The sequence below is a fragment of the Lithobates pipiens genome, unplaced genomic scaffold (assembly GCF_037356315.1).
Source record: "Lithobates pipiens isolate NorthernLeopardFrog02 unplaced genomic scaffold, aLitPip1_a1.2 Scaffold_8, whole genome shotgun sequence".
Taxonomy (NCBI): domain Eukaryota; kingdom Metazoa; phylum Chordata; class Amphibia; order Anura; family Ranidae; genus Lithobates; species Lithobates pipiens.
In genome coordinates, this window is record NW_027507903.1 from 103,148,290 (window position 1) to 103,264,720 (window position 116,431).

Consider the following 116,431-nt stretch of genomic DNA (forward strand, 5'->3'; position numbering starts at 1 on the left):
ATATATTTACTTGATCGGCAAAATTAGAACTTTAACCACCTGACATCCATGCTATGGCCGAATGATGGTCAAAGTGTGGATGTGAATTCCCAGGAGGCGTTCATATGACGGCCTCCCCTGTGCACGCTCCCTGCACACGCCGTGATCACCGAGTCACCAAGACTCGGGTGATCACCGTTGTGGGTAAGGGGCAGGTCCCGGCCTTGTAACATGTGATCAGCTGTCAGCCAATGATAGCTGATCACATGATGTAAACAAAAGCTCAGTGATAGTTTTTTTTTTTTCTTCTCACGCTGACAGAGGAGGAGAAAAAAAAAGCTGATCACCGGCTCATCTTAAAGGGACATCGGTCCCTAAGAGGAAGAGGCAATTATGCCTCATTTATATTCTCCAACAGTGCCCACATGTGCCACCTATCAATGCCCACAAATGCCACCCATCAGTGCCCATCACTGCCACCCATCAGTGCCCATCTGTGCTGCCTCATCAGCGTACATCAATGAGAGACAAAAATTACCCGTTATAAAATTTTAAAACAAAAAAAATCTATATATTTTTTTTTAATTCGGTCTATTTAGTTAAAAAAATAAAAAATAAATAAAAATCCCACAAGTGATTAAATACCACCAAAAGAAAGCACTATTTGGGGGGGGGGGGGGGTTGATAAAAAAATTCATTTGGGTACAGTGTTGTATGACTGCGCAATTGTCATTCAAAGTGCCACAGCACTGAAAGCTGAAAATTGGTCTGGATAGGAGGGGGGTTTAAGTGCCAAGTAAGCAAGTGGTTAAAGGAACAGTTGAGCCTTAGATTGTAAAACACAATATGAACACAATGGGTCTTTTTACACGCCCCTTTTAATGGGACAGGTAGCCGGCATTTGTTGGCTCCTTGACAATCAGCTATTCACTGGTTGTTAAAGACACCACTCCTTAACAACTAGCTAAAACACACTCTGCTCACCAACGATGCAGCATGCAGGACTTTTCAAACCATAGCACAAACGCAACACAGTGATGTGAAAAGTCTCACAGGCTTTAAAGGCAAAACATTTTTGATGCGCTTTTGTCCCGCTGAAAAGGTGCGTTCCAGCATGGCAAAAGCACATCAGTGGGAAAGCACCCTTAAAGTGGTGTTCCAGCCTAAAATTTTTTTTTTTTAAAGTCAGCAGCTGCAAACACTGTAGCTGCTGACTTTTAATGACACTTACCTATCCAGGGAGCCCACGATGTCGGCCCCCCGAGGCCGATCTGTCCATTGGATCGGGTGCAGGTGCTACCATTCCAACTAAAGGAAACCGGCAGTGGAGCCTTGCAGCTTCACTACCGGTTTCCGACTGCGCATGCGCGTGTCCTACGACACTTTGTGAAATGCCAGCTTGACTTCTGGGACACAAACATGTCCCAGAAGACAACGAAAGAGGATGTGACTTTCTCAGCCACAGTCCAGCTTGATTTGAAGTACTCTTAGTACTTCCAAAAAAGATAAGTTAGAAAGTAACTTTTTTTTTTTAAATATCCAAAAACTAGGCAGTGGAGAGGGGGTCTTTCATTTAAGACCACCTCTCAAAATTGGGTGGAACTCTGCTATAATTACAGGTCTCCTCTTAGCCCCAGTGAACCAGAAGAACAAAATTGAGGACATCTTTCTAGCATTCTGCTTCCTTCTCTTCCTCTCTTCATGCATTTTGTCAGCACATTAACTGATTGGCTCTTTGTGCTGCTTTTCCGTCTCTGTCTGAGCTCTGCGTACAGGCATAACAAGAGGCTGCTAGCAGATCAGATTTGGGTATTTAAACTGTTTCCATGAAATAAATGTATTTTTATAGGTACATACAGGGCTGGTGCAAGGATTTTTGACACCTTAGGCGAAACCTAATTTTGCCGCCCCCATTGGCTCCACCCCTGACTCCACCCCTTTGCCCTGTCCATGTGACAGAAGGGGCCGCTATACAGGAAGCATTGGTTCTGCTTCCTCTAGCGCTGGCTCCAGTGCTGTGCTGCACCTCTAATTACACTACCAGTCAGACCAAGTTAGTTACATGCTTCAGCCTGTAGAGCATGCAAACGCGGAGGGAAACCAGCAGTCGGAGCGCCCCTAGGTAGCAGTGCGCCCTAGGCGGCTGCCTAGTTTGCCTAGTGGTAGCACCGGCCCTGGGTACATATATAGCGCCTAGAGTGGCCACTATTTATTATAGATACTTGTGTAGTGCTGTCCCCTTATCCACATTCACACATACTAGGGCCAGTTTAGACAGGAGCCAAGTAACCTACCTGTCTGTAGAGTGTGGGACGAAACCGGAGTACCCAGGGGAAACTCCAGAGTTAGTTTAACTACTATGGTTGGGAAGATACTGGAGAAATGAATAAAAGACCACATAGATGAGCTCTTGTTGAAAAAAAAAAAATTTTAAACAACAGATAGTATGGTTTCATGAAAGACAGAAGTTGTCAAACAAACCTGATTTATTTTTATGAGGAGGTAAGTAAAACCTTAGAAAATGGGTGGCTGTGGACGTGGTATACTTGGATTTTGCAAAAGTGTTTGACAAAGTTCCCCACAGATGTATATTGTGTAAGGTTAAAGCCTCGTACACACGATCAGATTTTTGGATGACCGTTAGTCCGTTTTTTGTTGCATGCTAGTCTCATGTCGAAAGTGAAGAGGTTACTCACCATATGAAAATTCTCGTACAACAGAATACAACTTCAGAAGTGATGATATGCGTTCAATCATTTTTTATGTGTTTTCTAGTTTCATGCGTAGTCTTGCTATTACGATTTTTATACTTATACGAAAAGCGGACATTGGGGGTTATTTACAAAAGGCAAATCCACTCTGCACTGCAAGTACACTTGAAAGTGCAGTTGCTCTCAATCTAAGGAGTAGATCTGAAATGAGTGGAAGCTCTGCTTATTTTTTAATCCAATCATGTGCAAGCTAAAATGCTGTTTTCTATTTTCCTTGCATGTCCCCCTCGGATCTACAGCGACTTTACTTTCAAGTGCACTCGCAGTGCAAAGTGGATTTTCCTTACTAAATAACCCCTATTGTGTTCACATCCAACAAAACTGTTATAGTCTACACATCCAGCTTTTGTCTGACGAAAAAAAACCTAATCTGCTGTCGAAAAGCACCGTACTAACATTCTGAAAATCGGCAAATTGCTCATCGGACAAAATTTTACTTCCGCTTTTCGTATCATGTGTATGGGCCTTAAGTCTACAGGTCGGGAATAATCTGTTTGTAAATGGATAGAAAACTGACTAAAAGACAGAAATCAGACAGTAGCAGTTAATGGTTCTTACTCTGAATGGTCCAAGGTTGCTAGTTGTGTACCCCAAGGTTCAGTGTTGGGATCCTTACTCTGGGATTAAAAGTCCATTTCAGTGTTTGCAGATGACACACCAAGCTATGCAGTGGAAGAACGTCCTTATAGAATATAAGGACGTTATTACAAGCCGACCTCAATGCACTGTTTAATTGGGTGTCTATGTGGCAGATGAGGTTTCATGTTGATAAATGTAAAGTTATGCACTTGGGGGCTAAGAATATGCATGCATCATACATTTTAGGGTGAGTACAACTGGGGGAACTCATAGTGGAGAAGGATCTGGGGGTTTTGGTAGATCATAAGCTCAATAATAGCATGCAATGCCAAGCTGCAGTTTCCAAAGCGAGCAAAGTCCTTTCTTGTATTAAGAGAGGTATGGACTCCAGAGAGAGAGATATAATTTTTCCCCTGTAAAAATCATTAGTAAGACCTCACCTGGAATATGCAGTTCAGCTTTGGGCACCAGTTCTCAAAAAGGATAATTGGGGAACAGGAGAAGATGCAGAGAAGGGCAACCAAATGGATAAGAGGCATGGAGGAGCTCAGCTGTGAGGAGAGATTAGAGGAACTGAAGTTATTCACTCTTGAAAAGAGGAGATTAAGGGGGGATATGATCAACATGTACAAATACATAAGTGGTCCATATAGTGAACTTGGTGTTGAGTTATTTGCTTTAAGGTCATTACAGAGGACAAGGGGGCACTTTTTGACCCCTTTCACATGGGCGGCTGTTCTGCCACTGTTAAAAGCATGTTTTGTTATTTTGAAATTCAGAGAATCCTGACACAGCGTTCACTTGCAGTTGTACATTGTGATTAGCTGCGTTTACATGCATTTACGTTTAGCTGCATTGGAACATTCTTGCCATTTCTGATGTACTTCCTGTTGTTTTTCTTTCCTTGTTGCCACTGCTATCTGCAGGGGAAATAGTACACTGCGATTACCTGCAGCAGTGTTGCCAATACTGGCAGCCAGTAAAAAACAGGCAATTTTCTCCTGCCAGTAAAAGAAAAAAGTTGCCAGTAAAAAATATGGCTGTGATGTTCGGCTCGGTCCAGAGCCGACCGAGACCATCCGAGTGCCTGCTACAGTGTGTTCGGGTAGCTCTGGTGGAGGCGGTGCCCGAGCATGTCGTGTGATGTCATGGTGCAAGGGAGCCAAGCAGAGCAGCCAGAGCCTCGTCTGCGGGTCTGCAGGACAGGAGCAGGGCAGGTCGGGAGCTGGACCGTCAGTGCTGTTTAGACTGGAGTGGACTGAAGGGACCAACTGGCTTGGAGAGAGACTGTCAATGTGGCTCAGGAGGGGGACATGCCGAGCCAGTGAAAAGTCAGCATCATCTGTGCTTGAGCTACTTACTTACTATATCGAAAATAAAATAAGAAATGTTTTTTGCCCTAATATCTACCTTAAATCACATTGCTAATTGCATATTGTACCTGTTTGTAGCCTAAATACTAAAATTTGCACTTAAAACTGTAATTTTGTAACTTTTGGAGATGCCAGTAAAAACTTGGCTGTGCCAGGAAATTTGGGGTGTCGTATCAGTAAATTTCAATCTGGTAGGTTGGCAACACTGACCTGCAGTTATGTGTAGATAGCTGTAGAAAGCTGCAATAAAATCGGTCCTGGACGCTATCAAATACATTTTTTCTAACCGCACCAAACCCCATGTAATGAAACCGTTGCTAAATGCAGTGTGTGAATGGGGCCATGGGAAAGCCTAACTGGATCTATCTGTAGCTAAAAGCTGAATTCTATCCACCCGTGTGAAAGTGGCCTTTAAGTCTAGAGGAAAAGAGATTTAGCCCTGGTTCACATTGATGCGGGATTGAAATCGTGTGAGTACAGCTGAACTGGCATGATTTCATTTCCACGTCTGACGATTTCAGAGACGTGTGTGTGTGTGTGTGTGTGTGTATATATGTGTGTGTATATATATATATATATATATATATATATATATATATATATATATATATATATATATATATATATATATATATATATTTTTTTTTTTTTTTTTTTATACACACACACACACACACACACACAATATATATTGTGACATATTAAATTCTAATGTCAAATACTAAACAGTGTATATGACCATAAAAATGTGCAGAAAATACTTAAAATTAAAACTATTAAAATTAAAAATTTTAATCCGAACGTAATAAAAAGTAACAAACTCACAGATTTCCATCTGAGTACGTCACCGCCATTCCCCGTTGACCAGGAAGGGCGGGCAGTGTAAATAGGAGAGAGCCGGCCGGCTCGTGATTATACACACGCTTGTACTCAGCTGGAAATCTGTGAGTTTGTTACTTTTTTATTACGTTCGGATTAAAATTTTATACGGAATTATGCTATGGGAGCCTTTCTCTTCTTTCTTACCAAACAATTATGGTGGAATGTGAGACGCTCTAAGAAGGAAATATAGGAGTTGGAGACGCCAGCAGAACCTATTGGAGAGACCAGGAGCGATCGTTTTGTTTTCAAGCTTGTATGATCTCCCTAAAAAGAGATCTTGTCAGCTGGTAAGCCTTACTGAATCTGGTGGTGGATGAACCTCTCTCTCTGGGCGCACCTGCTATACATCTGAAGGGTGTTTTAAAGAGTCACTTCAATGGACTGAATTTATTTCTTTGCGTTTTTCTCCCTCTTTGGACTTTTTATGTGTTTTAATTTTAAGTATTTTTCTGCACATTTTTATGGTCATATACACTGTTTAGTATTTGACATTAGAATTTAATATGTCACAATATCATTTTGGCACTTTATAAGTTTTAGCGCAGCTTTATTTTTTGGTCTTTGTATATTGTGGGTATCACATTGTGTTGCGGCAAGAATTTATATTTAGTTTATTGTTAGCATTCATATTATTATTTCTAAAGCTTGCCTCACTGGCATAGGCTTTCTTTTGAATAGTTGAGTCATTTTTTGGATAGCGCTGTTTTCCAAAGATATTTTTATATATATATATATATATATATATATATATATATATATATATATACACACACACACACACACACACACACACACACTGTATAAATTACCGTATACATAGAGCTGCATTTATTTGTCCTTTATATCTAACTCAAGTTCAGAATTAATAACGCTGTTATCTCTAGCCCCCACTCTTCAGAAGGCCTTTCCTCACTACACAGATGTAAAGAATGTGGACTTTCCCATCTTTGTCAGTTATAGATCCATTTAATTAATAATTATAAAGTGCAAACTCTTACAATGACCTTTACAAACAGACTTTTGCCATTCTCTATCTCCCTATCACCATAATGCTCTGGGTTTTCTCAAGCTCTTAAACGAAAAATAATGCTTTCTACTAAGGCTAGCTGCCTGACTGTCTCCAGCAACAATACTTTCCAAGTCAGTGATAAGTGATAAGCAGATTCGATAGTCAGTGTGACGTGCAGATTGCCAATCGACATACTTGTTTGAGGTAAGTCCCTCCAAAATTACTGAAACAAAAGGATCATCATGAGAGTCAGGCAGTATTTTGAGGAGAGTTTAGGATTGCCAGCCACCATATTCACTCACTACACATTTCCTTTAGTACATTTTCACATCTACATATAACTTCTTTCAATTTGCAGATCTTGAAAAGTTATTTGATAGAGTAGCTTGGTCCTTTGTTCAGGCCTTCATTGACTTGGAATAATTTATGTGGATATGTAGTCTGTCATTATACACTGACCCCACAGCTAGATTTAAAGGGGTTGTAAAGCTTTGTTTTTTTTATTTTCTAAATAGGTTCCTTTAACCACTTAAGGACCACCGCATGTAAATGTACGTCGGCACAATGGCACCGACAGGCACAAGCACATACATGTACGTGCTTGCCTTCCAGCGGGTGGGGGGTCCGATCGGACCCCCTCCCGCTGGCTGCAGCGGTCCGTTTTGCTTCAGTAGCGATCCGGGATGAGGGGATGTCCGTTGGTTGGCGAATGAGAAGCTTCCCCCGCCTGTGTAGTGTAAACACAGGCAGGGAGGAAGTGATGTCATTCTCCTCGGGGCGGTCTTTTTGACCAGACTACGAGGAGAACACATAGTAAGTGCACCAAACACTACACTGACAGGTAGGTACACATAGGCACACAAATCACCCCCCGATCGCCGCCCCCCCACCCTCCCATTCACAGTGTCACTGATTGCAGTGATCATTTATTTACTGATCACTGCATTTAGTTTCAGTTGTGACAGTAAAAACTGTCAGGGCAGTTAGTGTTAGGTCCCCTCAATAAAGGTTTAACCCTCTGATTGCCCCTAGAGTTAACCCTTTCACCCCCTTTTGCCAGTGTCACTAAGCGATCGTTTTTCTGATCGCTGCATTAGTGTCACTGGTGTCGCTGGTTAGCCAGTTAGTTATTTAGGTTCCCCGTCAGGTTTTTATATAGCGTCAGGGACCCCCATATACTACCTAATAAAGATTTTAACCCCCTGATTGCCCCTAGTTAACCCTTTCACCAGTGATCACCGTATAAGTGTTACGGGTGACTCTGGTTAGTTAGTTTGCTTTTTATAGCATCAGAGCACCCACCATTTATTACCCAATAAAGGTTTAACCCCCTTATCACCCGGCAGGTGATATCAATTAGGTTTTAGGGTCAGGGTCTGCGTCGCCCCAGGCAGCGCTAGGTTAGTGCCAGTACCGCTAACACCCACGCGCAAAGCATACACCTCCCGTAGTGGTATAGAATCTGAACAGATCAATATCTGATCTGATCAGATCTATACTAGCGTCCCCAGCAGTTTAGGGTTCCAAAAAAATGCATTGTTAGCAGGATCAGCCCAGATACCTGCTAGCACCTGCGTTTTGCCCCTCCACCCAGCCCACCCAAGTGCAGTATCGATCGATCACTGTCACTTACAAAACACTAAACACATAACTGCAGCATTCGCAGAGTCAGGCCTGATCCCTGCGATCGCTAACAGTTTTTTTTTGTAGCGTTTTATATTTAAATCCTGAAGGCAGTGCTTGGTTTTCGGGGTCCTGTCCGCGGCTAGGCTCCCAAAAAGTCCCCCACATGTGGTATCCCCGTACTCAGGAGAAGCAGCAAAATTTATTTTGGCTTGTAATTTCACTTATGCCCATAGCATGTGTGAGCAATATATCATTTAGTGACAACTTTGTGCAAAAAAAAAAAAAAAGTTGTAATATTCCTGCAACTTGTGGCAAAATATAAAATATTTCATGGACTCAACATGCCTCTCAGTAAATAGCTTGGGGTATCTTCTTTCCAAAATGGGGTCATTTGGGGGGATTTTGTGTTATTTTGGCATTTTATGGCCTTCGAAACTGTGATAAGTAGTGAGGAGTGAAATCAAAAATTTGCACCCTTAGAAATCCTGAAGGCAGTGATTGGTTTCGGGGTGCCGTACGTGGCTAGACTCCCAAAAAGTCCCACATATGTGGTATCCCCGTACTCAGGAGAAGCAGCAGAATATATTTTGGGGTGCAATTCCACATATAACTATGGCATGTGTGAGCAATATATCATTTAGTGACAACTTTTTGTAAACTTTTTTTTTTGTGTCATTATTCAATCACTTGGGACAAAAAAAAAAAAAATATTCAATGGGCTCAACATGCCCCTTGGAAATTTCTTTGGGGTGTCTACTTTACAAAATGGGGTCATTTGGGGGGGTTTTGTACTGCCCTGCCATTTTAGCACCTCAAGAAATGAGATAGGCAGTCATAAATTAAAAGCTGTGTAAATTCCAGAAAATGTATTCTAGTTTGTAGACGCTATAACTTTTGTGCAAAACCAATAAATATACGCTTATTGACATTTTTTTACTAAAGACATGTGGCTGAATACATTTTGGCCTAAATGTATGACTAAAATTTAGTTTATTCGATTTTTCTTATAACAAAAAGTAGAAAATATCTTTTTTTTTTTTTTTTTTTTCAGTCTTTTTCCTTTTATATTGTAAACAATAAATATCGTAGAGGCAATCAAATACCATCAAAAGAAAGCTCTATTTGTGGGAAGAAAAGGACGCAAATCTCATTTGGGTACAACATTGCATGACCGCGCAATTACCAGTTAAAACAGTGCAGTGCGAAATTGTAAAAAGACCTCTGGTCCTTAGGCTGACAATTGGTCCGGGGCTTAAGTGGTTAAGCTAGTGCATTGTTGGTTCACTTACCTTTTCCTTCGATTTCCCTTCTAAATGTTTTTTTTTTCTTTGTCTAAATTTCTCACTTCCTGTTTCTCCTCAGTAAACTTCACACCATCATCCAAGCGGGGTTTAGTCAGCCAGAACAGCTTACTGAGGAGGAACAGGAAGTGAGAAATTCAGACAAAGAAAAAAAACATTTAGAAGGGAAATCGAAGGAAAAGATAAGTAAACCAACAATGCACTAGCTTAACCGGTTCCCGACGAGCGCACGCCGATGTACGTCGGCAGAATGACATGGGCAGGCAAATGGGTGTACCTGTACGTCCCTTTAAATTTGCTGCCCTGCCATCGCGAGCGTGCCGCCGGCGGCGCGCTCGGGACTCTATCGCCGCGGGCATACCCGCGATCATCTCACAGGGCGGTTGAACGAGGAAATGCCGTTGTAAACAGCATCCGTTCTGCCTAGCAACTAGTTCTGCCTAGCAACTAGTGACGCTGATCTCTGCTCCATGTGTTTGGAGCAGAGATCAATGTTCACTAAATTAAAGCCCAGCCTCCAACAGTTAGTAACACACCCCTAGGAACACTTAACCCCTACACTGCCACCCACGGGTTAACCCCTTCACTGCCAGTGTCATTTACACAGGAATCACTGCATTTATATAGTGATTGCTGTATAAATGACAATGGTCCCAAAAATGTGTCAAAAATGTCCGATGCGTCCGCCATAATGTCGCAGTCACAATAAAAATCGTCGCCATTACTAGTAAAAAAAAAAAAAATATTAATAAAAATGCCATAAAACTATCCCCTATTTTGTAAACGCTATAACTTTTGCACAAACCAATCAATAGTCGCTTATTGCGATTTTTTTTATTTTTTTTTACCAAAAATATGTAGAAGAATACGTATTGGCCTAAACTGAGGGAAATTTTTTTTTATATATATATATTTTTGGGAGATATTTATTATAACAAAAAGTAAAAAATAATGCGTTTTTTTTTCAAAATTGTCGCTCTATTTTTGTTCATAGCACAAAAAATAAAAACCGCAGAGGTGATCAAATGCCACCAAAAGAAAGCTCTATTTGTGGGAAAAAAAGGACGTCAATTTTGTTTGGGAGCGACGTTGCATGACCGCCCAATTGTCAGTTAAAGCGACGCAGTGCCGAATCGCAAAAAGTGGCCTGGTCTTTGACCAGCAAAATGGTCTGGGGCTGAAGTGGTTAAAGGAACCTATTTAGAAAATAAAAAAAACAAACCTTTACAACACCTTTAACATAAATCCGTCATCCACTTTGGATATCAATAAAAGTTCGTATGTTTTTTCTCCATTCGTTGCACAGTAAAGCGGAAAAAAGTAAAAAAAATAATTGTGAACAGTCATCCTGTATACAGGAATACCCCACTTTTAAGTACATAATGGGGTTTATTTGCTAAAGCTGGAAAGTGCAAAATCAGGCTCATGTCTGCATAGAAATCAATGAGCTTCCAGGTTTTATTACCAAAGCTTAATCAAGCCAAGGTTAGAAGCTCATTGGTTTCTATGTAGAAGTGAGCCTGATTTTGCACTTTCCAGCTTTAGTTAATAAACCCCATTGTGTACTTAAAAGTGGGGTATGCCTGTATTTTAGATGAGACATGCAATGGGGGATATTTACGAAAGGCAAATCCACTTTGCACTACAAGTGTAAACTACAAGTGCAAAGTACACTTGAAATTGCACTGAAAGTACACTTGGAAGCAGTGGCGGCTGGTGAAGTTTTAGGATGGGGGGCGCAAGACCACGCCCCCTCAGATTTGGCCCATCCCACTTCTCACAAGCCACACCCCTTCGCAAATCAACATCATATACCAGGCTGCACATTATACACTGGGCTCTGCTAAAGCAGATGAATCATGCCTATCTTGTGTATAACCACATCAGGCACCTTTTCTGCAACCTGTAAATCGCACATATTTGAAATCTGCAACCTGTAAATCACACATGTCTGCTTTCTGCAACCTGTAAATTGCACATATCTGCATTCTGTAAATCGCACATAACTGCGTTCTGCAAACTGTAAATTGCACATATCTGCATTCTGCAACATGTAAATCGCACATACCTGCATTCTGTAAATCGCATTCTGTAAATCGCACATATCTACAACCTGTAAATTGCACATATCCACAACATGTAAATCGCATATATATACAACCTCTAAATAGCACATATCTGCATTCTGTAAATTGCACATATCTACAACCTGTAAATTGCACATATCTACAACCTGTAAATTGCACATATCTACAACATGCAAATCGCATATATATGCACAACCTGTAAATAGCACATATCTGCATTTTGTAAATCGCATTCTGTAAATCGCACATATCTACAACCTGTAAATTGCACATATCTACAACCTGTAAATTATACATATCTACAACATGCAAATTGCCCATATCTACAACATGCAAATTGCCCATATCTACAACATGCAAATCGCACATATCTACAACCTGTAAATTGCACATATCTACAACATGCAAATTGCACATATCTACAATATGCAAATCGCACATATCTACAACCTGTAAATTGCACATATCTACAACATGCAAATCGCACATATCTACAACCTGTAAATTGCCTATATCTACAACCTGCAAATCACACATATCTACAACCTATAAATCACACACATCTACAACCTGCAAATCACACATATCTACAACCTGTGAATAGCACATATCTGCATTCTGTAAATCGCACATATCTACAACCTGTAAATTGCACATATCTAACATGCAAATCGCACATATCTACAACCTGTAAATCTTGTTTGGGGGGGCAGGTATGGGGGTTAATGCTGCCGACCACGCAGCATTAACCCCCATACCTGCCCCCCAAACACGATTTAAAAAAAGGGTTATCGGTGGTCGGCAGCATTAACCCCCCACCCTGCCTCCGCTAAACAAGATTTAAAAAAAAAGGGTTATTATCGGTGGTCGGCAGCATACCCCCCCCCCCCCCGACAAGATTAAAAAAAAAAAAAGGGTTATTATTAATAACCCTTTTTTTTGTAAAGCTTCTTTGGGGGGGGGGGGGGTATGCTGCCGGTCACTGATAACACTATTTCTTTAAATCTTGTTTAGCAGGGGGTGGGGGGGTTGGGGTATGCTGCCGAGTGCGACCACCATAAGATAGATCGATGTGGAGGGGCTACCGGCGGCTGGGCGGAATAAATGATCAAGATTGTTTAAGCTGCCATGCGGCAGCCCCTTACCTGATCCTCTCAGGCGGGCAGAAGAGAGAAGTGCCGTGCCAACGTCACTTCCTTAAATGACGTCAGAAGCACCTCCCACCGCTCACTCAAGTGCAAGTCTATGCACTTGCTCGGCCAGTCGATCGCGCCGGAAGCTGTGGCGCAATCAGCTGCGCCACAGAGATCTCTTTTTTTTGGGCAAATGAAGCGCCTCGTCTGCAATCTTGTGATTGCATAGACGTGGCGCTTCCTATATTGCACTGCGCCCGAGCGCCAGTGCACATAGGGAGGGAAATTAAAAAAAAAAAATTCTTAAAGGGACATGTTTAAAAAAATGATTATTTTTTTTTATTTTTTTTTACTACATAGGAGGGGCCTCCACTGCTTGGAAGTGCAGTCACTGTAGATCCCAAGGGGACATGCAAGGAAAATAAAAAAACACATTTTAGCTTCCCCATGATTGGATGATAAAATCAACAGAGCTTCCACTCAGATCTACGGCGAATGCACTTCCAAGTGCACTTTCAGTGCAATTTCAAGTGCACTTAGCACTTGTAGTTTGTACTTGGAGTGTAAAGTGGATTTTCCTTTCGTAAATAACCCCCAATGTCTCTTCTGAAACAAACTTACCTGCCTGTTTGCAATCTGCCTTTATTTTGCGGATAAAGATTTAGTATAGATTAAAGCGTTTGTTATCCCAACACTTCATATTCCTGATATGTGCCTGTTATACCATGTACTTGTATGAGAAAGTATTCAGTTCCCTTTGTTTTGCTTTCTTTGTGTGAAATCCTTGGTGTTCCTGCCAGTACCTCTGCCGTCCTTTTAAAAACTGACCACACTAAGCAGGAGAGCGTAACATGGTCAGTTTTCTAGCTATGCTGGGAAATCAGTGTACTCTCCTCCAATGATCAGACTTGTCCTGACCGGCCCCTGCTGCACAGCCCTTCACATGGAACGCTCAGTGTACTGCTGCTTCTCCTCCCTCAGCTCTTATGCAGCTGAGAACGGATGGAATGTGATCACTTATAAAAAAGGGTAAAAGGATAGATTTGTCTTTCATTTCTATTTTAAATTGAAGAAGTTGTTTTACAAGGTGATCCTTTACAATCACTTTCAAGTGTTTGTAAAGATGGAAGGTTTTTTATCTTCATGCAGTCTATGCATGAAGATAAAAAGCCTTCTGTGTGTAGCAGCCCCCCTAGGTCCATCTAGATCCAGCGATGTTGTACAAGAGACTCGACTGTCCGGGACTCCCCTCATTGGCTTAGACAGCAACGCGGCACCATTGGCTCCCCCTGCTGTCAAAGTCAGTCATGCAATAAGGGAAGAAAAGGGGCCAGGCCAAGGCTCCATGTCTGAATAGACACAGGGAGTTGCAGCTCGGCTCGGGTGCCCCATAGCAAGCTGCTTGCTGTGGGGGCACTCAAAGGGAGGGAGGGGCTAGGAGCACCAAAGAGGGACCCGAGAAGAGGAGGATCTGGGCTGCTCTGTGCAAATCCACTGTACAAAGCAGGTAAATATGATATGTTTGTTATTTTTAACATATTTTTGTTTTTGTAAATGTCATATTTGCTGTAATAAGTTGTATTCATTGTACAGATGCACTACTTTACAGACAGATTAAGGGCATCCCCAAGTTTTCTTAAAGGAATTTTCCATTTTGCAAGTTCAGATACCAAGGAAAGTGGTCAGAAGCTTTTTTTCTCCCATTGATCCTGAGGTGGTGCCCCCTATATTCCCCGTTGGTGGATGAAGTGAGTGAACTTTTATTTTCTTTACGGACATCTATTAAATTGGCTCCTAGTAATATGGGTGATATGTAAGCCATGTACTCTAGATTTAGTCTCGGTGGTCCCTGTAGAAATCTGTGCGTAAACATTACTTTGTACTATAGATTACAGGTTAAATCCACCTGGAGACCTAAGGATAATGTGCAAGTCAAACATATGTGGTCTTGGTGGTCCCTGCAGAAACCTTCTCTACCACAGGATTATTCCACCTGGAGACCCTTTAATGTTTAAAGTGTCAAGGGCTCCTGGATAAAGTCTATATATTATTTACAGATTGCCTGTATCACTCCAACGTGCTGATTTCAGTTTATGGAAGTGGATATTATGTCTGGAACATCATGTCAGCAAAGGGTCTTTTAAACTTATCCGATGTATTGGCCTTAGAGGATTGCCTTATCTTTCCAGCAATACATGCAGCTGTTGACGAGCCCTTCCTGAGTTTGATCTGAAAGGTTTTAAAATTACAATGTTTCATTGTAGGAAATGGATGACTTATTACATTTATGTTGTAATGCTTTATAGCCATCTTCATAAACTCCAGGACTAACAGCATTCTTCACGTTTTTACAGTAGAACTATAGGCAAAAAAGTTTTTTCCATTTTGGGTAGAGCACGGGAGAGTTTTAACCCCTGTGAGATTTCTTTTCCGCCATCTGTGTCCCATGCCCTACTAAAACTCAGCAATGACCTACTAACTGATAAAACCAATGGCCAGTACTCCATACTCATACTCTAAGCCCTTGTACACACGGTCGGAAATTCTGACGGAAAATGTCCGATCGGACCGTGTTGTCGGATAATCCGACCGTGTGTGGGCTCCATCAGACTTTTTCCATCAGAATGTCTGACCAACAAAGTTTGAGAGCTGGATATAAAATTTTCCGACAACATGATCCGATCGGACAAAGTCCAAATCGTTTGTAGAGAATTCTGATTGGACAAAGTGCCACGCATGCTCAGATCAAATTACGAGACCAAAGCTATTGGCTACTAGCCTGAACGTAGTCCCGCCGTAACAAATGAACGTCATCACGTTCCGAACGATCGGATTTTCCGACAACTTTGTCCGACCGTGTGTATGCAACATCAGTTTCGGACAAAATCCGTCTGAAAAAATCTGATGGATTTTGTGGTCGGAGTTTTCCGACCGTGTACACAAGGGCTTAGACCTCTCTGCTGCCTTCAACACAGTTGACCACCTGCTCCTCCTCAGCAAACTACACTCCCTTGGCCTCTGTGATTCTCCTTTATCCTGGTTCTCCTCCTACCTATCTCAGGGCACTTGCAGTGTCATTTACAACTCCATCTCCTCTACTCCTCTTCCTCTCTCCGTTAGGTTACCCCAAGGCTCTGTCCTTGGGACCCTCCTATTCTTGCTCTATACCTCGTCCCTGGGCCAGTTGAAAACCTCCCATACCACCTCTATGCCGATGACTCCCAGATCAATCTCTCCACTCCTCAACTCACCCCCTCAATCTCCTCATGGATCTTAAGCTTACTGAATGACATGTTGGTATGGATGTCACACCGCTTTCTCAAACTCAATCTAAAACTGAGGTTGTAATATTTCCTCCTTCCCGGTCCCCCCCCCCCCCCCCCCATGACTTTACCATTAAGATAAACAGCACAATCATTGGTCCCTCCACACTTGCCAGGGTGCTGGGTGTCATCTTTCACTCTGACCTCTCCTTCAGCCCCCACATCCAATCACTGGCTAAATCCTGCCGTCTTAACCTCAGCAACATCTCCAGAATTCCACCCTTCCTGACTAACGACACCACAAAGCAACTTATTCACTCCTTGATTATTACCCGCCTTGACTACTGAAACTCTCTCCTTAATGGCCTACCCTTATGCAGGCTATCCCCCCCTTCAGTCTATAATGAATGCTGCTGCTAGACTAATAGACCTCACTAACCGATCCGTGACTGCTGCTCCTCTCTGCCAATCCCTTTACTGGCTTCCCCTACCCCACCATATAAAATTCAAAATGCTAACCACAACATACAAGGCCATCCACAACATCACCCCCAGCTATATCACCAATCTCATCTGCAGATATTGCCCAAATCTTCCCTCCGCTCCTCCTAGGACCTCCTGCTCTTTAGCTCCTTTGTTACCTCCTCTCATGCTCATCTTCAGGACTTCTACAGAGCCTCTCCCATCCTCTGGAATCCCCTGCCCCCGTATATCCAATCAGCCCCTAACCTGTCCACCTTTAGGAGATCCCTGAAAACTCACTTATTCAGGGAAGCCTATCCCACACCCACCTAACAACCCCATCAAATTATTCCTCGCATCTATTACCTTTTGTACCACCACCCCTTTCCTTTAGAATGTAATCTCTACGAGCAGGGCCCTCCTGTCCCTTCTGTATTGTACTGTAATTGTGCTGTCCCCCCTCTACATTGTAAAGCGCTGCAGAAACTGTTGGCGCTATATAAATCGTGAATAATAATAATAATAATAATAATTTCCCTTCACTTCCTGTCCCATAGCCAAACAGGAAGTGAGAGGAAATCCCTGAAAATTAAGGGAATTCCTTGGGGACCCCCAGATCACCACAACTATTGTCCTCATTGGAACATTTCCCCTCTATTACATTTTTGGGGACAACCCAAAATGTGGAATTTTCGTTTACTTTCACTTTCAATGATAATGGTAAACAGGAGAAATAGAGAGGGTGAATCTCCTTAATGGGACACACAGCAATAAAAACGGTCAGGTGTTCTAATCCAAATCCACTCTATCCAAAATTTATAAAAAAGTACCAGTTACTTACCGGTAACTGTCTTTCTTGGAAATCTTCCAGGACGGCACACCTGAGAGATGAGAGGCTCCTCCCTACAGGAAACACAATCAATCGACAGCTGTTTTAAGTCCCCACCCTTCCCCTTGATCCTCAGTTTGTAGAGAAGTAACTCCTGAACCAGGTTCACAAGGGAAATCATTCCTCATAGGTACTCACCTTCTAGTGTTCTAGAATTTTCTCTCCTCCAACGGGCGGGAAGTAGGCCTGCCGTCCTGGAAGATTTCCCAGAAAGACAGTTACCGGTAAGTAACTGGTACTTTTCTCAAGTCATCTTCCAGGACGGCACACCTGAGAGGATAAACAAGTACCTCAGGCCTACCTTAGGGTGGGGCCACTGCAAGACCCTCTTGGCGAACCTTGGCTCTGCAGTGAGCTTCACCTCCACTCCATACGCTCATATGCTTGATGAAGGCATCTTAGCTGGATCATGCGGCTGATCTGCAGGTCTGCTCCACAGATGTCCCTGCCTTTTCCGCTTCAGATGCAGTATCTAGGTGAAATGGGCTCTTAATAATGGAATCAGAAAACATGTTAAACTTGTAGGTTAGCAATGTTGCCTATCTCACACATCTAACAACCATGGCCTATTATGCCTGTAGGTGCTACTTAGAACCACTAAAAAGATAAATAAGAGACCTATGTAAGACAAGGACACTACATTAATCAATAAGAGGGCCTGTCTTAACACCATCATGTTGAGGGAAATAAAACTGCTTCCTTTTTATCTTTATGTCAGCAAAAGACTAAAGGGAAGCCTACTTAAGGGAAATAGATTAACAGAAGCTTGAACCCTGGGTTTAAGGCATGCCCAATCTATGTCCTTACTTACGCCTGAGAGCCTTCTTCAGGAGATTAAAGTCCCTAGCAGGAGTAGACTACCCATATTGCTATGTCTAGTTTTGCTAAAAGGGCAAAATGAAGGCCATGCACCGAGCCGAAACCTATTCGATCGGGTATACATCTTTATACTTCATCCTCAGGCCCTAATACTCCTCTGAACAGAACTCTCCAAGTTCTTACTAAACAGGGCGATTCATTATCCCCTTCCTCCAGTGTCCCATAACCCTACAGGGCTTCAACCCTAGGAAATGGTTCTGGCATCCCTGAATGCAAGTGGTCAAGGTTTTCTGACATGTGGCATCTGCAGCCCGAACTCCTGGCCCCTCCATGGAAAAGAAGGCTGAAATACAAAAAGGTGATACATGCATTATTAATATCACAAATAAAATGATCATAGATTGTGGGCACGGCACAATAGATTTAGACAGAAAGGACACAAGCATAGACAACAATGTTGTGTGCCTGAGTGTGACTAGCTAAACCAATATATCAAATATGGGAAGAGACCCAAATCTGAACCTCAATGTAGACAAACAGTCCTCACAGTCTGGTTTTCTGATGTGCTGCCAAGACGTAAAAACATTAAGACTCAAGCAAACCCTAAATGCTGCGTATTTCTTTAGTGCAGCTAGCTAGGTCATAACTGATATATAAATACAGAAAGGACAGGAACCCCCTTTACTGTTGTGCTTTACCTATGTACAGCAAAACAAGGCTATAAATATAAAGACAGAAAGACCCAAACTTCTATGTTGTGTATTTCTGACAAACCACCACAGTTATAAGATTAATATGAACACCAACTCCCGTGTTGTGCATTTCTGCTATGCCACAGGGAAAAATATGGAACACAAGACAATCCTTTCTGTCATGCACTTCTGTAGTGTAGTTCAGATAGAACCAACACTGAGAAAGGACACAAGCGACCTGCAGCATTGTGTTTTTCTGAAACAGAAAGCACCAACAAGCTTCAATCTTGAGTATTTCTGCTGTGCAACAACATAAAAGCAGACACTGAGGAAAAAGACAGACAGTCTTTACAGCTGCAATCTTTCTGGTCTGCTGCAAAATAAAACAATATCGCTATGATGAGTATTCCTGCTGTGTAGCAAAACCTCAATCAGAAGGGACAGATACGTTTAGGGTTCCCACACCCGTGCGACCCAACCTGCGACTTGGGACTGCAAGACACATGAGAAGTCATATTCTATGGCTTCCAATGGGTACCATTTGTGTCTGTGCGACACCAGCAGTCCCTGATTCCTGGATCCACAGACCTCAAGATTACACAGGTCGCAGGGAAAATAAAAAAATAGCAATTTTCAGGTCGAACAAGTAAGGGATCCCCAATGCTGTGACTCCCTGGAGGATTGCAGCCAACAAACCCCTGCTGTGTATCCCTAAGATGCAGAAAGGTAGATCCATGAGAAACACTGCTCACTGCTGTGCCTGATATACAAACGATAAGGCAGTAAATATAGGACATACAGGACACAAACATTCAATCTTTGTGTATGTCTGATGTGTAGTAATATACCAATACTGAGCAGAGAGGCCACCATCCTCAATGTGTCTCTCAGCTGAGCAGCAAAAACAAAATCAGAAAAAGACAAGCAACCTTCACTGCTGTGTCCTTTCTGATATGCAGCCAATAAGGCAGTATATGCAAGACATAAAAGGACAGACAACCTTCAATCTTGTATATGTCTGATGTGCAACAATATAACAATTCTGAATAGAGATAGCACATCCATATTGAAGCGATTTGGCCTTGCGACTCAACATGTCAAATCGCATGGCTAAAATCAGCACAACACCACTTTGTGGAGCTACATGGATTACCAAAGGCAGTATATGTACTACACCTGGCAGGGGTTCAATTTGTATTCCTGCTATGTAGCCCAACAAATTCGAACCATCAATTTTCACTGCTGCCTTTCTGATAAGGCAGTAATACAGGACACAAAACCTCACAGACCTTAATGCTGTATAAATCTGATGTGCAACAATAAAACACTATGAATAGAGATAGCACATCCATATTGAAATGATTTGTCATGCGACTCAACATGTCAAATCGCATGCTTAAACTCGGCAGCCATTGCCGTTAATAGCACTGTCTGAATCAGCACAATGCCACGCAAATCAGGACCATCAGACTTCACTGCTGCCTTTCTGATAAGTAACCAACAAGGCAGTAAAACTGGACACAAAGCCCCACAGACAGACCTCAATCTTGTGTATGTCTGATGTGCAGCAATATAACCATTATGAGCAGAGATGTCACCAGACTCAATGATGTGCATTTCTGCTGTGCAACACAAAACCAGAAAGTACAGACCACCTTCACTGTTGTATTTTTCTGATCTGTAGCCAAACAAAGCAGTACCTTTAGTATATAAAGGACAGCAAACAAGCTTCAGTGCAGTGCATTTCTGATGTACAGCAATATAGCCCTTATTAAGCAGAGATGTCACAAATCTCAATGTGTATTTCTGCTGTGCCACAAAAACATCCCAGCAAGCACAAACCTTCACTACTGAGGTCTACTGGTGTGCAGCCAATGAGGAGTCATGGTCTATCCCTTTATGAAATAACCAACAGGCAATTTATTTCATAGGCATAGCCTGGGCTGTAGATACTAAACCTTCACCACCAGTGAAGGAACAGATCCTAAAATGGTTGGACACCCTACTATTAGTAGTAGTTGTTGTCCTACCTTACCTCCATAGACTGAGCAAACGCTAGCCAGCACAAATCCAGGTGGTGCCGATTAGCAACTAAAGTCTCAATGAGCCCAGCCCTAGAGACCAATTTAAGACCTCTCTAGAAGAGGTGGTTACGAGTTTAGCCTGGGAGGTAAATAGCTATTTGCAGGCTTCAAACAATCAATTACGTAGCTCTTGCATAGGTTTGCACAGAAAATCCTCAATTAAAAGGATGTAGGGAGCGATCTATGGTGAATCGCCTTTAGATCTGCCACTGAGTGGATTGTAGCCCAAACCAATAAAAAAAGTTTCTTCTTACCTCCTACACTATAATATAAACACAGTGTAAAGGTGGAGTGGGAGGTTGGAGCTTATGAAAGTTAACTATAGCAGGCAACCCCCAAAAGGAGGATCTGTGACAAGGGAACCCCTACTGTGCCACACAGAAGCTTGGTCTCTGCCCATCCTTGAGTGTTAGGTCAGTTTTTGAACATTGTGAAGCAACTTCAGATTCCTAGCAGCTGGGCTAATAGGGCCGGTAACCTAGTGCACCTGCTGACCAGGGGAGCTTCTGAATCCACCAACCACTGCCCAATTAATAACCTGTTCAGTGGTATACCTGGCCTGTAAGTAACTTTGTATCTACCAGGTCCCCTCTGTACGCTATATTCATCCCTACTAAATGTACCACAACTGGGCATGTAGGGAGAGGCTGGCAACCTACTGCTGCGATAACCACAGTGTCTCTGCTGTAAGAGGGAGCTGTGGCTGGTGGTTTTAGCAGTGGTGTCTGCGCTATTTGTATCCCGACCCCAGGTTCTGCACTGCACCAGTCAGTATATACACGGGGAAGGGGGAGCAATGGCCTACCTACCTCTTTCTCATCTGAGGTGGTTTAGGCACACTCGTTCCTCTGCACCACCTGTCCACCATACAGCTTCTCTGATGTAAGAGGGGCTGCAGCTGGTGTTTTTAGCAGAAGCTTAAGGGCTATTTGAATCCAGACCCCAGGTGAGATCTCAAATGCCCAAAAACCCTCTGGCTGGAATTGGGGATTTTGCAGCTAAATTCCCACGGCAAAAGGAAAGTAAAGTACTCACCGTTGTCGTCTTCCTCTTTTTGCCACAGCCAGCGGGCTTGCTTTTCCATCCTTATGGTCCACACGCAAGGAGGATAGCCGCCAAAGTGCTCCCCCCCCCAACTGTCCCCATAGGGAGGTGCCAGGTTAGGCTGTGTCTTGCACTGTACCAGTCAGTCTATATACATGGGGGGGCAATGCCTTCCATTCCTCATTCCCATCTTCATATCTGAGGTGGTTAAGGCAGACATCCACCGTAGTAAACTGGTGCCTCCTCGCTCTAGAGAAAGGAGGATGTGGGCGCCTGCTCCTACTGACTCTCAGCCTTCCCTCCTGGGTAAGAACGCCGCCGCCATTTTCCCGAAGTTTGAAAATGACGCGGGTGCTTGTTGCCACGCCCTCTCCGGCAGCCCACGCGAGCTACCAGGGACCCAGGAGTCGGGGACAAGATCCCCCTGGAAAGAACCGATGGCCAGCACCCCCGTCTGAACAGCCACCTGTACAGGTAAGGAGGGGGAGACAGGATAATGGCCCCTGAAGTTCTGGGTACACCACTGTACCCAGGGTCCTTCAGCTCTCAGGGGGGCTCTTCCAATTTCTGCTGCCCGCCCTGAGGAAAAGATAGGGGAACCCCCCAGGAAGGACAAGAATATCCTACCAGACCCAGAGGCTTCCCAGGCTTGTGGTCCGGCTCCCAGGGGGAGACCACCAGCCCCAGGCTTCGGGTCATTTGGAAAAAAACAAACAGTTTCACTGTGTAGGGAGAAACACAATCAAAAACTGAGGATCAAGGGGAAGGGTGGGGACTTAAAACAGCTGTCGATTGATTGTGTTTCCTGTAGGGAGGAGCCTCTCATCTCTCAGGTGTGCCGTCCTGGAAGATGACTTGAGAAAAATTGCCTTTAGTTATACCTTAAGGATCTATTGTATTCTGAGAGGGCATCACCCCTTTTTCTATGTGATTAATACACCCTCTTTTTATTTTCTGTGATATATATGTTTAAGACACTTAAAGTATATACAGGTATACCCCGCTTTTAAGTATGCAATGGTGTTTATTTACTAAAGCTGGAAAGTGCAAAATCTGTCTCACTTCTGCATAGAAACCAATGAGCTTCCAGGTTTTATTACCAAAGCTTAATCGGACAAGCTGGGGTTAGAAGCTCATTGATTTCTATGCAGAACTGAGCAAGATTTTGCACTTTCCAGCTTTAGTAAATAAACAACATTGTGTACGTAAAAGTGGGGTATGCCTGTACAGTATATTTATGCTTTAGAATGTATTTATGCACTTTTTCCTATTAGAAGGGTTGTTTTGAGTAGAGCTTGTTTTTATTAGGTACAGCTATGTTTTTAATATATAATACAAAGATATTGCCGCGCTACCAGAGGATGGAGACAAGGAAGAGACACTAGTTGTTGCAAGCACCACAATGGTCAATCCATAACCAAGGTATGTAAATAAAACAGAATCAGTAGATGGTGTTGCGCTCTACACCGAAAAAAAGTGCCAAAAAAATAAAATAATTATAAAGGTACTAAGCAATACTCCCAGGAGGTAAAATGTCCTTAAAGCGGGAGTTCCGACGTTTAAAAAAAAAAAACCAGCAGCTGCAGTATTTGTAGCTGCTGGTTTTTTTTTTTTAAACGACTTTTAAAATAAGGACACTTACCCGCCCAGCGCGCCCGCGATGTCGGCACCCGAAGCCGATCTCTCGATCGTCTCTCGGGTGCTGCCGCCGCCATCTTGGGTATGGGAATCAGGGAGTGGAGCCTTGCGGCTTCATTTCCCGGTTCCCTACTGCGCATGCGCGAGTCGCGCTGCGCAATAAGGATGGTCCCCACTGTCTCTGGGATCCATGTGTTTCCCAGCAGACAGCAGGGGACCTTTGGAAAGGGGCGTAGATTCTGCGGAAAGGGGCGTATATTCTGCAGATATCTATGCCGGAAGTGGGTGCAGATACCTGTACTGTGGAGGGTTCCAATGAGCGGAAGCTCCACTTTAGGGTGGAGCTCCGCTTTAATTAATAGTAGAAAATGATCCATAAACAAGTGCTGCAATCCCGCTGATATTCTATGCAAATACAGCAATGTAAACGGTGACTTTTCTTCAGTGCAGTAACACCTCAATGTGAAATGGTCCCTTACTTTACCACTGTAAGGTAACAGCGTGTATATGAAGCCAATAAAGATCCAAGGTCCTGCTGTGGATCCCACTGATGGTTATCCATCAAAGCCGTAGCGTGGAGCTCATCTATAAAACATGTGTCATAAAATCTTATGACTGTATTTTAACCTTTCTCTGGTAGGCGGAAGTAAAGAGCATCTCTTGAACAATAAGCAGTTAGTAGTGGAAGAAGTAGGGAGCCAGACAGAAGGAAAGGGCCATCACCAACGATCCTAGTCAACAAACCAAGGCAGAAGTCTACAGGGTTATTCCAGAAGGCGGCATTGAGGACAGGCAGGGTCGGCAACAAGGATCAGCATAATCTAAATGAGTGGTCCAAAAAGCCAAGTTGGAACAAGCACAAGTCAGCAACAAGAAATACAATATATAGAGAAAGTACAGCGCTAAAATACACCTATATGTGAAGATTAGTGTATGTGACAAACAAAATCAAAATATGATATGAATATAAACAGTCCAAATGTATAAACAACAGTGATTAAAGTCCCAGAGAGAATGTCCACTATAATTGGACTCCTGAGGTTTAAATTTCCAAACAACACTCCTGGACTTCAAATTTGCAAACAACACAAGTGAAGGAAATTTCTTTTAACCGACTACTGGATAGTCATTGAAGGTAGGTACTCTTACCGGATACGTTGGACACATCCACCATATAGTAGTGTGTCATCAAGGCTTTAAGGAGGCTCTGATAGCCCAAACAGGGAGATTGCCGGCCCGATGATCAATCACCTCCGAACTCCTCGTCCCAAATCTTGGTCATCCACAGTCTCCAATTAAGAAGGGTAGATCAGTTTTCCAAAACTTGGACACCTGTAGAGTTTTGTCTGGGATGGCTCCCCCGGGACTCACCAGGGAGGGGAAAAATACAGACGCCTCTCATGGTGAAATTCAACCAGTAACAGTTTATTGTAAACAATTTCTTAGGTAAAAAAGCATAAAATACATAAAAATCACGTGATAAATATTAAAACAAAAAAGGCAAAACGGGAGCAGGAATATGCTATCCCTACGCGTTTCGACAGCAAATTCATCTACTGGGGCATAACCTGACCCCCCCACATTGCCATGAGAAATACAATATGATACCCCACCAAGCAGAAAATAGAAGCTATACTAGGGCCATGTTTCTATGTTTTTAATATGTGCTTTGGGCCTTTAAAATATTCTAAAAACTAAAAATATTTGTTGAGTGGTTGGTTGCATATAGATATATAATTTTCCTTTATTTTTCCTTTATATTTGATTTCTGTGGCAGCCCTGCAAAGTAGATATTTTTACCTTCTGGTTTCCTGGGTTTGGATTCAGCATCGTAACTTCAATAAAGTTCGCTGAACAGACTGAACCTCGGTATGTTCAGCTCATCACCAGTGAGAACTGCACTCAACTCCCCAAGTGTCAGCTTGGCAACTTGACTGCCATCAGCCGGCTGCAGTCTCTGTACAGCAGAGCTCAGGGAGGGGAGCAATAAACAGCACAAGGAGCAAATCAGGAGTGTTGTAGTGCAAGGTTCATGCTAATAGCAGGACAGAGAACACTGTCAGAGAAATTAGCTTATCAGTCTGCTGCCTTCCCTTTTTCATACTGTCCAGTCAAAGGGAGGGAGTGGGGAAGAAATTTGTGAAGTTCCTCCACCACTAACTCGCTTATCCATGTCTTTATGGACCTTGCTTTGTGCACTGGTGCACAGTCATGTTGGAACAGGAAGGGGCCATCCCCATACTGTTCCCACAAATTTGGGAGCATGAAATTTGTCAAAAATGTCTCGGTATGCTGACGCCTTAAGAGTTCATTTCACTGGAACCAAGAGGCCAAGTCTAACCCCTGAAAAACAACTCATACCATAACCCCCCTCCACCAAATGCATGGACCAGTGCACAAAGGTCCAGTGCAAGGTCCATAAAGACATGGATAAGTGAGTTTGGGGTGGAGGAACTTGACTGGCCTTCACAGAATCCTGACCTCAACCCAATAGAACACATTTGGGATGAATTAGAGTGCAGACTGCGAGCCAGGCCTTCTCCTCCACATCAGTGCCTGACCTCCCCAATGCGCTTCTGGAAGAATGGTCAAACATTCCTATAGACACACTCCTAAACCTTGTGGACAGCCTTCCCAAAAGAGTTGAAGCTGTTATAGCTGGAAAGGGTGGGCCAACTCAATATTGAACCCTATGGACTAAGGCCCCATACACACTATTAGATTTTCTGCAGATTTTTTTCTACAGATTTACCAAAACCATATATGAGGTCAAACCTTAAGAGTTTCAATTTGTATGCAACCAGACAGGCCCTTACACTACATGGTTTTGATAAATCTGAAGACAAAACTCTGCAGAAAATCTAGTGCATATGGGGTCTAGGGTGCCAGTGTGTGTGTGTGTGTGTGTGTGTGTGTGTGTGTGTGTGTGTGTGTATACACACACACACATAGCTCCCAACTGTCCCTGATTTTGAGGTACTGTCCCTGATTTGGAACAATGTCCCTCTGTCCCTCTTTCCTCCTCATTTGTCCCTCATTTTGGTCTGATCTATATAGCTGTAAATAAAATGCACTATTTATCTTTCAAAAAGTATTTCACAGTGCTAAACCTTTCATCCGATCTCTAAATTGCTTCATTTGTAAATTGCAAAATCTGGTATAAAGGAATATTAGTGGTAAAAAAGAAGCACCTTGCGAGTTTAACAAATAATTTTTTGTATAATTCTCTATTAAGGGGGCGTGGCAGGGGGTGTTTCCTATGCCTACATACCTTTGCTAATAGGTGTCCCTCGTTCTCATCTCAAAAAGTTGGGAGGTATTTATATAAAATTCTGCTTTTAATAAGTCAGAATGGTATTATATAATATATATCAATATACAAATATTCACTGGATAAATGTCTGTGCTGACAGATATTGCATCATCAGTGTCAGCCTGCTGTTTTCATGTTTACAAGCCTGTCACTATTTTTGGCATTACTGTTCCCCAATTAAGATAAATCTAGGTCATTACACCTGAAACAATTACAATGCTGTCTCATCTCTAAAATTTGTATCACATATGCAGTGTAACCTGTTTCCTTACAGTTCTTCCTTACTCAATGCTAATTGCAAGCCGATATTTCAGTATAGTGGCGATCAAGCTGAATCACCTGCTGAATCCCATATAAACTGAATATTCCTACCCACATTCCAAGTCCTGCACAACTGATGCTACTATTAAAGTGGTTGTATACCCATTTTTTTTAATTTTTACCTGCAGGTAAGCCTATAATAAGGTTTACCTGTAGATAAAATGAATATCTCCTAAACCTGTATGGTTTAGGAGATATTCACTTTGCATGCAGCCGCTCACGTCAGCAGCGCATGCGCTGTGAATGCCCAGCTGAAGGTCAGGCAGATGCTGCTGGACCTTCCGGGAAGAAGCGACTCATCCCGGCTCTGGCGACTCACAGCGCCACGAACCTGGAAGACACACCGAGGGCAAAATGTCAGCTCCCTCAGCGTGGACCAGGATTAGATCCCAACACCTTGTTCTAAGGCATTTCATAATGAGCTAGTATGCTAAGAACTAAGAAAAGTCATAAAGCATATATAATGTAACAAGCTTTTATCAACAGTCGTAAAATTGTTCAGAATCAAGCCCCATACAACAAGACTCACATGTAGTAAAGCATCACAAGAACTACACCACCATGCTCATGTTGCCCATGTTCCCTGTTTATTATTTTAAATGATGAAAACAACATCTTTTAAGAGTAGGTTGTCTACATTATAATAATACGTTATTTCTCCAATAATGTTGTGATTGTAGACAATGTACTCTTATGTCTGGCCTGTTAAGCAGGAACAGGCTGACTTTCGGTCTGTGTACTGCTGTCTGTTTAACAGACCCCGGTCTGATGGGGTCCATTACTGTTGAACAGTCCTGCTGAAAAAGCCAATTCGATCAGTGAAAGGCTGCAAGGACTTATCAGTGGGAGAGATCCCTGCATCACACATTTTTTTACTCAGTTTTTTTCGCTCAACCCACTTGTAAACAAACAAAAAAAAAATGATACATGTATACCCTGCTTTAGAAGATGGTGTTACTACTTTGTGTGAATCTTTCTGTATTGTGTACAGCCGTTGTGTATTGAGTCTGTGTTAAATCGTGTACAAGTTTATCACTGTCCAAATAAAAGCTATTCATTTTTATTACATTGTATGTGCTTTATAAATTTTCCTCACACCTTTACCCACTTCAATACCGGGCACTTTCCTCCCTTCCTGCCCAGGACAATTTTCAGCTTTCAGCGCTGTCGCACTTTGAATAAAAATTGCATGGTCATGCAACACTGTACCCAAACTAAATTTTTTATAATTTTCTTCCCACAAATAGAGCTTTCTTTTGGTGGTAGTTGATCACCTCTGGGGTTTTTATTATTTGCTAAACAAACCAAAATTTTTTAAAAAACAAAACGATTTTCTTCATTGCTGTTATAAAATTTAGTTTTCTCTTTCACTGACGGGCACCGTTGAGGTGGCACTAATGAGCGCTGATGAGGAGGCACTTATATGTAGAATTGATGGACACTGATAGGGTGCACTGATGGGCACCAATAAGTGGCACTGATGGTCACTGTCAGGCAGCACTGACTAGCACTGAGGGACACTAATAGATGGCACTGATGGGCAGCACTGATTGGGCAGGTACTGACAGGTGTTACTGCTTGGCACTGTGATGGACAGTGGCACTATGGTGGGCACTGATTGGCACTTTATTGGGCACTGACAGGAGTTATTGATTGGGCACTGACTGCCAGCTGCTGGGCAATGATTGGCAGCTGATGGGTACATTTGATGGGGGCAGTACTGATAATGTGCTGATTATAAGCACAGATCCCTCCTCTGACAGGGAGAGCCACGGATCAGCTCTCCCCGTCTGTGAAAACCGAGGAATGCCATTTACTGGCACTTCCTGGTTCATGGCGATGATCAGCTCTGATTGGTCACAGCTTACTCTTAAAAATGCTATCCTGGCACTTCCACCCCATCAGTGCTATCAGTTTGGCACCTCAATACTTGTAGTCAGAAAATTCTAAATTAATGAACTTTACAAATATTTATGAGAGCACAGGAACTTGATTGTGAGAATATCCCATAGTCCTACCTTGGAGTTATTACTACTATGATTGCCTATTGGAAATGACCCATGACAAAAATTCTGAATGTAAAGGAGGTCCAGTGGATGAAGACTGAAGATCTCTTAGATACCTAAAATGTCACGCTTTAAAAATGCGCACGCTTGTGGAATGGTGACAAATTATGGTACTTAGAAAACTCCATAGGCAATGTTTTAACTGCCTTTATGGGCTACCTGTTTAGAGTTACAGATGAGGTCTAGTGCTAGAATTATTGCTCTAACGTTCACGGCGATAATACCACACATGTTTGGTGCTAACACCGTTTACATATACATGCACGACTTACGTGTGCGTTCACTTCTGTGTGCAAACGCGGAGGGATGGGACGCTTTTAAAAAAAAAAAATCATATTTATTTATTTTACTTCTTTTCTTTTTTTACACTGTCCCTTTTATCGTGTTTATTCCTATTACAAGGAATGTAAACATTCCTTAAATAGAAAAAAGTACGACAGGTCCTCTTTATGGAGAAATCTAGGATCAAAAAGACCCCAAAACTCTTTTTTACCTCTAAAAGCAAAAGATCAAAAAAATTTTTTTGATCTTTTGCTTTAAAAAATTATTTGCTTTCAGCCTGGACCGGAAGTAACATTATGATGTTTCTCCGGTCCTCCAAGGCCATAGAGGCGATCAAGGAGTATCTACTCTTTAATCGCGTATGGGAACAGTTGGCTGAACCGTCGGGTCATTTCTTGGGTAGAAAGGGTAAGCCAGAGAAACACTGGCGAGTGGCGGGGGCACATCCCCTCCTGCTGCTTTGGAAAGCATTTCAGCGGCTCATGAGCCCCTTGGAATGCTTTCATTAGAAAGCCAGCTGCCGGATGCAAAAAACGGTACAAGGGTTATGGTTCATATCTTCAGCCATAATCGTCGGTAAACCACTTGCAACCCACAAAGTATATAAAATATACGAATTGTATCGGCAAGTGGTATTAGCTCTAATTATAGATTACATATAAAAAACATATGGCATAAAAAAAGAGGCAACTGGAATCTACTGTCAATGTCAACACAACAACAGAAAATAAGACACCAGAACAATAGATGTGACCTCTGTGACCATCTTAATTCTATACAAAGGACTGTGTTTTGAAAAAGAACACTACAACCCTCCTTTCTATTGTCTCTGCTGACTGACCTTTCTAGACAAATAAACTTGCTTAACCTGCTACTATCATATTGTTTTTTTTTTATGCTCCAACAGGTTCCACTGGTATTTACACTATAACTCTTATCGTAACCCATTTTACCTGACTAGTTGGAGAAGGACAAGCCAAGCTGTAGAGCTTCATGGTACGTCTCAATTTTTTCTATCATTTTATGTTATTTTTCTTCCTTTGGGGGAGATTTATTAAAACTGGAGCACTTAGGAGCTGGTGCAGCTGTGCATGGCAGCCAATCAGCTTCTTATTTCAGCTTGTTTATATAAGCTTTGACAATAAAAGCTAGAAGCTGATTGGTTTCTATGCAGAGCTGCTTGATATTTTGCACACTCCAGTTTTAGTATATCACCCATACAGATAATAGCATAGTTACAATAGTTAACAATACTTAAATTCTGCAGTGGGAGACAAGTTATTTAGCAGTTTCTCACATGAGTATAGCTTGATTCATTAGCTGACTCAGTAATCTTTTTTGTTTTTGTAACTAAGTTATATTGTTTAGGAATGCCTGCAAAAACAGCAATATAGCTTTTAAATCAGGACTTCAACCAAAGTTTTTTTTTTAATAGTCTGGCTTTATACATTTTTTGTGCTTTTTGGATTTTTTTATTGTTGTATTTTTTGGTTTGAATGTGTTTTGTTTTAGCCAATGGAAAGCTGGTTTCTAGGAGAAAAGGATGGTTTGGTTGTTAGACACAACATTGCACACAAAAACAAAACAAAACAAAAAAAACACTAAACCTGCAGTCCTGATAATTTTTCTCTATAAATAATAGAGCAACTGTCTGCCGATATTGGGGGAGATTTTGCCCCCTTCACGCTAGTGCGACTTCTAACGGGCGCAGAATCGCATGACAGGACAAATGTCATTGCTTTCAATGGTGCCCTGCGATTTCAGCCCTGTAGACTTCTTTGTAAAACACTCACTTAGACCCCTTTCACACCACACTGGCGATAGCGGATTTGCGGCGCATTTCAGCCGCTAGCGGAGCGATTTTACCCCCGCTAGTGGCCGAGAAAGGGTTTGAACCACCGGCAATATGCCGCAATAGCAGCGTTTTGCTGGCGGTATTACAGCGCTGCCCCATTGATTTTAATGGGGAGCAGCGGTGGAGGAGCGGTAAACACACCGCTCCGTCACCGCTCCAAAGAAGCTGCTGGCAGGACTTTTTCCTGACGTCCTGCCAGCGCACCGCTGTAGTGTGAAAGCCCTCGGGCTTTCACACTACACATAATGGTGCAGCTTATTTAGGGCGGATTGCAGGCGTTATTTCTAACGCTATAGCGCCTCCAGCACGCCCTGGTGTGAAAGGGGTCTTACTAAACCTGGAGTGGACAGAATAGTGCAGCTGTGCATAGTAACCAATCAGCTTCCAGGTTTTATTATCAAAGCTTAATTTAATAAGATTGATTACTAGGCAAAGCTGCTCCAGTTTAAAGAAAATCTCCTCCATTGCGTCCTTCCCACATTACAATCCACTGAGACCCCTTTCACGCTATTCAGGCGCTTTAGCGTTAAAAAAGGCGCCTGTAAAGCTCCTGAAAGAAGCCTCATCTGCAATCCCAATGTGAAAACCCGAGTGCTTTCACACTGAGGTGCTGTGCTGGCAGGGTGTCAAAAAAAATCCTGCAAGCAGCTTCTTTGCAGCACTTTTGGAGCGGTGAATACACCGCTCATAAAGCTCCCCTTCCCCTTGAAATCAATGGGAAGTGCCTGAAAAGCGCTTTTGGCAGCAGAGCTTTGTGGGTGCTTTTAACCTTTTATTTGGCCACTAGCAGGGGTTAAAAGTGCCCCAATAGCGCTCGAAAAATGCTGGTACAAGCATTTTTCGGGCGCTGGCAGTGTGAAAGGGCTCTTAAAGCACTTGGGCTTTCACATTGGGATTGCAGATGAGGCTTCTTTCAAGCGCTTTACAGGCGCTTTTCTTAACGCTAAAGCGCCTGAAAAATACCCCAGTGTGAAAGGGGTCTAAATTAAACCTCCATGAGTGCAGCACTGCTTATGCTTGACTACTTCCATGCTAACAATGTTAATAAACAAAATGATTGAATACTCAATTACACCAGGTGGAAAATTAGATATGCTAAATGCCGGTTCACCTTTGTGCAATGTCAGACATCGCATGTGATCCACAACGCACCCGCAACGGTTGTAAACTGCCTGTCAGTTTTATGCGATGTGGGAACCGGCACTGGAATCGCGCTGGTGTGATTAAAAAACCACCACTAAAAAAGCCCATTGGAATGGGCAGCGCTTCCGAAGCGCCTGAAACGCCCTTCTTTGGGGTTAAGAGCACCCCGCAAGTAGGGTTGCCACATCATCCCTTTAATCCAGGACACATTAATTACACAGGTTCTGAGGCTGATTTAATGCAGGTAAGGCACTAAGTGAGTTCAATTACCACCTTAACCACTTAAGGACCGCCGTATTCCCATTGTACGTCATCGCAATGGCACCGGCAGGCACAAGCACGTACATGTACGTGCCTGCCTTCCAGCGGGTGGGGGGTCCGATCGGATCCCCTCCCGCTGGATATGGCGGTCCGGTTCGCTTCAGGAGCGATCCGGGATGAGGGGATAGCCGTTGGTTTCTAGCCATCCCCTCTCGATCGCTCCTGGCGAATGAGAAGCTTCCTCCCTCTGTGTATAGTAAACACAGGCAGGGAGGAAGTGATGTCATTCTCCTCGGGGCGGTCTTTTTGACCGGACTACGAGGAGAAGACAGAAAGCAAGTGTGCACCAACACTACACTGACATGTAGGCACACACAGGCACACAACCCCCCCCAGTCACAGTGTCACTGATTGCAGTGATCATTTATTTACTGATCACTGCATTCAGTGTCAGTTGTAAAAGTAAAAACTGTCAGGGCAGTTAGTGTTAGGTCCAGGGTAGCCCCCTACCACCCCCCAATAAAGGTTTAACCCCCTGATTGCCCCTAGAGTTAACCCTTTCACCTCCTTTTGCCAGTGTCACTAAGCGATCATTTTTCTGATCGCTGCATTAGTGTCGCTAGGTAGCTAGTTATTTTTTTAGGTTCACCGCCAGGTTTTTATAGCGCTAGGTACCCCGATATACTACCCAATAATGGTTTTAACCCACTGATTGCCCCTAGTTAACCCTTTCACCCCCTTTTGCCAGTGTCACTAAGCGATAATTTTTCTGATCGCTGCATTAGTGTCGCTAGTGTCGCTAGGTAGCTAGTTATTTTTTTAGGTTCACCGCCAGGTTTTTATAGCGCTAGGTACCCCGATATACTACCCAATAATGGTTTTAACCCCCTGATTGCCCCTAGTTAACCCTTTCACCCCCTTTTGCCAGTGTCACTAAGCGATCATTTTTCTGATCGCTGCATTAGTGTCACTAGTGTCACTAGGTAGCTAGTTATTTTTTTAGGTTCACCGCCAGGTTTTTTAGCGCTAGGTACCCTGATATACTACCCAATAATGGTTTTAACCCCCTGATTGCCCCTAGTTAACCCTTTCACCAGCGATCACAGTATAAGGGTCACTGGTAACGCTGGTTAGCCAGTTAGTTATTTAGGTTCACCGTCAGGTTTTTATATAGCGCCAGGGACCCCCATATATTACCTAATAAAAATTTGAACCCCCTGATTGCCCCTAGTTAACCCTTTCACCAGTGATCACGTATAAGTGTTACGGGTGACTCTGGTTAGTTTGCTTTTTATAGCATCAGGGCACCCACCGTTTATTACCCAATAAAGGTTTAACCCCCTGATCACCTGGCGGGTGATATCAATTAGGTTTTAGGGTCAGGGTGCCAGTACCGCTAACACCCACATGTAAAGCATACACCTCCCGTAGTGGTATAGAATCTGAACAGATCAATATCTGATCTGATCAGATCTATACTAGCATCCCCAGCAGTTTAGGGTTCCAAAAAAAACGCATTGTTAGCGGGATCAGCCCAGATACCTGCTGGCACCTGCGTTTTGCCCCTCTGCCCAGCCCACCCAAGTGCAGTATCGATCGATCACTGTCACTTACAAAACACTAAACACATAACTGCAGCGATTGCAGAGTCAGGCCTGATCCCTGCGATCGCTAACAGTTTTTTTTGGTAGCATTTTATATTTAAATCCGGAAGGCAGTGCTTGGTTTTCGGGGTCCCGTACGTGGCTAGGCTCCCAAAAAGTCCCCCACATGTGGTATCCCCGTACTCGGGAGAAGCAGCAGAATATATTTTGGGGTGCAATTCCACATATAACTATGGCATGTGTGAGCAATATATCATTTAGTGACAACTTTTTGTAAACTTTTTTTTTTTTTGTGTCATTATTCAATCACTTGGGACAAAAAAAAAATATTCAATGGGCTCAACATGTCTCTCCACAACTTCCTTGGGGTGTCTACTTTCCAAAATGGGGTCATTTGGGGGGGTTTTGTGTTATTTTGGCATTTTATGGCCTTCGAAACTGTGATAGGTAGTGAGGAGTGAAATCAAAAATTTGCACCCTTAGAAATCCTGAAGGCAGTGATTGGTTTTCGGGGTGCCGTACGCGGCTAGACTCCAAAAAAGTCCCACATATGTGGTATCCCCGTACTCAGGAAAAGCAGCAGAATATATTTTGGGGTGCAATTCCACATATAACTATGGCATGTGTGAGCAATATATCATTTAGTGACAACTTTTTGTAAACTTTTTTTTTTTTTGTGTCATTATTCAATCACTTGGGACAAAAAAAAAAATATTCAATGGGCTCAACATGCCTCTCCACAACTTCCTTGGGGTGTCTACTTTCCAAATGGGGTCATTTGGGGGGGGGTGTGTACTGCCCTGCCATTTTAGCACCTCAAGAAATGAGATAGGCAGTCGTAAATTAAAAGCTGTGTAAATTCCAGAAAAATGTACTCTAGTTTGTAGACGCTATAACTTTTGCGCAAACCAATAAATATACGCTTATTGACATTTTTTTTACTAAAGACATGTGGCTGAATAAATTTTGCCCTAAATGTATGACTAAAATTGAGTTTATTCGATTTTTCTTATAACAAAAAGTAGAAAATATCATTTTTTCTCAAAATTTTCGGTCTTTTTCCATTTATATCGCAAAAAATAAAAATCGCAGAGGCAATCAAATACCATCAAAAGAAAGCTCTATTTGTGGGAAGAAAAGGACACAAATTTCGTTTGGGTACAACATTGCATGACCGCGCAATTACCAGTTAAAGCAGTGCAGTGCGAAATTGTAAAAAGACCTCTGGTCCTTAGGCTGTTAATTGGTCCGGGGCTGAAGTGGTTAATCAGCCACAGAACCTGTGTAATTAATGTATGTCCTGGATTAAAGGGATGATGTGGCAACCCTACCTGCAAGTGAGCAAAAAGAGCAGCTATAGCGGCGCTAAAAGGAGTGGCACTATAGCGCTGACGTGGTCGTGGCCCCAGTGTGCAAGGGGTCTAACACAAGTCGATGATTGCCTCTCTTCTCCTGTCCCAATGCTGTCAGTGTGAGGAAAGAAAAGCTGATAACCGGCTTGTGTTTACAAATATGTGATCAGCTGTCATTGAACAGTTGATCATGTGGTAAAGGGCTGCTGTGATTAGCCCTTCACCTCGATCTGTGATCAGCTGGGTCTGATCCCCATGATCATGGGAGGACGTCCATGTACGCCCTCCCGGCAAAGTAAGCCCGTGCTGTAGCCATATTTCAGCTATAATGTGGGCGGAATGTATTTCATTTGATTGAAATAAAAAATAAAAAATAGCCAGGTCAACCAACACAGAAGAAAAAGACAAAACAAAAAAAAAAAAAAAAAACACACACACACACACACACACAAATAGAAAACCTCCATGTATACTATCATATACCCACAGATGATCCAAAAAAAAACAAAAGCGCAATTCAATTTGCTCCAGCGAGGGGAAAAAAAGCAGGGAGAAAAATCAACCACATTGATGACACACATTACACATTGTTAGGCACACAGTTAACCCCTTGATTGTCTCTCAATGTTAACCCCTTCAAAGCCAGTGTCATTAGTCGTGTCAGTGTATAGTATTAGCACTGATCACTGTATTAGTGTAACTACTGATGTCAGTTTCCACGCAGTGTCAGTTAGTGTTAGATTGTCCACCGCACTATAAGTTGCTGATCATCGCCATTACTAGTATAAAAAATAAAAAAAGTCCAGTACATATACCATCATTTGTAGATGCTATAAGTGTCACACAAACCAATCAATATGCACTTACTTATTGGGATTTTTTTTAACCAAAGACATGTAACAGAATACATTTTGGCCTAAATTTATAAAGGAATTAGATTTAAAAAAATAAATAAAAATTATTGGATATGTTTAATAGCAGAAAGTAAAGAATATTGTTTTTTTTTTTTCAAAGTTTTCGGTCTGTCTTTGTTTGTATGGTAAAAAATAAACAACCCAGAGGTGATCAAATACCACCAACAGAAAGCTCTATTTGTGTGGGAAAAAAAATGGAAAATGTAATTTGCGTACAGTGTTGCATGACTGGGCAATTACCATTTAAAGTGAAAGTAAACCCATCGATTTAAACAGTTAAAAAAAAAAAGGCATGCCAGGAATGCTAACTGCACATCCAATGGCTGGTGTCATAACGAATCACATGTGCAGCACCATAGCAGTTGAAGATTAACCACTTCCCAACCAGCGCACGACGATGTACGTCGACAGAATGGCACGGGCAGGAATATTGGCGTACAGGTACGTCCAATATTCAATGCCGCCCTGCCATCGGGAGCGCACCGCGCTGGTCGGGTCCCCCATGAGTCCGGTCGCGGGACCCGCGGACTCGATCGCCGCGGGCATCCCCGCGATCGTCTCACGGAGCGGCCGAATAGAGGAAATGCCGTGTAAACAGCATTTTTCCATTCTGCCTAGCAACTAGTGACGCTGATCTCTGCTCCATGTGATTGGAGCAGAGATCAGTGTTCACTAAATGAAAGCCCAACCCCCCCACAGTTAGTAACACATCCCTAGGAACACTTAACCCCTACACTGCCACCCACTGGTTAACCCCTTCACTGCCAGTGTCATTTACACAGGAATCACTGCATTTATATAGCAGTGATTACTGTAGAAATGACAATGGTCCCAAAAATGTGTCAAAAATGTCCGATGGGCCCCCCACAATGTCGCAGTCACAATAAAAATCGCTGATCGCCGCCATTACTAGTAAAAAAAAAATAATAAAAAATTATTCATAAAAATGCTATAAAACTATCCCTATTTTGTAAACGCTATAACTTTTGCGCAAACCAATCAATAATCGCTTATTGCGATTTTTTTTTTACCAAAAATATGTAGAAGAATACGTATCGGCCTAAACTGAGGGAAAAAAATGTTTTTTTATATATTTTTGGGGGATATTTATTATAACAAAAAGTAAAAAATAATGCGTTTTTTTCAAAATTGTCGCTCTATTTTTGTTTATAGTGCAAAAAATAAAAACCGCAGGGGTGATCAAATACCACCAAAAGAAAGCTCTATTTGTGTGAAAAAAAGGACGTCAATTTTGTTTGGGAGCCACGTCGCACGACCGCGCAATTGTCAGTTAAAGCGACGCAGTGCCGAATCGCAAAAAGTGATCTGGTCTTTGACCAGCAAAATGGTCCGGTCTGCAAGTGGTTAAACAGAGGCAAAGATGGCAGCTTCCTTGGCTGGAAACGATAAGGGAGTTTACTTCCACTTTAAAGTAGCGCAGTGCTGAATAGAAAAATATGCCCTGGTCAGGAAGGGGGTAAAATCTGCAGGTTAATCAAGTGGTTAATAATACATTATTGCATACCTCCCAACTGTCCCTGATTTGGAAGGACTGTCCCTGATCTGGAGCAATGTCCCTCTGTCCCTCTTCCCTCCTCATTTGTCCCTCATTTTGGTCTGATCTATATAGATGTATATAAAATGCACTTTTTATCTATCAAAAAGTGTTTTCCAGCGCTAAACCTTTCACCTGATTTCTAAATTGCTGCATTTGTAAATACCAGAAAGCCAATATAAAGGAATAGTAGTGGAAAAAAAAATCACTTGGATTTAACCAATCTTGTTTTTTTGTACAATTCTCCTTTGATGGGGAGAGGCAAGGGTGTGTCCTACATACGTTTGCTGATAGGTGTCCCTCATTCCCATCTCAAAAAGTTGGGAGGTATGATTATTGGCATTACATTGTTACAGTGGGGTGGGAGGGGGCATTCAAAGAGAGTAGGAGCTGTGCAACGAGGGGCAATGTGCTTGGTTTATATTTCTGTATATGATACTGAGCCACTGGTTAAAGTAAGCAACTGTTTATTTTCGGGGCAGTATATCTTCAAACAGTGGTTTTACCCCGCTACAAAATATATCCTCATTGGGTCGATTATAGTTCCCAATGAACCCTAGCTAGCTGAATTCATAATTGGGCTGATAGTTTCGGAGCACTGGGTGGATAACATTTCCTCTTTGAGGCCCCATTCACACCTGAGCATAGCGGGAACACACTCCCACTCGCATTTTTTTTGTGCATTAATGTGCCTGCCCTAGGAGTGACAAGCGCCCCAAAGTAGCTCCAGAACCTTTTCGGTCGTGGAGTGTTGCCTGTTTTTCAGTGCCAATTTTGGAGCACTTATAGTGCATTTTTCATATGACAAATGTCACTAGCCACGTTTGGGGTGCCATTAATAATTTATGGCACCGCAACCATGATGTACATGTGTAATGCATTTATTTGCCTTTTGTTTTGCCACACATTTAGGAAGAGCGCAGGTGTGAATGCAGCCTGAAGCAGCATATTATGTGAAATAAGAGTTGTAGGCAGGAGAGCATAAGACTCACAGCTGACTGCGCTCAGCATTGGAACCAGTGATGTGAATATCACATTAATGTGCACATTAGTATATGCAATGCTACTCATTAGAGATTTCCAGTGTCGCCCCACTAAACATTTTGCAGACCTTTATGTTTTTCTTAAGCCCCATACACACTTTTAGATTTTCCCTTCAGGTTTACCAAAACCATGTAGTGCAAGGGTCTGCCTGATTGCATACAAATTGAAAATCCTAAGGTTTGACCTCATATTATGTGGTTTTGGTAAATCTGAAGGTAAAACTCAGCAGAAAATCTGATCGTGTGTATGGGGCTTTAGATATTCATCCTGTCTGCCCTAGTGGAGCAGTACAGCGTCAGAGACAAATAAAAGAGGGGTAATAAGACATTGCACCTTAGTACACCTATGTCAGTGGCTCACATTTTATATGATACAGTTGTAAAAAATATATATATTGTTATTATAATTATATGAACCCTGTAATACAGCATCAGTTTAGTGTGATTATTTATATATATATATATATATATATATATATATATATATATATATATATATGTATATTCTGTCATTGCTATTACAACCGTCTGTACTATACGGGTCCCTTTAATTGATATGTGCCGAGCACTCATAATGATGTTATATTGATGGCAATAAAAAAATATGCAGTTCTATGTATCTTGTTAAACCGATTTGTTTTCACCTTCAGAACACCTGCTTGTACAGTCACAATGTTGGGGACGGACAACACCCTGAGATCTGGCCATATGCTCCTTTTGTTGCTTGTAGCCAGTTCAATATTACTGGGCATTAGCTATATGAATGAGATGTATCAAAGGATTCAGCTTCAGGTATGACATTATAGAAATGATTATATTTTGATCATAAAAATATGCATTTGTTTTTCCATCAATTTTAATAGTTTATATTTTCCGTACGGATTTGCTTACCTTTCTGCGGTTTCTTTTCTATTAGACATGATAGAAGACCTGTTTCACTCTGCAGGCTCCTCGTGTGATGCTCAGATGTTGTTTACTGTTGTCTAACGCCCATTGTGGAGCTCGCCCCTCTGTATGTGCTGGTGCAGTAGGATAAGCTCATATCAACATATGTAAAAGCTAACTCTACTTTTCTGATCATGTTTCATGGTACATCCATATTTAGGGTGTAACATGAAACAGGAGTCCACAGCCCCAAACCTCAAACTGCTCCCCCACTTACAAAATCTGGGAGTCTTCTCCCTGCTATCTCCTATCATTTGAATTTGTGACGTCACCACTTTTGCAGTTCATTGATACTTGCTCCAGCTCTGTAACTAAAGGTCGGTACCTCAATATGGACCTGAAATAGAGGAATAGTCTGCAGAAGTCAGAGCATTGCACCCGCGATGCACTGATCATGATTGCAATGCTTTGCAGCCTCAAATGCAAAATAAAATTATTAACACACTTTTTTGCAAAATGATTGCATTTTCTAATTCATTTGCAACAGGTGGAATTATCCATTAAAATGGAAGTGAATGCAAACAATTAAATTCACAGCTGAAATATGTAGAGCCTCGTACACACGATCAGACTTTCTGATGAGAATTGTGTGTTGACAGACTGTTGGCCTAAAGTCCGACCATTTGTATGCTCCATCAGACAATTGTTGTCGGATTTTCCATTGACAAATGTTGGATGGCAAGCTTACAGATTTTCCGATCGTGTGTACACAAGTCCATCAGACAAAAGTCCAAAATACAAAGACACATGCTTGGAATCAATGCTCACCAAACTCAACATTAGCAGAAGGTGCCCAAAGGGTGGCGCTAAAGAGCTAAAAAGCCACATAGTACATCACTACATTCGTGTTTGTTGGCTGACAATTAATTGTGTGCCATTAAGACAAATTCATGGCCAACGCCCTTTGGACAAAAGTATGATGCTTTGCGGAAAATCCAATCGTGTGTACGAGGCTTAAGAGTGGGGATGTCTAACCTGACAAAAAAATATGCAATTTGGTTCAGATAACTTTCTAATCCAAACGTCTGTCATTCAGCACCTTTTTCCTTTCTTTTGCTTCCCTGCCACTCTTTTCACTCGCAGGAACAAAGAGAAGACCCTCTGTGTAAGTTCCAAATCACAGTTTGATGTGCACAAAACTAAAGCCAGCCATGTATGGGTCGAAACTCAGTTCAGCAGGGATCGGACAAATGGTTGGTTGTACAGAAGTCGATCTACTGATTAATTTCTGTACAACTGCGTTGTTGGATTATTACAGCCTGAGCTGCGCTGCTAGCTATAGCTGCCAGCTTTGATCAATGCCAGCAGTGAGAGGACTCACCCGAGCAGGGCCCTTTGATTCCTCTTGTAATGAATTGTATTGTAACTGTACTGTCTGCTCTCATGTTGTAAAGCGCTGTGCAAACTGTTGGTGCTATATAAATCCTGTATAATAACATCGGGAAAAAAAATGAATTCGCTATGGGCTGTCTTAGGACTCTCTCCCCACCCCCATTTGACAGCACTGAGTGCCTCAGCATCAATCACCAAGTACCAATTATGTGAAGAATTGGAGCACATGTCCTCCCATACCCAAAAGTACTAAGTGTGATATACATCTCCAAGTGAACATATTAGGAGGTGGGCAAAAAGAAGCTAAAATAAGTATCTGAAGGGGATAAAAGAGGACTGTAGCTGAGCAGGAACGCAGTCAGCGGAGGGGGGACATGACAGGGTTGTAAGGGTATCCAAGCAATGAGGGGTTAACATAGGTAGTGGTGTTTAAACTAGGAGTTTAAGTTAAGTTTAAGGAGTTAAGATGAGCGAGCTACATAGACTGTTGGTCCAGCTCAGGGCTGCAGCCGATGTACACGGCTCGGGTGCAGAGCCAGGTCGAGGCTTCCCTGCAAGTGGTCTGGCAGAAACCCCTGCAACCGGGGTCTGCATCACCACATGCTCGGAGGTCCAGGCATCCGGAGTGCTTCAGTCCTGACAGGACCCCTTGGGCTCAGTGCCACAATGGGAGCCCGCCTTCGGACCCTTCAGGCCCCCCTGCCAAGCACACGCTGGCTTTTGTGGGTGCTGTGCCTGGGAGGAATTCCCAGCTCAGTCGGAGCCCTCGGGGGGTGGGTACTCACCAGAGTGTGGCCCCGGTCCCATCCTCCATTGTCAGGATTCCGGAGCAGGTGGCTGGCGTATCTGGCGAGGCTCCAGCCAGAACATCAACTCGGCGTGGGAGAGCAAAGGGAAAGCTCTTCCTACAGGGCGATGGAGCGGCGTGAGAGAGCAGGCACGTCTGCCTAGGGTGGAAGGAAGATGGCGGCGAACACCTCCGGGTCACAATCGGTGCCTGGGAGTCCTGGTCCGGTAAGGGTGCATGATGATGATGGCAGAGGCGAGAGAACGGGACCGGTGCGGAGGATGACAATGCTTGCGAGCGTGTCGGCTGCAAGGGACTTGCCAGCAGCAGATGGGGGAGAGGACGGCTTGCAGCCTGGAGGTCGAGACCCGTGGTGCAAGAGGACCGGTCTGAAGTGGAAGCCAGCAGCGCAGGGGAAGGGGAGCTGAAAGCAGTGAGGGAGGCTGGACCTGCGGCTGGGGGGGGGGGGGTCCCTGGCCCCACACAGCCTGGTGAGTTCCTCTGCTCTTTTACCTTTTCTTTCCCCTTCTTTACTGACTGGAGTGGGGGGTCAAGGAACGGGAGGTATGAGATAGGACTACTGTGCAGGGGTCAGATATGCTTGCCCGGGATGTTCTGGCTGGCTTGAGGGAGCCCTTGCAGAAACTGGAGGGGGCTGCGGTACAAAGGGGGCGATGGACACGACCTAGAGAGGGTACCAGAGGAGTCGGCGCCTGGAACACCCCCTTCCCCGGTGCAAGTGGGGTTGGGGATGGGGATACATCAGGTGACAGGCAGTGTAGCTGCGGGAGCAGAGAAGTCCAAGGATGGGGACAAGGAATCGGATAAGGCGAGACTGGCAGACTCGGCTAAATGAGAGGTATATGTTTGCTTCGAGGGGCCCCTGGGGGCTCACCTCAAGCCTGAAGTAAAAGACAAGATTTGGAAGGGGGAGTATGTGGAAATTTTTTCTCTACTCCCTCTTGAAAAATTGAACTTGGACCGGGGAAAACCTGAAGGAAGATGAGGAAAAGCGTAGGTATCGCCTCATCCCTCACATGTTTGCCAGTTGGTTGCAAGCATTTGCAATACTGGCAAGTGTGATCAGCGCAAAAGAACCAGAGAGTTGTTCGGCCCTATTTTGTTAATTAAATGCTACTGTGGAGGCTAATAGGGTTTTTTGGTGGCGTGGCATGGCTCTGCTACAATGGGCAGCGGAAGGCCGTCCAGCCTGCTATTCCCTGGTACCATAAGGATATCGGTCTCTGGATGAAACTGATGACGCCGGCCAAAGTGGGGAACCATTTTTTTTCCAGGAGGGGCTGGTGGCACCTCCACCTCAGGTACGTTGGCTTCTAGGAAGAAAGGACATGCTGGTAGTTTAAAAACAGTTTCTTCCCATTCAGTGGGACCTGTCGTTTTAAACACGAGTTTTCTGAGTGTAGCGACGGCCATTCTCTCGCATGCTGATTCAAGGAAGGAAAAGGTTGGGCGGGCGATGGGTCTGGAAAAATGGAGGATTCCGGTGAGAGTGGAAAGAATGTTTTTTTTTCCCAAGTAGATCCCTGGATTGGGAGTATACCTGCCTCCTTGGGAGGGTTTTACGGAGGGTTTTCGTATCCAGTGCACGTTGGGGGGGGGGTTCCACCTTTGCCCAATAATTTAGATTCGGCACTCTAGTTCCCAGAGGTGGTGTCAGAGAAACTTTTGAAGGAAGTTTCCCTAGGTAGAGTAAGCGGACCTTTTTCCTCTCCTGTTTCCGGGCCTAGTTGTGTCCCCCCTGGGGGTTGTTCCCAAAAAAGAGGTGGGCAAGTACCATTTAATACATCATCTCTCCTACCCTAAAGAGGGCTCGGTCACTAATGGTATTGACCCACAGGCCTGTGCGGTCGCCTATACATCGTTTCACACGTACGCATGGGTGCGTACGTATGGCCATGGTTCATTGTTGGTCAAGACGGATGTGGAGGCAATTTTTCGCCTGCTCCCAATTCATCCGGACAGTGTGCACCTTTTAGGATGTCAATGGCAAGGTTCGTATTTCGTTGATCACTGTCTACCGATGGATGGGATGTTCCATTTCCTGTACTCTGTTTGAGGCCTTAAGGCTTCATGCACACGAGACGCAGATGCAAACGCTGCTGGACACATGTTGAAACCGGCGTTTAGAAACGCGCGTTTTGCCGCGATTTTTACCGCGATTTAGCGGCGTTTTACCGCGTTTTACCGCGTTTGCGTCTAGAAGCGTTTAGTTAAGCTAACATCATAGACCCTCCCCAGCTCAAAAATTAACTATTTCAGCAATTTTGTGAGACCAGAGTGAGTAGCAGCAGCTGTGAGAGCTGCAGTGTACTTGTATTTAGCGTGTCACTTGCCACGGCACCTGCCACAAGTTGTGGATTGTCCACTTGCCACGTGACTTGCCACATCACCTGCCACGTCACTTGCCATGTCATCTGCCACAAGTTGTGGATTGTCCAACTGCCACGTCACCTGCCACAAGTTGTGGATTGTCCACTTGCCACGTGACTTGCCACATCACCTGCCACGTCACTTGCCACGTCACCTGCCACAAGTTTTGGATTGTCCACTTGCCACGTCACTTGCCACGTCACTTGCCACAAGTTGGGGATTGTCCACTTGCCACATCACTTGCCACCTGCCATGTCACTTGCCACAAGCTGTGGATTGTCCACTTGCCACGTCACTTGCCACGTCACCTGCCACGTCACCTGCCACGTCACCTGCCACAAGTTTTGGATTGTCCACTTGCCACGTCACTTGCCACGTCAGCTGCCACGTCACTTGCCACAAGATGTGGATTGTCCACTTGTCACATCACCTGCCACATCACTTGCTACATCACCTGCCACGTCACCTGCCACAAGTTGTGGATTGTCCACTTGCCACATCACTTGCCACATCACCTGCCATGTCACTTGCCACGAGATGTGGATTGTCCACTTGCCACGTCACTTGCCACGTCACTTGCCACGTCACTTGCCACGTCACCTGCCACGTCACCTGCCACGTCACTTGCCACGTCACCTGCCACAAGTTTTGGATTGTCCACTTGCCACGTCACTTGCCACGTCAGCTGCCACGTCACTTGCCACAAGATGTGGATTGTCCACTTGTCACATCACCTGCCACATCACTTGCCACATCACCTGCCACGTCACCTGCCACAAGTTGTGGATTCTCCAATTGCCACGTCACTTGCCACATCACCTGCCACGTCACTTGCCACGAGATGTGGATTGTCCACTTGCCACGTTACTTGCCACGTCACCTGCCACGTGACTTGCCACGTCACCTGCCACGTCACTTGCCACGTCACCTGCCACAAGTTTTGGATTGTCCACTTGCCACGTCAGCTGCCACATCACTTGCCACAAGATGTGGATTGTCCACTTGTCACATCACCTGCCACATCACTTGCCACATCACCTGCCACGTCATCTGCCACAAGTTGTGGATTGTCCACTTGCCACGTCACTTGCCACATCACCTGCCACGTCACCTGCCACAAGTTGTGGATTCTCCAATTGCCACGTCACTTGCCACATCACCTGCCACGTCACTTGCCACGAGATGTGGATTGTCCACTTGTCACGTTACTTGCCACGTCACCTGCCACGTCACTTGCCACGTCACCTGCCACGTCACCTGCCACAAGTTTTGGATTGTCCACTTGCCACGTCAGCTGCCACATCACTTGCCACAAGATGTGGATTGTCCACTTGTCACATCACCTGCCACATCACTTGCCACATCACCTGCCACGTCATCTGCCACAAGTTGTGGATTGTCCACTTGCCACGTCACTTGCCACATCACCTGCCACGTCACTTGCCACAAGATGTGGATTGTCCACTTTCCACGTCACCTGCCATGCCACCTGCCACAAGTTGTGGATTGTCCACTTGCCACGTCACCAGCCACATCACCTGCCACAAGTTGTGGATTGTCCACTTGCCACACCACTTTCCACGTCACCTGCCACGTCACCTGCCACAAGATGTGGATTGTCCACTTGCCACGTCACTAGCCACATCACCTGCCACAAGTTGTGGATTGTCCACTTGCCACATCACTTTCCACGTCACCTGCCACAAGTTGTGGATTGTCCACTTGCCACGTCCCTTGCCACGTCCCCTGCCACATCACCTGCCACAAGTTGTGGATTGTCCACTTGCCACGTCACCTGACACAAGTTGTGGATTGTCCACTCGCCACGTCACTTGCCACATCCCCTGCCACAAGTGGATTGTCCACTTGCCACGTCACTTGCCACGTCCCCTGCCACAAGTGGATTGTCCACTTGCCACGTCACTTGCCACGTCACCTGCCACAAGTTATGGATTGTCCACTTGCCACGTCACATGCCAGTCACCTGCCACAAGTTGTTGATTTTCCACTTGCCACGTCACGTGCCAGGTCACTTGCCGCGTCACCTGCCAGGTCACTTGCCACGTCACCTGCCACAAGTTGTGGATTGTCCACTTTCCACGTCACTTGCCACTTCACCTGCCACGTCATTTGCCACAAGTTGTGGATTGTCCACTTGCCACATCACTTGCCACCTGCCATGTCACTTGCCACAAGTTGTGGATTGTCCACTTGTCACATCACCTGCCACATCACTTGCCACATCACCTGCCACGTCACCTGCCACAAGTTGTGGATTGTCCACTTGCCACGTCACTTGCCACATCACCTGCCACGTCACTTGCCACGAGATGTGGATTGTCCACTTGCCACATCACTTGCCACGTCACCTGCCACGTCACTTGCCACGTCACCTGCCACAAGTTTTGTATTGTCCACTTGCCATGTCACTTGCCACGTCAGCTGCCACGTCACTTGCCACAAGATGTGGATTGTCCACTTGTCACATCACCTGCCACATCACTTGCCACATCACCTGCCACGTCACCTTCCACAAGTTGTGGATTGTCCACTTGCCACGTCACTTGCCACATCACCTGCCACGTCACTTGCCACGAGATGTGGATTATCCACTTGCCACGTCACTTGCCACGTCACCTGCCACATCACTTGCCACGTCACCTGCCACGTCACTTGCCACGTCACCTGCCACAAGTTTTGGATTGTCCACTTGCCACGTCACTTGAAACGTCAGCTGCCACATCACTTGCCACAAGATGTGGATTGTCCACTTGTCACATCACCTGCCACATCACTTGCCACATCACCTGCCACGTCACCTGCCACAAGTTGTGGATTGTCCTCTTGCCACGTCACTTGCCACATCACCTGCCACGTCACTTGCCACAAGATGTGGATTGTCCACTTTCCACGTCACCTGCCATGCCACCTGCCACAAGTTGTGGATTGTCCACTTGCCACGTCACCAGCCACATCACCTGCCACAAGTTGTGGATTGTCCACTTGTCACACCACTTTCCACGTCACCTGCCACGTCACCTGCCACAAGATGTGGATTGTCCACTTGCCACGTCACTAGCCACATCACCTGCCACAAGTTGTGGATTGTCCACTTGCCACATCACTTTCCACGTCACCTGCCACAAGTTGTGGATTGTCCACTTGCCACGTCCCTTGCCACGTCCCCTGCCACATCACCTGCCACAAGTTGTGGATTGTCCACTTGCCACGTCACCTGACACAAGTTGTGGATTGTCCACTCGCCACGTCACTTGCCACATCCCCTGCCACAAGTGGATTGTCCACTTGCCACGTCACTTGCCACGTCCCCTGCCACAAGTGGATTGTCCACTTGCCACGTCACTTGCCACGTCACCTGCCACAAGTTATGGATTGTCCACTTGCCACGTCACATGCCAGTCACCTGCCACAAGTTGTTGATTTTCCACTTGCCACGTCACCTGCCAGGTCACTTGCCGCGTCACCTGCCAGGTCACTTGCCACGTCACCTGCCACAAGTTGTGGATTGTCCACTTTCCACGTCACTTGCCACTTCACCTGCCACGTCACTTGCCACAAGTTGTGGATTGTCCACTTGCCACATCACTTGCCACCTGCCATGTCACTTGCCACAAGTTGTGGATTGTCCACTTGTCACATCACCTGCCACATCACTTGCCACATCACCTGCCACGTCACCTGCCACAAGTTGTGGATTGTCCACTTGCCACGTCACTTGCCACATCACCTGCCACGTCACTTGCCACGAGATGTGGATTGTCCACTTGCCACATCACTTGCCACGTCACCTGCCACGTCACTTGCCACGTCACCTGCCACAAGTTTTGGATTGTCCACTTGCCATGTCACTTGCCACGTCAGCTGCCACGTCACTTGCCACAAGATGTGGATTGTCCACTTGTCACATCACCTGCCACATCACTTGCCACATCACCTGCCACGTCACCTGACACAAGTTGTGGATTGTCCACTTGCCACGTCACTTGCCACATCACCTGCCACGTCACTTGCCACGAGATGTGGATTATCCACTTGCCACGTCACTTGCCACGTCACCTGCCACGTCACTTGCCACGTCACCTGCCACGTCACTTGCCACGTCACCTGCCACAAGTTTTGGATTGTCCACTTGCCACGTCACTTGCCACGTCAGCTGCCACATCACTTGCCACAAGATGTGGATTGTCCACTTGTCACATCACCTGCCACATCACTTGCCACATCACCTGCCACGTCACCTGCCACAAGTTGTGTATTGTCATCTTGCCACGTCACTTGCCACATCACCTGCCACGTCACTTGCCACAAGATGTGGATTGTCCACTTTCCACGTCACCTGCCATGCCACCTGCCACAAGTTGTGGATTGTCCACTTGCCACGTCACCAGCCACATCACCCGCCACAAGTTGTGGATTGTCCACTTGCCACACCACTTTCCACGTCACCTGCCACGTCACCTGCCACAAGATGTGGATTGTCCACTTGCCACGTCACTAGCCACATCACCTGCCACAAGTTGTGGATTGTCCACTTGCCACATCACTTTCCACGTCACCTGCCACAAGTTGTGGATTGTCCACTTGCCACGTCCCTTGCCACGTCCCCTGCCACATCACCTGCCACAAGTTGTGGATTGTCCACTTGCCACGTCACCTGACACAAGTTGTGGATTGTCCACTCGCCACGTCACTTGCCACATCCCCTGCCACAAGTGGATTGTCCACTTGCCACGTCACTTGCCACGTCCCCTGCCACAAGTGGATTGTCCACTTGCCACGTCACTTGCCACGTCACCTGCCACAAGTTATGAATTGTCCACTTGCCACGTCACATGCCAGTCACCTGCCACAAGTTGTTGATTTTCCACTTGCCACGTCACCTGCCAGGTCACTTGCCGCGTCACCTGCCAGGTCACTTGCCACGTCACCTGCCACAAGTTGTGGATTGTCCACTTTCCACGTCACTTGCCACTTCACCTGCCACGTCACTTGCCACAAGTTGTGGATTGTCCACTTGCCACATCACTTGCCACCTGCCATGTCACTTGCCCCAAGTTGTGGATTGTCCACTTGTCACATCACCTGCCACATCACTTGCCACATCACCTGCCACGTCACCTGCCACAAGTTGTGGATTGTCCACTTGCCACGTCACTTGCCACATCACCTGCCACGTCACTTGCAACGAGATGTGGATTGTCCACTTGCCACATCACTTGCCACGTCACTTGCCACGTCACCTGCCACAAGTTTTGGATTGTCCACTTGCCATGTCACTTGCCACATCAGCTGCCACGTCACTTGCCACAAGATGTGGATTGTCCACTTGTCACATCACCTGCCACATCACTTGCCACATCACCTGCCACGTCACCTGCCACAAGTTGGGGATTGTCCACTTGCCACGTCACTTGCCACATCACCTGCCACGTCACTTGCCACGAGATGTGGATTATCCACTTGCCACGTCACTTGCCACGTCACCTGCCACGTCACTTGCCACGTCACCTGCCACAAGTTTTGGATTGTCCACTTGCCACGTCACTTGCCACGTCAGTGCCACATCACTTGTCACAAGATGTGGATTGTCCACTTGTCACATCACCTGCCACATCACTTGCCACATCACCTGCCACGTCACCTGCCACAAGTTGTGGATTGTCCTCTTGCCACGTCACTTGCCACATCACCTGCCACGTCACTTGCCACAAGATGTGGATTGTCCACTTTCCACGTCACCTGCCACGTCACCTGCCACAAGATGTGGATTGTCCACTTGCCACGTCACCAGCCACATCACCTGCCACAAGTTGTGGATTGTCCACTTGCCACATCACTTTCCACGTCACCTGCCACGTCACCTGCCACAAGTTGTGGATTGTCCACTTGCCACGTCCCTTGCCACGTCCCCTGCCACGTCACTTGCCACAAGTGGATTGTCCACTTGCCACATCACTTGCCACATCACCTGCCACAAGTTGTGGATTGTCCACTTGCCACGTCACCTGACACAAGTTGTGGATTGTCCACTCGCCACGTCACTTGCCACATCCCCCGCCACAAGTGGATTGTCCACTTGCCACGTCACTTGCCACGTCCCCTGCCACAAGTGGATTGTCCACTTGCCACGTCACTTGCCACGTCACCTGCCACAAGTTATGGATTGTCCACTTGCCACGTCACATGCCAGTCACCTGCCACAAGTTGTTGATTTTCCACTTGCCACGTCACCTGCCAGGTCACTTGCCGCGTCACCTGCCAGGTCACTTGCCACGTCACCTGCCACAAGTTGTGGATTGTCCACTTTCCACGTCACTTGCCACTTCACCTGCCACGTCACTTGCCACAAGTTGTGGATTGTCCACTTGCCACATCACTTGCCACCTGCCATGTCACTTGCCACAAGTTGTGGATTGTCCACTTGCCACGTCACTTGCCACCTGCCATGTCACTTGCCACAAGTTGTGGATTGTCCACTTGCAATTGCAATTGTTTAAAATATTTTTCTACTGGTTTTTCATCATTTGCAATCATTTTTGAGATTTTTAATGTAAAAAAAAAGGTCACCTTTAAAAACGCATATAAACGCAAACGCGGCAAAACGCGGTAGCGGTGTTTTGCCGCGTTTTACCGCGTTTTGCCGCGTTTTGCGTCTGAAACGTGGAAATTTTTGCTTCTGAACGCATTTTTTTGCTTCTGGAAAAACGAGATTAAACGCAACTGCATAAAAACGGAAAAAAACGAGACTGTGTGCATGGACACATAGGATAACATTGAATGAGTTCAGGGGCAGTTGAAAAAACTGTCCAACTGCATCTGAACGCGCGTTTAACTGCGTCTCGTGTGCATGAGGCCTTAGTTCTTTTGTCCAATGGGTCGTGTGGGATGTGTCCGGCCTGAATTCCATCATCCACTATCTGGAGGATTTTCTGTGCATTGGGCCACTTGCTTCCAACACCTGCGTGGTTTTGCTGGGGACGCTGCAACACATAGCAGGCTGTTTCGCCATTCCTTAGGCCCCAGAGAAAATGGAAGGCCCGGCGACTGAGCTGCTTTTTCCTGGCATAACTATCGTTCGGTAGCCATGGAGTACCAATTGCCCAAGGACAAACTTTTGGCTCTGCGGAAGGAAGTGGGAGGCACGGCAAGCAGGCGCAAGATATAAATGAGGGAGTTGCAGTCCTTGCTTGGGAAATTTAATTTTGCCTGCAGGATCATTCCCATGGGCAGGATTTTTTGCCGCCAACTTTCCTTGGCTATGGTGGCCGTCATTGCCCCATGACACTATATTCCTTTGACTAAGGACCTAAGGGGCGACCTTAGGATTTGGGACACTTTTTTGGAGTCTTACAATGGGTGATCCCTGTGGATGTTGGGCCCAGTCAGCAACGCTGACTTGGCTCTGTTTACGGATGTGGCTGGGTCGGTAGCTTCCACTGTGACAATATGGGGGTGGTGACAGCTATAAGTAATATCTCAGCCTTCTCGCTGCCTGTAGTGCACCTTTTACGCCATTTAGTACTGCTCTGCCTACACTGAATGCTTTCATTTAAGCTGTGCACATTCCTAGGGTATGTAACAAGATAGCGGGTGCCTTGTCACGTTTGCAGCGGGACGAGTTTTGCAGGTTGGCACCAGAGGCGGAGCAGCATGGGACACCTTGTCCGCAGCGGTTGCGGACGATTGCATTGGAGTTGCTCTGGTTTAATTCAGGATTCCCTGAGTGTTGCGATGTGGTAAAGCTATTCCAGGGCATGCCGGGAATGTAATTCTTTGGTGTCAGAGTTAGGGAGGCTGGAGCCCGGGGGGGAGGTGTCCTCCTTAGTTCTGTATTTTGTGGTGCGTAATTTTATTCGGGGGGCTTCTGCGTTGGCCGTAGACCACAAATTGGTGAGCCTAGCCTTCTGGTTTAAGTTACAGGGTAGTGGGGATGCACAAAATCCTTTGTTGTCAGGCAAGCTATGAAGTCGTACCACAGGTGTCACCGTACCAGGAACTCCTGGTGTCCAGTATCTGTCTCCATATTATTGGAGCGCCTGCTTTTGATCTGTTCTTTAGCTTATGAACGGACTATATTTCAGATAGCCTTTTTGCTGGCATCGGATGCATCGGTACAGATTGGAATATGTCATTCCAAATCGGATCAGGGAGGCAGAGGGGTACACTTGGAATTGTTCCAGGGAAACATTGTGGGTCTTTGCCCAGTTGTTGCTCTGGAACAGTTTTCTGCAATACGACCACAGCTAGTGGACCCCCTGGTTAACTATTTTGCCAGACTGGCAGGGCCCCCGGATGTACTTATTATACATGTAGGGCACAATGATTTAGGTATCAGATCCTCTAGAGAGCTTATCCGAGATATTTGTTTTGACTTTCTCAGGCTTCATAGTGATTTCTCAGGCACCATCATACTTTGGTCGGATATTGTGGGCCGAACGGCATGGCGGGAGGCCAGATCAGTGAAAAAGATTAAGTCCAAGTCAAAGTCAATAAGGAGGTGGGGAAGTTTTTTGTTAGGAATGGGGGGGCCTTGTCCTCAGACACTTGGAGTTGGAGTCTGACACTTTGCAATTTCTGAGGGGCAACGGAGTTTACCTCAACTCAGTGGCCACTGACCTGTGGCCTCTGATGTTGGTGGATGAATTGCAAAGGGCCTTTCGTGTGTGGCGGGCGCTCAGGTGTAAGGCTTTACACCTGCAGCGCTGTGGCTTTTTTGGGGTCCTTAACAGCGGTATAATTCTGTTCACTGGGTAAATGGTGGGGAACCATCTCAGGTATCGTATCCTCGAGTGGGAATGGTTCACTGCGTAGTGACCGGGTAGGGTTAAGAACCCTGGGTGGCTGAGGTCAGCTGGGTTTAGGTTTGAGTCAATAGGTCACGGCTGGGGTGGTAACTCAGCTAGCTGATGCCACTGGCACAATAATGGTATGGGTATATTGGTACCATCAAGGATCTCAAAATCATATCTGGTTTTTGGTCAGTTAAATATTATGTTGGTTTTTTAAATAAAGCTGTTTTGTTACTAAAAGGTAATTTTCAGCCATTTTACCCCACCCCAGGTGTTGTGTGTTTATTTATGACAGAAAGGGATTTACATGGGTTACAAGGGAAAGGGGATGAGGTAAGTGGGTGATTAGTTCTTAGCTACCCTAGTCATGTATTTGTTCCTGTCCCCTACACGGACAAATCATGGGTTTACCTTAAAATGAGACCTAATCAAGGTACATACATTACATATTGTTTATGACATACGTTACCCTTTTAACGAATTGAGCATCAAATATAAAAAGCTTTATAAGATTGCAGAATCTTGTTAGGATTTAGGATTAGGAAAACTGAAAGAAAACATTTATTGATTAATGTAAGATTATAGGTGAATTCATATATCAGATTGTTCATTACAGTCTGGGACAAAAAAAAGTGTTTGAAGGACATGATCTAGGGCTAATCAGATAAACAATCACACTTCTTAGTTTTGCTGGCAGTTGTTACAAAGGGCTTGATCAAGCGGAGTAACCACCTTTCACCACCTCTCATAATGTTGTTAAGACCTAAACAAGGAAGTTCAAAGTTTAACCAGGAACAAAAAAAAGCAGGAAGTTAAATAAGAATTCAAGAACATACAGCATATTATTGAGGGATGTAGTCATAGCCAACTATACAGTTGTAAATAGGGTTGCCACCTTTTCTTCAAGCCAAACCCGAACACTTTAGCAGCGCCGGCAAATATTTTTTTTTTGTAGTACATTAAATTCATTACCACTGTACATTGTAATGAACAGCATTTTTGTTATGTTGTATACATTATACATATAGTTTTGTGATTAAATAACATTTCTGGAGGGGGTGATGGGTGCAGTATGTACAGGAGAGGAGTGTGGAGGGTATGATGGGGGCAGTATGTACAGGAGAGGAGTGTGGAGGGTATGATGGGTGGAGTATGTACAGGAGAGGAGTGTGGAGGGTATGATGAGTGGAGTATGTACAGGAGAGGAGTGTGGAGGGTATGATGGGAGCAGTATGTACAGGAGAGGAGTGTGGATGGTATGATGGGTGGAGTATGTACAGGAGAGGAGTGTGGAGGGTATTATGGGTGCAGTATGTACAGGAGAGGAGTGCTATAATGGGTGCAGTATGTACAGGAGAGGAGTGCTATGATGGGTGCAGTATGTACAGTAGAGGGGTGCAGAGGGTATTATGGGTGCAGTATGTACAGGAGAGGAGTGTGGAGGGTATGATGGGTGAAGTATGTACAGGAGAGGAGTGTGGAGGGTATGATGAGTGGAGTATGTACAGGAGAGGAGTGTGGAGGGTATGATGGGAGCAGTATGTACAGGAGAGGAGTGTGGAGGGTATGATGGGTGGAGTATGTACAGGAGAGGAGTGTGGAGGGTATTATGGGTGCAGTATGTACAGGAGAGGAGTGCTATGATGGGTGCAGTATGTACAGGAGAGGAGTGCTATGATGGGTGCAGTATGTACAGTAGAGGGGTGCAGAGGGTATTATGGGTGCAGTATGTACAGGAGAGGAGTGTTATGATGGGTGTAGTATGTACAGGAGAGGAGTGCTATGATGGGTGCAGTATGTACCGGAGAGGAGCGTGGAGGGTATGATGGGTGCAGTATGTACAGGAGAGGAGTGTGGAGGGTATGATGGGTGCATTATGTACAGGAGAGGAGTGTGGAGGGTATGATGGGTGGAGTATGTACAGGAGAGGAGTGTGGAGGGTATGATGGGGGCAGTATGTACAGGAGAGGAGTGTGGAGGGTATGATGGGGGCAGTATGTACAGGAGAGGAGTGTGGAGGGTATGATGGGGGCAGTATGTACGGGAGAGGGGTGCAGAGGGTATGATGGGGGCAGCATGTACAGGAGAGGAGTGTGGAGGGTATGATGGGGGCAGTATGTACAGTAGAGGAGTGCAGGGGGTATGATGGGGGCAGTATGGGGAGGGAATTCTTGCAGTGTCTGGGGGGTGACTATGGAATGAAGTCCCTCAGCTGGGGGGTAGTAAGCAGCTCGAAGTGATGTCTGTATGAAGTGGTCTGGGGGTGATATAAGCTGGGGGGGGGAGTTAGAGGCTGAGAAGCGGTCAGATAGGGATGTCTATAATTAAAAAAAAAAAGCTATTGTGGTCATCTACTAAAATATACACAACAATACTATTCAATGAAAACAATGTGTTATAAGATGCTGCCCCCAGAGATAATTTGAAGGTAATGTATGACCATTCATATATCCTGTGTTCTCCAGGCTCTGGACTATCAGAGGTGTAAACTCGCCACATACACACGGGGTTAAGTGAATGGTCATAAATGACATCACATAATCTGGACAGAGGTTGGGGAAGTTTGTGTACATAGATAAGTGTGCTGCTTGGGAGATACTGTGATCTGACTGCAGACTCTTCCCCTCCCCCCCCCCCCCCCCCCCCCACACACACACACACACACACACTCACTGCTGTCTCTTCTGATTCTTAAACCTTCACAAAATAAACTCTCCTGGAACTTTTCTTAGTATAATAATAAGTCAGCTCACCTCTTGATGAGCAGCCCGACAGCAGCTCCAGTGATCTTCTCCGCTCCGCCTCCCCCTTCTCCCAGACCAGGCACTAGTGATTGCAGAGGGGGGAACAGAGATAATGGAGATCCTGCAGGAGCCTGGAGGGGGAGACAGAAAGGAGCTTCAGATTCCCAACACACACATAAAAGCACAGTGTGTGTATTTATTGAGATGAAATGATACTGCTGCTGTGACTGTCTCCACAGTGGCATGTATGCTAATGAAGCTCCCCTCTGCCAGAATGGTCTGTCCGGGATTCAGGCAGTCTGAAAACCGGGCAGATGATTCAGAACCTGGACTGTCCGGGTGAATCCCGTACAGATGACAACCCTAGTTGTAAAGGGAAACTGTTTTTTTTTTTTATGTTTCTTACATATGCATTTACAAAATGATTATTTGCTTAATATATACATTACATAGTTATAAAACTGTCTCCAGCACTTGAGGTAACAGCCATTCTTCTACTCACTGACCAGTAATAGTGGGGAATTCGTCACCTGATAGACACTAATACCAGGTTCTCTTTTTACAACTAACTACCAACATCATGGCATGCTTTCCCTTGCTGACCACTGACTCTGGGGCATTTTTTTTCTCTTCCTAACCATAACTCTGGGGCTTTCTTGCTCCCCCTGATCACAGCTGCTGGGACATTTTTTTCCACCACTGACTACCATTGTAAGGAGCACTCAGGCAGTTGCACTCTGTATTCTGTGCTGTATTTTACAGTACATATTCTTGACCCTTACTCCACCTACCCGGTTAAAAGAGGTTTCCTTACACCTCTAGTCTAAACACCCTTGGAATATTGACAGTGAATGAAAGGGCACAGAGTGGTATGGGTGCTAAGAGTTTAAACAGAGGTGCTCACTTCTCATAGAATAACTTGCCAGGGATGTGCTCAAGCAGACTGCAGCGAGATCACCAAGGATGCAGTGGAGGGTGCCACCAATGTTCAGACTAAAATAGCAGCTGGTAGGAGTACCAGAAACCAAGACAAGCTGGCAGCAGGTTTTAAGACAGGCCAGGAAAACAGATAGCAGGCAGGACATGAGACAGAATGGCGGTCAGGGTGCAGGCTGAAGTCACAGGAAATCAACAGAGTTGCGATCAGAAGGCAAGCCATGGTCACACCAATAAATTAACAGAATTGTGGTCAGGAGGCAGGCTAAGATCATACTAGGAAATCAACAGTATTGTGGTCAGGAGGCAGGCTAGGATCATACTAAGAAATCAACAGTATTGTGGTCAGGAGGCAGGCTAGGATCATACTAGGAAATCAACAGTATTGTGGCCAGGAGGCAGGCTAAGATCATACTAAGAAATCAACAGAATCATGGTTAGAAGGCAGGCTAAGGTCACACTGGGAAATTAGCAGTATGGTTAGAAGCTAGCCAGGTCAGCAATGAGTAAACAATGGAAGCCAGGCTCAGGATCAAGCTGGGTCACAACAGAAGGACAGTGCAAAGACAAGTCCAGATGAAAGCTGAGTAAGCAATGGGTAGGTGCTAGTTTGGGCCACAGGTAAATAGCTGAAGACCATCGAGCAACTTACTAGTTATAGTGATTGTAAAGGTGCATTAGAAAAAAAAAAGTTATACTTACCTGCCCTGTTGCAGTGGGTTTGCACAGAGCAGCCTGGATCCTTCTCTTCTCCGGTCCCTTTTCTGTGCTCCTGGCCCCTCCTTCGGGCCGGAGGTTCTTTACGGCATGACCAGTCCTGTCCAATCACGGCTGATCACGATGTAAACAAGAGCCGTTGATCGGCTTTTCCTCACTCGTGTCTGACAGACACGAGTAGAGGAGAGCCGATCGGCGGCTCTCCTGACAGGGGGAGTTTGTGCTGATTGTTTATCAGCGCAGCCCCCCCTCAGATGCCCACACTGGACCACCAGGGAAGCCCCTAACATATGGATGACTAGGTACATCCACCCTGGCCATCCACATGTGCCAACTTATGCCCAACATGCCAATCAGTGCCCACAAATGGGTACTGACTGGCACCATTATAGAACTAATAAAATCAGTGATGCCCAGCAATACCACCCACCAGTGTAATCAGTGCCATCCATCAGTGTCTGTAAGTGCCACCTATGAGTGCCCATCAGTGCCCTCCTAGGAGTACCCATCAGTGTTGCCTATGAGTGCCCATCAGTGCCACATACCAGTGCTGTCTATCAGTGCCACCTATCAGACCCCATCATCAGTGCCACCTCATCGGTGCCAAATGGTGCCACCTTAGCAGTGCCCCTCATTGAAGAAGAAAATGTACTTATTTACAAAAAAAATTTAAGAGAAACAAAGAAACTTTTTTTTTTTTTTTAAACATTTTTGGTCTTTTATTTGTTGCGCAAAAAATAAAAATCGCAGAGGTGATCAAATACCACCAAAAGAAAGTTCTGTATGTGGGAACAAAATGATAAAAAATGTGTTTGGGTACAGTGTAGCATGACCGCGCAATTGTCATTCAAATTGCAACAGCGCTGAAAGCTGAAAATTGGCTTGAACAGGAAGGTGTATATATGAGTGCCTGGTATTGAAGTGGTTAAATTGGCACCGAGACTGGAATTAGGCGTGCATGCCTGTGGACCTGTACTTGAGAACTAGCATGCTCCCATAAATTAGCATGTTCTTGTGAATTAGTCTGCTCTCACAAATGAGGAAGCATGCCACGTACACACGACCAAACTTTCCGGCAGAAAAGGTCAGACGGACTTTCGACTGACTTACGACGGACCTCAAATTTTCCGACAACAAAATCCGATCTGACTTTTTCTGATCGCTCGTAGAGAATTTCGATCAGACAAAGTGCCACGCATGCTCAGATCAAATTACGAGACTGATCGGATTTTCCGACAAACTTTGTCCGACTGTGTGTATGCAACACCAGTTTTGGACAAAATCTGTTGGAAAAAATCTGATGGATTTTGTTGTCGGAATGTCCGACCGTGTGTACAGGGGCTTAAGCGTTTGCTGGGTTTTAAATTTAGGTCACTGGGGTTGGTGTACTAAAACTGGGAAGTGCAAAATCTGGTGCAGCTCTGCGTAGAAACCAATCAGTTTCCAGGTTTGGTTGGTTGTCAAAGCTTAAAGGGATTGTAAAGTGAATATTTTTTTTTTAAATAACAAACATGTTATACTTACCTCCACTGTGCAGCTCGTTTTGCACAGAGTGGTCCCGAACCTGCTCTTCTGGGGTCCCTCGGCGGCTGTCTCTGCTTCCTCCCGCAGGTACTTCTATAGAATGCATTAAGCTGAAAAAACATTTACCTTTACAACCCCTTTGAGTCCATTCACTCAGGGGCAACTTTGGATCCAACTTGAAGTCATCCCAAGTTGCTTCGGCAACATGATAAAATCAATGTAAGTGAATGAGAGCCCTCTTAATGTACACTACTGAAGTCGCTCCGACTTCAGAAAAGGTTCCTGTACTACTTGAATCCGACTTCTAGGCAACTTGTACCCATTGATTTCAATGGAAGTTGCCTCCAAGTCTGATCCCCGTCTTAACTGAAGCAACTTTCCAGGAAGTAAAAATAGTTTTCTAGGCAAACCCCTCCCTCCCACAGAGCTGATTATTATGTGATTGGCCACTGGCAAAGTCCCCTGTCCTGGAGGCAACTTCAAATTGCCTTGTAAGTTGCCTCAAGTCGTGCTGCGATTCATATTCAAGTTGTGTCCAAGTTGCCTCCCAAAGTCTTGCTGGAAGCCATGTTGCCCCTGTGTGAATGGACTCTAACTGAGCAAGCTGAAGTTAGAAGCTGATTGGCTACCATGCACAGCTGGCCCAGATTCTGGTTTCTCCAGTTTTTGTAAATAAGCCCCTGTGTATCCTTCTGTTGAGGCTTACATTTCATGATAATGGTTGCATACATCCTGTCTGTTCCAAAAAAGAGCACAGAATTTCTAAGCATGGTCTCTCTGATCCCGTTCGTTATGACCTTTGATTTCCTGGACTTGTTTGTCCTGACCTCACTGATGCAACACCTGCTTTAACCTTGACTGTGTTGCTAACAACATCATACTGCTCCTTACTTTAAGGCCCGTACACACGATCGGATTTTCCAACAGGAAATGTTTAATGATAAGCTGTTGGCGGAAAATCCGACCATGTGTATGCTCCATCGGACAATTGTTGTCGGACTTTCCGCCAACAAATGTTGGTTAGCATGTCTTCAAATTTTCCAATTTCCAATTGCAAATGTGTGTTGTCTGATTTTCCGATCGTGTGTACACAAGTCCACCTGACAAAAGTCCAAAGTACAAACACGCATGCTCGGAAGCAAGGACAGTCAGAAGCGGTCAGTTTTGTAAACCAGTGTTCGTAATGGAGAATTAAAATTTGTGACGTGGCAAATTATGAAATCTCCAATGCAGCGCACATTCTCTTCTTCTTTAATGGGATAATAATGAAGCTGGTGACACTGATGGAGTTATTGCAAACTAATTTTCAAAGGCTTTTTTCTCTAGTGATATCAAGAATATTATTTTTTTTAAAATTTTTTGGCAAGTTACCACAACACCATTATCCTGTAGTTTTTAAGATCAAAGATAAAAACTATGTTGGTGTCTCTTGTTAATTTTACATTGTTTTTTGTATTTTACATTGTATTTGGGGGGCGCCACAGGGCTTCCCCAAAGCACCAACCCCCCCATGTTGAGGGCATGCGGCCTGGTACGGTCCAGGAGGGGGGGGGGGCGCTCGCTCGTCCTCACCCCCTTCCTGACCAGCCAGGCTTCGTGCTCGGATAAGGGTTTGGTATGGATCTGGGGGGGGGACCCCCACGCCATTTTTTTGGCGTAGGGGGTTCACCTTAAAATCCATACCAGACCTAAGGGCCTGGTATGCTCCCGGAGGGGGAGCCCACGCCGTTTTTTTTTTTTTAATTTGCTGTGGAGTTCCCCCTTGAGAGCTCATTCTCTGATTGGCCACGGCAAAAGTCGCCTGGCCTGGGGCGACCTAAATTCGTGTTGTAAGTCGCTCCAAGTCATGTTGACGAGTCGTGTCCAAGTTGCCTCCAAAAGTCACGTTGTAAGTTGTGTTGCCCCTGTGTGAACCGGCTCTTAAGGTACTGTTTGAGGGGTAAAGCAGGAAATTGAACCCGTAGGTGTAAAATCCTTTGCAAAACAAAACCAGAGAATTTCCAGCTCAATATACCAGTCAATCTTCTACTAACCAAATTATTCTGTCTAACAGTTTGCAGTAAAGACAGGGGATTAGTTAGCCTACATCTGCAAATACATGCGTAGGGTGCAGAGCCGCTAAAAGGCACTCCAATGTTTCTGCAGTCCTAACTCGTATGAGATATTCTGCAATGGAAGCACATGCATTCTAATGGCTAGATAGAGGGCCGGTGGGCATGGAGGGAGCCCAGCCCTCCTTAAAGGCACAGGGGCACACTGGACACCCAGCGCATAGCACAATGGCAGCAAAGGTGTCCAGTGTGTCCCCTCACCAGTATTACATCAGTAACAAACAACTGGCCATTGCCCCCACCTTTAACTGGTCTTCACAGCAAGAAGCACATGATCCTCCTCTTCTTGGGTCCCCGGCCATCATTCTTGGCCCCTCCCTCCTGCCAAGTGCCCCCAGAGCAAACAACTTGCTATGGGGTCACCCAAGCAGTCACCCTTCGGAGCTGCAGCTCTGTGTGTCCATTCACACACAGAGCCATGGCTTGGCCACCGCCCCCTCTCTTTCTCTTGTTGGCTCACTGGCTATGATTGACAGCAGCGGGAACCAATGGTTCCCGCTGCTGTCTCAGCCAATGAGGAGGGGAAGCTGAGGTTACCGTACACATCATTGTATCGCAATGGGGCTTAGGTAAGTATTAGGAGTGGCTGGGGGGGCTGCTGCACACAGAAGACGTTTTACCTTCATGTGTAAAAAATCTTGAGCCTTTACAACCACTTTAAGGTACTGTTCAAGAGTGAGATACGTGCAGAGTTCAGGAGTACACTACATACAGAGGGCAGAGGTCAGGAGTACGCTACAGAGTGCAGGGGTCAGGGGTGCCTTATGTACAGGGTGAAGAGTGCAGGAGTATACTATGAGCAGAGTGCAGAGTTCAGGGGTGCACTGTTTACAGAGTACAGAGTTTAGGGATACACTATGCACAGTGTGCAACCCCAGCTTCAACCCCCTTACCCCCCTCCCCCAATGCTTCTTCACAGCTCTACTCTCTCCTACCTGGCCTGTTTCTAGTTCCTCCCTGTGTAGGCAGCTCTGCTGCACTTTGCAGGGAGATGTTCTCTCTCTCTTTCTGATCTGTCCCCACTGTGCCTCCTATGAGTGCATGCAGGGATCTGTCAGATCCAAGAGTCACTGAGACGACCTGTCCCTTGTAAACACAAAGGCTTCTGTGTTTAGGAGTGACAATGGGCAGTGAAAGCGGAGAGAGAGAACCGGAGGTGGCACAATGAAGTTCCTCCACATTCCGGCTGCAATGGTTCGAGGGCCACATGACAGGACCCTTTGGCCCTTGTGTTTGACATATGTACTTTAGACATTGTGCGAGGATTTTCTGAGTCTGTAAATACAGACTACATCAGTACATCGAAAATACATAGTACTGTCAATAAAATGTACAAAATGTACAAATAACAAATGTAACAAAAAGAACATCAGTCTGCAGTATACCGCATAGTTCTAAGAAGGTATAGCAAATCCTTCATGAAGTTACTGGAATTAGGATAATGCTGTCTGACTTGGAGCTTGAAGAAGGTAAGTATCATGGTCTGCACAAGGCTTGTTTTTTAATCGTACAATAGGTCTCATTCTCTAGTGTATGTGGAACGAAGAGGGGAACAAGAGAAAACTCAGGAGGCATGGGTCCCAATATTAAGTGAAAACTGGTTTAGCTACAAAACCATAAAACATGGCAAGGAGAGAGGCAGAGCAGGAAGAAAGAAAGAATAAAAAAAAGGCAACTGGGATGGAAGTACAAAAATAAGGGGGGGGGGGGTCATTAGACATGAATTTTCATATAGTAATAGCAAGCATTAGATCCCAGCTAGTTGGTTTAGATAATTCACCCAGTGTTTGTGATTCCAGGTATTAGGTCTAGGTACTGTGAAGTGCAAGTATATGCCGTCCATGGCACTTGTGAGTGCATTTTAACATTTCTTTCATCTCAGTGAAAGTACTACACAGTGTTTCTGTGTTTTGGAACACTTTTTTCTTTTCTTATTACTTTATTTTCTCTTTTTTCAGACAGACTTGGCCATTGTGGAAAGACAAACACAACGTTCTATAACAGAGAAATCAATTATTCAACATAAGGCAGCCCAATTAGAATTGAAACTAGAAGGTGCCGTCCAAGAAAGGAAAAGGTTAGAAGATATGCATGAATTTCAATCGCGGCAGCAAAATACAAATTTTGAAAGGGAAAAGGTAAATATTTGGTGTCTTGTTAGCTATGTAATTGAGATCAGCATTAAATAAATCTGTATTAATGGGACATAAAGGATTCCATGGCTAATGCTTCTGAAAATGCTAGTTGTCTGGTTTTCATGGTGATTGCCTTACTTTAATAGTTCCATTCAATGACATTGTAAAGGTACATTTTTTATTTTCTACATAGCTTCCTTTAAGCTAGTGCATTGTTGGTTCACTTATCTTTTCCTTCGATTTCCCTTCTAAATGTTTTTTTTTCTTTGTTTTCTTTGTCTGAATTTCTCACTTCCTGTTCCTCCTCAATAAGCTGTTCAGTAAGCTGTTCTGGCTGACTAACCACCAGCTCGAATGAGGGTGAGAAGTTTACCGAGGAGAAACAGGAAGTGAGATATTCAGACAAAGCAAAAAAACATTTAGAAGGGAAATCAAAGGAAAAGGTAAGTGAACCAACAATGCACTAGCTCAAAGGAACCTATGTAGAAAATAAAAAAATTACCTTTACAACCCCTTTAAGTTATGTAGATTTGGGCTTTTCTATAACTTCAGAACAGCATACTTGTTGTCAGTCGGTGGACCAGAATGTTTTGCCGCTTGTGGGTCAGCAATAACAGACCCACATATAGTGTGTACTGTATATGTATATTGTGGTGCTTTGTCATCTTAGTCTTATTTGTACTCTAGTGCACATATGCAGTAAAAATAAATATATAGATGTGAATGCCATGTTTATTGCAGTACCCTGTACTGGCACAAATATAGCAAGTGCCATTTCTGGTGCACTGAAGGTCACCAAATCCTAATGGAATGCATTAATGCAATGCACGTCAGCACATTAACACTCACTTGAATGAGCAATATGTGTTAAAAATAAGTTATGATACATTTACAATTTGCTGGCATCGTGTCTTTTGTTAGTCAGTTTTCATTCTTCGCTTTCTATATCCTGTTAGGGGTGTGTGAGAGGAGATCTTTTTTTGTGCTGTAGGACCGAAGGCACTGAATTCAAGCAAAGTTGTTTATACATATTTTTGTATTACTGTTCAATACAAGATGTATGGGCGCAAATCACACTGCAAAGAATTGCATTCGATTTGAACAGGAACGTGGTGCGATTCCTCACCGAATTGCATGCAATTTCTCCCACCGTTCCTGTGTGTGTGTCTGTGTATAGAAAGGAATTAAAGCGCCATCTAGTGGGCAATTCCAAAAATGTTAGAACTCACAGTACATAGAGCCTGCATGCACAGGCCAATGTAGGTGTTCACAGGGCTGGAGGAGAGGTGGTCCACCCCCCAAGCTGACATCACTTCTGCCCTATACCAACGGGGTCCTGGAAATTTTCCTCCAGTCATGTGAGCACTTCCAGTGGCCCTGATCTGCTACCATTGGTGGCCTGGGACACATTGAGTATGTAGATTACATGTGGCCAGATGTATTGTGAGTTCTAACATTTTTAACTGCCCACTAGATGGGGCTTTTCCATTTTTATACACACACGAACAGTGAGGAAAATCGCATGCAATTTGGAGAAGAATTGCACTGCATCCCCATTCAAATCGCATGTGACTCTTTGCAGTGCGATTTGTGCCAATTTTTTTTGTATTGACCCAAACTGCAAAGTATCGGTATCAGTGAGTACTGACTGGAAGTATCGGTACTCGGCTTCACCGATAAAAATCTAGCATCGGTGCAACCATGATGACAATCTTACTGAGGAGTGTGGTCACCCTAGGACAGGGAATGCACTACTACTACAATGCTACAACCACATAACACCTCCCTCTTTTCTCTATAATAAAGGGAGATGTTTTGAAGTCCACAGAGATAGCTGGGTACAGTGTTAACTGATTGCAGTTCTGAGGCAGAGAGCAAGATTTCTAGCAGGATTAACTGCTATGTTTTTTGTATGCACTTATCGAACAGATATAATAAAAGCCTTTCAATAATATACAGACCAAGAAGGAGGAAGTTGGAGAATTGTATTTTTAGAATTTGCATACACTTTAAATATAATTGAAATTGTCAAACAAAATATTACTTAATATGCAGGCTACTAGCAACTATCCATATAACAATTAAAACATTGACACCTGCTGGTAGTAGGAAAACCGTGCACTAAAATTTTTGTAACATTTTATTTTTCATAATGCATGTTCAATTCATTGTTATAGACTTTTGAATTAAAAGCAGGTATCAGTGATTACTACTATTTTTAATAGTAAAAATCATGATATAAATAAATATTTACTTTAATACATGTACATTTATTTTTCCTGTAGAAGGACCTTCTAGAGACTATATCGTTAAAGGAGGAGAAAATAGCAGAACTGAAAGGTAAGATTAAAAAAAAAAAAAATATATATATATATATATATATATATATATATCTCTATCTATCTTAAATAAACCTCTTAAGTATACATGAAATTAAAAAGAAAAAGTGTGTATGTATGTATAAGATAATAAATAAATATATATATATATTCGTACAAAGTAGCATTGATCTCAAATCGCAGTTAAAATTGCGGCCGCGAAATTGTGGTAAAATTGCGCGACTTTGAAGTCGCACACGCGTAAAAGGGGCCTTAGGAAAATAAATAAATACATGAATAAGAAGTAACTGAAATCTGAAGTATGAATAGGATATTCACCTGTGTATGGTATTTTTTTAATTATAAATATGTAGCAAAGTCCCAGGGCCCTTGAAGCCCAATGGTGACTGGTGACCTCCAGAGTTAAGGACAGCTGACATCAGGGCTGGACTGGGACAGAAATTTGACCCTGGACTTCATCCAGAATGGCCCACTTACATTTTGAGTGTCCCATCATCACCCCCTTACATCAGAGTGTCCCATCATCACCACCTTACATCAGAGTGTCCCATTACCAGCCCCCTTACATCAGAGTATCCCATCAGCACCCCCTTACATCAGAGTATCCCATCAGCACCCCCTTACATCAGAGTGTCCCATCAGCACCCCCTTACATCAGCAGCCCCTTACATCAGAGTGTCCCATCAGCACCCCCTTACATCAGAGTGTCCCATCAGCACCCCCTTACATCAGAGTGTCCCATCAGCACCCCCTTACATCAGAGTGTCCCATCAGCACCCCCTTACATCAGAGTGTCCCATCAGCACCCCCTTACATCAGAGTGTCCCATCACCAGCCCCCTTACATCAGAGTGGCCCACTGAGCCATCGGCCCACCGGGAAACTCCCGGTAGTTCCGATGGCCAGTACATGCCTGGCTGACATCCTTCAGTGTAGAGTGGGTTACAAGGCACGGTGGGTGTAATGCAGGATGAAAAGCTGAGCGCCAGACACTTTTTGAATGCAAAGAGATTTATTGTCTCTTAAACATAACTGTACAGAGAGGACTAAAGATGGGCTAACATCCTTGTGTACATGAAACAGAGAACAGGGTCCACCCTTATGAGATTTTAAAGGCCCTAGTGGTGATATAACACCTACAAGCAAAAATGGGTATTACCGTATTTATCGGCGTATAACACGCACCCCAAGTTTAGGAGGGAATTTAAAAGAAAAAAACTTTTAGGAGGGAAGTTTAAGGAAAAAACTTACATTTAAATGCCCATCAATGCAGCCTTATCATTGTCATTTGCAGCCTTGTCAGTCATTTGCAGCCTTGCATTGCAGCCTTGTCAGTCGTTTGCAGGCTTGTCAGTGTCATTTTAAAAATGGCACCACCGAGATACAGAGCAGATGTCCTGTATATCTCGGCGGTGCTCGTTCTCGGCCGTTCTCAGCGGCTCTCGGGTATTTTCGGCCACACTCGGAGAACGGCCAAAAATAGCCGAGAACAGCCGAATATACCCGAGAACGGACGAAAATACCTGAAAGCTACCGAGAGCGGCACAGAAGATTAGGAAAGGAGGGGGATCGGTGTATAACATGCACCCCTGATTTCCCCCTGATTTTAGGGGGGAAAAAGTGCGTGTTATACGCCGATAAATACGGTATATATAAAAATAAAAATGTATTATAAAGGATTTAAAAAAATACATGATATACAAATACTTACTGTGAAAAGCATGCCTAATATTATTATATGACAACATGACATAATGACTAGATGTTGTAAGGGTCCCAGGAGACAGCACAATATAAAATGCAGGCTTCACACCCAACGCATTTCAGTAATTATTTCCTTCTTCAGGGGTGTATCAAAAAGATGGAGCCATTCATACTATAAATGCAAAAAGATAAAGTTTAAACAAATACAGCGTATCAAGGCATAAAAAAAATACTATCTGTCTATTTATGGAAACTAAGTCCAAGGACAGACTTACATGTTGATGGTAAAAAAAAATCACATATTAGCCACATACATTTAGAAATTTAAAACAGCCAGATCCTAACCTGGGGTAACCCATGCACCATAGAACCACTCACAATTTTTAGCTACTAGTGGTGAGGTATGCAGCTTTCAAACCAAAAGGCCTGCATGAAAGATATGTATATAACACGATTGTTGTAATCAGCATAACATGGAGGTAAAGCTTTAACTATAGAATTCAGAGAATACATATAAAAAGATTCAATTGTAGCGCCGTCTCCCAATGAGCACGCGCTATTTGTTTTGTAAATTTAAATTTCTCTAAAACCACAGTTGGGTTTTGGGGTCAATTGTTCTAAATTATGGTCTCAGTACCAGTTTGGCTGGATTGCACTATGTTCTGCTTGACCATAGGTGTCAGTGTCACCTCTGGCAAGCATGAGAACGCTGTCCGGTTGGACACATTGGATGCCAATCTCTCTCGCAACCAACCAGTGAGTGTGTCATCTTGCTGGGAATTCTGGGAGGGGGAACTTAAGGTGCTGAGGTCATGCGATACGGGGTTCTGGTCCAGAGGATCATTCTGTCTTCTTGGTCCTGGTCCTCCTGACCAGCCCTCAGTGGCCCTCATGGCCTGGGGTGCGGATCCATCTGTTTATGAGTCTTGGGGCTGGCTAGCCCGAGGCGCAGTAACTGGAAGGAGGATTCCAAGGTGGTCCGGTGCCGTCTTGTCTTTGGAGAGGCCCAGCAACTGAGAACGCAACTAGGGGAGGACTCTTCAGAAGAGGGCCATGCAAGAGGCTGGCTGCTCGGTAAGAGCCTGGAAGCTAAGTTGACAGACACCAGGTGAATCCACACTCATATGGCATCGCCAGACCGGCTGCAAGATACTGGTACCATACGAGGGTTCTCTAATTTCAAATATCCTTCAGTTACAACCAAGTCTGTGGCAGAGACTTTTTATTTACAAATTCTACAACCAAGTCTGTGGCAGAGACTTTTCTCTATCTGAACCATCTATCGGTTGCTAAATCTGCTGAGTGGAGATTTATCCGATGGTTGTAATATCCGGTTGCAAATGGCTATTCTCTGGATGCTATGGTGAGAGATTTATGCAGTACCAAGAGCACCTGAACTTCCTACCTTTACCCACTATCCTTTATTAAGAGACTGTGTTTTGTCTACCATTTTGCAAATAAAAATTCCTAAAGTGGATCCAGTGTCAGTCTCTACAGTTCTGTGGGCCATCTACCTCAGAAAACCCCTAGACGCATACGAGGTCAAGAAGGTAACGGTAAGCCCAAATTTAACCAGCTGCTCCTCTCGGGGATCAGTGCTACACAATAATCAAGATAAGGCATTAATGTCATCATTTTGTAGCCTACAATATATGAATCTATGCAAGACCAATATGGTGGCCATTACAAACCAAACAAAAAGAGCAGTATCCCTGCATTACTTTTTTTGCAATCTGAAGAATGAAATAATTTCTGAAACTAGTTGGGTGTGAAGCCTGCATTTTATATTGCGCTGTCTCCCGGGACCCTTACAACATCTAGTCATTATATCATGTTGTCATGTAATTATATTAGCCACGCTTTTCACAGCAAGTATTTGTATATCATGTATTTTTTTAAACCCTTTATAGTATAATTTCTATTTTTATATATAATACAGATTTTTTGCTTGTAGGTGTTATATCACCACTAGGGCCTTTAAAATCCCATAAGGGGGAACCCTGTTCTCTGTTTTTTAAAAATAGCTGTGGGAGAGAGGATTATAGGGCCAGAACACCTTTAGGTAGATGCAATGTTAATTGTCAGACTCCGAGACTTCTACAGAGAGACAGCTATGCAGGTGAAGGCCTCCAGCCGGACACCACTTCTGTATGGGTAGTACCGCTGTCTCCTATGGCAACAATCTTGTAGCTGTTACTAACGGTAAAGGTTTTCAACTATCTGCAACATGAACAGTTCTCTTTTAACTCACACTCACTCACTGTGGGTCTTCACTCAACGAACTCCCAGTCTCTCTCACTAGACTTCAGATCCAATAGCCACTGGATCCCCTAAGCTCTTCCACTGTAGCACTCAGTATCTTCCTCAAGCACCACCCCAGCTTCACTGCTGGGTCCACTCACAGATACTCCTCAAGCTTCACCCCTGCTGACACGTTAGGTCCCTGGCTTGACACTCCACAAGCATCACCTCTGCTGTCGCACTGGGTCCCTGACTTGGCACTTGCTGATGCTTTCCCACTTCTTCACTGTACCCGGTTGGCAAGAAGTCTGCTCTGGTACTGGCCTCAGCTCACTCACTGTGGTCTCTGGTAACAAGATGGTCCCTTTGTGGCGACAGCTTCCCCGCCACCTCCAACCATGACTGGTTCCCTGCTTGGCAGAACCGTTACTTCTGGTTGGACTACAAGCCCGCAGTCCCAACCCTGCACTACTTCTGGATAGGCTCTCAGATAGCCTAGCAGCCGTATGTCCCCGGGATAGGCTTTAGGTTTCGGACCTAGCAGCAACCTAGCAATATGACACACATCCACCCAGACAGCCATCCAGGTGGCACAGAACCCTGATCACCTGACTCCACCCAACTAAATAGGTTCTCCCAGCAGGCCAAGGGACCCAAGAAAATCACTGCCCATTGGCTGAGACACGCCATTCATTCCTAATCTGTCCTTGCAATGCCATTGTCTTATCTAATGTCACCAGCTATCCAGGCTATCTAGTGACAGAAGAGAGAAGTGCAGCAATTCCAGAATTGGGGCAAAATAAATTGACCTCCTAACAATTGGCCAAGGCAACCATCACTTGGCAAATAAATTTAATAGCAACCCTGCCTAAACATCAGGGTGCTACAAATACGTTTTAGAAAAGTACAAAAAATTACAAATATAGAAAAAAAATATAACACCTGAATAAGGATAAGGGAACCAACACACAAATATTCCATATTTAAATAGCAAATCTGTGATTTGCCCATGGTTATTTTAGCCATAGGGTGTGAGGAAAGCCCTGTGAAAATTAAGTCACTAAATTTGAAGCCTACACAGGGATTTATGCTGGGTTCACACTTGTGCGATCACAGACATCGCATGTGATTCGCACCACATTTCTGTGCTGCATTGCCATTTCACAGTTCGCACCGTGATTCGCAGATATCGGTGTGAAACACTGGCGATTCAGGTGCAATACAGGAACCCACACAGGATTCACAGGGTTTCCCACATCACATGTCCCAGTTCGCACTTGTGCGATGCGGAAAGCCCTGCAAATCCTGTGTGGGTTTCCGAATCGCACATCAATGTAAAGTTAGTGACATCCCCAGTTCAGTTCGCAGATCGCAGTGTAAATTCTGAAATGGTGCAGGAGTTGGATCACATAGGTGTGAACACCCATGCGATCCAATTCCAGTGCAGCCCAAAAAAAGGGTCCTGCACCATTTTGGTGCGGATGCGATATGTTTTCAGCAATTCAGGCTGAATTTGCATCACACAGACATCGCATGTGATCTGCACAGCAATGCGAATCAATGCAATGTCTGTGATCGCACAAGTGTGAACCCAGTCTTAAACTCAGGTGACAGTTCTGATTGATTGAATGATAATGCAGCAATTATATGGAGTTCTCCGTACCCGAGATTACTGGACATTTCCTTTGGCTGCCAGTGCTAAAGAGAGTATACAGTCATGGCCGAAACTGTTGGCACCCCAGAAATTTTTCCAGAAAATCAAGTATTTCTCACAGAGGCGATTCAGTTCGCATTGTGTGCTATACAAGTATTTCATTCATTCATTCACAGCGAAGTATTGCAGTAAGACATGTTTTGCTATACACATGTTTATTCCCTTTGTGTGTATTGGAACAAAACAAAAAAAGGGAGGAAAAAAAGCAAATTGGACATAATGTCATACAAAAGTTCAAAAATGGGCTGGTCAAAATTATTGGCACCCTTTCAAAATTGTGGATAAATAAGATTGCATCAAGTATGTGATGTTCCTTTAAACTCACCTGGGGCAAGTAACAGGTGTGGGCAATATAAAAATCACACCTGAAAGCAGATAAAAAGTTCACTTAATCTTTGCATTGTGTCTGTGTGTGCCACATTAAGCATGGACAACAGAAAGAGGAGAAGAGAACTGTCTGAGGACTTGAGAACCAAAATTGTGGAAAAATATCAACAATCTCAAGGTTACAAGTCTATCTCTAGAGATCTAGGTTTGCCTTTGTCCACAGTGTGCAACATTATAAAGAAGTTTGCAACCCATGGCACTGTAGCTAATCTCTCTGGGCGTGGACGGAAGAGAAAAATTGATGAAAGGTTGCAACGCAGGATTGTCCGGATTGTGGATAAGCAGCACCAAACAAGTTCCAAAGAAATTCAAGCTGTCCTGCAGGCTCAGGGAGCATCAATGTCAGCATGAACTATCCGTCGACATTTAAATGAAATGAAACGCTATGGCAGGAAACCCAGGAGGACCCCACTGCTGATACAGAGACATAAAAAAGCAAGACTACAGTTTGCCAAAATGTACTTGAGTTAGCCAAAATCCTTCTGGGAAAACGTTTTGTGGACAGATGAGACCAAGATAGAGCTTTTTGGTAAAGCACATCATTCTACTGTTTACCGAAAATGGAATGCGGCCTACAAAGAAAAGAACACAGTACCTACTGTGAAATATGGTGGAGGTTCAATGATGTTTTGGGATTGTTTTGCTGCCTCTGGCACTGGGTGCCTTGAATGTGTTCAAGGCATCATGAAATCTGAGGATTACCAAAGGATTCTGGGTCGCACTGTAGAGACCAGTGTCAGAAAGCGGGGTTTGCGTCTGAGATCTTGGGTCTTCCAGCAGGACAATGACCCCAAACATACATCAAAAAGCACCCAGAAATGGATGGCAATAAAGTGCTAGAGAGTTCTAAAGTGGCCATCAATGAGTCCAGATCTAAATCTCATTGAACACCTGTGGAAAGAACTTAAAATTGCTGTTGGGAAAAGGCGCCCTTCCAATAAGAGAGACCTGGAGCAGTTTGCAAAGGAAGAGTGGTCCAAAATTCAGGTGACAGGTGTAAGAAGCTTATTGATGGTTATAGGAAGCGACCGATTTCAATTTTTTCCAAAGGGTGTGCAACCAAAGATTAAATTAGGGGCAGGGGCGGACTGACTACTCATGGGGTCCCCGGGCAATCAGAGATTATGGGGCCCCCAGGCAATCAGAGATTATGGGGCCACACTGTATACGCAGACATGTTTCTATTGGCTGAGAAGGTACTGGAGAGGTGGGGCAGTTATAATCTCAGGATTTTTAGACCAAAAGGATGTCAGTAAGGGACATTTCAGAGACAGATGTAAAAAAAAAAACACAGATTTTTTCATACTGTCCCTGGTTTTACTGAGGCTGGCAACCCTGATGGCAACCCTGATGGGGCCCCCTAGTGGCCGAGGGGCCAAATGGTCAGTCCGCCCCTGATAAGTTTTGTGTGACATTATGTCCAATTTGCTTTTTTTCCTCCCTTTTTTTGTTTTGTTCCACTACACACAAAGGGAATAAACATGTGTACAGCAAAACAAGTGTTACTGCAATACTTTTCTATGAGAAATACTTCTAGAAAAATTTCTGGGTTGCCAACAATTTCGGCCATGACTGTATGGTATTAAAAGGAAAGGTAAGTACAAGCTGCTGGGAGTGAGAGGTATAAAAGCATAACATACATATTAGCATTCTTACCGATCCAAGTAAATAGACTGGAAGCCAGAAAAACTACATTCCTGCTATATAAGTAATTTGCATATTTATAGCCATAATAATTTAGTGCATTGGGAGAGTACAAAATGACACAATCAATCATCTGTACTAAAGCTATAAAGAAATAAAATAATAGCCACAATGATTTTATATTTATGAAGGTTTAATAAAGATGTGATTTGAAGAATTTCTCACAATCCTGATGCGCTGAATTCTGTTTATTGTATTGGGGAGGATGTCACCATTTTCCACACAGGGGGCAGTGGGCCTTGACATCAAATATTATCGCTTCAATAATATTTATCCACTTAAGGGCCGAGCCTCTTTGGCCCCTTTCACCATTCAGATCCGCCTGTCAGTTTTTTTAGGCGGATCTGAGCGGTGACACGCCCGCTGATATCCGATCTGCCCCAATCCGCTCCGCAAAATCCAGACGGATGGAAACCCTATTTTCCATCCGTCTGACGGAAGAAAAACGGACAGGTGGTCCGTAAACGTCTGAACCCCCACAGGGGAGAGCAGACTCTCTGACAGGTCCATCCCTGCACAGAGTGCAGAGACGGACTTGTCATCCACCAGCTCAGTGGGGATCAACAGAGCGACCCCTGCTGAGCAAGCGGATGCTAAATACGGACAGCCCTGTGTGAAAGGGGCCTTTCTGAGATTTGGTGTTTACAAGTTAAAATAATTTTTTTTGCTAGAAAATTATGTAGAACCCCCAAACATTATTTTTTTTTCTAACACCCTAGAGAATAAAATGGCGGTCATTGCAATAATTTCTGTCACACCATATTTGCGCAGCGGTCTTACAAGTGCACTTTTTTTGGAAAAAATGTATTTTTGCATAAAAAATAAGACAACAGTGAAGCCCATTTTTTTATTTTTTATTGCAAAAGATAATGTTACGCTGAGTAAATTGATACCCAACATGTCACACTTCAAAATTGCGCCCGCTCCTGGAATGGCGACAAACTTTTACCCTTAAAAATCTTTATAGGCGACGTTTAAAAAATTCTACAGGGTGCATGTTTTGAGTTACAGAGGAGGTCTAGGGCTAGAATTATTATTCTCGCTTTAATGATCACGGTGATAACTCGCATGTGTGGTTTAAACACTGTTTTCATATGTGGGCGCTACTCGCGTATGGGTTCGCTTCTGCACACGAGCTTGGCGGGATGGGGAAAAAATATTTTTCTTATTTATTTTACTTTTTATTTTTTATTTCTACACTGTTCTTTAAAAAAAAAATGTGTCACTTCTATTCCTATTACAAAGAATGTAAATATCCCTTGTAATAGAAAAAAAAGCATGACAGGACCTCTTAAATATGAGATCTGGGGTCAAAAAGAGCTGAGATCTCATATTTACACAAAAATGCAATAAAAAAATAAAAATAAAAAATTGTCGTTTAAAAAATAAATAAATAAAAAATGTCCCTTTAAAAGTTATGGGCGGAAGTGACGTTTTGACATCACTTCTGCCCTGCAATGGTATGGAGACGGGTGGGGGTCATCTTCCCCTCACTCATCTCCATACCTAACAGAGAGAAGGATCTGATTGCCTCCACCGCTGTCAGCGGCTCCGGTTATTTGCTATTTCTTTTCCCCACAAAAGTGGAGTTACCCCTTTAAAATGGAAGGGTACACAAAGTAAAAACTGATTGTCTAATATCAATGTAAGCCAAGGGTCTCAAACTGGCAGCCCTCCAGCTGTTGCGAAACTACAGGTCCCATGATGCATTGCAAGGCTGACAGTTTTAAGCATGATTCCCACAGGCAGAGGTATGATGGGACATGTAGTTTTGCAACAACTGGAGGGCTGCCAGTTTGAGACCCCTGAATTGTAAGCTTTTATTTCTCATGGGGAAAAACTATAGAAAATAACAGGATGCACAAGCAAGATTAATTAAAATGTTGACATACATCTGTTGTGACTTTCTTCTGATCCGCAGTAAAACAGAAGACCTTAGTGTATCCAGTGACAAATGGCCTGGTTTGGGGCACATTTATGAATCACTGCCTAGCTTGTGCTTGAATAATTCAAACTATTTGAATTATAGGGCCATGTGTATGCTAGATGATTATTGTGTCCCAGATTTTTATGGCGATTCTTTACCAGTCCTTGTTATTACACTGGACACTAGCCAATGCTGTTTTTTCTAAAATTGTAAAGCAGAAATGGCACCAGGAAATGATCAACACAAAGGCAGAAGCATGCACAGCCTTTCATACACATATTTTGCTGGCCAGTGCATTCATTAAAGCGGTCCTGCACACACTTTTTTTACTTTATCTCACTGCCTTCCTAATCTGCCAAAGAGTGCTAAATGGCCTTTTTTTTTTTTTTCAATCGTACCTTATAATTGCTTACCCGGTCTATATACACATGCCTCTGTGTCTGCGGCTGTGGGCGGGGTTTGTGCGGGTATCCGCATCATTTCCTGTCTCCTGGGATCTGGTGTCATTCATCCCAGGAGTCAGTGCGGACAGCTGATGCAAAATCCTGTTATGGCAACATAGTTGTTTACGTCGCTCGGCACTGTTGCCAGTGCGCATGCGCGGGAACCAGCAAGGCATGCTGGTAGTTCTAACGAAAGGGAACAAGCAAGTGATTGCTTGTGGGCTTCAAATGCCCACAAGCAAAATGAAAACTCAGTTTTCTTTTTAAAAGTGCCAATTTTATCAAAAAATGGACCTGGATACCGGACAGACATCTAACAAGTGAGTTTAACGTTCGACTGCTAATACTTGTAACATGAGAAAAATAAATAAATGTGTGCAGAACCGCTTTAACCACTTGAGATCCGCGCTATAGCCAAATGACACCTACAGCGCTGATCTCCTTTGCCGGGACTACGTCCATTGACATCGTCCCGTGCACGAGCGGCCTGTGCGCCCCCTGAGGGGCACGCGCGGCGCGCTCTGTGATCGGCGAGTCCATGAGACTCGCCTGATCACCGATCCGTGCAAGGGGTCGATCCCGACCCCTTATCACGTGATCAGCTGTCAGCCAATGACAGCTGATCATGTGATATAACGGAGCCGGTAATCGGCTATTATTCCTCCTCGCGCTGACAGCGCGAGGAGAAGAAAAAAAAAAGCCGATCACCGGCGGCCGTGATCGGGACATCAGTCCCGATCACGGCCAGCCCTGCTAGTGCCCACCTGCCCCCTGCCAGTGCCCACCTGCCCCCTGCAGTGCCAAATGTTTAAAAAGTAAGTGCCCCCGTCAGTGCCACCCAGCAGTGCCACCCACAGTGCCACCCAGCAGTGCCCACAATCTGCCTCAAAGGTGCTGCACCCCAGTGACACTTATCCGTGCCCATCAGTGTCATCTACCAGTGCCCAGCAGTGCCGCCCATCAGTGCCCAGCAGTGCCACCTATCAGTGCCCATCAGTCCCATCTATCAGTGGTACCTATCAGTGCCCATCTGTGCCACCCATCCGTGCCACCCATCTGTGCCCATCTTTGCCCATCAGTGCCGCCTTATCTGTGCCCATCGGTGCCGCCTTATCTGTGCCTATTAGTGCCGCCTTAACTATGCCTATCAGTGCCCACCAGTGCAGCCCATCAGTGCCCACCAATGCAGCCCATCAGTGCCCACCAGTGCAGCCTATCAGTGCCGCCTAATCAGCGCACTTCAATGAAGGAGAAAAATGACCCGTCTGCAAAATTTTATAACAAACTATTAAACATGATTTATTTTTATTTTTTTGCATCTTTTTTTGTTTGTTTAGCAAAAAATAAAACTCTGAGCTGTAACTAAATACCACCAAAAGAAAGCTCTATTTGTGGGAAAAAAATGATAAAAATTTCATTTGGGTACAGTGTTGTATGCCCGCGCAATTGTCATTCAAAGTGCATCAGCGCTGAAAGCTGAAAATTGGTCTGGGACTGAGGGGGGTTTAAGTGCCCAGTAAGCAAGTGGTTAAATAGTCATCCCTGCCACAAAATTTTGCATGCAATATTGGGCTACGATACTGCATTTATATAGGAGTACTGTGGTATATGAGTTCAAAGGTACCATACTGGAGTAGCCACTTCATTATGTTACGCATGACACTGAAACAGACCCCTCCTGTACAGATGTGTACAACACCATTACAGGTCCATGGTTTTGCATTACTATAAAATGTCAAAAAGCCATCACAATAGCACAATGACCTCAACAGGTCATCACAATAATCTCAACAGGGGATCTGCCATACAAGCTGTGTAGCCTGAATGGAGGAATCTGTTATATGCTTTCTGTTTAGCTTGAAGGCAGAATGAAAAAAATAATATGTGTATGGCCAGCTAAGGCTTGATTCACACCTATGCATTTTACCTGCTTTTTGCATTTTGCAGAATTGCATTACAGCTCATTTAACATGGTTTCCTATGGAACACGTTCTGTAGAGCAAGTCTGCAAAATGCAAAAAGCACTAAAAATGCCATAGGTGTGAATCAAGCCTTAAAGTGATACTAAACACACACAATTTAATTGACATTGTACCTTCTATTTCTATATGTGGATGATGGCACTGTAATTATTTTAATTTAAAAAAAATTAAGTATCTTTCCTAATCCAAATACAGCTGTCACATGACTCAAAATCTCTCTTAGCCTGTCTGTAGGAAAACATGAGCAGGATGAGCTTTTAGTATCTCACAAAAGTGAGTACACCCCTCACATTTTTGTAAATATTTTATTCTATCTTTTCATGTGACAACACTGAAGAAATGACACTTTGCTACGATGTAAAGTAGTGAATGTACAGCTTGTATAACAATGTAAATTTTCTGCTCCCTCAAAATAAGTCAACATGCAGCTAAAATGTCTAAACCGCTGGCAACAAAAGTGAGTACACCCCTAAGTGAAAATGTCCAAATTGGCCCCAAAGTGTCAATATTTTGTGTGCCACCATTATTTTCCGGCACTACCTTAACCCTCTTGGGCATGGAGTTCACCAGAGCTTCACAGGATGCCACTGGAGTCCTCTTCCTCTCTTTCACGACAAAATCAGAGAGCTGGTGATTGTTAGAGACCTTGCGCTCCTCTACCTTCCGTTTCAGGATGTCCCACAGATGCTCAATAGGGTTTAGGTCTGGAGATACACCTGGCCACTCCAACACCTTTACCCTCAGCTTCTTTAGCAAGGCAGTGATCGTCTTGAAAGTGTTTTTGGGGTTGTTATAATGTTGGTATACTGCCCTTTGGCCCAGTCTCCGGAGGGAGGGGATCATGCTCTGCTTCAGGATGTAACAATACATGTTGGCATTCATGGTTCCCTCAATGAACTGTAGCTCTCCAGTGCTGGTAGCACTCACGCAGCCCCAGACCATGAAACTCCCACCACCATGCTTGACTGTAGGCAAGACACACTTGTCTTTGTACGCCTCACCTGTTTTTTGCCACGCATGCTTGACATCATCTGAACCGAATACGTTTATCTTGGTCTCCTCAGACCACAGGACATGGTTCCAGTGATCCAGTCTTCAGAAAACTATTTGCAGGCTTTCTTCTGCATCATCTTTAGAAGAGGCCTCCTTCTGGGACGATAGCCATGAATACCAATTTGATGCAGTGTGTGTCGTATGGTCTGAGCACTGACAGGCTGACCCCCACCCCTTCAACCTCTGCAGTAATGCTGGCAGCACTCATCTATTTCCCAAAGACAACCTCTGGATATGACGCTGAGCACGTGCACTCAACTTCTTTAGTCAACCATGGTGAGGCCTGTTCTAAGTGGAACCTGTCCTGTATGGTCTTGGCCAACGTGCTGCAGCTCAGTTTCAGGGTCTTGGCAATTTTCTTATAGCCTAGGCCATTTTTATGTAGAGCAACATTTCTTTTTTTCAGATCCTCAGAGAGTTCTTTGCCATGAGCTGCCATGTTGAACTTCCAGTGATGAGAGAGTGAGAGCGATCACACCAAATTTAACACACCTGCTCCCCATTCACACCTCAGACCTTGTAATGCTAATGAGTCACATGACACCGGGGAGGGAAAATGGCTAATTGGGCCCAATTTGGACATTTTCACTTTGGGGTGTACTCACTTTGTTGCCAGTGATTTAGACATTAATGGCTGTTTGTTGAGTGATTTTGAGGGGACAGCAAACACTGTCATACAAGCTGTACACTCCCTACTTTACATTGTAGCTAAATGTAATTTCTTCAGTGTTGTCACGTGAAAAGATATAATAAAATATTTACAAAAATGTGAGGGGTGTTCTCACTTTTGTGAGATACTGTATATGTGAAATTAAATCTTTATTATTTTGTGGAAATAACATGATGTGGGTGAATTTCTGCCAGTCAGTCTGTGTCTTAGAATAAGAGGGAGATGAAGCCTCCACTAATTTACATGTAATATCCTGTCACCATTGTGTTTATCTGGTTAGTGGGTATGAAGGAGGAGGGAGTGGGCTGTCTTTTACCACTGTGTATATGCCCACATATGTGACTGTATAGTCACATGGGCCTGTTTAGATGTGATAGGAAGGAAATGCCATTGGCTCCCACTGCTGTCAATCACAGCCAGTGAGCTAATCAGGAGACTTGGAGACAGGGCAAGCTGCAGCTTTGTTTGTAAATGGACACACAAATCCGTGGCTCTGGAGTGTGCCTGCTTGGGTGTCCCCACAGTAAGCAGCTGTGGGGGCACTCAGAAGGAGGGAGGAGCCAGGAGCACCAGCGTGAGGAAGAGGAACAGGCTACTCTGTGCAAAAAAAAAAAAATACTTTAATATCGCTTTAAGTCTATCTATCTATCTATCTATCTATCTATCTATCTATCTATCTATCTATCTATCTATCTATCTATCGCCACTACTGTGACATGGCAATGTGGCTCCTGAAGCTCTCTTCCCCTGGGATGCTATTACTACAGTCCATTCACATGAATGTTACGACTGTGAGCTGTAGAAGGAGCAGACAAGAAACCGGTGGGGTCAGTATTTTCTTGACCTCCTCTGGAACTAAAAGCAGGCTTATATCAACATCTGTAGGTTAAAAAAATATGTTGACAAGAAAATTAGAAAAAATATTTAGGGTGGAAAATCAAAGATAAATTCTTCTAGCTTGTTCAACAAGTGGTGCTTTTGTGAGATAGAACCATAATTGTATTGAATTAGGTAAGAAAATTATATCCATATTATGACAAAGTATAAGGACATTGTAGAGGAAGGCACCAAAAACAGATGCGTGAGTTAATCTGCTCATGTTCATATTTAACACAGAGCCAGCTAAACCATTTGCGTCCAATTAAAATTTTCAAGTGTGTAAATACATGCTCTCCCCACTGCACACAGTGGTTCTCCGTGATGGCTAGCATTTCCTATAGTCACATATGAGGTGGTGGGAGGAACCAAAGTGTGTGGCAGGGGAGCGAATAATCTCAGACGCGAAAGTGAGAAATGCCTGCCAAGGAGCAGCAAGGCTGTGGTATTTAAACACACAGACCACTGGAAAGGTGACTATATAGCTTCTTCTTACTTTGGATGTACTTTTTTCACTTTTGTTCCTATATTGAAAGGGCCAATTGAATGTGTAGTTTTCCTTTATACCATTTTCCACCTGTAACGTATTTTCTACACATTTCTGATTTCCTTAAACACATTTAAAGACATTGTAAACCCTTATAGACCACTTTTTACTACAGGTAAGCCTATAATGAGGCTTACCTGTATCTACATTGGATATCTCCTAAACATGCAATGGCTTGTTCGTGCCGTTGCTTCAGCTAGTATGCCATTACTGGCAGCTCCCGCAAGCATGCGCGGGAGTGACATCATCATGGCTCCGGCCAATCACAGCGCCGGAGGCTGTGGTACCCAGAAATAACTCCAGGGGCGATGTTGCCGGCTGGAGTGGTGTACGGGGACCGCTAGGGGGCTTCGATCTAAAGTGAGTATTTCATAATGAGCTAGTATGCTATGCACACTAGCTCATTATGCCTTTGTCTTGCAGGTTTTTTTTTGGTGGGTTTACAACCACTTTAAGCTTGAGCCATCACAAGGCATTTAAACCCTCTTATTTTATTAATCTCTTTCTTAAACTGACCCTGGATTATGCATAATCGACTTTGGGGTTGATTTACTAAAACTGGAGAATGCAAAATCTGATGCAGCTGTGCATGGTAGCCAATCGGCTTCTAATTTCCGCTTGTTTAATTAAGCTAAAAAACAAAAACTGGAAGCTGAGTGGTTTCTATGCAGAGTTTCACCAGATTTTGCACTCTCCAGTTTTATTAAATCAACCCCTATGAGTGTTGTCACATATTTCTGTTCATGATGAGCCTTCTAAAGATCAGTGCCTATAGCAGAACCAGTTTTTGAAAACCCCCAAAAGTACAGCAGGCCTTTAGCCACTCTGTTGGTCTAAACACGATATTCTCAACTAGGGTTCCAGGGAACTGTAGGGTTCCTCTAGTGGTTGCTAGGGGTTCATTTATCTATGGCTGATTGACCCCCATTTGATGGTGCCTTCATGGTTCCAGATCCAATGCCACTTGGCAGAGCTAGTAGCTTAACACCAATGTTATTTTTGGCTGTCTGTAAAGGTGGCATTCTGACCACATGCTGAAAGACAGCTACAGTGTGGTCGGCTTATTTTGGGTGGATGTCCGTGGGATGTTCTCACAGAATCGCATTCCCGCACACCCCCTGGGGAGCGCACCCGGGAACATCTCTGACTGCCGGGTCCAGGAGACCCGGCACATCACAGATCACGGTAAATGCCCGGTGATAGTGGCCGTTTACCATGTGATCCCTCTGTCAAATCACGGAGCATCACTTGTAATATCATGACACCGGTTCCTCCCTCCCCTCTCTGTACCGATCGGTACAGTGTGAGAGAAGACAGGGAGAGATCGTTTGCAGCTCTGTGGGTACTACAGATCCAGTCCACAGCGCTTCTCAGTGCCCTTACTATGCCAGTACTCTGCCATACTATGGAATGCTCTGCAATACTCTGCGATACTGTGCAATACTCTGCCACTACTCGCCAATAAATTTTAACAGAAACAAGGAATTGTTTTCTTTTTTTACCGAATTTTTAGTCTTTTTTGATTTATAGCACAAAAAAGAAAAAACCTAGCGGTGATTCCACTGTGGACTCAGAAAACAATACTTAAGATGGCTCTGCCTAACCCCTGGAAATAATTTTTTTTAACTTTCTTTAAACAGTAAGTAATATGTGATTTGGGCTGGATTACAGTGGCTATAGTTTGCCAATTACTTATTATAATGGACTAAATGAAAATAAGCATCAGAGTGGGAAAGTTTACTTCCTCTTTAAATGTTCTCTTTGGGGTAAAAAGACTAATGCCGCGTACAACCGATCAGACTATCCGGCGGACTTAGTCTGGCAGACAAACCACCGTAAAGTCTGCCGGACTGTCCGAACGAGCTGACCTGCCCACACACATGACTTTTCCGGCGGACTATCCGCCATACTTTTGAAATGAACGGACTTGCCCCCACACACGGAGGAAAGTCCGTTCATTTTGAGCGTGGCTCCAGGTACCCGGGACCAGCAAATGAAGCATCGCTGGCCCCGCCACCTGGTATGGACTTAAAGGGGAAGCCCTACACCGAAAAAATGGCGTGAGGGTTCCCCTCTAGGTCCATATCAGACCCTTATCCGAGCATGCAACCCGGATGGGCAGGAAAGGGGGTGGGGATGAGCGAGCGGCACCCCCCTCTGGAGCTGTACCAGGCCGCGTGCCCTCAACATGGGGGGGTGCTTTGGGGAAGGGGGCGGGCGGGCCCCCCACCCCAAAGCACCTTGTCCCCATGTTTATGAGGACAAGGGCCTCTTCCCGACAACCAACGGTCTGCGGGGGGCTTATCGGAATCCGTGAGCCCCCTTTAATAAGGGGGCCCCCCGCATCCCAGCCCCCCACCCTATGTGAATGAGTATGGGGTACAATGTACCCCTACCCATTCACCTGTGAAAAAAATAAAAAAAAAACACAACACACAAGGGTTAAAAATAGTTTATTGCACAGCTCCGGGGGTCTTCTTCCGTCTTTGGGGGTCCTCTCGCCGGACTCCTCCATGGCGACAGCGGCGATAGAAGACCGGGCCACCGCTTGTAAAAGAGCTAGAAGAAGGCGCGGAGGCCCGGCAAGAAGAACCGAAGAGGGGGACAAGACCCCCGAAGTTGGAAGAAGAGGGCGGCGACGAAAAAGAAAGCCGGGCTCCTCCGCTAGTAAAAGAGCTAGCAAAAGAGCAGAAGATAGCGGAGGAGTCCGGCGAGAAGACGCCCGAAGACGGAAGAAGACCCCCGAAGCTGTGCAATAAACTATTTTTAACCCTTGTGTGTTGTGTTTTTTTTACTTTTTTTCACAGGTGAATGGGTAGGGGTACATTGTACCCCATACTCATTCACATAGGGTGGGCGCCGGGATCCGGCTGCCCCCTTATTAAAGGGGGCTCATGGATTCCGATAAGCCCACCGCCCACAGACCCGACAACCAACGGCCAGGGTTGTTGGGAAGAGGCCCTTGTCCTCATCAACATGGGGACAGGGTACTTTGGGGTGGGGGGCCGCACGACCCCCTTCCCCAAAGCACCCCCCCATGTTGAGGGCACGCGGCCTGGTACGACTCAGGAGGGGGGGACGCTCACTCATCCCCACCTCCTTTCCTGACTGGCCGGTGCTCGGATAAGGGTCTTATATGGACCTAGGGAGGACCCCCATGCCGGTTTTTTGGCGTAGGGCTTCCCCTTTAAGTCCATACCAGGTGACGGGGCCAGAGATGCTTCATTAGCTGGTCCAGGCTACCTGGAGCCGCGCTCAAAATGAACAGACTTTTCCCCGTGCGGGAAAAGTCAGTTCATTTCAAAAGTACGGCGGACTAGCACACACACGACCATATTGTCCGCCTGACTGCGAGTCCGGCGGACATATTTTGGTGCAAAACTACTTCTGGGTAAAACTACTTCTGGGTTTTTTACTGGATAAAAAAAGTCCGCCGGAGCCCACACACAGGGGGAATGTCCACCGGATTGTTTGATCGCGTGTACACAGCATCAGAAAGCCAGGTTTAAACAGCTAGTTCTGACCTAGGCCCCCCAATTATGATGACTTTGGGCCCATCCAGTTACCCCCTGTAGAATATACTGCAGAGTGAAGCATGATTTCAGATCTCTGGACAGTGACCTAATAAAGCACACTCTTGGCTCTGAGCTATATTATAACAATACAATATAGCACGTATTTAGTCAATTGTACAGTCAACCATATTGTCCCCAATAATCCAAAACCACCAACTATTAATTTTAGTTAATCTTGCCTGCATTTTTACTTTTGTGGCATATGGATATTGTCAGTAATTACAGAGGATGGCAAAGTGCTCATGTATTAAGTTATTAAAAACTAAAAAAATGCCATTAGCAGTCTATAATGGTCATACAAGTCAAGTAGATCATAGCTATAGTTCCATTGTAAGACGTAAATCATCTAAACAGCAAAGGTTGTTTTCATGATGGATGATGCTTGTTTCTATTCTAGTAACTATATTTCTGCTTGAGCACAAATTATGTCTATTAAATTACCACGTCTGACCGACCCATCTCTATATTTACACAGCTGCTTTAGTTGTGCTTTTTAGCCCATAAATAGATTATATCAGCATCATATCCAGAGGTTGTCTTTGGGAAATAGACGTTTGAGTGCTGCCAGCATTGCTGCAGAGGTTGAAGGGGTTGGGGGGTCAGCCTGTCAGTGCTCAGACCATACTCTACACACTGCTTATATAGAACGATGAATCCCATAGCAAGTGGCACCACAATGTGCAAAAACCGTTACTTTTTTCCAAGGGCAGCATATGGTTCCTCAAAAGGACAGGTTTTTTTCAAGATGCTTTGCACTGTTATCAGAGGAACAGCCGAATGAACATTTTACACTGTGGGACCACTGTTTGCAGGGTTTGGTGAACCCTATAAACAATACATGGGTGGAACGCTGTAAACATCGCTCAGTCAACTACGCTAAGGTTACTAGACTTCAAGAGGTATTATTAAATAAAACCTGTGCCTGCTCTGGGTCAAGAAAAGGGTGCAAATGTGTGCAGGGGTCAGCAATCTGTAACTCATAAAGAGTAGCGGTTATGAGTGCATAACACAGAGTGCAGGGGTCCAGGGGTAAGAAATGCACAGATTGTAGGGGTCAGGAGTAAGTAATGCATCAAGCAAAGGGGTCACGAATAAGTAAATCACAGAGTGCAGGGGTCACAAGTAAGTAATGTGGAGAGTGCAGGGTTCAGGAGTAAGTAAGCAAAATGAACTCCTCCTCCAAACACAATTGCCCTCCCCCAACCTTTATGAAAAAAAAACCCCACTTCATAAATTCTACTTGACCCTTCCATTGCTGTGCATTTGCTGATGAGTCCTGATGCTGCAACGGTCTTATGACTTACAATAAAGTATCCTGAATTGAATAGTAAAATTATACTGCTCTGACCAAAAACTATTAACATAAAATACAAAATGAACATAAATCATAATTGTGCTTACTATAGACATATCTGTAAATGTAACCCAACATCACTGTATACCAGTCCTTCATATATTCGTCCGTGAATAAAACTGATACAATCCACCAATCGTAATCAAGTCCATAGAGACAGTTCAGTTCAGTGAGATCAGATTGTATAGTATAAGACCCCTCCACCAAGCCCCTTTTGGGCACACGTTCCCCTATAACTGACCCTCACAGCAAAGGTTTTATAGCACCTTTTAATCAAATCAATAGGACTCCATAAACCCAGCTGGACTCTCTCAAGGCTCAAGCAATCCTCCCCAGAACTATCACGCAGTAAATCCAGCAATCCTCTTAGCTCAGATAATAAAGTATGGATTACTGCTCAAAATTATACAAAAACTGACATAGTGCTCAGAGGTCCTTTTTTTTAGGAAAATATAGAAAAAACACACATAAGTGAATACAATTGACAATATCACTTTAAAACCTTTCCAATGCTGCTCAGGCGGATGGCTCTAACATTGAAAATGTACAGATTTTTAATGCCAACTTACCACCCACGTGCAATGTGACACGGTGACTGCCTTGGTCTGTTTAAGACATGTGCGGTTTGTTTTTGTTCCGAATTAAAATTCGGACGAATTTTCATTAGTCGGAAATTTGGATGTATCTGAATTTCCGAATTTAAACAAATCTGAAATAACGAAATTTGAATTCACACAAAATTCAAACAGTTTTTGAATGCTTTTTGAATTCGAATAGTTTTCCAATTTCCAAAGAGAATAAAATAGAATAGAAAATAAGAGAATAGAAAAAATATTTTTTTTTTCTATTCTATTCCTTTATTTTGTATTCTATTTTATTATTTTTGAAAATTGGAAAACTATTCGAATTCGAAAACTTTTCGAATTCAAAAACTATTCTAAATTGATTCAAAAACGTTTTGAATCGTTTTGAAAACGAATAAATGAAACTAATTCTGAAAACGAATTAAAATAATTTAACTAAACGAATTTATGTAAACAACGAATCAAAATGAAACAAAAGAAATTTTTCCATTCTGCACATGTCTAGTCTGTTTACATTGGGGCAAATAATTCACTCAGACCATGCTACAACTGCGTGCCAAACACGGCTATGAAAGTTGTAGAGAGTTAGTTTAATGTAACCCCATTGGGATACAAAAAGAGAATCCCCCTGGCGATTGATAAACAGGAGTGCAGGAGATTGCAGTACCACCTCCTGAATGCTTGTAAAATAGCTCCAATCTAGAGCCTGTCACCCTTGCAAATCATTCCTTAGTATATCTGTTTTCCAAATATTGGTCTGATGTGCTCACAATAAAACTGTTGTAAACAGTTTTATACTGTTTGTAGTCTCAACATACATTTATATGTTTTGTGAGCAGTCAACATAGTAAACAGATAAGTACAATTTGCAACCTAAAAGTTTAATTTTACATATGAGTGCCGCTCAGTACAACAATGCAACAGACACTGGGAACAAGTCTATGTGGTCAAATTATCCACTGTTTGTGAGTGACCTTTAGTGCAGTGTTTAACCTTTTTTCTGTCAAGCCTCCCTTTAAAAATGATGGACAATCTCGAGGCACCCCTTGAAAATTATGGACATACATTTGTCCGTGGAAAATTTTAAAGCCCACCATCCAACATTTGTCTGCGGAAAATCCGACAACAATTGTCCAATGGCGCGTACAAATCGTCAGATTTTCTGCCAACAGCCTGTCATCACGCATTTCCCGTTGGAAAATCCGATAGTGTATACAAGGCTTAAGTGCAACTAAAAGGCAGGCTTCAGCCACATGCTGGCTTGTATACAATTTTTGGGCAATTTTTAGGCATTTTGCCAAGGCACCCCTGAAGAAACTTCAAGGCACCCTGGTTGAAAAAGGCTGCTTTAATGTGTACAAGATTTTAAGGCCAATAAACAGGAGAAAAGTTCTCCATAGAAATTAAATACTATAGGCTTAATTCAGGAAGCTGAAACACAAATGAGATTCAAAACTCAGTAACAAGGCTAAAATATAGCTCCTTATCCTTGCGCTAAAGCTCTGCAAATTGCATTTCATTTATTGGTTACTAAAATAAAATTGTTCTCATTTGTATTACTACAGATCAATATGAAAGCCTGAAATTACGTTTTGACAGTCTTCACTCGGTAATGGAACAAGTTGAGAAAAATCAGTCAAGACTTCTGGAAAAATTTGCCACCCAGTCGTAAGTTTAAACCGACCTCCTAAAATAGCTCCTGGAGATGGTGAAGTTACCATCGAACAATAGAACTGCATTTGACACAAATGATTTCCACAGTTTAAAATTGTTGTCATCAGTTAGTATCTTTGAAAGTCATTTTTTTTCCCCTTGCAGGACAACTCAACTTAACCTGTCCTTTAATTCCTTCCCACCCACCATCTTTATTTAGTCACTTCAGCCCCATAAGATTTGGCTGCTTAAAGTGGTTGTAAACCCTTACAGACAGACCACTTTGACCTAGAGGTAAGTCTAGATTAAGGCTTACCTGTAGGTGCTAGAAATTTATTATAATAATGTACCAAATTATTAGCTGGTCAACCCCTAAATGTTTAACTTACAGGGTATATACTTAATTCTGTGGGGCATAAACCCTTGTGACCCAGGGCCGTATGTACAGGGGTCGCCATTGTCACCTGGCCCCCTGCTCCAGGTGTCCCGTGTGGCCCCCCTGTACACCTGGATAGGAAGCCAGCGGGGGCGGCAGCATGTAGAGAAACAAATCTCTCCATGCAGCTGCTTAACCCTCCTCTCCCTCCAACAGACATTCAGTGGCTGCAGAAGGGATACGGAGGGCATGGGCCCCTCTACATTTTCAATGTTGCCTCCCTATGCCTGTCCCTCTGCCCCGCGGCTCCTGTGTCATTACCTGGCCCCCCTCCCCCCACAGTGCTGTCAGGTTTCCTCCTCCCGCTAGCTGCTGCGGGGGATACTGTCAGGATGGAGAGTGGGGAAGAAGCTGATAAATGTGTAATTTACCGGCCCCTTCCTTGTTTTATTAAACAGTTAGTGATCAATGGAAATCATTTTTTTTTTTTGTTTTAATTTTAATTTATTTATAGTTGGGTCATAGTAAATGCTTCAATTTATGAATGAACGGGAAGCTCTGTACTGCAATATTCCTGATCATACATTCTGTGCAGCTGAGGCTGCAGAGAAAGGGACTGATGAATCAGTCCTCAGTCCATTTCTCGGTCTCAAATGTTAGACATCAGAGGTCTGTTCAGTCCCTTGATATTTCACCAAAGCCCCCCCCCCCCAACAGGGTTCTAAAAAATATGTAAAAACCAAAATAAAATAGTAAAAAAAAAATGTATTACATGGTAAAAATTATAAAAAAAATAAAAAAATAAGACTACTGACCAGTGGCAGAACTACCAGGGTTACACTTGCGACTGAGCTCTGGTGCTCCGCCTCTGTGGGGAAACCCCAAGATAGCAGGAAGGTGGCTGCTGCAGGACCATAATATAGGGGCCCACGATGGGCGTAAAGGGCCCCTGGGATCAGTGGGAAAGGCCCCTGTCGAGTGCCAGGATGGCCCTTCCTGATTTCTTGCACCAGGGCCCTGCAGGTTCTAGTTGCACCTCTGTTGTGACGCATGACAATTTGTATCAGATCCCATTCCCTCTCCACTTATCCCTACCCTTTCCACTCTCCCCTTATACTTTTGGCTTTAACTTCCTTCCATCTTTTCCTCCCTTCTTTCTACTAAAACAGTGTAAAAGTTTGAGAATTAATTGGTATTACTACGTTCGTTCAGAACACTCGATTCATTTTATTTGGCTGCTGCACCAGCTTGGTATAATGGACATTATGACATTGTTATGTTTAAAGTGAATCTTGTCTTTATTTTCAGACTCCTGGTTATGCAATGAATCTTTGTATCTGTTGTCTCTCTGCACTTAATGAAAATTAATAAACGGATAATAAACAAAAAAAACAATGTACCAAATAAATGAAATATATACATTTAAAAAGTGCATTTTTTTTTGGTAGTGAAGTAAGGTAACCTATGTATAAGGACACTCAAAAATTTGACCTGGGCAGCGAGGCATTGATAACATCCGGTCACCAAAGATAAACAAATAATATTAAGACCCCACCCCACTGAATGCTAGCAGCCTGGGCTTATACGTACCTTTTTATTCCTGATACAGTTATTTTACCCCCAACATTGACTAAGTCAGCTGCATGTGCGCACCAAGGTCTCATTTATTTCTATTGACAGTTGTAATCATGGCAGCCTCTAGCAGTCACTCAGATCTTCCCATAGCAATGAATAGGCCACATATGCTCAAAATGAAGAATAGCTGTCCAGGACCTCTGCCACAACTCTAAGCTGCTCATTCCCCACTGACACACCTGTGTAATTTAAACAATATTAGTATGATAGCACTCTGTAATAATGCAAAGAAAATAGGCCACGAGCAACTGGATGGTAGATTGAAAGGATATGTTATGGCAATGCAGTTAAACAATGTATGAATCAATAGACAACAAAAAGGCAATTGATAAAGTGACCGGTAAGATATCAGTCAACTGAACTGTAGTAATATTAAACCAAATTTTAATGTTGCAAACAGGGTTAATACAGCATTAACTAACCCAAAAATAAAGAGCCTATGCATACAGCCCCAATAGTGGGTGGGTATATGTGTTCCCGACAAAGGGTTACCCCTGAAGGTGACTTTAAAGTACAAGGTGCCCAACTGTCAAGGTTAGCTGCATATCATTGGGTCCTTTCTGTAAGGTGGTGTACATGTAGCTGTCCCTTTTAATAGTGTGCAATTGATAGCTGATTGGCTGCTAAGTAAGCAGCAGGCTCTAATGCATTAACTGTGTTAGTGTTGAGATAAGGAAAGATGGTTTAGTTTACCATTCGTGGTAAGTAATCCCTGTCCAGATTACTTGGCAATCTGCTGTCCTCAGGTACCTGGTGACTCAGTCCTCCCGAACAGGTCCTCACAAGGCCCAGTTTCTGAACTCTGCCCCCCCCATGGTTCTTTATTTCTGTAGACATTCATGACAATGGGCCCTTCCAGCTCTGTTTCCAGCTCATCAATCAATCCCTCTGCAGATCAGTCCTCTTAAGGACACAGCAAGGGTACCGGATCGCTGATCAGGCTCAAGTAAGGTAACAAGTCGGCACTCTGTACAGTCCCATCCAAGGCCACAGGTCTGTATGGCTTGGCTTTCTCCAGCAAAAGGCTCAGCTCTCACCAGAATTGCCCAGGAAAAGTTCTGTCTTTCCTCCTCTGTTGCACAGGGAATACTGGGTAGTGAAGTCCTTAGCCCAATGGCATCCATTTACTCATATTGTGCAGTGCTCCTTCAAGGACTAGACATGACTGCATAGCAAGTTCTCCTTCCTCCTGATTGACTCAAAACCACTGTTGCCAGGATGGAGGGGGATTTCACACAGCAGGGAAGTGAGGGGTGAGAGGAAAGCCCGCAACCTGCAGCCACACAGCCAATCTGTTTACACAGCAGCCCAGCTGGGGAAGAAGAGAGGAACAGAAGGAAGCCGAGTCTCATACAGCCCACTCTTCACACACAGCCAGCAGCAGCACCTGGCTACAAACAACTCCTGTTGTTTTTTTTTTTATTCTAGGTCTCCTTTTGTAAACACTAATTTGGGTTTCTTTTGATGTTATATTAGTATATGAGCAACATTTGTTTTTTAGTTATGATTACACTGTTGAAGAATTTCCATTTTGTTTTTAATATAAAAGCCATAACTATCTCTGATAGGGAATGTAAAGGATATTATAACATAAACCTGGAGTAAGTTTGTAGAATACAAAGAAATGCTGGAGTTGTATAGCAGGCACCTAGATGTCAGAGGTTACTTAGCTGGACAGATTATCAGTGTAAAGGGAACCCCTTCTTGATCTGGTGGTCCCATATTTATACAAGGACGTTCCATCAACTTTCTACAAATAAAAGAAAATACAACTCATCTTCTCAGCTTTTGAAGTCCAACCAGATGAAACCCCACACCCTCTTGGCGAGACCTCATCCAGGCCAGTCTACAGCCTCAGCTTAGGTCACAACACATCATAAATTGGAATGTGTGGACAAAAATTAATAGGTCAATTAATGCTTATTTATCTGCACATTAGCTTTTTGAGCATTTGTGATTCAATACAGGTAACATATTAATTTTGTGTGTGGCGTAGACATTTTGATGTGCTCTTCAGCAATTTACTAGAATGGTAATAATGGTTTTTTTTCCTTTGCAGGACTCAGTGCATGAATGTCATTGGTATGATGGGTAAATTATGTAGTATGGGTAAAAACAATATACAAAAAATACTACCATTTATCAAAGAAAAAAATACTTTCACGACTGCACTCACCAGCCAATCACCTGATGTAACAAGCAAACTTAAAAACATCTCAGAGGCACTAAGTCTAGAAGGTGGCTTCACAAAAGCTCAGACTCCTCTGATGCCAGCTATAACAGACATCTCCTTATCATCGTCAGGTGAGAGCTATGTTTTTGTAGTCAGGTCTTTTTTTTCAGTTGTGGATATAGTGTAGAGATATTAGAACACCTGTCACTTTTTATTGCTGTTCCCCCTTAGGGCCGGTTCACACTGCGGGCGATGCGAGGCGACACGACTTGCCTCGCCGCGATCTGACAAGTCGCCCCCGTTCTGTACAATGGAACCGTTCTGAGAGGAGCGACTCGAGTCGCTCCGACTCAGAAAAAAGGTTCCTGTACTACTTTTGGGTGACCTCGGGGCGACTTGCATTGACTTCTATACAGAAGTCATTTGCAAGTCGCCGCTGAGGTCGCAGCAGGTCGCGGCGAGGCAAGTCGGTGTCGCCTCGCATCGCCCGCAGTGTGATTAACCCTCTCTATGTGTCCAGTTTACCATTATCGCCAAAAGTGAAAGAAAGTCCTAAATTTTGGGTTGTTGCCAGAACAGGAATAGAGGGTATAATCATCAACTGGAACACTAGTTTTGGTGGATTTCCTTCACCAGAGTTTCACAGGTTGCCACTGGAGTCCTCTACCAATCCTCCATGTCGACATCACGGAGCTGGTGGATGTTAGAGACCTTATGCTCCTCCACTTTCAGTTTGTGAATGCCCCACAGATTCTCAATAGGGTTTTTAGGCATGTAGACATTCTTGGCCAGTCCATCACCTGTACCCTCAGCTTCTTTAGCAAGCCAGTGGTCATCTTGGAGGTGTGTTTGGGGTCGTTATCTTGTTGGAATCCAGCCCTGCGGCCCAGTCTCTGAGGTGAGGGGATCGTGCTCTGCTTCAGGATGTCACAGTACATTTTGGCATTCATGGTTCTCTCAATGAACTGTAGCTCCCCAGTGCCGGCAGCACTCATGCAGCCCCAGACCATGACATCCCTACCACCATGCTTGACTGTAAGCAAAACACACTTGTGTTGTACCCCTCACCTGGTTGCTGCCATACATGCTTGGCACCATCTGAACCAAATAAGTTTATCTTGGTCTCATCAGACCAGGCTTCCTTCTGGGACAACAGCCATGCAGACCAATATGATGCAGCGTGTGGCATATGATCTGATCACTGACAGGCTGACCCCCCACCCCATCAACCACTGCAGGAATGCTGGCAACACGCATACATCTATTTCCCAAAGACAACCTCTGGATTTGATGCTGAGCACGAGCACTCAACTTCTTTGGTCGACCATGGTGAGGCCTGTTCTGAGTGGAACCTGTCCTGTTAAACCGCTATATGGTCTTGGCCACCATGCTGCAACTCAGTTTCGGGGTATTACATAGTTGCATAGTTACATAGTAGGTGAGATTGAAAAAAGACACAACTCCAACCTATGTGTGTGATTATATGTCAGTATTACATTGTATATCCCTTTATGTGCTTATCTACTAGTTTCTTGAAACTATCAATGCCCCCCCCCCCCTGCTGAGACCACTGCCTGTGCAAGGGAATTCCACATCCTTGCCACTCTTACAGTAAAGAACCCTCTACGTAGTTTAAGGTTAAACCTATTTTCTTCTAATTTTAATGAGTGACCACGAGTCTTGTTAAACTCCATTTTGCAAAAAAGTTTTATCCCTATTGTGGGGTCACCAGTATGGTATTTGTATATTGAAATCATATCCCCTCTCAAGCGTCTCTTCTCCAGAGAGAATAAGTTCAGTGGTCGCAACCTTCCTCATAACTAATATCCTTCAGACCCTTTATTAGCTTTGTTGCCCTTCTTTGTACTCGCTGCATTTCCAGTACATCCTTCCTGAGGACTGGGGCCCAGAACTGGACAGCATACTCTAGGTGTGACCAGACCAGAGTCTTGTAGAGTGGGAGAATTATAGTTTTATCTCTGGAGTTGATCCCCTTTTTAATGCATGCCAATATTCTGTTTGCTTTGTTAGCAGCAGCTTGGTATTGCATGCCTTTGCTGAGCCTATCATCTACTAGGACCCCCGGGTCCTTTTCCATCCTAGATTCCCCCAGAGGTTCTCCCCCCAGTGTATAGATTTCATTCATATTTTTTGCCACCCAAATGCATTATCTTACATTTTTCTACATTGAACCTCATTTGCCATGTAGTTGCCCACCCCATTAATTTGTTCAGATCTCTTTGTAAGGTTTCCACATCCTGCGCAGAAGTTATTGCCCTGCTTTTCTTAGTATTATCCGCAGATACAGAGATTGAACTATTACCCCATCCTCCAGGTGGTTTATAAACAAATTAAATAGGATTGGTCCCTGCACAGAACCCTGGGGGAGCCCACTACCCACCCCTGACCATTCTGAGTACTCCCCATTTATCACCACCCTCTGAACTCGCCCTTGTAGCCAGTTTTCAATCCATGTACTCACCTTATGGTCCATGCCAATAGACCTTATTTTGTGCAGTAAACGTTTATGGTGAACTGTGTGAAATGTTTTTGCAAAATCCAGATACACCACGTCTACAGGCCTTCCTTTATCTAGCTGGCAACTCACCTCCTCATAGAAGTAGTAGTTGGCAAGAATGATTCTTCATGAATCCATGTTGATTACTGCTAATGATACTGTTCTCATTACTAAAATATTGTATATAGTCCCTTATCATCCCTGTAATTTCCAGGGATGTATTTTGGGCCCTTTTTAAATATTGGTGCTACATTGGCTTTCTCCAATCAGTTGGTACCATTCCAGTCAGTAGAAAAATTAGGAGCAATGGTCTGGAAATTACTTGACTGAGTTCCCTAAGGACCCTCGGGTGCAAGCCATCTGGTCCCAGTGATTTATTAATGTTAAGTTTCCCAAGTCTAATTTTAATTCTGTTCTCTGTTAACCATGGAGGTGCTTCCTGTGATGTGTCATGAGGATAAACACTGCAGTTTTGATTACTGAAGCCCCCAGATTCCCTTGTGAAGACTGAGGAGAAGAATAAATGCAATACCTTCGCCATCTCCCCATCCTCCTTTATAACCAGATGTCCTTCCTCATTCTTTATGAGGCCAATATGGTCTGTTCTCCCTTTTTTACTGTTTACATACTTAAAGAATTTCTAGGGATTTTTTTTTTTTTTTGCTCTCCTCTGCTATGTATCTTTCATGTTCTATCTTAGCTGTTTTTATTTCACCCCTACATTTCTTGTTACATTCTTTATAATGTCTGAATGCTGAGGATAATCCCTTAGCCTTGTATTTTTTGAAGGCCTTCTCCTTTGCTTCTATATGCATTTTTACATTGGAGTTAAGCCATCCAGAACTTTTGTTCACTCTTTTAAATGTATTACCCAATGGGTAATGCCCTTATTTAATATGCTCTTAAAGCAAACCCATCTCTCCTCTGTGTTGTTTGTTCCTAAGATTTTATCCCAATTTATGCCTTCTAGGAAGGTTCGTAGTTTAGGGAAGTTGGCTCTTTTGAAATTCAGTGTCTTTGTATTCCCCTTATGTTTCCTATTTGTGTGATTTATACTGAAGCCAATTGACCTGTGATCACTGTTGCCTAAATTGATCCATATTTCCACATCCGTTATCAGGTCTGTATTGTTGGTAATCAGTGGATCCAGTAACGCTTTATTTCTAGTTGGTGTGTCTATCATCTGATCCATAAAATTGTCCAGCAAGACATTTAGGAACTGGCGAGCCTTACATGAATGCGTGGTTTCCTTCCTTCAGTCTGTCGGATAATTAAAATCCCCCATTATGATAACACTTCCCACCCTTGCTGCTAATTCAATTTTTAATAGTAGTTCTGTCTCCCATTCCTCCCTCAGGATGGGGGGCTTATAGCATACTCCAAGTATTATTTTCCCCCTTAGCTTCATCCCTTTGGAGCTGTTCCCATAAGGATTCCACCTCCTCTTTAGCTCCCTTAGTGATGTCATCTCTCACATTCACCTGTACATTATTCTTGATATATAGTCATACCCCTCCCACTTTTTTACCCTCCCTATCCCCTTGCGATAAAGGATATACCCTTAAATGGTTGCCAGCCAATCAGGAGAGCTGTTGAACCAGGTCTCTGAAATTCCCATAAAATCCAAATCTTCTTCGTATAACAGTATCTCTAGTTCACCCATCTTGTCCGCCAGGCTCCTTGCATTGGTGAGCATGCCACATAGTTTAGACCTGTGGCATGTTATCCTCTTATTGGGTGTTCTGAGATTGCAACTAGGACTTGCTACTATACTTACCTTGGGTTTATGTGCTTTGGTCAACCTATCACTAATGCCCCCAATACTACCCTCTGGAATATGTTCCGCGCTGACTATATCTACCTCTAAACCATTCCCCCGTAGCCTAGTTTAAAAATCCCTCTAACTGAAAGGAACACCATTCTGACTGTGAAACACTGAGGTGGATTACTGATGTTCTGGGGATGTGTGAGCTACAAAGGCACAGGAAATTTTGCCAAAATTGTCAAAATTGATGGCAAGATGAATGCAGTACGTTATCAAAAAATACTGGAGGAACATTTGCATTCATCAGCCGTGCATGGGACATACTTGGACATTCCAATATGGCAATGATCCAAAACGCGTCAACCTGTCACTGGCTACAGCAGAATAAAGTGAAGGTTCTGTAGAAGTCATTTCAGTCTCCTGATCTCAATATCATTGAGCCCCTCTGGGGAGATCTCAAACATGCAGTTTTGCCAAGAGGGATGGGTAGCTTTACCATCTGAGAAGATAAAGAGCCTCATCCACAAATACCACAAAAGACTTCAAGCTGTCATTGATATTAAAGGGGGCAATACACGGTATTAAGAACTGGGGTATGTAACTTTCAGGGTAATTTGGATAGTTTCTGTTGTCATTATGAATTAAAAAGCGTAAACACAGTTGATTGATAATAAATGGCTTCAGCCAAACACTAACCATGAGTGAAAGAAAAGAATTTGTGTTATCATTCATATTCTCTGACAAATGGCCAAGAAATTAAACTTAAGTGCACAACTGTGTATGTGTGTGTGTGTGTATATATATATATATATATATATATATATATATATTTAGGAATGAAAGGGGGGGGGGGGTGCAAAGTCTTCTCTGAATGTGCCTGTACCACACAAGTGACCTCCTTTGTTCCCTAAGTAGCAGAACAGATGGGACCCAGAAGCCAGTGGTAATCACATTAGTAGCAATGCCTACTACAAGGATTCCAGCTTTCACAAGAATAGGTTAGGTATGGTTAGGTATGGCACATACAATGCTGTGAAAATGTATCAGAGTTTTTTTTGTTTGTTTTTTGCAAATTTGTCACACTTAAACGACTCATCAAAAATGGCCAAGAAATTAAACTTAAGTGCACAACTGTGTATGTGTGTGTGTGTGTATATATATATATATATATATATATATATATATATTTAGGAATGAAAGGGGGGGGGGGGTGCAAAGTCTTCTCTGAATGTGCCTGTACCACACAAGTGACCTCCTTTGTTCCCTAAGTAGCAGAACAGATGGGACCCAGAAGCCAGTGGTAATCACATTAGTAGCAATGCCTACTACAAGGATTCCAGCTTTCACAAGAATAGGTTAGGTATGGTTAGGTATGGCACATACAATGCTGTGAAAATGTATCAGAGTTTTTTTTGTTTGTTTTTTGCAAATTTGTCACACTTAAACGACTCATCAAACGAATTTTATTATAACACAAAGATAACCTGAGTAAATGCAAAATGCTGTTTTTAAATGATGGTTTCATTTATTAAGGCAAAAAAAAACTGTTCAAACCTGCCTGCCCTCTAAACCTAATAACTGGTTTTGCCACCCTTGGTGGCAACAACTGCAATCAAGCTTTTGCGATAACTGGCAATTCGTTTTTTCACATTGCTGTGGCTCAATTTTGGCCCACTCTTCTTTGCAGAATTGTTTTAATTCAGCCACTTTGGAGGGTTTTTCAGCATGAACAGTGTAAAGTCATGATACAGCAATTCAAATGGTTTTAAGTCCGTGCTTTGACTAGGCCACTCCAAAACCAAAATTTTGCTTTGTTTGAACCATTTGGAGGTGGACCTGCTGTTGTACTTCGGATCATTGTCCTGCTGCATAACCACTTGAGCTTGAGGTCACAAACTGATGGCCAGACATTCTCCTTTAGGATTTTCTGGTATAGCTCAGAATTCATGGTTCCATCAATCACGGTAAGTCCAGGTCCTGAAGCTGCAAAGCAGCCCCAGACCATCACGCTACCATCACTATGTCTGACTGTTGGTATGAGGTTCTTGAAATGCTGTATTAGTTTATGCCAGATGTAACGGGACGCACACCTTCCAAAAAGTTACATTGTCTCATCTGTCCACAGAATATTTGCCTAAAAGTCTTGGGGATAATCAAGTTTTTGGTAAATATGAGATGAGCCTTTGTTTTCTTTTTGGTCAGCAGTGGCTTTGGCCCTGGAACTCTCCCATGGATGCCATTTTCCCTCAGTCTCTTTCTTATTGTTGAATCATGAACACTGATCTTACCTGAGGCAAGTGAGGCCTGCAGTTCTTTAGATGTTGTTCTGGGTTCTTTCCTGGTTGAGTTGTCATCGTGCTCTTGGAGTAATTTTTGTAGGCCGGCCACTCCTAGGAATGTTCACCACTGTTCCAAGTTATCTCCATTTGTGGATAATGGCTCTCCCCATGGTTCACTGGCGTTCCAAAGCCTTAGAAATGGCTTTGAAACCATTCCTAGACTGATACATGTTTGTTTCTAATCTGTTCCTGAATGTTTTTTAGATTGTGGGATGATGTGTGGCTTTTTGTGATCTGTTAGCATGCTTCACTTTGTCAGACAGCTTCTATTTATGTAATTTTTTGATTCAACAGGTCTGGCAGTAATCAGGCCTGGGTGTGGCAATTGAAATTTAACTCAGCTTTCCAAAATATTGTGGTTAATCACAATTCATGATTCAGCATAGGAGGGGACAATTACTTTTTCACATAGGGCCAGGCAGGTTTGAACAGCTTTGTTCCCTTAATAAATTAAATAATAATTAAAAAAATTACATCTTGTATTGACTCGGGTTATCTTTGTGTAATATTAAAATTTGTTTGATGATCTGAATCGTGAGAAATATGCAAAAAAATAAATCGGAAAGGGGACAAATACTTTTTCACAGCACTGTACAATACTTACTTTGGACCAATGCAACTATGCTACATCGTCCATACCTAGAATTCACCTTTAAAGATTGTGATTGGGCTGTCTAAATCAGTGAGCGCCAATGTTTCAGTTCTCACAGCCCACTAAACTCTAAATTTTGAACCCTGCAGACCACTAACATAAATTTCCCATGCCTTATACATACAATGCACCAGCATTTCCCCCCCCCCCCCCACTCTGAACCCCACTGCTGCCTTACACAGATTCATCATTGGTTCTCAACTCCTTATCCAGCCATGTGCTCAAGTGCTGTCCCATCTCATAGTCTGCTATCATTGCTGCCATTGGCAGGCCCCTCCTTTACCCCCCGCTCTCTGCACTACTCCTGGAACCTCTCTCTGAGTTCACAGGGTCTGGAACTACAGAGGAGGCATCAGGTATCAATGCTTGCTGACAGCATTGACCGTCAACGCACAAACAACACTGGAAACTGTGATAGGTTTCCACGATGCATGTTTTATTTTATTTATTTTCCTTCGTAAAGTGATTGTAAAGTCAGAAGGCTTTTTATCCTATCGCATAGAAGATTAAGATTAAAAACCTTCAGTGTGCAGCAGCCCCTCTAATACTTACCTGAGCACATCTCAATCTGGGGATGTTGCAGGAGGGTCTCGGCTACCTGGGACTCCCCTCCAGCAGACAGCAGCGTAGCACCATTGGCTCTCATTGCTGTCAATCAAATTCAGTGAGCCAATGAGGAAAGAGAAGGGACTGGGCCGAACCACAGCTCAGTATCTAAATGGACACACAGAGCAGTGGCTCAGGTGCCCCCACAGCAAGCAGCTTGCTGTGGGGGCACTTGGGAGGAGGGAGGGAGCAGGAGCGGCCCAGCGGGGTACCCAAGAAGGAGGATCTGGGTTGCTCTGTGCAAAACCACTGCACAAAACAGGTAAGTATGACACGTTTGTTATTTTTTTTTTTTTTTAAACAGACCTTAGTATCACTTTAATAGTAACATTGACCCTCTTGGATCAAAGGATGAGGATTACTAAAACAGGTGTAGCTGTGTATGTTAACCAATCAGAGCCTAACTCCAGCTTGGCCATTTAAGCTCAGACAAAAAAAAAACTGGAAGCTGATTTCTATGCAGAGCTGCATCAGATTTTGCAATCTCTAGTTTTAGTAAATGACCCCCACCCCCAAGTGTTATTGCTGGTAATTGTCAGTGTTCAGGTTTATACATGCCCTAGAGACTAATAGAAAATCTCAGAATTTCTCAATCTCATCCCAGGTATACGGGAAATATCAAGTATTAGCACCAACACAGTTACATAGGCCCAATGACTCATATTACTGAAACTATATTACTGCAATTATTTCAGAAAACATTTACTGTTCTAATCTTGAATTATGGTCTATCATTTTAGATGCCAAGCAAAGGCATTTGACTGTTGGTCCTGGAGTAAATAATGTGAGCTCTGAACCGGAAAATACCACAAGCCCGCAGAAAGATCAACGTAATGCATTGGCTCCTAAAAACACACTACAAGGACGCTATCTAAATGTAACAACACAGGAGAAAAAGACCAGCAACGCTGAGAAGATGCTGCTTACCCAACAAAATGACAACTTTCCAAAAGTAAATCTTAATGAGAAACTCATCAAAAATGATGTGAATGAAAACTCCACCAGCCGACAAAGGACCAAAGAAAAAGTGCTTTCAGATTCACGTATAAGCTACGGAAATCCGTTTAAAGATGTCAGTTATTATAAACGTTTCAGTGAAATTAAGAGAAACGCACTGAAAAATCTACGTTTACAGCTGGCTAATTCAAGTGATCTGACAATACGTGGAGCGCAAATCAATGTAACACAAAGTGATGGAGAAGAAAAACGTAACCTCACATCATCAGAAGACAGAACACCAGAAACTATTACCAGAAAAAAAGCCACAGAGGAAACGCCAAAGGTTAGCTTGGAGAATGAATTAAGTTCACTTCTGGATGTTTACAACACAGAGGAAAAAGATAAAGATGGAGACATTATAAAAGAGGAGATAAAAGATGAGGAAACACATTTGGCAGACACTAGCAAGAAAAATTCTGAGAAATTACAGACCCGGAGAATACAATATATTGACCAATAGGCTAATTAAATCTAATCTAACAAACATAATTCAAATCTATGAACTATCTTTATAAATAAAAAATATTTAAACCTGTAAATGATCTGATGGCAGAAATGAGTCTATTATTTGCAATTTTTAAGAACGCAACAAGGAGAACATAATTATAAATCTGCCCAATGTCATTGGTGGAAGACATACAAACCATACATAGAGGCATGTAGGCAGCTGGACCTTGGAGAAATCTTCACTGCAGGGATACCCCATCCTCTTCCTGTCTCTGAACTTCCTGCGCTGCTGCTTAACAGCTTTGGGTCTTCAACCAGAACAGCAGTACACAGTGGTGTCGCTACTAGTTTCTTTCTTGCCCCCCCCCCATGCTAAATTAGGCTGCCAGGCAGGACAGCAGCAGCGGACCCTGCAGATGAGAGCCCAAACCCTGAACACTGTCCACTTGTTAGCCCTTGTACACACGGTCGGAGATTCCGACCGAATGTGTTCTATCGGACCGTTTTGTCGGATATTCCGACTGTGTGTGGTCTCCATCGGACTGTTTCTGTCGGAATATCCGACGGACCAACTTTTCCAACTTGCCGGTAAAATTTTCCGACAAAATGCTCCTATCGGACATACTCCGATCATGTGTAGCCTACTCCGATGGACAAAGTGCCACGCATGCTCAGATCAAATTCCTAGACCAAAGCTATTGGCTACTAGCCTGAACGTAGTCCCGTCGTAACGAAATAACGTCATCACGTTATGAACAATCGGAATTTCCGACAACTTTGTCCGACCGTGTGTATGCAACAGTTTCGGATGAAATCCGTCGGATAAAATCCATCTGACAATATCCAACGGATTTGGTTGTCAGAATGTCCGACCGTGTGTACAAGGGCTTAGTCTCGTTGTCTCCAGCATCACACCATGTATCTGCACTGACAGAGCCGGATTACATTGACACCTCTATCTGTACTCAGAGCTCCTCGTTGCACTAATACTTCTGCCTGCACGGACAGTTATCCATGGCACTAACACTTCTACCTGCACTGATAGTTCCCTATGGCACTGATAATTCTACCTGCACTGACAGCTTGATAGCACTAACACCTCTACCTGCACTGACAGTTCCTGAGGGCATTAACACTTCTACTTGAACTGATAGTTCCTGATGGCACTAACACTTCTACCTGCACTGACTATTCCTGAAGGAAATCCATTAGGGGCCCAGGGACGCTTTCCCCCATTTATATATACTTATTTCGTTTTTTCAGTGCTATGCTTTACTGATGAAAATTATTAGTGACCCAGTTTTGACTGTGATATCTTATGTGCTCCCCCTATGTATTGTTCTAGAGTTGCCACTGGCAGTACAAATATTCCCCTCCTTCCTCCTTCTACACTGATAAAAGTTATATCATTGATTACACTGCTTGTAACTGTAACATATATGTACACAGCAGATAGCCTGACCAGTACAAAGATTCTCTCCCTCATTCACAGGTTGTATTACAGGCATGGTAGTCAATTAAATCATTTTTCTTATTGAACGTGGAGGGAGGGGGCGTGTCCCCGTTGGACATTATGTACTGCTGTTCTGTTTAAAAGCTGTTAAAGTGGATGTAAAACCGAAAAAAAAAAGATGTAATAATGTAGAGTATAAGATTTCCTATCATTTGAGCCCAGTCTTGCCACAAAGAGTTAATCCAGCTCTGAGCAATCATCTTTTATTGTTCAGTGAGATAAATCTTGACAAACAGAAAAACTTTGTTAAATCCTCCCCCTTGCTGTGAGTGACAGGCGATTTACATATCTCGTGCACTAGCTTAAGAGACATGCATTCTTTTTTAATTCCCTCCCACTCCTTTCTTCTGCTGTTCTGCCAGAATTGGATGTTCCACACCTCAGCATGATTTAGCATGCTGAAGTCATGTGGGGACTTTTCTGGGTTTTGACTGGATGTTAGTGATCATAGCAGAAGTTCAGTGTAAGAAATGCACAGGAGAAAATGCATGTTGATAAGGGGAGTGTAGAGGTGGGCGGGGAGTCTACTGACATCACGAATCCACCCACTGAGCTCCAGACAACAGACCCACCCACAGAATCTGCAGTTTTTCAGGTCTCATAGCAGACAGAGGGGAGACATTTTACAGATAAGAAGGCACTTATATGCTTCTAGATAACCAATATTGCAGTAGTTTAGAAAGGATGCGAGTGGGTTTACATTCACTTTAACCACTGCAGCGCTGGAAGTTCAGTTCAGTGATGCCAATCCTCTTCCTGTCTCTGAAGATTTCTCTAAGATCTAGGTGCTTGCACAACGTAGGACATACTTCATTATTGGTAAGTGATGGGACTAAGCTTGCGGTCACCCCGGGTACGCTTTAAAGTAGTGTGATTTAAAGCCCGGCTTCAAGGCTACTTCTGTGAGATTTGTAACAATTTGATACTCCATTACTAGTAAAAAAAAAAAAAAGCCATAACTATATCCCCTATTTTGTAGACGCTATAACTTTTGCTCGAACCAATCAATACACGCTTAATGCGATTTTTTATTTTTTTTAACCAAAAATATGTAGAAGAATACATATTGGCCTAAACGGATGAAGAAATTAGTTTTTTTTGACAGTTTTTTGGAGGATATTTTCTATAGCAAAAAGTTAAAAATATAATTTTGTTTTCAAAATTTTCGTTTTCTTTTTTTGTTGTTGTTTAATGCACGAAAATAAAAACTGGGAGGTGATCAAAAGAAAGCTCTATTTGTGGGGAAAAAAATATGTCAATTTTGTTTGGATACAGATTCACACGACCGTGCAATTGTCAGTTAAATCGGTGCACTGCCGTATCGCAAATAATGGCCTGGTCATCAAGGGGGAAAATCTTCCGATCTGTAAGTAGCTAAAGAGGAAGTTCACCTGTACACAAATCCTCTCCTGTCACTCCTCTTCTATTTAGAACTATAATGTAACCAGGTGGACATGCTGCATGTCTGGCAGTTCCCAAATAATTATGTCTGCACATTGAGCAGATATTGTGAGACACATGCACCCCTCGCTAAAACAGTGTCTCCTCACCTAGTTGGCGTAAGGACCTCTGCTGTCTCCTGAGATGTCCATTTCACACATTTCAGGAGGCAGCAGGGGTCCCTAAGGCCCCTTTCACACTGGAGCGGTGCGGCCGTCAGCGGTAAAGCACTGCTATTTTTAGCGGCGCTTTACCGTCGTTTTAGCGGCGGTCTGCGGTTTTAACCCCCGCTAGCGGCCAAAAAAGGGTTAAAACTGCCCGCAAAGCACCACTGCAGCGGTGCTTTGCCGGCGGTATAGCCGCGCTGGCCCATTTATTCCAATGGGTAGGAGCGGTTTAGGAGCGGTGAATACACCGCTCCTTTCACCACTCCAAAGATGCGGCTAGCAGGACTTTTTTCAGCCTCCTGCTAGCGCACCGCTCCAGTGTGAAAGCCCTCCGGCTTTCACACTGGAGTGAAAGGGGCCATTTTTTTCAGGCGCTATTTTTAGTGCTGTAGCGCCTGAAAACCACCCCAGTGTGAAAGGGGCCTAACAAATTCTTACATAAAAAAAGAAGCAGGATGTTGGGCTGCAGAACAAAAAAAGTTACAGAATGTTTCTGAAAATAATGAAATGTTTTGTTGTTGTGTAAGGGGGGGGGAGAGAACAGGAGAAAATTTTTATTTTAATGAGTAAGGGTCCATTTTATGGGCCTAGGTATACAAGAGAACAATGGTCTGAAAATTATATCGGTCCCACCACAGGAGTCTTAATAAATGGTGCATTTTTTATATAGCCTACAGCAACATTTGGTTTGGTGCAATGAGAAGCGGCACACACTAAACACATCTATATGTAAGCTGAGCTGAGTAATTCTTTCAAGCTGGCACCTGGGGGCACTGGAGGGACATTAGAAAGCTGTTAAGCCTTTATGTGTGAGACTTGATACAATGAAAGCAGATGCAGCAGGATTCATAGGAGTAAGTGCTCAATGCAAGAACTTAGGGACTTTTAGGTGTCATTCACACATGTTGATCAATATAAACTCAATGTAAAGACACTGAGAAAACAAAAAGTCTTGTATGACCAATTGCCTTCGTTTGCATTTTAAAAATTAAGCACGTCTGCTGCATTTATCTGCTACGCAATGTACGAAAATGTGTTACAATGCATAGTAGTGAGTTGCATTGTGCTATTGTGCTTGAATAACCATGCTTCCCAACGCACATTATAATAATTGACCACTGGTGTGACTTGGCCTAAAGGTGGACCTTAGCCCAAGAGACGTAAATCAGTCAAATTATAACTACATCTGGACATCTCATTGAATTAATATGTTGATGTACGTAGTTGGCAGACCTTTATCTTTCACCTTAGTGCCGGTTCACACAGGGGCGACTCAGATCCGACTTCAAGTCGCCCCAAGTCACCTCAGGTCGCACAACATGTAGAAATCAATGTAAGTGAATGAGAGCTGTCTTAATGCACGCTACTGAAGTCGCTCCGACTTCAGAAAAGGTTCCTGTACTACTTCAATCCGACTTGTAGGTGACTGGTACCCATTGATTTCAATGGAGGTCGCCTCCAAGTCGGATCTCCGTTTATACGGAGGCAACTCTCAGAGAATTATCAGCTCTCAAAAGGAGTTCCCCCCCTGAGAGCTCATTCTCTGATTGGCCACGGCAAGTCGCCTGCCCTGGGGCGACGAGTGATTTTTATTACAAAGATTATTTAATCATTATTGTGATTGCTGTGGAAATGGTGACTAATCTGTAACCAATAAAATGAGCTTGGCATGTTCTGACCACTTATGTTACTTTCTGATGTTGTTGGATGGCAGTGTCCATCCGGTTGCTGCAGCACCCATTATACAATATCCAACTATTGCATGTGGACAGACCAGAATATCTTTCCTCTGAGTTTCCCCTGGATCTACATGCATATGAACTTTGACATTTCAGTCTTAGTACGTAGGGTTCAATATTGAGTTGGCCCATCCTTTGCAGCTATAACAGCTTCAACTATTCTGGGATGGCTGTCCACAAGGTTTAGGAGTGTGTCTATGGGAGTAGAGCATTTGTGAGGGTGTTCTTTCTATAGGGTGGAGGTCAAGACTGTGTGGTCAGGCCATTCAAGTTCCTCCACCCAAAACTTGCTCACCCATGTCTTTATGGACCTTGCTTTGTACACTGGTCCAAATCATTTGGTGGTGGTGATTTTAGTGTGAGGTTGATTTTCAGGTATTGGGTTTGGCCCATTAGTTCCAGTGAAGGGAACTCTTAAGGCGTCAGCATAGCAAGACATTTTGGACATTTTCATGCTCCCAACTTTATGGGAACAGTTTGGGGATGGCCCCTTCCTGTTCTAACATGACTGCGCACCAGTGCACAAACAAGGTCATCATTGAGCGAGTTTGGGGTGGAGGAACTTGACTGGCCTGACCTCAACCCGATAGAACACCTTTGGGATGAATTAGAGTGGAGACTGCGAGCCAGGCCTTCTCGTCCAACATCAGTGCCTGACCTCACAAATGCGCTTCTGGAAGAATGGTCAAACATTCCCATAGACACCCTCCTAAACCTTGTGGACTGCCTTCCCAGAAGAGTTGAAGCCGTTACAGCTGCAAAGGTTAGGCCAACTCAATATTGAACCCTACAGACTAAGACTGGGATGCCATTAAAGTTCATGTGCGTGTAAAGGCAGGTGTCCCAATACTTTTGGTAATATAGTGTATGTAATTTGAGGGCTGATTAAATTATATCTAAAGCCAAAGTAGGAAATGAATAAAACCACATTTCTCTTTACTGCCTGTCCTGTTCACAGGAAATTAAGTAAAATATATATTTTTTAAAGTGAAGAATATCCTGCTGTTACTGCAACAAGTGTCCCCATTGGAAGTCTTCCCCTTTATACCTTGTTTGGTCAGAATTCAAGATTTTGGATTTCAGCTAAATATGACAATGGTTACTAGAGGCAAACAGAGAGCTAGAATCTCTGCAGTGGGGGCAGAGACTACATTAAAAACTTGATAGGTTTGCTAACCCTATCCTACCCAAATAAACTTTAGATATACATTAAAGTGACCCTATCAGAACAGAGCTACATAAAATAAGGCCAACATTGTAATTGATAATTACCTTTTTGGCAGGGGCAGCCCATCTATTAAGGGTGCACGGGCGCCGCCCTCTCCAGCCACCCCCTCTATAACTAATAGATAGATTCATGCATAGCATGAATCTATTCATGGCCGCCGCTGCCAGCCTTATTCAGGCGTCTGGCCCAATTTCGGATGCCGGGCGCCTGAATTCCAGCAGCAGGGGGTGTTTTTTAGAAGCAGCTGATTAGAACCATATTCTCTAATAGACTTCAATAAAGGTGGACTTGGAGCACAGAGCATTGCGCTTGCAGTCTACCCAGATGTGTTAGAAAAGCAAATTAATATTTGCTTTTCTAACACTGAACCGCCTCTCCATCAATCAGGTAGCACGGGTCTAATACCTATCACCTGATTGGGTGAAGGCACAGCCACCCTGATTGGATGCCTAGCAGACCGAAGAAGAGCGGAGGGAGAAACATGGAGGACACAGGAGTTGTCCCACAGCTCGCCACAGTCACCCGCTGCCTGACCCGCCACTAAGATAGGGTAAGTGCAGGGCAGACAGCGGGCGGGCGGGGGTCATAGTGGCAACATTTGATAGGCACAAGTGGTGGCATTTGATGGGTACAAGTGGCTGCATATGATGGACACTAGTAGCTGCATTTGATGGGGCACAAGTGGCTGCATATGATGGGCAAAGGTGGTTGCATTTGATGGGCACAAGTGGCTGCATATGATGGGCACAAGTGGCAGGATTTGACAAGCACAAGTGGCTGCATATAATGGACACAAGTGGATGCATATGGTGGGCACAAGTGGCTGCATTTGCTGGACACAAGTGTCTGCATATGATAGGCACAAGTGGCTGCATTTGATGGGGCACAAGTGGCGGCATTTGATGGGGCACAAGTGGCTGCATATGATGGGCACAAGTGGCTGCATTTTCTGGGCACAGATGGCTGCATATGAAAGGCACAAGTGTCTGCATTTCATGGGCACAAGTGGCTGCATATGATGGGAACAAGTGGCTACATTTGATGGGCACAAGTGGCTGCATATGATGGGCACAATGGCTGCATATGATGGGCACAGTGGCTGCATATGATGGGGCACACGTGTCTGTATATGATGGGCACAAGTGGCTGCATATAATGGGCACAAGTGGTTGCATATAATGGGCACAGTGGTTGCTATGATGGACACAGTGGTTGCATATGATGGGCAGTTGGGCACAGTGGCTGCAATTGATGGAACAGTGGCTGCATCTGATGGGCACAATGAGGCTGCAATTGATGTTTTTTTTTCAGTATTTGTCAGTTTGTTTGCACCCCCCCAAAAACACTGCTTTTCGGTGACCCATATCTTGAAACACAATTGCTTCAACTGCTTGCTGGCTACCACAGGTATTCCACATTTCTGAGTGTGTGCATATCAGCTCCACCTGCTGCATGCAGTGGTTCTTCCTGCCACATTGCACACCACTAAAAGGCCAATCAAGCCAGTGGGAGATAATACTGAGCGCGATGGGGTGGACCAGTATTCGACCCGCTCTGAGGAATCGAATACCCACAGCAGAGAAGCAGCATCATTTCAAGACACGGGGTAATCAAGGGGTTAAGTGTTACCTAGGCAGGAGTGGACTGACTGGGAGTAGAGAGAGATCGCTGTTCCTGATCACTAGTAACAGCAGATCTCTTTCTACTTCCCTGTCAGAACCGGGATCTGTCTGTTTACATTGACAGATCCCCATTCTGGTATTCTAAGGAGTGATTGCGGGTGGCTGGCGGTCATCACAGTCGCTGGTCAAGCATTGGCTCCGGAGTCATGCTGCGGGTGCGTGTGTGTGCCCCCATAGCCCTTAAAAGAGAAGTACAGGTTTTCTTTTTTTTGCTTAATCCTAACAAACTGCTTGTATCTTCAAACCTTTCCTGCCCTCTGGAAGTGCCCCGTTTCTGTTAAAATAGAGATAATTACCTGTGGGATGGTCTACAGACTTTCATGTACCATCATACTGACAATGGTTTGGCTCTGAAGTCTGGATCCACCCCCCTTCCTGTCATCTTGCTTGACTGATGTCGGCTCTGGGCTTTCTGCTCGTTCCCGAGACTTCATACAACACACAGAGCTGCTCCCCTCTCCCTCCTCTCCTCTCTCCCCCCTTCCTGTTGCAGACAGAGTAGTACAGGGCATGGGGATGATGGGACTGTATAGGAGTACAGGAGATGGGGATGATGGGACCATATAGGAGTACAGGAGATGGGGATGAGGGGATGGCATAGGAGTACAGGAGATGGGGATGATGGGACCATATAGGAGTACAGGAGATGGGGATGAGGGGACGGCATAGGAGTACAGGGAATGGTGATGATAGGACTGTATAGGAGTACAGGGCATGGGGATGATGGGAATGTATAGGAGTACAGGAGATGGGGGTGAGGGGACGGCATAGGAGTACAGGGAATGGTGATGATAGGACTGTATAGGAGTACAGGGAATGGTGATGATAGGACTGTATAAGAGTACAGGGGATGAGGATGATGGGACTGTATAGGAGAACAGGGAATGGGGATAACGGAACTGTATAGGAGTACAGGGGATGGTGATGATAGGACTGTATAGGAGAAAAGGGGATAGGGGGTGACATCAGTGGGAGAGGGATGGGATCAGTGACAGAGAGATGATTTGTATGTACAATAAAGGAGACTCTGGGGACATATCAGGGTTACTTTAGATGTGAGGGAGTTGTCAGTCTCCTCTTCTATGTACTGTACACAGGTATAGTAGTATTGTGTTGTTGGCAGTGGTGTAGGCGACTTACGAGTTTTTGTATGTGGACGTGGGAAAAAATGGCCGGATGTTGGATGGTGGAGTCATCTCCCAGATGGAGCTTTACAGACGGCTCCAGAATGGCAGCTTGGGCTTGCCACCTCCAGAAGACAATGTGGCGGGACTCCCATTCGTCTTTGTCGCGGATGAAGCATTTGCGATGGGGAACCATCTTATGCGGCCATTCCTGAAGAGGACCCCCACCCCGCACCAGAGGGTTTTTAATTACCGGCTGGCCAAAGCCAGAAAAGTGGTGGAAAATGCCTTTGGCATAATGGCCAGCCGGTTCTGCCTATTCTTCACTGCTATTAATATGGCGGAATATAAGCTAAATCACAATTCTTTCATGCTGCATTTTAAACAACTATTTAAGCAAAAATGCAGACAACTATGTGGCTTCAGTTATGACTGAGGCCGGCTTACAAGATACAAATCTGATGGCACTTGAAGCTGGCCATCTTGGCTTGCCCCCCCCCTAAGCGCCCATGAAGTATGGCAACGATATCTAGAGTACTTTGCTGGTAAGGGGGCCATTGATATGCCAGAGAATGTCTAACCTGTTTTAAATAAATTGTTTGTTAAAAAATGAACTCATATTTCATTTGATTTACTGCTTGTGTTTATTTTATCTGTCTCCTAGGTTCTCCAATGGCCTTTTATTTTTGGCCATTTTCTTCAATAGTGCAAATGTAACTTATTTGATACATGAGGTGACAATCTCTTCTTCAGCTATTATGTTGTGCTATGGGTCTGTTACACACACACACAATGTTTTTGTTGTTAATGTATGTATTGCATTAATGATACAAATAATCAAACTTTTCAACTCCATGAATTGTTTGGAGTCCATAAAATGGCCTTATTGGGGCCAATTTTAGAGCACTGTAGGGGTTATTTACTAAAGGCAAATCCACTTTGCACTACAAGTGCTCTGAAACGGCACTTGTAGCGCACAGTGGATTTGCCTTTAGTAAATAACGCCCATTATCACTGTAACTACACCAACTTACTCCAAAAAACTGGTATTGAGCATTAAAAGAAGAAGCCACACATTGTTGAGTATAAAACATTTTACTTCAAGCACATTCACATGTGCATTATAAAAAGTTTTTTTAACAAACCAACATCTTTGGTGTATAACATGTATGTGTGACAGTAAATAGCCTTTTTGTGGCTAAACAGGCATGTTTAAAACCAGAACATCCACAACTCGGGAACTTACAAAGTTCAACTTTTATAAAGTGAAGGCAATATGAGACATTTAGTATGTCAAAACTGTGTTGATTTTGCCTTCATCAGATGGGGTGATGTTACCCCTGTAAAAGACACATTTTGAAGATGCACACAAATTGGTACTCAAAATTTGGATTTCCATTGTGATCCCCTGCCTATTTTGATAGATGTAGGGAAAAGACACACAGTGTGTCAACATATGCTATCTGCCATCATGGGATATCAATGTACACGTTATGTGGGTGCAACCCCTTCCCCGCAACTAAAGTAGATGAGAGGAAGAGGTTGCACCCACAAAACGCGTAAATTGATATCCCATGATGGCTGATAGCACATGTTGACACACTGTGTGCATCTTCAAAATTTGTCTTTCAAATTACTTTAAAATGTAATAACGTAAAAAACAACAACAACATTGACTTTTTTGGGTTATATTTTGGCTAAAACATCAATGATGTTGGTGAGTCTTTTTTCAACATCATTGATACTTTCCTTGACCTTTTCTAATTCACAATTGCACACCATTATTTCGCTAATCAGGATCTGTGCACTTGCACTGTTGAAGTGAGTTTTTTCTTCCACAACATCCACATCACCTTAAAAAAAATGCACACCATGTATTATAAATATGCAGCCATACATCTGTTACCTGAAGCTGTAGTCTGTTGTGGTCACTATTTCACCCAGTTCATGTACCTCAGAATCCACATCTTCATGGTGTCCTCAGATGTCCCAATTCTTTTCTCCCCTATTTGAATACAAAAAAGGTATACTTAGCACACAGATAATATGTGAGGCAAGAAATAGTAATATGAAACATTGCTTGGACATGTTGTCCAGTTATCTGTTTTGGCAGAGTTCCAAGCTGAAGACATGATTTTTTCCCTTTCCAAAGCTGGAATACTTACCTGTTTTGTTAAAGTTTCACACATGGAGAGACCCCTAGTATCCACTGGAGCACCTGCGTGGGACACCATAAAAAGGGTGTTCTGTTGTCCAGATGTGCTCTTGCGTCCAGATGTGTAAACAGTTGCTGAGTGTCTTCTCCTTACACTGTATTAATTTTGCATTTTATTATATTACAAAGACATGTAGACAACAATGTACTAAACTTATTTTCATAGAAATAGGCATGAACAAGTGTAGTCAACCTGCATCTGCCAAAAACGTCGTATTAGTGGGCGAATGAAGGATGTTTAATATGAACGATTACTGTGCCCATGAACCTCAAACTTGCCATTTTAAACCGTACAACAATAAAGAAAAGCACATGGACCAGCACGAAAGTAATAATAATAATAATTATAGGAACACACAATAGGGCAGCACAGTGGTGTAGTGGTTAGCACTTTCACCTAGCAGCAATAGGGTTGCTGGTTCAAATCCCGACCACAACACTATCTGCCTGGAGTTTGCATGTTCTCCCTGTGCCTGCGTGGGTTTCCTCCGGGTACTCCGGTTTCCTCCCACAATCCAAAGACATGCTGGTAGGTTAATTAGACCCTGTCCAAAAAAGAATTGGCCATAATATGTGTATGTCAATGTTGTAAGTGTGTCGGGACTCTACAGGTTAAAGGACCGCATAAATAGCTGCAGATGGACACCGGTGGCAAGAAAAAGCGCCCAGAGGCGATTCAGTTCGTATAGGTAGCGCTATATAAGTCATTCATTCATTCATTCATAAATACTTAATTTTTTGCAGCACTTTCCTGATCCTTCTGTACTGATCGTGCTCCTTCAATTTTGGGCCTGACCAGCGTTTCCTCAATTGCTCCTTGGATCGTCGTTCCCCAAAATTTTTGTGCAGACTTCTCACAATATTAGTCATGATCTTGGCTTGTCTTACGTTTGGGTTTGGGTAAGGTCCATGGGTAAGGTCCATGCTTCCCATTATAGTCGGCCCTCTTCAAGATGTCCACCATCTCCACCATCTCTACTATGGACATATTTGAGGCCTTATATCTCGTCCAGTTTTGGGAAGTTTGTTGCTCCGGGCTTTCCTCGTCATCCTCCTTGCTGCTCTCTGCATGCACCTGCTGGAGTGAAAAATATGTTATTTATGGTATTGTGGTATGAACATGCACTATGGACCAGTAATAATTTTTATGTCAAATTTCATTTTTTTTAGTCTTAGTCTTTTGACTAAAATGCCATTTAAGTTTTAGCCGTATTTTAGTCATCTCAATTGTTTTAGTTTTAGTTGTATTTTAGTTGACTAAAATGGTATTAAGTTTAGTTGACTAAAATGTTTTACACTGGTCCTAACTCACATTCATATACTAGGGCCAATTTAGACAGTAGCCATTTAACCTACCAGCATGTCTTTGGAGTGTGAGAGGAAACCCACACAAGCACAAGGAGGACATACAAACTCCAGGCAGGTAGTGCTGTGGTTTTGATTCAAACTGATGACCCTGGCGCTGCTAGGCAGAAGTGTTAACCACTGAGCCACTGTGCAGCATCCTATTGAACCATCCTTGCATGACTAGAGTTGTGCCTACCTACATTGTGTGCATCAATAGAAACACACAGTCCCATAGCCTAGGATGGCTAGGCACTCCCCTGCCTCTCCCCCTTCCTTCGCTAAACTTCTCTAAACTCTGGTTTAAGACTGCACTGTCCACTCTTATAATTTCCCTGTGAAGACCAGACGTTCAGGGAAGCAGCACTGAGAGAGAAGGAGCAAGCAGCAGTGAAAGTAGTAAACTGCAAGTGCTAGTATTAGATTTTTTAAAAATGTTTATTTTATTGCATTTAATGTGTTAAACAGAAAAAAAAAATGAGGGTTTAATACTACTTTAAAGAAGTTGTAAAGTCAGGAGCTTTTCTATCTTAATGCATTTTATGCAGTAGGTTAAAAAGCCTTCTGTATGCAGCAACCCCCCTCAGCCCCCCTAATACTCACATGAGCCCCATCTCTCTCTCAAGCCATATCCACAAGTGTATTGGCCATCCAAGACCCTCCCTACTGATTGGCTGAGACACTGCAGCAGCACCATTGGAGCCAATCAAAGTCAGTCAGTCAATCAGAAGAGAGGGGGGGTCAGGGGAGGGGCCAGGGGAGCCCAAGAGGGACCTGAGAATAGGAGGATTTGGGATGCTCTGTGCAAATCCACTACACAGGGCAGGTAAGTATAACATGTTTGTTATTTTTTTAGAAAAACAAACAAGACTTTTCAATCACTTTAACTAACTGGATATCTATACTGCATATTTTATTAATGTATATTAGTAATATGAAAACAGTCCAAGCCATATGAATTGTAAAACATGAGCAGGCCTATGGCTTTAAGGGGTTAATCTCTGTACACCAATAGGGTTACTAATATTTCAGTTGCAACATGTTTGTGCAAGACCGGCATTCCTGCATCTGACAACATAAGCTTACACTGGTGAGAGTCACCGAATTACATGTCTGATAACATAGTACGCAGCCAAGGTATACAAACAGTATCGCTGGAGATGTGAAAACAGTTTATTCAGCAATACAGTGAGAAGACTAATCATGATGGAAAGGAAACAGTAACCCATAAAAACTAATTAGTTTCAGTTTACAGATCAGTAAAAAATTATTTCTAGTTGGCAGATACGTATAAAGTCACTTAACTGCAGTAGTGCTATGTTTTACGCTTTCTTACCAAAAGAGAGAGCCGGGGTTGATTTACTAAAACTGGAGAGTGCAAAATCTGGTGCAGCTGTGCATAGAAACCAATTGGCATCCAGCTTTTTTTTTTGTCAAAGCTTAAGGCTGGGTTCACACTATTGCGAATTGGAAGCAGATTTCACTACATCCAATTCGCATGTCAGAAGACTGTGATCAGCTCTCAATGGAGCATGTTCACACATCTCTGGAGCAGCTCCAGTGCAAACTGCACAGGAGCCCTGTGCATGTTCTGGTCCATTTCAGGTCCGAACTTCAGCCAACAATTCAGACTGAAATAGGACCTGAAATGGTGAACAGGGGTGCACTGGACCCCTGCTGTGAGCCACTCCATGTTGCAGTGTGAACCCAGCTTAAATGAACAAGCTGAAGTTAGAAGATGATTGTCTACCATGCACAGCTGTACCAAATTTTGAACTCTCTAGTTTTAGTAAATCAACACCTATCTTTACCTTGGCTCATGTCAGATGGGCAACTTAGCTATAGTTTGTCAAATTTACCAGTTACTGGCTCACTAATGACGCGTACACACGATCGGAATTCTCGTCGGAAAAAGCTCTGATGGTTTTCCCGACGGAATTCGGCT

At 43.9% G+C, this 116,431-nt stretch overlaps 1 protein-coding gene across 2 annotated transcripts; it reads left to right on the top strand.

The window, feature by feature from the left end:
* Positions 1–30,514: 30,514 nt before the first annotated feature.
* LOC143963150 (uncharacterized) lies at positions 30,515–102,126 on the top strand. Of its 2 annotated transcripts, XM_077472719.1 has the most exons (7): positions 30,515–30,609; positions 39,991–40,132; positions 63,596–63,775; positions 66,058–66,112; positions 88,437–88,539; positions 92,595–92,839; positions 101,329–102,126. In XM_077472719.1, the coding sequence occupies exons 2-7, from the start codon at positions 40,013–40,015 to the stop codon at positions 102,045–102,047; spliced, it is 1,422 nt and encodes a 473-aa protein (XP_077328845.1). In that variant the 5' UTR covers positions 30,515–30,609; positions 39,991–40,012; the 3' UTR covers positions 102,048–102,126. The 2 variants fall into 2 exon arrangements, with proteins under 2 accessions (XP_077328845.1, XP_077328846.1); XM_077472720.1 differs by lacking the exon at positions 30,515–30,609 and having other exon boundaries at positions 39,997–40,132; positions 63,600–63,775.
* Positions 102,127–116,431: the final 14,305 nt, after the last annotated feature.

Coding starts and splice junctions, on each gene's coding strand:
- LOC143963150 (XM_077472719.1), top strand. CDS start 40,013: ATGTTGGGGACGGACAACACCCTGAGATCTGGCCATATGCTCCTTTTG. Junction 40,133..63,595: donor ATCAAAGGATTCAGCTTCAG/GTATGACATTAT, acceptor CTCTTTTTTCAG/ACAGACTTGGCCATTGTGGA. Junction 88,540..92,594: donor GAAAAATTTGCCACCCAGTC/GTAAGTTTAAAC, acceptor TTTCCTTTGCAG/GACTCAGTGCATGAATGTCA.